Source organism: Neopsephotus bourkii, unplaced genomic scaffold, assembly GCF_033783945.1.
Source record: "Neopsephotus bourkii isolate Nb327-2 ecotype Australia unplaced genomic scaffold, CSIRO-AGI_Nbou_v1 NB_533, whole genome shotgun sequence".
Taxonomy (NCBI): domain Eukaryota; kingdom Metazoa; phylum Chordata; class Aves; order Psittaciformes; family Psittacidae; genus Neopsephotus; species Neopsephotus bourkii.
In genome coordinates this window covers 1,328,062-1,447,584 of record NW_026901034.1, presented here as the reverse complement: position 1 = coordinate 1,447,584, position 119,523 = coordinate 1,328,062, and the positions used below count along the sequence as shown (strand labels likewise).

The following is a 119,523-nucleotide window of genomic DNA, read 5'->3' as shown; positions in this document are numbered from 1 at the left end:
TGGTGAGTAACATCCCATCCTTTTCTCTGCTGGGCAGCACTAACTAGAATTCCCATTTTCTCCTTAGAGCAGCACTGAATACCTAAAAGGGCTACAAGAAACCTGGAGAGGGGCTTTGGACAAAGGCCTGTAGGGGCAGGACAAGGGGGAATGGCTTTAACCTGACAGAGGGGAGACTGAGATGAGCTCTTAGGCAGAAGCTCTTCCCTGTGAGGGTGCTGAGGCGCTGGCACAGGGTGCCCAGAGAAGCTGTGGCTGCCCCATCCCTGGCAGTGTTCAAGGCCAGGGTGGATGGGGCTTGGAGCAACCTGGTCTAGTGGAAGTTGTCCCTGCCTGTGGCAGGGGGTTGGAACTGGGTGAGCTTTTAAGGCCCAAATTGTTCTATGATTCCTGCCACTAAAAGGTCACCTTGGTGTTTTCCAGTGTCTAGGCTGCCTTTTCTCCTGACACAGAGCCAGCACTCCCTGTCATTCCCAAGGCTGTGAAGCCTCTTGCTAGTCTTCCACTGCCTAGGAGTGGGGCTTGCTTCAAGGGCTGGCATTCAGCCCTCAGTATGTCTCATGGGAGCTGCTCAGAAAGAACTTCTCACCCCCTAGCAGCTCATCCTAGGAACTCCTGCCAGTCTCTGTAGTTAGAGAGAAGAACATCTGCCAGAAGGACACCTGGTCTGGAGATAGATACCATTCATCCTCCACTTCCCCCATTACCAAGGGCTTTTCACTGCAGACTATCTCTTCCTCTCAACTTTTATTCCTCAACTGTGGGCATAAATTTGAAAAACACAACAGAAATTCAAGTGAGCTGGTGCAGAAAAAAACTTGTTTGGATTGTTCCAGGTATTGTTATTCCTATTTGCCTTACTTACAGATGACTTACCTTACAAGCAGGTGACCTCTGAAGAAGCTGAAGGGGAGGTTTGTGGCAATTGTGTAGTCAGAGAAGCCAGAAGATTCTGTGGTCTGTCTTGGAGGTGCTGGTATAGACTCAGCCCCATGCAGGAAGAAGATCATGGTGCAGCTGAAACCAGCATCATGGAGCCAGCCCATCCCTTTCTGCGTTGTCTCACTAGGGTTCTTTCCAGCCCTCTTACACATGTGTTCAACAACCATTAGAAAACCAGCATTGTTTAAACATTAAAGAGACTCTTTTAAAAATTCATCAGCAAAGTTCACCTGCTTTTTAGAGCTGTATCTAAAGCCATGTGGAAGTGTATTTCCACTTCCTAGAACTGGGCTTCGGTCCAGCCCATGTCACTGTGGAGCTGAGAGAAAGGGGAGGATCTGCAGCCTTCAGTGCTGGGAACAGACATGCTGGTCTGCTCCAGAGCAGTGCTCAGGGCTAGCTTTCACCTCTGTCACTGTGTAGAATCATAGAATTTATAGAATTGTAGGATCAACCAGGTTGGAAAAGACCTTTAAGATCATCAAGTCCAACCATTCCCCAGCACTGCCAAGGTCACCACTGAATCATGTCACTGAGGGCCTCATCTATGTAGTTCGTGAACACTTCCAGGGACGGCGACTCCACCACTGCCCTGGGCAGCCTGCTCCAATGCCTGAACACCCTTTGGGGAAGGAATTGTTCCTAATATCCAGGCTAACTCTCCCCTGGTGCAGCTTGAGACCATTTCCTCTTGTTCTGTCATTTGTTATTTGGGAGAAGAGAGCAACCCCACCTCACTGCATCCTCATTTCAGGTGGTTGTAGAGAGTGATAAGGTCCCCCTGAGCCTTCTCTTCTCCAGACTAAACCCTGCAGTTCCCTCAGCTGTTCCCCATCACACTTGTGCTCCAGACCCTCACCAGCTCCATTGCCCTTCTCTGGACCTGCTCCAGCACCTCAATGTCTCTCTTGTAGTGAGGGCCCCAGAACTGAACACAGAAAATCCTTTTGCACTTAGCCTAGCTCTGTTTCACAAAAGCTAAGCAAAAGTTGGATCTGTTGTTTCAAGAGCCAGCAGAAGTTAAATTACCAAGGCTTTCTTCACTGAACATGCAGATCAGCAGTACCTCAGACCACAGCATCTGCCAGATCCTTTTGAGCTGGAACACTGTGCCCTGTATCCCCTCCAGCTTTGCCTTCCCAGTGCCACTCAGAGAAACTGATGCTCCAGTTCCATTTTTTTCTGATTCAGACCAGATGAAACATGCTGCCCAAGGTCACACAGTGAGATGGCAGAGATCATGGGTGGAGGTGAAACCGGAGAGCTAATGAGTTCTAGTCCGGCACATTTACAGCAGATTCAGTTACTTTACCCACCAGACTGCAGATAAACACTGTGCTAATGGCTCCCTGCTACATTCACCTTTTAAGATAATGCCAAGGCAGCTGCCTGCCCGAGTTTCCCTTCTCTGCAGCTGTTTAAGTACTTAGATTGTCCATATCTTGGTTTGGTTTATTCTGTGAGAGAAAAAGGTCTCCCAACCTCTGACCCACCAACTGTTAAGAATTGAAGTTCTGCTTTGAATAAGAAAAATACAAAATAAGCCCATCATGTCAGTTATTTTTAACCCCGAAAGCTTGCAGGTCAACGCCTGACCACACTTTCAATAGATCTTTATGAGTTCATACATACGGAATGTGTTGAACATGGTCTGATATGTCCATTTAAGGGGACTGTTTGCATATTCTCTGGTGGCTTATAAAATACTTGCAATTTTCCATCTTATTCACTCAGGAAGGTCTGATACCATGCAGGACTCATTTTTAGCAGAAATACTCCTCCTAGAATGGCTTGGGTTGGAAGGGACGTTAAATCTCATCCAGTCCCAACCCCCTGCCACAGGCAGGGACACCTTCCACCAGACCAGTTTGCTCCAAGCCCCGTCCAACCTGGCCTTGAACACTGCCAGGGATGGGGCAGCCACAGCTTCTCTGGGCACCCTGTGCCAGCGCCTCAGCACCCTCACAGGGTAGAGCTTAGAATCATAGAATCCTAGAATAGTTAGGGTGGGAAAGGACCTTAGGATCATCTAGTTCCAACCCCCCTGCAATGGGCAGAGACACCTCCCACTAAACCATGCCATCCAAGGATCTGTCCAACCTGGCACTGAACACTACCGGGGATGAAGCATTCACAACTTCCCTGGGTAACCCATTCCAGTGACTCACCATAATTCTGCCTAAGAAGAATACAAGCTCTAAAAGGCTGCCAGTGAAATCAAGGTCCTTGTAGCCTGATGAGAGTGTTTTTCCTATAAAGCTGCAAAACCATGAGCAAATAGCCTTGTATGATAACTCTGAGGTAGACGCACAGGGGAGGTTGCTGAAAAAGATTCTGCCTAAGAGCTCATCTCAGTCTCCCCTCTGTCAGGTTAAAGCCATTTCCCCTTGTCCTGTCCCTGTCCAAAGCCCCTCTCCAGGTTTCTTGTAGCCCCTTTAAGTATAGGAAGGCTGTTATAAGGTCTCCTCAGAGACTCCTCCTCATTTCTCTTCAGTCATACTGGGACCCTCTTAGATACAGCACATTGTAAAAGCATCACATCTCCACAGTCTTTGAAGCAGGCTGTCATATTGCAGATGTAGACAGAATCCAGCTCTCTGCAAGAGTGCTGGGCAGACCCTGTCAAAATAAAATGAATGCTGTTTGAATGACAGACTCTGACTTCTCTTTCTGTGCTGTTTGTTCCTTTATGCATTTCCCTTTTTGCCTCTCAGTAGTTCTGTGAGGAGTCGTTGCTCCATGACTTGCTGAGCTCTGCCTACTTCCACTTGCCTGGGAATAAATCATGACACAGGTTTATTATTCTGGGTCACTGAAATAAACATCACCTCCAGGAGCACATCTCTTGTCATACCTTAGCTTTCAACATTGCTCTGAAGGTAGCAGTTAGTAACAATGCTATTAATAGAGAACAGAAAGTTTTCTATGCTTCAAGCAAAGGCAAAAGGAACATAATAAATGCAAAGAAAATAATGAAAACCAGCTAAGGAATATGACTGCTTTGAAAAGCACACAATGCTTGAGCCTTATTTGATGCAAGGATCTCCAGTGGCTGACAGAAACCTGCAGGATTTCTTTTCCAAAGAGGTTGGAGTAAGCTGAGAGCACAGAACTGTCTGGGTGTTTTAAAAAGTTAATGCCTTCACAGCTCTTTTACTAGCAGACAACTCAGGATTCACAAAATACAGCAGCCCTGGGTCAGCATCTCACTGGTTCCGTCCTCTGCCTTGCCTTAGCATCACAAAACATCACAATGTTTGAGCTTTGTCAGGCTTGGCTGATGGCCTCACCCACTGTGATACTTTTATACAAAATCTTTTTTCTTAGGACATTAAAATACAAATCACTTGTCTATGGAAGCATCATCAAGCATTTTCTTCACACCATGTAACTGATCGCTGCTGGGACAGGCCCGGGCTCTGCCCTTCCAGCATGCAGGGACATGGAATTCAATACATGTGTTCTCAGAAAATTCCATGATTCTCAGAGTTGGTAGCAAAGCTCCTGTTGACATAAAGGGTGGCTAGAAAGAAGACAGAGGCTCCCTTTTTACAAGGAGTCATGTGAAGATAAGGGGTGATGGTCATGAGGTATTCCTGGGGAGATTCTGGCTGGACACAAGAGGAAAATTTTTCACAGTGAGAGCAACCAGCCACTACAATAATCTCTCCAGCGCTGGACACTGTTAAGATTGGGCTGGACAGGCTGCTGGAACATCTAGTCTAGGTCATGCATTGCCTAGAAACATTGGGCCAGATGATCCTCAAGGTGCCTTCCAGCCTCTATGACTTCCACAAGGTGAAAGTTCAGCCTAAACAATTCTGTTTGTCCCTTTTCTCCTAGGTTTCTCAAGTGCCCTTGGGTATATGTAATGACACAGTGCAGCTGAAGACCTGCTGCTTCCCAGCATCTTGTTTGCACAGTTCTCTGGCAAATGTGACGAGCAGTGGCTGGAGACATCTCCCTAGGATGCAACCTCCAGCCAAATGCTTTTGAAGACACCCTCCTAGCAGGAGATTGGGATCTGCCATCTAACCCCAGGGGAACTGAAGGTATTTTTCCCGAGACAGGGTAGACTGAACTGGTGAAACTGGATTTTGCTCTGGATTTCTTACCTGTCTTCCTGTAGCTCTGCCCTGTCTACGTAACACATGAGATGAGAGCAAAGCTGTAGGGCTAAACCCAAAAGTAACACCAGTATTTGCTATCATTCCATCAAAACAGAAGCACCTGGGAGCAAGCTATTAGCCATAGGGTATCCCAAGAGTAATATTTGTTGCAAACATCTTCCTGGGAGTATTCCTTGTGAGTGGTCAAAAGAATTATGTTTCATTTTAAAAGAAGTCCTTTCATTTATATTCTGAGGCATGCATTCAAAAAAAATCATCTACCCTGTGCTGTGAAATTGAGTTTAACCAATATTTCAGACTGGTTATTTATGTGTCTGTGAAGTTCCACCTCACAGTTATGATTTTAGCAGTGCAGTGATACCTTTGAGAACAGTAAATACTGGTGAGGGTCATGATTTTTCTCAAGCCTTTATTTTAGGCTATAAAGGATCCACATGCTTTGAACCCCCACAAAGCAGCTTTGAAGTATCGTAACAATCCTGTGTAGAAGCCAGAATGCACCACATGCTTCTGCAGCTTCTCAATACATCTTGATAAGAGCTGCCAAAATAAGAAGGAGGAAAAAACGGACTTGGGCAACGTCTTTGTTGCAGAGACACTGAACTAGCAACTGCAATCACAGCCCAGAAAGCAACTGCCTTATGGGTAGAGTTTCCATTTTATTTTCCAGAGGTTCTGTTCATCTCAGAGCTCTACCCCATTCACTGCTATCTTGCAATACAATCTTGCATCATGTGTATCTAATTTCCAAGTGACGCTGCGGGGCCTTTACTGAGCTATGTTCACTATGTGCTCTGGATTCCGGGGAGTGCTTGGTGTTCAACAAGATGTCCTCACTGGTAGCAAACAGCTGGTTATCTCTGCACTCTTTGCCCACCAACTAGCTGAGCTGGTGCTTTGCATTTCAAGCATTGCGGCTGGGATAAGCTATACAAATAGAATAAAATGAGAAGAACCTATCCCAAGACAGCTAGGAAGCCACAGATGAAGCTGCTTTAATTACAGTCACTAAATATGCTTTGGTTTTTCTTATGAAATACCAAAAGGTATCTGCTGGAGACCCCTGAGTCTCTTGAGTATGTTCATGCTTCTTTTACTGCCCAGAATACAAGCTCTAAAAGGCTGCCAGTGAAATTCAGGCCCTTGTAGCCTCTTGAGAGTATTTTTGCTATAAAGCTGCAAAACCATGAGCAAATAGACTTGTATGATAACTCGGAGGTAGACGCGCAGGGGAGGTTGCTGAAAAAGCCTTGGGTAGTTAGGAAGAGTTAGTCTTGTGTTCAAAAGCTCATTTCTCAGTCTGGTTTGCCTGGAAGCTGAAGCACCTGTGATATGTCCTTCCCATCTCCCAGCACAGCAGCAGTTGTGCTATGGACAGTGGTGGTCTGGAGCAAGCCACGGGAGGTTTAGGTGGGCTTCTCGGGCAGTTCGGTGGTTGGACTTGGTGGCTGTGGTTGGTCACTCTTGGGCTGGCTTGCGGGAGGGGGCCACGTGGTCTTCTGATGAAGGTGGCTGTAAATGAGGAGTGAAGTGTTTTACATAGTTTGGGGAGAAGGGCACAAAAGATAACATGAAGACAACACTGGTTATTTAGGAAAGAGGAGGAGTCCATGGATCTTGCATGGCTAAGTGAATTGTGCCAGACATCTGTTTGTCTGAAGATGCTTTTCATAACCATGGTTTGCAAATGTCTACTGTGTGCCTAACTAAAAGCTGTGCTCGCAGATGTTCAGGTTGAGTTAAGGTGATCAGCTAAGACAGTGGAGGTAGACATTTAGGTCTCAAAACACTGTTTCAACAGATATCTTTAAGACATGGCTTTGTTAAATGTAAGCCATTTAAGAGGTTTTAGGGAAATTCTTAAGACACTGAAGGTGCAAACAAAGCCATGTTGCTCTCCTTGGCTGGGACTTCTCTTGATACCCCAATGTAAAAGATTAACACATTGAGTGATGCTTTTTCCCTTACTCAGGACACACAGTGGTTTATAAAAATGCCAGCTAGACAAGCTATAGACCTGTAAACTCTAGTCTGGCCTGAAGGAAAAAGAACAGTTTAGAAAGCAAAAGAGATCCAGGGATTCACACTGTACTTTACTGTGGAGGGCAGGAAGCTTTTTGCTGTCTAGGAAGGGATGTATTTCTGTGACACAGCCATCTGGAGGCCTCTACCTGATTATCTGCTTAAAAGTTGTCAAGCAAAAAATTTGATTAAAATACCCCGACCAAACAAGCAGGAATTTTTAGTATGTGTATTACAGACCAGCAGTTTTGACACCTACTCCTTGTAATTCGGGATTCCTTCAGCAGGCAGGCACTGGTCCCTGTCACATGGTGAAGCTGCAGATGGAAGCACACAGTCAAGTATAAGTGTAGGGTCAGAAAACATGCCCAATTCAAGTAGGACTGCTGCATGATGATAATGCACATTTAAATGATGCAGGAACTCAGAAAATGCTGACACACTCATATATCAGAGGTGCTCCTTAAAACCTACAATTATTCTCCTTCTGTTTGTGCTTTGAAACAAGACAACGCTGGCCCATGGCCATGTTCAGTTGGTGAATAGCATCAAAGAGTAAAGACTGGGCACCTATTTGGGGCTGCACACTCACCTGGTCATGACATGGAGGAGAACAGAAACTCTTGTTTTACATGGTAAGAGGCAAGTGGGGTCAAATACCTGCTGCCAATACATTTTTATAGCTCACGGACTGAGCTCAGAGACCTGGACTGGGAAAGTTAATTCTGGCTCCTTTGGAGCTACATGCCTTTTCTCTAATTTTCTCTCATCCACAGACATATAAAAGGAAGGGAGTCAAGGCTGACTGTATGCTAAGGAAGCAGGGAGATTCCTGTTCTCATCTGCTCAGCATTGCTGTAGTCATGCCTGGATGGTGTAACAAAGGTTTGGATTCCTGGTACAAAGCTCTTGAGAAACTGGACGTGGTCCAGCAAAGAGAGCCCCAGGGCTCATAACCTGCAAGGAGAGGCTGGCGGGCCGGGGGCTGGGCTTGTTTAGCCTGGCAGAGCGGAGGCTGAGAGACAATCTCACTCCTACCCAAGGGCAGTTAGAAGGATGTTAGAGCCAAGCTCTCCTTGGCAGTGGGAGACAATATAACTGGGGAAGTGGCCACTTACTGCAGCTGGGGGTGTTCAGACTAGATGCTGGGAAAATCTTCACAACAGCGTAACTCAGCTTGGGGAATGTGGATCTCCTTCAGCACTAGAGCTGAAAGCACAGCTTTCACACCTGCCACAGACCTGATCTAATGTGATGGCCCTACCTAGAGCTGAAGATTTGACTCCTGATTTCCAGCAGTTCCTTTCAAACAGCGTTTCTATGGTTCGGTGAAACCATCCTCCTGCCTGTTCAGTTTTTCCCCTGGATAAATGCTTTTCTTCTGGCCCTGGGCACAGATCACACCCTTTGCCTCCTTAGGTTGCAGGTCTGCATTTTGGATTCAAGGATAAGTCACATGGATACAAGGAAGGCAATTACATCTCAGATAGGAGGAGAGCATCAGGTACATGTATAGGAGGCTTAACTGGTATGGCAAAAAAAAATATGGATATAGAAAGTGGTGGAAACTGTAAATAACCCGAAGAGATATCCTGGAGATTTGTTTGGATTCAGGTTTTTCCAGTTAATTCAGTGCTTACCGTCCTTGCTGGAGAGGATTGGCGCTAGCAGTTCTTTAGCTTCTGATAGCAAAAGGTCAACAAGATCTGAAGATGGAAGAGATGTATCTGAAACTGCATCTGTTTTATCCTCTTCTGTTTCACTGTTGATTCTTATAAACATGGAAAGTGCCATCAATACATCTATCATAAATTGGTCATTGAACATCCTGGCCAGCCTCCCATGAAGGATATTCTATGTAAACTCTGTGTATTCAGGGGAGATTGCACCTCGATCTCTCAATAGCACAGGAGACTCTTATACATACTTACACCTAAACATCATTGTGTTACAGACAGGTATCAAAGTATTTTTTAGTGTGTCTCACTGTATTAGAAGCAACCATCTTGGAAACTTAAAAGTGGTTTCCCATCAGTCTTCAAACTGACTTTTTTTCCAAGGCTCAGGTCATTATCATTGGGCAGTGACCTTCCAATGGCTTACCCTGATAACAACACACCCAAGAGCTGTAATACATTTTGTTCCAAGTGATAGGAGATACATGCGGGTTGTACCTATCTGAGCTTCTTTCCTGCAACAACGCATGCAGTTGAGAATCACGCTAGCTGTTTGTCTACATTCTGTCAGTTACTGCAACTGCTAATAAAAATTAACATGGTCCTGAAGCCAAAACCTGGCTTATATTAGGAAAAGCAGATGGGTTAAAATGCAGCTTCTTTAAGGCAATCTGCTTAGGGCCTCTGCTAACAAGGGCAACTTAACCAGAGGAATGTTTCATCTATTCACTTCCCAAAAAAGCCTGAGCAGAGGCCAGCCCCCACCAAGTGCCAATCCAGCAGCAGCCTCCAGATCATCTTTCTGCCAGGGTTTCACTTCCAAAGTGACAGTATGTTTAGAAACTCTGGGTAGGTTACGTGTGAATCACCTTCCCCTAAGAAAGGTCAGAAAAGGACATTTCACGTTGCTGTTCATGAGTCCCAGAAGCCATCTCCTACCTTTTCTCATCTGGTAAATGACGGGCTGCGCTCAGGACCTTGTGAACGTTCTGCCATGCAACAAAAAAAAAAAAAAAAAAAAAAAAAGAGAGAGAAAAAAAGGTTTCAAACTTGTAGGAATGAATAATTCTTGAGAACAAACCCCATGGGCTTTTCCTGGTGATCAGATTGAATATGAAAGTAATCAGCTTCTGCTTATTCATTGCCCTTGAAGCAAATATCTCAAGGCCTTTTGCAACTCAGGCAACATTCACAGCCTATGCAAATATACAGACACATCTGAATTACGTATTTTAATACCAACACTGAAACATATGAAATGCAATATAAACATACTCTTCCAAAGAACAATTTTGTGTGCTGTGTTTCAGCAAGCCTTCATCATCATTACTGGCAATCCCTGGGTTCTGGACTGTACCTGCACGTACGAGCTCTCATTACCATGCATGGTTGGTGAGCTCTTAAACACTGCAGAGGGATGTATAGGAAAGGAAGACATCTTGTTCCAGTGGTTGATGCTTGACCCTGGGGCCAAGTCAAATCCATTTCCAAAGTCCAGCCCCAAACCGCGTGGGCACCAGCACGTAGTGCTGCAGTCTAGAGGCATCTTAATTCTTCCTTCTCTGAAGCACAGGACACAGCATGTATACTTCCTTTTGCTCCACTGTTTCCTATTGATTTCAAAAGCTCTTGGGACATCCTACTAGTAGATGTAGCAAATATACTGAATACTAGTGCTTCCCATGCTGGCTAGCTTACTAATTACACAAGCTTGTATTCCCAATACAGGTAGTGAAGTGGAAGAAGAGTCTATTAAAAGACTAAAGCGATTAGGGGTGAGATTTTGCAGGAAATCTGGAGGGAAAAAAGCACTGGAAGAACAAACCCACTTTGCAAGTTCACATTTGTTGTGTAGAGAAGCAACCATCAGTTATACAAAGGGAAGGTTAAAGGACATGATTTCGACAGCCTCAGCTGGAGCATCATGGTGGGATGGGGTTAGCCGGGGATAGCAGAGCCACCAGGCAAAACCTGCACCACGGCTTGTACACAGCTCTTGGGTATATGAAGATATATGAGTTCATTTCCTAAATTCACCTAACCAACAGACAGTGCCTTTTTAGGATGAGATAGACAAAATAAATAACTATCTCTTGCTTATGGAGCAGGAAGCTATTTGGACTTGCAAAATCACCCCTAAGGTAAGAGGCCACAGTGATGCCACCAGCAGCACTTCACCTGCACAAACAGGAGCAGTTTCCTATTGCAGATCTCCAGGCGCTTCCGTGAGACTTCTGATTTTCGTAACTGGCCGTCAGCCAGGGACAACTGTCTTTTCAGCTCCAGGATGTCCTCCTGTGACCAGGAGGGAGAAGAGAAAGGTGGCGATGACACTTCAGCCTTGGCTTTTGGAAACACCCATTTATGTCATTTGCTACAGACAGAAAAGCACTATTCTTTTGGAACGGACAGTGGAAATGATACAGATTGTAACACAGAGCTAGAGATCATGTTGACCTTGTGGTCATACACAGCAAATGATGTGTGTACTATGTTCCTTTTCTCCTTTATAAATAGGAGGAGAACGTACACAAGAAGGATCCAGGAGGGTTGTGGGGCTTTTCCCAGCTTGAGGGTTTGCATTACCTCTATTTCAGAGACGTGTTTTGCTTTCTTCCCTGCCAACTGCATCTTCAGTTCTGCAATTTCAGCTTCCAGCAAGTGGATCACTTCCTCATAGTCCTGCTCTGCACTGTGAGCCTGTCTCTGCACGACCTCTGCCATCTGCAGCTTGCTGTGCAGTGTCCGGTTCTCAGAGAGGAACCCCAGTGCTTTCTGGAAGCAGTGAGAAGTCGTCATGAATGCACCACTTGCTTCCAACCACCAAAACCACCCTAAGGCCCCCATCAACCTCTTCACCAACCTGGTTCAGCCTCTGAAGCTCATCTTCCATCAACTTCTTGCTGTTCTCCATCTCTTTCAGGAGAGACTACAGAAAATATTTTCACTGCATTAGAAACAACAAGCAATAGGACTTTCCCAAAAGATGCCCTGGCCTTGTAGCCCCTATACTAATATTTTACAGCAGCAGTCATGTGCACTGTCCTCAGCACAATGCTTTTGGGGCTGCGACATGCCTGCAGAGATCCACCTAGACACAGCCATGGTGCTTAACATCCGTGCCAGCAACCTGCATCTGGGTCAGGATTAGAGGATGTGCTTCTGTTATTCAAGGACTTGAGCTATTTGTGAGATGTTTGTGTAGTTTTAAACACATTTACTCAATGCTAAAAAAAGTGACAGCATACTTTCAGTGCAAATCAGTTTTGTTCCAAGTGATAGGAACAAATCAGTTTTCGTTTGAGGTTGAGAGTGTGGAAGAGGCAGTTAAGGAGAGCTGAGGGTGAGTCTCCTTTGTAATGAGGAATGAACAAAATGCAAGCTGGTGACTTCTTAAGAGAGTCGAGCCACACCATTACCCTCAGATAAACTACAGTGAGCTACATCAGAAGGCACCATCCAAGGAATCTGCTCAGAGGATAGGATGCACCTTTAGCCTTCGGACTTCTTGCCGTAGATCCATCATTTCCAGCTGCAGCTGCTCCAGCTCCTCATTGCCATTACAGCTGAGAGAGTCAAAGGTCTGCAAGGCAGAAGGACAGACATTACACGCTGCTTATGCTTTACTAAAGGCATGGGGCTTTATGGCAGGCATATTCCTTTCCTTACCCGGAATAAGGGTGAATCAGAATCACTTTGAAAAGGAGTCAGCAGTTTTATGCAACATATCAAAAGGCACATTAAAGAATCCAACTGTGAGATGTTTTTGCACCCCATGGGATTTCACTCTGATCCCTGACACAGCCCCAATAGCTGTGCTACATTGAGCTTTTGTTTTGTGAACCAGGTGAAATGAGCTGAATTGACTGAGTATAGCTAATTTTCCTTCTGCATCCCTGCCAGGCTGCTTCCTTCGTATCATCCCATAGATACCATAATTTCCTTATTAAAAATGATAAGTTTGAGGTCTTTTATAGCATTTCTTATGAACAAAAGGATTAATGCATACTTCTGCTTTCCCTTTATAGCTCTAGAACTATGATAAAATTGTAATTTAGCTTTTCCCATCCAGAATTTCATGACTTTCACAGGGAAGATTCACAGATTCAGTGTAGAAGAGCGCTGGACTGACCGAAGAGTGAAAAGCTGATGTATCCAGCAAACTGGCCACTTCGTGCTGCGTGAAGAGCATGGAGCTGGAATCCAGACCAGACACGTCCAGCTCCTCCTGCATCAGATCCCTGAGTGCTTGGAGAAGATCTGCGAGAAAGAACTAGTTTTCACCAGGCTGAAAGAGAAAAGTGCTAGAAGTGTGGTAGGAGAAAATGCCAATGATTGTGGGGATATCCACTGACTGCCAAAGTCTTCTCAAACACTCGTGGATTGTTGGGCCATCCCATCGAACTTAAGTTGTTGACATTCTTTACCAGACTCTTGTTTCTTACCCAATTGAAAAAGACTTCATCTTTTGAAGCCCCCAAACTCCAGATATTTTCACAGCAGAGTTTTTAGGCTGTGGTCCTCAGAGTTCTAATAATTTAAGCCAAAACCACAATTGTCTGACAGAAGGCACACTCGTGCCTGCTGGCATTTCTCATGCTGCTTATTTAAACAACATATAAAGCCCCAACTCAATGTCTTCAGCATTTAGAAAAGGTGTCACATTGTCAAGTCTGAAAATCCAGGTTCATTTTGCTTCCTGATAGGGAGGGAAGTACAGCATGAGGAGCTGCATGGTGGACTGGGTCCCAGCCCCTCCAGTCCTCACCCCTTGGACCGCACCAGGGTGCTATAGCCTTTCCACATGAACAGCGTCTTTACTGCCAGCATGTTTGCCAAACACCCCTAATTGTCCTTATTTCTATCAACACAAACTACAAAGCCCTTAGCTCTTGGGAGAGGTGCATGATTCCAGATGCCATGGCTCACTCAGCACAACGTCCATTCAAGATGCTCTGCCTGGTGGAGACAATGCTGATGGCTTTGAAGTTCTGTGGAAAAACTTCCAGGGAGCAGACCCTGTGGGCCAGATCAGCTCCAGCACGTCACAGAAATCAGAGCAGGCTTCTATCTTCTGCATGTCCTCTGGCCAGCTCTCACCAGGAAAGCTGGGGTTGAAGGTAAAGTAAGCTCTCACCCCAGCTTTCTTTTATTCTGATTTTATATACGCTCCTGCCAAATGCCTTCTTTTGTATTAGTGACTTTTCTTAGCTGCTTTGAGGCTACAGCAATATGTAGGCAGGGCTCTTACCTGCCACCCTTCAGCAGATACTTCTGTCCTTTCCTAGCAGCCAGAAAAGCTATGCAGAAATGAAAAGCCCATCACACACAGAGCTGTTTGCTCACCTCCATAGGCCACTGTCCCCTGCGAGTCTGTGGTCAAGCTTTGACGTAACTGCCTCTTCTTCTCCTCAGCCACATCCAGACCAAGATACTGCAGAACCTTGAGCAGAAACAAGGAGCCTTTAAAAAGAAAAATATTGGAAAAGCAGCTCTTTGCAGGAAGTGCTGGGAAGATGCTTGGTGCTGGGTTTCTGCTGGAAGTGGCTCTCAGGCAGCATCTCCCAAAGGAGCAGGCTTGGGCTAGATTTCCAGCCTCTCTCTTCCTACATGTGTACAGAAATGTCTGTTCCTGAAAGACAGGGATACATTCACATCCCTCCAAGAACATTTTATACAGACTGTAATCAAATTTGCAGCTATAACAGACTGTCAGGAGCTTTATCAGAAGCTGGTAGAGCTGTAACAAGGCTCAGCTGCCAAGAGCTCAGCCTCTGCTCTTTCCCTTACTGTTTGGGACAGAGGAGATAAAATCTATTCACGGAGTATTTCCCCTGGCAACAGGAGACATTCAAGCATCTTGCTTCTCCACCGCATCCTTTGCTCTCTTATTATGCCTGATGCTCTGTCTTTTACTGATATTATCTGTTCAACCCTAGGGCACCACACAGAAGCAGATAAACCTGTGCAAACCCCACTTTGCTGGGAGCAGCAAGTAAAAGCTTTAAAAAGGCAAAGTCAAGCTCAGCAGACTCTGGGAAAGAGCCAGAGTTAAACGCTTGCCTGTCCCAGGCTGCACACACAGTTCCTGCACACATATGGCCCAGCACGGTCCCATGGGAAGGGGCTGGAGGTGAATCCTTGTGCATATTCCTATCACCAGCAAGCCCATGGGACCTGTCCCTGTTCATGGGCTGCCCCTGCCTACCACCCCTGTGCGAGGTGGTGCTGCAGGCTGCTGGGATTTGGGGTGCTGATGTTGACACCTGGCTTGGGCCACCCCAAAACCATCTCAGGTTGTGCCGGTGCATCACTGTGCATGTCTTGACCCTGCCATCACTGCCCACTCGTAACACTGGCTCTTAAAAGGGGAAACCGAGAGTGCTCACTCCTCCCACCAGAGAGGAGCTGCGTTTATATCCGTGACGAGCAGAGGTCGCTGCGAAAACGCAGTCCTAAATCCTGCTTTGGGAGAACTAAGCGGGTTTACAAGAGAAGCTCCTGCTTGTGAGCTGCCCTCCCGAGAGCAGCGGAAGGGCGAGCGCTCCGGCTGCCGTCGGGTGGCAGCAGATGCTCGTGGCATCGGGTCCCCCTCGCAGTCCCCGGGCCCTGCACAAGGGCCCTTCAAATTCCAGCAGTAGCTGGAGGGGGTTTTCCCTTTTTTATGCACCCCAAAACCAGAGCGGGGGAATGGATCCCCCCCAGGGACACTCTGCCCTTCACTGGGGTCTCCGTGAGCAACGGCCAGCTCCACTCCCTGCCTTCTGATGGTGCCCATGGGATGGATTTTCTATACAATGATGAAAGGAGCAGTGGTTCTGGTTGGATCCTCAGTGAGATATCCCGTATTTCAGCCTTCCCTTGCCCACACTGAGGTGCCCGACGTCACCCCAGTAGCGACAGCAGCAAGGTTGAAGGGCAGCTGCCTTCACCTACAGCCCTGAGTCAAATGCATTACGTCTAAGGGAGGTGCAACTGCCAGGAGGAGACTTCTGGAGCTCCCTGGAGCATGGGAAATCACCAAGAGAGAGCAAAGTGTGCTTAAATTCCGCTTCAGACACAGCTGGGATGCTTTAATACACCCTCTTCTCCCTTTTTACCTTCAGAAGCTGGGCACTGGCCCCGCACCCCATATCACAGTTGCTATTCCCAGCACAGCCTGGTTGGTATCCCGGAGAGGTGAATGGGAATTAGCTGGAGCAGGCAGTTTGGTGGAGGATGATGTGTGTGTAGGTGAGAGCACTGATCAAGTGCTGTAGCTTTACTCGGTGCAAACAGATGGGCTGGAGTTCTACAGCTATATCTATTCAGGTTTGCATTTTTTAGTCTCTCCAAAAAATAAGCAACATAGTGACCCCCCTGGCCTGGTTGTCACATGCCCAAGTGTGACATTGGTCCAAGAATCAAAGCTGAAAGGTCTCAATCAGTTCTTTCACACAATATCTATACAAAGAGGCCATTCACCTTAAGCTTGTTGTGTTCACAGCTGGAAGCAAGGAGGTATCACACCAGTGGATTATCTTCTGCATAGTATACCTTGGGAGAGGGTTGAGAGGAGATCTCACTTTGGAAAGAGATGCCCATTCCACTTACCAGCTCCAGTTTTCCATCCTTGAGACGGATATGAGGATCCAGTGCTACTTTTGGTTTGGTGGCTGGAACAGCTTTGTGATTAGATGCTGAAGCAGGTGCTGAAAAAGCAAATATAAAGTTCATGAAGGAGTGGTTGGGTAGAGGAAAGAGGTACCTGCAGAGCACAGCTGAGAACTCTTGCTGCATGAAATATAAAATGGGTGCAGAAAGCCAAAAATCAAAGATCAGGATTTACTAAATCCAGTCCTGGAAGGCTGAGCTAGGGCACTGCTGAAAAGATTGGATACTGGGGCAAACCCTTGCTGAAACTGGGATTCTGCGGGGTTTGAAATGGGACATTCCATCCACAGACCTAGGAGTGCAAAAATAGCACTTCGGAAATGTCCAATCACAATTTTTTTGTGGAATCTGGAGTTACGGTGATCTGTGAAAAGAAAAAAAGCCACCAACCAACAGTCTGCCTGGTTTTGCCTTCTTTGATTGATTAAACAGAACTGAAATGGAACATTGTATAAAATCACAGAATCACAGAATGGTTTCAGTTGGAAGGGACCATAAAGCTCATCCAGTTCCAACCCCCTGCCATGGGCAGGGACACCTTCCATAGACCAGGTTGCTCCAAGCCCCGTCCAACCTGGCCTTGAACACTGCCAGGGATGGGGCAGCCACAGCTTCTCTGGGCACCCTGTGCCAGCGCCTCAGCACCCTCACAGGGAAGAACTTCTGCCTAAGAGCTCATCTCAGTCTCCCCTCTGTCAGGTTAAAGCCATTCCCCCTTGTCCTGTCCCTACAGGCCCTTGTCCAAAGCCCCTCTCCAGGTTTCTCGGAGCCCCTTTAGGTATTGGAAAATAAAAGATTGGAAAAAGCAGCCTTGGCTTTCACGACATCCATGGAAAAGGGAGTCAATGGATTTAAAGCAAGGCGTAGAAACACTGGTGCAAGACTTTTTCCTTCCCTAGGACTGCAGAAAGCCTTGCACCCTCAGTTGAGCAGGACAGTGGTTTTGGGTAGAAGGAACCACATGCTTTATGAGGCAGGCACAGAGGGAGAAAGAGGCAGAAACGACACCTGCCTTGCTGGTGAAAAGCTGCCCTGAGATCATTACCAGCACTGCCTTCCCACCTGGAATGGTCCAGAGCGCAAGCCCTGCTGCCACGGCCTTCCACTTGTGCTCCTCCCTCCCTGAAGAGAACCCCACCTTTCCCATTGTTATTAACTGTTGTCTATAAGGAACAGCGACATTCCCTGGGAAAAGGGCTGCAGAAGGCGTTACCTGCTCCAGAGCTCCCGGACTCCAGAAAGGTGCAGCCCTGCTCACACCCTAGCTGTCAGCCCTGCTTGGTGACAGGATTGTTTCTCATGCCAGTGGCACTGGATGTGCTGAGGGAGCAGTTTCTTTCCCCTGCCTGGGATTTGGTTAGCTTCACAGGAAGCCCTGGATTGCCAATGAACACTACTTCCCCTGAGCCCCTCCTGCCCATTAGGGCAGGGACCAGGCATAAGGAGAAGGCAGCAAGAGGCAGGGGAGGTGCTGCACAAGTGTAATCCTTCTAATCCAGGTATTCATCCGCCCTGCTAATGCCAGCAGCTGGGAAGCAGCAAGAGGTAATAAATGGGCTTGCCAGAGCGGCCACCAATACTTTACTGTCCAGGTTCAAGGGCAGAGCTGTTACCCTTTGACGCATGGGTAATCAGGATTAGCTCCACGTGGCTTCCCCTCCAGCTCTGGGTATGGAGATATCCAGGGCAGCCATCAGGCACAGAGAGAGCGGCAGTCACTGGCCCAAGCTTCAGGCCTACCTGCTGCTCTTTCAAAGCCCGTTGTCTGGTTTCATGGATGACAACACTGACACAAAGCCTCCTCAGTGTCTCACATGAAAAACCTACTTGAAATGAAGACTGCAGGACACTCGGGGCAGGGAGGACAGAGCAAGGGCAGTCCCAGGGTCTTTGCAGTGAGCAGCATGGAAGCGTGAAGCCTGCTGAGCTTGCCCAAGTTGAGACATGCATCCCTGGGAGCAGAGCACTGCTGTACACCCAATCCAGCACTGTCTGCTCCCTGTCTCTCCCGCTAATCCCATTTATAGACTAAACACAATTTACCTTGCAATCTTGCTCTCAGCCTTCCAGATGGGAATTACAACATGGCACAGGGATTGGCAAGCAGGGCCAGTGCCATAGCAATGCATGGGGAAGGAAGGGCTGGCAAACTTGAATCATGAGAATGATGGTAGTACTTGCTAGGGATTCATTAGGGAAAGCCCATCTTTTGGTTGTGGTGGGAGTGACCTTCATATTATAGGAATACTGAGTATCTTATTGGAGGTCATCTCCCTTGACAGTGGACCATGGCAGTTATTGAGGTTTCCTTTGATTTCTGAGACCTCTGAAGCTACATGATGATTTGAGTTCACCCCCTCTTGTTGACATCATAGACTGCAGAACGCCCTGGGTCGCTGTGTACAGCACAACTCTCATTAGTTGACTTTTTCAAACTGTGTCTCAAAGGACCATTCCCAGCAGAAGGGAATGTTGCCTGCAAGGAGACCTGCTGCATGCAGGTCTGACATGATCTTTGCACATGGGCAAAGGCACTGCTGCAACTGAACCACAGGATAGGAATGGGAGAGGTTGTTTCCTACGAATACCTGAGACCTCTTAGGCCTTAGTAAAGAATTTTGCTACTATGGACAAACAGAAACATAATTACTACCTGTTAAGAAAGCCAAGCTGTTGCCTGCACTCTCTCCCAGCAGGCTGAGGGTCATTATCACCCCTTTAGATTCCACTACAGCAGAATAAACACTGATCAGAATTAATTCCATCCTCCTCAACGCTGAGGAACCAAGGCTGTGCTTGTCACCTACACAAAGGAAACAGTTTAGCAGGGCTCTTACCTGACACGGTAAGCTCTGGTGGGCAAATGTCTGGTGACAAAGAAGGCACAGGAAAATGATTTTCATGTCTGCTCTAGAAAAACAAGAGAAAACAGCGCGAACAGTTGTTAAGCAGAATCTGATGGGATAAATAAAAAGCAGAAGATAGACATGTTCGGGAGAGAGGAACCCATCTGTCCTATAAAGAGTGAAGGCCCCACATACACGTCTCTTGTTTTAGATGGGCCAAACTGGAACTGTGACTGACAGCTGAGGGTGCATTTAACCTTGTGCGCTTTTTCCATGGAGGTTCTCCCTAAAGCTCTGCATCCAACCTACCAGGGATGTCCTGAGTCTGACCACAGCCAGTTGATCGTTCGCCCCAAAACACAGAGTTATCACCGTGAGCATGGCAGGAGCCTTTCTTAAGTGCCAGGTCATGGCTAGAAAAATAGTCAGAGGGTAGAAAATGCTGAGCACCACCGAGACAGAGCTTCCACAGCTGGGATCTTAGATGCTGAGAGGATCGCAGGATGAGTGCTGAGGACATACAGGCAGATAGCACGGGTGCTAGAGCACACTTTCCCTAGTGTGGAAGCCCAGACCTCATTAGAAGTTCCATCTTTCAGCAGCAAAAGAAGGAAAGGAGCATTTGACTTCCAGCTGGCAGTGTAATTTCATACAGGTGCACAACTTTACACAAGTGCAGCCTTCTGCCAGTGAAGGATCTAACTGCATCAGCCAGCTACACATATGGGGGCTAAAGCTGACTTTCATGAGCATGTCTCCAGCCTGTTACACCCAAAGGCAGTATGTGTATGACATTCCTGCCAGTCTGTGCCTCCATAGGGTCTGGAAAGAAAGATGGTTTATGAATGATGCTTGTATGGAGGGAACACCCTGATGGCCTTTGATAACGGAAGCTTATGTGAAAGAGGGCAGAAGAGACACCTGGAATAGCACCAGTCCAGGAGAGGGGTGACAAATGCATAGAATCCAGCCACAGACCTGAATTATCATGAGGGTTGTGTGGTTAAACTGTCTCACCATGCACAGCTTGAGTACTTGGCTCTGCAAACACAAATACAGAGCAAGGCTTCATGGGAAGAATTAACCTGGTTTATCATTAGACTAGTGAAGAACAGAACAGGGCTGCTTAGGAATGCTGTGGATTCATCCTCATCAGAGGAGAATAAAGAGTGTTTCCTGCCTTTGGGTAGGAAGTTGTTCCTGCCTTTGCGTAGGAGACTAGATCAAACCGACTCCGGAGATCCCTTCCAGCTCTATGACTGGTGTTGAATGAGATGCAGGTTCCTATCCACAGAAGGGGTTTGTGTTTTTAAAACCTGAGACTTCTGAAGCACGTCTGAATGCAGGTTCTGGAGATGAAACTCCTTTCATTACCTCCACAGATGTTTCAAATCCAAGACAGAAGAAACAATATTTCAGATTTAAAATACCTGGCTGTAAACCAGGGCTACATACATCAGCATTACAGACTTCCCACCATCCAGAAGGACTGCCATGGTGTCCCTAAAGAAGAGTTTTCTGATCAAAGAAAGATCACAGACTAATGTCTGTAAGGTAAGTCTTAAAGATGAACATCAACCTACCTCTGGGGACCTCACATGGACCTTCAGCCTGCAGGAACTCAGACCGTTTCCCACAACCTTTGGAGGTGGCAATGGGATGGTGTTATGAACTGACAGTCCAGGATGTAACCGTCCCCTTCCAGGAATAAAGGCCACTTCTGTGCTTCCTTCATGTCTTAAACAAACAACAAGTACAGAACATTTTAACAACAAGAAAATTGTTTTGCACAAGTTTGCAGAACTTCCATGCCTGTGGTTCTTTCTCTGAGATAATCTCACTCAAGCCTGTATAGCCTGCACCAGTGTAGCTGGATTTCACTCGCCTTGTTGCTTGCTTGAACTTCAGTTCTGTTGCAGAACTCTGCTGGGCAGTGATAGGGAATATTCATGAGGACAAGAACACTGGGAAGGTCTGGATTACACTTCAGGATGATCCAAGATTTCCTCATATGACCACCTATCAGGACCACGGAATCCCAGATGGGTTTGGGTTGAAAAGGACCTTAAAGCTCATCCAGTTCCAACCCCCTGCCACAGGCAGGGACACCTTCCACCAGACCAGGTTGCTCCAAGCCCCGTCCAACTTGGCCTTGAACACTGCCAGGGATGGGGCAGCAACAGCTTCTCTGGGCACCCTGTGCCAGCGCCTCAGCACCCTCACAGGGAAGAGCTTCTGCAGAAGAGCTCATCTCAATCTCCTCTCTGGCAGGTTAAAGCCATTCCCCTTTGTCCTGTTCCTACAGGCACTTGTGAAAGGTTGAAGCATCAATTAAGGCTAAGAAGCTTCATGCTTCTTAAAGCCAAACATTGGTATAAAATGAAAAGTTTCTGCCCAAGACCCAACAGCACCATGATGATGACAGGAAATATGCTCACCTTAATTTGGCTTTTGCAATTGTTTTTCTGGCCTCTTCGTATGTGCTGCCCACCAAAGAATCTTTATTGATAGCGATCAGTTGGTCACCAGGTCGAAGACGACCATCCTAAACAAAGAGGAGAAAGTCACAGCATTGGGAAGGAATGTCTCTCTGCCCAAAGCCTTCTCCTGCAACACAAATCATCATTATTTGTCTATTCTTAGAAAAGCTGCTTCAGAACAGCTACAGCCTCTAGGAGAGGCCCCTGTTCGCAAAGTCACCGAGGGTCTCCACGCTGCCTTACCTTGTAACAGTCACCATCTGGCAGAAGCTCTTGAACATAAACCATGGGGCCATCAGGCCTGTTGGATCCACCACTGATTGTCAGCCCTAAGCCCGAGGAGTTTGCTATAGAAATGCTCTGGATTCCTGATTCGGTGAAGTAGCTGCAAGGGAAAGATGTTAGCAGGTGATTCCAGGTGATCTGGTTTATTTCCCCATGTCACTGAACAAACTGCCTGCGATTCTTTCCATGCATGAGCCTTCTAGCTTCTCCCAACTTTTCCTACCTCTGCATCATTTCTTCCAACCAACCATGGAAAGAGGAGGTGAGGACTCACGTTTCTCAGCAGACATTGTGCAGCTTTATGAAGATTACTGCCTCGCATAATCCCAAATGCTGGGGAATACTTGTTTGCATTTAGCAAATAAAGAGAGAAGACACTAACGTTTTAACAGGAATATATTTGGCAGCCTGGGTTTTTATAGGCAAAGGGACACAAAGGATCAATGTGGTTATTGTCTGAATCCAGCTAAATCACTAGATGCTGATTTGCACATGGGCCAGCTATTAACAAACCGTTAGCATAGGTTAAATTGAAGCTCAGGATACACAGATATGGCTTACCTGAGCTTTGGACTCAAAATCTCACAAGATGCCTTAAGAAATGAGCCGTTAAGCATCTTTATAGCAAATACCCACCTCCTGTGATTGACTTTGTTGGCAGTGGTAGAGATGACTTGCCCCATCAAATATGTGCTGCAGATGGAGCACCAATGTTGAATCCTACCCTCCAAGAGCTGCCTGTTAGACAGGACTCAACCAGCCACCAAGAGCAGGCCACAGCAGGCAGCTCCATGCCAGGAGGGAGGTTTAGGGATTGCAGTGAGTGTTTGTGGGAGCAGAGATTTCACAGAACAGACATGCACCGATGTACAGCATTGCAACAGAGAGGTTTTGGGGAAGGATTTGGTGGGATCAGCAAGCCTTTTCCTCCTCATGGGCTGGGGGCAGCTGGCTTTTCTCTCTCTCAGTTTATTTCCATAGCAGGCACTCACCAAACCAGCTGCAGTCTCTGCTCTTCCCTGTGTTATGTGATAACTTGAGACACAACGATAGCTACTGATGTGCATCCCATGCCTCACAGTGACACCAGTGCGTCACTGCCCCATGCTCACAGCAATGCCATCCCCAGTGGTCAGACACCCTCGTGACAGAGCACCCCCAGACTGGCAGTGGGCCCCTGGCAAAGGCTTTGATGGGGAAGGAGACTGTATTAATGCAGTATGCAGCTTAGTCTGATGAAAAAACATTGCTCTAAGAAATATTTCAGGAAAACGATACCACAAAATTTAGTTGTAAACCCCTTCTTTATAATCAAAATATCAGACACTGTCTTGGGCAAGACTGAATCATATCTGAGTCCCGTTGCTTCATGGGCTGATGGAACTTCTGATGACACCATGATGGGAGGCCACAGCCTGGGAACAACCTGTGGTGAGTACAAGGGATGGCAGCCAGGTGCATGAAAAGACCCATGGCCAAAATGACATCTCTGTGGCTGACCTTGCTCAGCAGGAATCAGTGGTCTGGGATTTCAAACAGCTCTTGCTGCTCCCTGGAGAATACCATGGGGTACTGGCAGTGCCATGGAGACAAGCAGTACAGCAGCTGAGTGAGGAGGCCACCAGATCATGTACCCTCCAGCCTATATCACAGCCTGGAGCGGGTTAACAGCAGAGCAAGGATATGTCATTCGTCCAAACCAGCTGCCAAGTAGATGAGCTGGTCTCTCCTGTGTAAGGGTCTCTCACTTCACGCAAGCAGCTTAAACCTCTGGTGCCAAATATTTGTCCTCTGCAAATCCCTAATAAGCTGGTATTTAGCAAGAGGATTTACTGGTTCTGCAGTGAGGGCTGATTCTCTTTACCAGTAACTTGGCTTGTTTATGCTGGCAAAAGAAGGGAAGCTGCAAATGCTGGGGACAACATGGTCCCAATTCCACAACTCTTAACAGCCTTCGAGCTGTCCCTCTTGAAGAGGGCAACCCCGAGCACCCGGAGGTGAGACTCACAGACAAACAAGCTTTGCCTGTCCCAACCTCTGACCCTGCAAAATATGAAAGGGACAGATGACCACATGAAAACACATGCTCCAGGAGATGCTCTGCAGACAAAAGGATGCAGTGTCTGTAAGCAGCCGCTGTTGACACCAAAACAAAGGGTGTCAGAGCATTTCATCAAGAGGACAGTGCTTGTGCTTTTGTTGCACGATGTCAACGTGCTGGAAGCAGTGCAACAGAAAACAAGCTCCTGAAACACCTTCTAAAGGCACCACATAGAAACATTCAAACACAGGAAACTTTGAGCTGAGAAATACTCTGCTCATGACATGGTTGATAAAGGTGCTGTGCAGGGTTTCTTTCATGGGCTGTAAGCTACAGCTTCCCCCTGGGTGTCAGAGGAGAGGAAGGGGAGCAGTTGCATGGTTAACCATATTGGAGGCATATTGACTGCCTCAACAGGGAAGCTCTTGGGCCCAGGCTTCCCAGGAGCAGTCAAGATGCTGCCACAACAAGGACTTCTAGAAGATGCTGTAGTCTCCTCGCCATCATGGTGATATGGCCATAAAAAGGGCATAAGGATGGACAAAGCAGTTCTTCCAGCACTGGAATTATTTACTGGATCTACCTTTAAGACAGTGTCAGCTCTGGGGAGACCTTAGACCAGCTTCCAGTGCCTAAAGGGGCTACAAGAAACCTGGAGAGGAGCTTTGGGCAAGGGCCTGTAGGGACAGGACAAGGGGAACGGCTTTAACCTGACAGAGGGGAGACTGAGATGAGCTCTTAGGCAGAAGCTCTTCCCTGTGAGGGTGCTGAGGCGCTGGCACAGGGTGCCCAGAGAAGCTGTGGCTGCCCCATCCCTGGCAGTGTTCAAGGCCAGGTTGGACGGGGCTTGGAGCAACCTGGTCTGGTGGAAGGTGTCCCTGCCATGGCAGGGGGTTGGAACTGGATAAGCTTTAAGGTCCGTTCCGTTCTTATGATTCTATGATCTTTATGACTGACCAAGGGACAGGTTTGCAGGGCCAGCCCTGTGTAACCCATACATACTGTGTGTTCAGGGGATGCGCTGGGTTCCCGATGAAGGGGCCGTGAGAATTGGCAGGGCTCAGCAGCAGCGGGCTCTGGGAGCGTGAGGAGGAGCCCGAGGATGTGCTTTCCAGGTACCGGCCTGAACAGCAAAGTCAGAGTCAGTGCAGGGAGCACAAATACTCCAGGATCACCCTCCTTCCATACTCTTAACACTGAGATCTGACATGATTTTCCCAGGTTTTTGGGAAAAATCACATGATATTTGAAGACCTCAGTTTATTGCTCATGGAGAAGAAACTTGGAGCTGCTTCAGTACAATTCCAGTTGGGCCTGTCACCCCTCTGCCAGCCCTACATACCTCTGCAGAGGGGAAGGATGCTAAGCCAGAGGGATGGCTTCTTTCCCTGTACCCCCACAATTTGGTGCCCTGGCATCTTGCTTAGGTTGACCTCCTTTATGTCATTGAACGTTTCCCTTTTGCAAATGAAAACATAATAATCATTGAATGAATGATTACTGAGATGCTTTGAAATTCATGGCAGAAAGCTGCACCTGCAGAGGTGGGTGCTGATGGGTTAACCTGCCCAGCACACCAATTAAGCAGTGTGGGGATGTGACAAGCAGTTACAGGACTTCTCTTCCTCAAACCTCCACCCAAACACCTACACAAATCCGATCACCACTCCTGCAATATAACACTGGGCAAAGGAAAACTGTCTCAGCAGCAAGAGGGGCTTTTGGTTTCCCCCCAGAGGTATCCTGAGCTACTCACTGCCGCTGTGCAGGACCGGTGAGCTCCGTGCTGAGCCCGTGTTGCTCTGGGAGCCGAACTTCTCCAGCAGCTCGGAGAACTCTCTCCTGCAAACAAGACCAGGGCATAGTCAGTGACTGCTCAAAACTGTTCCCCACCTGATTATACCACAACCGTGCCTCTGATGGCAGCAGCTTACTACTAAATCTGTAGGTCTAGTGCCTGCCAGCAGTGGGGAGCACAGAGCTTCCTCATGCGTAAGGGTAACCCCCCTGGCTTCAGGAGGTTGTGCAAGGCTTGAGGCCAATAATCGATCCCATGGCAGTGCATGTTCCCGCAATGGGCTGGAGCTTTGGGGTGCTCCTTCTGTGCTCTGGGAAGTGTTCAGGGCAAACTTGGGCAAGAGGAGCTGGGAAGGGACATACGGACAAGTACTGGTGCTGGGGACTGTTCTTCCTGAGGAACCCCTGATGAACACAGGAACCCTGCCCTGCACCCCAGCCCTGCACCCCACCACATGGAGCCTCCCAGGAATCAGCTGGAATAATTTGAGCCCCAAGTATGAGGCTCCAAAGTTTTGTTAACAAAGCGCACAAATCACACAGACTGCCAGAAGGAGCTGTAACTATGCAAACATAAACCCAAAATGCTTGGCCTGTTGCTGACTCCTTCTAGAATAGGTAAGTGTAGATTATTCTGGTTTTAATTCTCCTTTCCTAAGCAGAAAGTAGATCCTCCTAGCTCTTGCTGTGGTAAAGGTGGAAGATGGCTTCTGGAGCACATGCAAAAGAAGCATCCCACTACTCTCAATCCATCCATGGTGATGTCCTTCGTGATCTTCTTAGGCTAACCTCTTGGAGTGTAGTTCCTTAACAAAGACCTGCATGCATAAAGTGTGCAGTAAATATACAGGTATCAAGATCAGAAGGGCTTGTCAGGGAATTCAAGAGCAGGGAAGAATGGCAGCCCACAGTTAGCATGATCACTTTGTCTTGAGGTAAGCTACCTCTGCTTCCCGAATTACATCCCTGCAATGTAACCTCATCCACACCATCCCTGGAAAGGCGGCTCAGTGCCCAAGTGCCTTCATTAATGCTTTGCTTCCAGGTTGAGTTTGACCACCATATAATTACTCAAGCATGCTGAGCCCCTCATGAGCTACCACTACCTGTGCACAACAGTGAACTGCTTCTTGACCTTCCTTTTGTCAAATGTAACATGTTGAATTTTTAAAGCCCATTAAGAACCCCCAGAACCCATGTTTACCGCCTCCTGAATTATTTCTGTAACCCTTCCTTGAGCTGCTGTGAGCCTCTCACATCCTTTGGGATGAGGAGGCACGGAAAGGGGGTGCCATGCTCAAGCATCAATCTGCTGTGCCTATCTCTGTCATGGTGGCTTGTCACTGCCGGGAGCATGCTGCCCCTCTGCAACTGCGTAGTCCTCTCCCTGCATAACCCAGTACTACCTGACTGATCCAACCTTTTGGCAGAGAGAAGAGCCTCAAGGATGACTAATTTCTTACATGTGTCATTAAACAAGCAGCCAAGCAATGGGGAGGGACCCTGAAAGTGCTTCTGTAGCCACATTAGATGTCCGCTTTGAAGGCATGAGGGAATCCCCATGGGAAGGTGCCTTCTAGATGCTATGGCCACAGGAAAAACCTGGTTATGAGTGAATAGCTCTCAGACTTGACAGTCAGACAAGCTCAAGACATAAATCTGTAGTAAGCCAGCCACAGCAAAGTTTCCTCAGTGAGGAGACTGCTCATACACACAAGCAGACGCTGTGTCATCTGCGTACTTTACCGGGACAGAAGTTATATATTATTGGGTAGATTAGAGTCAACAGTATTAAACGATGAATGAATCATCAGCTCCTTAGGTTCCTGCTGGAAGTGCTCTCAGCAATTTCCATCTTCCCATTAACAACCAGCTCATTAAACAAACTTCAAAGACCAGTGCCTGCTTTATCTAATATTGCCATCAAATCTATGCCTTATTTATTCCATTTAATGCTAATTTCAAATCCAAGCGTCACACAATACTCGGTGGAATGCCTTGGTGAATCCCAGTACTTTGCATTAACACAGTTGTATCTATCAACTAAACTCATGGACTTAAAGACAGATAACAGCATTGTTCAGAACCCCTACCTTCCACAAGCCTGTTTTAACAAGAAGTTTTATGGCATCAGACACTGAAATATGTGTAAAAGCACTGAGAAAGTGGACAGGCTACTTAAATCCTATAGCAGCAGGACACTGGTTTGCTGGTCTGTGATCCCCCGGATTAAGCCTTGGATAGGTCTTACCTCAGCAGAGTTTTTCCAACTTTCCAGTAAAGCCTTTGTATTCCTATGGGTGATTCACACTCCCATTTCACTGGTAACACATACAGGGATGGCCTTGTCCCTCCCTGACCTATTACGATGGCAGGACTAACATGCTGGAAACTAACATTATTTCCAGTAGTTACCAAGCCACGAGCAGCCGGGTTTTTGTTCTGGGCTGGATGTTTCTGTGGTCATCTATTGTTACGTTTTCCTCAGATAATAATTCACCAGAGCACAGAACAGGTTATGAACTTAAAACAATGGCTGAAAAACTCTTAGTCAATGCAAATGCAACTAGTCAGGCAGCTCTTTAAATCTTACTAAACAATGCAGCCCCAATCACAAATCCAGGCCATCAACCTCTGTTATAAGGAAGGGCAGGTATGACCTGAGCACTCTTTGTTGTTGTTTATTTCATGTAGTTAAGTCTATCCACAAAAGACTATTTATCATTATTTGCCCAGAGCCTGAACTACTTGCTCCCAGCCCAGGGTTGCTGTCAAGCCCAGGTCTAGCCCAGCCATGCGCTGTAGGGATGGTGACTAAATGCTGCATCATGTAGCTCTGTCCCAGCTCCTGCTTTGCTGGTCAATACTGGCAGTCCCAGTTCCAGCAAGGACATAAACACATGACTATCCTGAAGTACACGCTTCTCCCAGCAGCAAGCAGCACGCTTTCTGGTGTCAATCTCCCAAGAATTAATTTTGTGCTGTATTTGAAGGAATTCACAGATGATGCCCAAACGCTGCTGCTGAATGAATTACACTGAAGGAATGCCAACAGGTCTTGCTTTGTACTTCTAAACACCAGATGTCTTTAATATATAAAATCTGACCCTTAATAAAACATTCGAAATTGTCAGGTGCCTGCAGGGCTAAAATGCCCAGCTTTATTTAAGAAAAATCAAACCATGGGGTTACATTATGTGGTAAACTCATTTTAACAATTGCTTCTCCAGCTCTTTTTCATTTGAGGTCTGGAGGATCCCTGTAACAGAGCTCATACCCATGGCATGGAGTGGGATAATGGGGTTTGCCAGCAGCGGCCAGCTGTAGGCTGACTTTGCTACAGATTAAGCAATGGGGGATCAATCTTCCTACAGAACATTGTTGGTTTATCTCATAATACCTTTTTGTCCTGCCCTTTTGTTCTTGGGGGAGCAAAGAGTGAATCCTATATCAAAGTCTGTGTGAGAGCAGAACATCTGGAAACCTCAGCTCTGTACCACAGCTGGGAGAGAAAGAGGAGGCTGTGACAGCAGATAGATTAATAGCTTGTCTCAAAAAACCCAAAGCCTGCAGGGCAGTGGGAGCTGTGAACCCGAAGCACCACAAAAGCAAGTTTTCCCACACAGCAGCTGCAGCATTTCACTGTTGTCCAGTTGGGATGATGCTCTGGAGCAGCAGCTCCGGCACAGAGCCCAAGTCCTGGCTGCACAGGGCAGCACATCACACTGCTGCTGGGCTTTACTTTTCCATTTACGCTGTGGAAGCAGCAAAACGCACCCGTGCATCCCAGCTTCTGGGTAGAAAGATACATGGCCTTCCCCAAAGAGCAGCCAATGACCCTGGGACACCCCAGCCTTGCTGGAGCTGGCCCAGCTCCTATCCAGTTTAGCACCAGATGAATAGCCCATGGGTTGAGCTGCCACTCTCACATGCAGGGCTCACAGGAAAAATGGGATAACTTGGCATTCGCACTAAGTTGGATGAGACTTGGGAGCAACCTGCTCTAGTGGAAGGTGTCCCTGCCTGTGGCAGGGGCTTGGAACTGGATGAGCTTTAAGGTCCCTTCCAACCCAAACCATTCTGTGATTCTATGATCCCTGGCAACAGCCTCTCTGCTGATTCCTGGATATTGGAGAAAAGAAGACTGCTTTCCTTTTCCTTTCTGCTTGTTGAGCAAGCCCTATTAATGCAACAACCCGTTTCCTCTGAGATGACAGTGCATGTCATGTGGAGATACAATGTATTTAGCATTTTATCATGCAAGTACTACGAGGTGCATTGCAAACTGGCTTTCTCACAGTGATAAACCTGAAAGACCAGGATGATATCTGTGCAATGCACCAGAACAAAGAACTATTGCAACTTTCAGGCTGAGAATGAATAAACAATAATTACATGTATGCAATAAAATTATCCTCATTAGCTAAAGATGAGCACAGACAAAAATCACATCCAGCCACTCTCCAAACGCAGCATGTCCAGCTCGAAATCTGAATTTTCTGCTTTAAGCTCTAGTATTACAGCTGCTCTCTGCAGCATGGCTGATGCGACAGGCTGAAAACATGCATCTTATACATGCCAGGACTGAGTTCCATTAAAAGCAGAGGTAATTTGGGCCTATAATTAACTCCAGGGACAAATAATAGTGTTTCTGAGTCAAATTTACCCAAGGGCAACCACAACAAAATGCTGCTCAGCTGAGTCACTGAGAAAACTGGCAGGCAGGTTGGACTGTCTTCCAAACCCAGAGCTCTTGTGTTTCCTCCTCCAGCGTGCCTTGTGTGCTCAGAGTTTATGAAGACAACCTGCATGCATGTGAATGCATGTGAATACACTGAGTTACACTCCTCCCTGCATCTTCCTTCAGCTTTCATGCCTCATGAGCCACACTGCTGGGCAGTGGGAAGGTGCAAGGCTGCCCTCCGCTCACGGGGGTTCATGGTGCAGCATCTCTGTGGGCATCACCTCCAGAGATGACAATCCCTGGGAAATCAGTCCCAACCCAAAGAGCTGTCTCCTCTCAAGGACAGACTTAAAAGATAGTAGGGCATCAATAAAGACAAAACTAAGGGGGAAAGAAGGTAGGAAGCAGAAAAATCCTTTCCCCATTTCCACAGCCCTTAATCCTGGAACTATGTATTTGTGTATTAAACAGTTTGCAAGATGATTACGTAAGTGAAATCTCTGCAAATCTTTAAACAAAATAAATAACTAACTAAAGTGGTTATTCCCCACTCTCACGCTGGCTAAATTTTTTTGCAGATTTAACAGATAACCAACAGCAAATGGAGGCCAAATAAATTATTTTGTTGCCCTTTAGGTGTCCCTCAGTGGGTTTTGGAGATGCTCCTTCACAGGGCGCTTGGGACTGCCAGGAGATGCAGCAAGGAGCTAGGGCTGCTGACAAAGCCAAGGACTTGAAGAATTATCTGCTGCAATTTAAGATCTAGAAGGCACATTGAGGTACCTGAAAGCTTGGGTGAAGGCAGAAAACCTGCTCTGGGAGCTCTGGCTGAGAAATGAAGTTTCCCTAACCAAGTCCCACTGTTGATGGGCGCAAGGAGGTGCTCAGCTGCAGCAACCCATCCCTCCTGCTGGGGACCAGCCCTGGGAACAGCCATGCAGAGGAGACAGTGTTATGCCCTCTGCTGCTTCCCCACAAAGGCAAGTGCAGGGACCGCAGGGGTGCAGCAGTGCATCCTGTGCATCCTTCCTCCAAAGAAGTCTGGCTGTGTGACCCGCTCACTTCACCCAGTGCTTCCTCAACAGCTGCTGAACCACTTGCACTTAATATGACCATCTGAGGTGCTATTTTCGCTGGAAGAGCATAGGTAATAGTGTCATTAATAGCAAATAATTCTTCCACCAGTGTATTGCTGTGTCAAAATGAGTCTCATCCCTGTCATTACAGCACTCCTACTGCCCTGCCAAGGCAGTAACGCTCCACAGCTGCTGATGGATAAGGAATGAAACCGTCACCTCTGATGCTAACGGGATGTGGGAACATTGAGCAAACTCCTCTGTAATCTCCAGCCACTCACATGCAGTGCAAAGCCTCAGTGCCACCAGCCCATGACCGCTCTGCCCAGACCCACTCTCATTTTGGTGGTTCCTGGCGCACCTCAAGTGTCCAGACGTGCTTCTATGCAAAGGAGAGAATGCCCCAGCACATCATGCCAGATCTCCCAGGGGATGCAGGCAAAGACCCACTAATCCCATACTTTGGTTTCCACAACCCTGCCCTCTCTCATTTTTCCACACAACTTAAATCCAGCCAAGACAAAACTGAACTCTTTCCTTCTCCTTTCAAATCCTCCAAGCCTCTCTAGAGAAAGCAAGGTTTTCCAGGGAGCAGCAGGGGGAGAGCTTTAAGGGAGAAACTGCTTGTCCTCCCTGAGAAGGAGGAATCCTCTGAGGAAGAAAGACCTTAACTCAATGTATCTAACTCAAAAGGAAAGGGAAGATCCTGCTGCCCCTGTACGTACTCATCCAAAGGTCTGTGCAGGATGTAGCAGGCCACAGAAGGGAGCCCATATGCCCCTTCAGCCAAGGCTGGAGCTGCCCTGGTGCTCCTGCAGAAACCTGCTGGATGCTGGGATGCCCAACAGACCTGGCACAGTCTGGGCTGGAGCCACCAGCTGCAGTCTGCAGCCGAGGGCCACCAGCTTTGCTTCCTCCCCATTACAGCTCCAGTGCATTCCCACCAGTGTACAGTTATCAAAGACCCTTGGCCACCTCTGTTTTCACCATGGGCTTTCAGCCTCGTTAGCTCAAAGGCAGCCCAGCTCTGGTGCACACAAGTGCCGTGATCCCCAGTCCCAGCGCAGGCAACACCTCTTACCTGGCATCGTCGTCACGGGCTATAAGTAGGCGCATGTGACTGGTGGCCGATGCTGTCCTCAGGATGTCCACAGCCCTGCAAGACAAGGATGGCCCCATGTCAGTGCCAGCTCACAGCAGTGCTCCACCACTCACCCAGCCACCTACCAAAGCTCATGGCAAACTGGGCAGAGACCTGTGGCCTGGGCAGCAACCCATCACCAAACAAGTGACCTTTTTTGTCCGGGTGCTTGTGGAACCCCCCCATTCCCTGCCCTGTACAGGGCACCCAAGTCGCAACCTGAGCTTTCCACTTCTGCAATAAATGACAAGTCCCCAATAACAAAGGAGACCCAGAAGATGCACATGGCGGTGGGCAAACACCTCCCAGGACATCTCCTTCCTCAGGAAGTTTCCATGTCAGGAATGGCTGCTTTCTGGTTCGAAATACATGTGTCCCCATGGGAGTCAGGGCAGTGTGCTGGGACACACACTGCAGAGATGTGCTCAGGGACCTCCTTCACCAAACCCAGCCACTCTGGGGGTTTGGGAGCAGGAGAAGCTCCTCATGCTGCTTCCCAAGCATCCATCCAGCAGGAATGGAAGGCGGCCTGCAGGCTAACACCATGATTAATGAAAAGAGGTGCCCCAAAAGTGCAGTACTGCTCTGGATCAGGGAGCTGAGGGGCTGGATTGCACCTCTGGAGGGAATCTCTGCACAAAGCAGTGCTCGTGCTTAGGCACTGGCTAATCTCCTGTGCTGGGAGCTATGGGACTTGCTGGGAAGCTGCAACAGATGGAGTGGGGGTGCCAGGAGCTTTATTTTGGGGAATGCCGGAATATCTCACAAGCACAGTTTTGAGTTTTGTCATCTATTTTTATAGATGAGTGTCTGATAATTCCCAAGTTGGCTCTTAAGAACAGTGCAGGCTGCATCGGAGTGCAGACGAAACAGTTGTGTCCTCAACCTGCAGACTGAGCCACTTCCCGGAATTATACAAAAGCAACAGGAATGCACAATTTCCATCCGGATATGGTACCTCTCACTTGTAACCCCAATTAGGGACTCTCCATTGACCTCCAGGATCTGGTCTCCTGGCTGCAGGCGCCCTAGAAAAGAAAACTAATGGGTAGAAACTGCAGAAAATACAGCTTGAAGGGACTGGGTGAGGTTGGGCAGTTCCTCCCTTTGCCCAGAGACAGGATGAAATATGCATAGGCTGTGCCTGAGATGCTCATCCAACCTGTTCTTCAAGATGTCCAGAGATGAGGTTTCTGCAACCTCCCTGACAAGCTCACGCCAGAGCTGCAGCCCTTCCTCAGCTGGGGGAAGTTACGAAAGTCAGTACCCAAAAATGCAATAGGGCTTTTACTTCGTGTAGTTTGAGGTCAGGTAGAAAACCACGAGTGGCATTTCCACCTGTTCTCTATTTAATTTTCTTTATTAGGTGGAAAAATGATGTTGTAACATTTGGGGGGGAAAAAAACCCAAACCAAAGCATCTTTTTGGCTTAAGTTACAAAAGGTGAACTCTGCAGAGCCCTGCCTAACACCTGCTCATCTGAACCTACTCAGAATGGAATCAGCGCCCCAGAGCAGAGCTGAATTTGCAGGAGGATCTCGGGTCATTTTGGAGCTACAAGCAGTGAGTGCCATGTGGGAAGGGACAGGCAGCAAAGCGAAGTTCTGTATGTGGCAGAGGTGGATCTTACTTTAAAGGCATGAAGCAATCATGCATACGCTGAGAAGCCAAGGCAAGGCTGCTGGTGGATGTTACAGTGACTGCCACACTAAACAAATGCCTCCACTGCTAGAAAATCTGGAGGAAGCACCTGAAATGTTTAATAAGACAATGTATAAAATAAATACACTGGAGTTGGGCTTTTCTCAGACTTTGCAGGACTCAGCACCAGATTTAACTCACCGTCCACATAAGCAACACCCCCTGGAAGGATCCTCTTGACATAAACTCCATATTCATCTCCAGTGAGTTCCTTGATGCCACCAATCACTTTAATACCTGGAGGGAAAGAAGTGTCATGACACAGAGGCAGAAGAACTGCCATTTCCATGGGACATCTCACATGCTGTCCCAGCTCCCAGGCACCCCAGCAATGCCTGACACCCCTTTAAAAACCATTTGTGGAAAGCCCCCTGTATCCCCTGCTCTACACAAGCAGCAGCAGCAGTACCAAGAGGATGCAGCTGCTGACACAACACAGAGGGTAAAGGCATCTGATAGCACCTGCTTGGAGCAACAGCTATGGAGACAAAGCTTCTGAGAAAGGTGTAGGTACGGAGGTAAGGAGCCACCACCTTCGCCCACACAAAACCCACAGAGTCATAGTTTGGGTTGGAAGGGACCCTAAGGCTCCTCCAGTCCCAACCCCCTGCCACAGGCAGGGACACCTTCCACCAGACCAGGTTGCTCCAAGCCCCGTCCAACCTGGCCTTGAACACTGCCAGGGATGGGGCAGCCACAGCTTCTCTGGGCACCCTGTGCCAGCGCCTCAGCACCCTCACAGGGGAGAGCTTCTGCCTAAGAGCTCATCTCAGTCTCCCCTCTGTCAGGTTAAAGCCATTCCCCCTTGTCCTGTCCCTACAGGCCCTTGCCCAAAGCCCCTCTCCAGGTTTCCTGTAGCCCCTTTAGGCACTGGAGCTGCTCTGAGGTCTCCCCTTAAGGAGCCTTCTCTTCTCCAGGCTGACCCAGCCCAGCTCTCTCAGCCTGGCTCCAGAGCAGAGCTGCTCCAGCCCTCACAGCATTTCCATGGCCTCCTCTGGACTCATTACAACAGCTCCAAGTTCATCCCTGATGGGAAAGGATCCTGTTCTGCTCTAGGTGTCTCAGCCTGTGCTCAGGAAGGAGCGTTAACTGGAGTGTTCTCCCTGGGAGATCCCCTTTGAGGTGCATCGGCTGGCCAAGCCCCAGTACAGCTGTGAGAACGTCCCCGCTGCAAGTTCACCGTTCTGACAGGGTCCAACAGCATCTCCACCACAGCCTTGGAAGTTGCCATCAATAGCAGAGCTGGGCATCAGGAGCAGCCACCTCTTATCAGTGTCTGGACCCTGGAGGAGCAGCCCAGTGACAGGAGACAGAGTGCAAGATGCACCTTTATCATGGCTCTGAAACCCAAGGGTGGTTCAGGTGCCCCACAGCACCTTGGCAAAGGGTTCATGCTCCGCACAGCCACCTCTCCAGCCGTGAGACCTGTCTCTGCTGGCATGCGTAATCTGGCTGGCAGGAAAAGGCCCAAGAGACTTGTTTGTCCAGGGCTCATTAAGTCCTGCTTCGAAGATCCAGGCCATGGACAGAAGGATTAAAAAGCCTGGCTTTAATTAACAAATCTGTCCTGTGAGCTGCTGGTCGGGCATTTGGCTGCTCTGGGCAGGAGGGCATGCTGAGGACAGGCAGCACCACAGAGATGGGCACTGCCAGCACCAAGCAGCTTCATCATCTGCTGCTGCCCAGGGGTGATGAGCTGCTCCAAGCCTTGGTGAGGTCCTGAGATGCACAAAGTGACCCCATGCAAGAAACACAATCCTCCAGGGGAGCAGAGCACAGCTTCTTCCCTAGAACACGAGACCCCTTTCCAAAACAAGCAGGAAGGAAGCAGAGTGGATCCTGCATCAGGATTGCTTGGAACTATGGTGCTATTTCCATCCCTAACTCTCCTCCTCCTGCTCTGAGGACCCATGCAGTTTTCAGCTACGTCTAGGGAAATACCCTGTCTTTCAAGTCACCTTTACATTAGAACTGTGATTAAAAACAGATCATTACAATCGTTCATTTAATTCCTGTACACACCAGTCACTGCTTCTCCCAAAACCAAAACCACAGCCCTTCTGAGTGCTGGAGCTTGTTCCCTGGTCTTCATGTATTAACTTCATGTATTAACACCCAAGTCCCTGGGAGGAGCCGTTTTACTGACAGCACTGGGAATACACAGGAGAATACCTCAGGACCAGGCACCAGTGTTGTTCTCCATTGTAGTTTGGGACAGATTGACCAAAGAAGCTGTGGCTGCCCCGTCCCTGCCAGTGTTTAAGCCCAGGTTGGATGGGGCTTGGAGCAACCTGATCTAGTGGAAGGTGTCCCTGCCTGTGGCAGGGGGTTGGAACTGGATGAGTTTTAAAGGTTCCTCCAAACCAAACCAATTTATGATTCTATGATTTTAAAAGAAATCCATCAAAATTGGAAATACTGCCCAAAAGAGGTGTCTCCAAGTGGTCCGAGCCTCACCAAGGAATAGGAGCAATGCAGGGAAGAGATGGTAAGAGAAAGTGAAACCTTCTCATCACTGAAGATGCTCAGCTGGAAATCTCCTCAGCTTCCAGCCAGGCTATGGTGGCTGCTAGTGGGCTTTGCTGGGAGGGAGACCCTGGGAAGCAGTCTCACACTTGATATGGTTTTGAGAAACCCCTGGCACGGAGGGTTCCTGCAGAAGCAAAGCCTTGTCGGTTCTCCTGGACAGAGAGGACACTGGAAGTCCAGCTTAAGCCAAGGTCAGGAAGTCTTTCTACATCTTTCATCACACAGGAACATGAATTAATTAGGAAAGGTAAAACACATTAGACAAATGATGTGAAAATCTGCATCTCAGAAGAGGCGCAGCTGCAGCATCACTTGGCAGGGCAACGGGACCTGCTTGTGACAGACTCCTCTGCTGAGGTATCAACTCAATAATGACTCATTTCCCTTTTGTGTCCACAAATCAATTGTAATAATGCCTTAATATAGCTGCAGTATCTACAAATCCTCCTTTATCCCCAACGATGTCAGGAGAAAATCCGATCTTGTTATTAAAATCGGCGATTACTCACAGTATTGCTCCCAGACACATTCCAACTTTGACTGGGGGGGAGGAAAAACACCCTGACTCTTAACCCAAACCAAAACCATCTGGGTGCTGCCAGGCCTTGCCCACACCATCCTCCCGGCCATGGAGGCACTGTCCGTGGCAGCTCTACCCCAAAGGAATGCACTGGGAAGTCCTCACCATGGCAGGAAGGAGGAAGAGGAGGAAAAGGAGAAAGAAGGGTTTACTCCTGCCAGGGTACAGATCAAGACACAGGACAGCCCTGGACTGCTTGCAACCAACCAGAACCGTCCAAGATCGTGGTGGCAGAATTCCTGGGAGTCTTTGTATTTTATAAACTTTATAAAAAGTATTTAATTGAAGAATTTTATACTTTAATTAAATTTCCATTTGGGACCCAGTTTAGGTAAATAACAGCTCTTTAATTATCACAGTCCTGGTATAATGCTTATTAAGTCATACTTAGGGCCAGATAATCTAGCCTATTTTGGATCCCTCTATTTAATCTTTCCTTTCTGGCAAAGGTCCTGGTGCTAATGCCCACATCCCCAGTATTTTCTGTTTTGCAGAACAAATGCTTAGGGGGAAACTCCAGGTGGGAATATAGGCTAGACTGCCTCAGATGGCATTTTTTTTAGGTTCTTAGTGATGCGATAAACTCCTTCAAGACCCTTGAGCCTCTCTGGTGCATCTAATCCCACTCCTACTAATGCCACTGTTGCAGTTCTCAACTTCTCAGGCTGTAATCTCACCTGCTCCTGGCTCCCTGTACCACAGGTCAAGGGGTGTCCTGGCTAAGCCAGTTGTTTGGCCCAACTGTAATCATCTCCGGAGCATACCAATCCCACCGGCTGCCGTGATGTGTTCCCGGCTGCGGGCACAGACCTAAGCCAGCAATGTTCAATTACATTTCCTTTAATCCCCCTGTTGATCTTGCAGCCCCAGCCAGCTTTTTCTGTCTGGAGGAAGGGACAGATTGGAGGTGAATCATGCTGCCCTGTCCTAAGAAGATGAAGGTCAAGATAATGGGATCTCAGTGTTTCTGAGAAAGGCTTCTTAATCAGCACTTCCCTTTGATGGCTATTCTTTAATTCAAACTTCAGGTTTTAGGAGCTGCCCAGGTAACCCCTTTGAACTTCTGCTGAGGTTCACATGTGGGTTGCCACCTAAAGCCACAGAGCAACAGACCCGGGGCCAAACGCTGACCTGCCAAGCTGGCACTGAGCGGGCTGATGCTGCTCTAAAGAGACTCTGCTGGAATAACACCCACATCTGAACATAAGAAACTCATGGAGGTACTTTTTTCCCCCAAAGAATCCATTTTCTGATCAGCTACACCTATGGCAGACTTGGGGCTCCTGCAAGCACCACTTGGTCCTCAGCAGAGAGGAGTGATTTCTGGAGGACAAACATTTATCTTGGGTGTTTCAAGAGGATGGAGAAAGCTGATGGTGGCATTAGAAAACTACACTATACCTTCTTGCAGCACATCACAAGACCCTGTAGACCCTGCAAAGACCCTCACACACAGACTGGGGGAAAGGAAGAGTATTTGGACCCAGCAAAGTGGCTCACAGTGGGCTGAAACATCTGTGTGCTTCTTCCAGAGGACAGTGCCAGCCCAGTCAGGTTTTTTTGGGTCTTCTCCTTTAACCAGCTAATCTAACCCATAAACTAAAATCCCATCAACTCGACCAAATCAACCTCTGGAGATTAAAATATCATATTTCACTGAGCTCCCATGAACCTCATAAACAGAAGAAAGGGGGAAGAGTCAGCAAATCTGCTCTGTGCAGAAAACCCTGTTACCCAAGAGCTGGAAACGGCCAGTAATGAGTTTACAATTAATTGCAGGTCTCAGGAAACCTGAACTTGTTTCTTTGGTGAGTTTGACCTCCTAGGAGGGGTCCTCAATGGTCAGCCAGGGACCTCACCAAGAGGTTCACAAGTGCTTTCTTGGGTGACAGGCTGAGCTCATGATTAAGACTGAGAAGAGGCCGTGAGGTGGACCTCCAGAAAGTTTAATGCACGATCACAGGATTTTATCAAGTCCATCGAAGAGCAGCAGCATTTATGCTGCTAGATGCACAGAGGTCAGATGAGAGGTTATGCTGGATCCTTTTGGGCTCAGTTTCATGAACCTGTGACTCTTTCTCACATTCTTATGGATATTACCTTCCCTTTTCCTTTGTCTCCCATGCTTTGATGTTCAGAGTTCCATGGAAGGACATTTGACTCGTTCAGTGCTCATACTCTTACCCTTTGGCCAAGCTTTCCCAAACCAGCTCACACAGCCCTGTGCCCAAGGAGAGCTGCAACGCTCTGCATCACCCATCATAGTGGCTTCCCAGAAGGGGCAGGGCAGCAGGGCAGGGGCAGGCAGCTGGGAAGGGCTTGGCTTTGTATTTACCTTTTCTTGTTAGTTTAATTGTAAATTTTAATGTATTCAATTCAGAACATTCTGACAAACCTCCCCCCATCCTGCTCAGGGGAGGGGATCTGGCCCTGGGCTCCTGCACAGCTCTCAGCACTGCAGCTGCTCACCATCCACAGGGAATTAGTCAGGATTTTGACTTTATTTTAACCTCCCAGCTGCAAAAGGTGCCAGCAGATGCTTGACAGAGGCAGGCACAGGGACCAGGATTTCTGTTGGAGATCAGACTTCAAACAGGGAGGCACATCATGACAGAGGTGCTGGGGGGGGAGGGAAGGATGCTCGAGCTGCCCCAGCCCACGCTGGTGCCCCTCAGAACTCACCCAGCCCATTTGCACAGTCGTAGAAATCAAAGCAGTGCACAATTCGATCCATCCCGTATGGTCCCATGAGTGTCCTGGCAGAGAGAAGAGAAGCATCTTTCTCTTACAGGCCAAAACAAACAGATGCCCAGGTGACCAACCAACACGCACACAAGCACATCCTTCCCACCGCCCCAGATGTTGCCTATGGAACGATATTGACACACAGGTACAGGGACACGGTGCCGCATATGAAGCCCACACTGGAAAATATCAACCACTTCCACCCACTCCCCCCGAAGTTTCTACAGATAAATGACAGAATATGTGCAGGGCTGTACATCATCTTCTCCACCCAGCAAATCTGATGGACCTGTCTGTGATTCATTACCCCAGATTAACGGGGCTGGACAGCTGTCCAGCTCCCAGGAAATGAGATCAGAGCTCAGACCAATGTTCCAGGAATAAACCAGTTTCACAGATACAGAGTGCCTGTAATGAAGACGGTGAGGCATGATCTGTGGGCAGTCTCCATCCGTCTGGCATGGGGGTTGGAAAAGGGGGATGCCAGATCTGCTGAGCTGCTTCAGGTCCCTGCCTTGCCAGGTTGAGGTGGGATCTTCTCATCATGCACCAAAGTGGGTGGAAGAGCATCATACACCTGAGCCACCCCCTAAACATCCTCTGGCAAGGTGACACCAGACTCCAAACCAGGACCACAGGCATTTCTCCTCCTTGGGTGGCCCACGGTGGGCAGCCCATGAGGATAGGTGTACCTTGATGTGAAAAACCCAGAGCCAGGCAGGAAACCAGGGATGAGTAGCTCCAAAAGCACTCCACTTCCCAGGATTTAATTTGCAAAGGGAAAAAGAGTTTCTGAATCAATATCAGATCCCAAACCTGGACATAGCTAAGGAGGGACAATGCTGTGGGGCACAAACAGGCTCCTCTAAGTCTGGCAGATGCAGGAGAAGGGTAAACTCAGAAGTTCTCTTTCCAAAATACCTCTCAAAATATCTAGCTGCTCTGCAAAGCCAGTAACACCCCCTCTAAGATCTGGACTGGAAGCTTTTTCACCTCATTAAAAATATCCCCCCTTGATATTTTGCAATGCTCCCCATATTCAAGAGACCGGGCAAACAACTGTCCACATCTGGTGCCTTGGAAATGGAAGGTGTCCCAAGAAGCCAGAGCAGCCGTGGGCCCAGGCTGCTTCAATTTACCAGGATTTTCAGAGTATTTTGAGTAAATCACTGAGGAAACTCCACCACAAATGAACAGAAATAGTTCAGATGGGGCTGAAATGCGACATAAGGACGAAGGGTTTGGTAAAGCAGTTGCCTACTTGATACGATCAACTTTTATCCCTGTGCGGCGCCCGAACGGTGGAGAAGAAGCGAGCTTTGCTAACCTAGAGGAGCAAGAAACCCAACAACAGGTGCTAGCGATGGCATCCTTGTCTCTGCTGCTCGCAAGACTTCTCTGCCACTGCAGCCTGGTCCTGGAGAAGCCACAGCAGATTACCCTTGGCTAGAGGTGGCCACCACAACCCCAGCACTGCCCCATGCCCCCTCTCCAGTCCTTGCCCCAGCTGCAGGGGGATTACCTGCTGATGATGATGACTCCCTTGTAAAGGACAGAGACGGCAGGCATCTTGCTGGCAGCAGCAGCCCCGCTCTGCCCGGAGCCAGCCACCCCGATTTGGCAGGAATCCGTTCAAGCGATGACAAAAAAACCCAAAAACCAACAACAAAAACCAGGAAGGGGGGGAAGGCCGGAGGGGGTCACGTGGTCTCCCCGTATGCATGTTAATTCCACCCAACATTAACACAGATCAGCTAAAAACATCTCCAACTTTAGATTAAAGCTTACGCAAGCCAAAGCCAACACGGCCCATCGCAAGCGCCTTCCCAAAGCAGCAGGGTGGGAGCTCTGCCAGCCCCCAGCAGCACTGTCATGCTCATCATTAAGACAACAGGATAATTATTTGGATGAATCCTATTGTGTATCTTTGGGAACAGCCCCTCCAGGGATGAAGGGCAGTGCTCAGTTCGGGTCATGTGTGCTCACCATCCCTACAGGCTTAAAATCTGTCACAAAGCTTTGGAAGTAATAACAGACTGTAGCATTTATGGGTTTAGGGTGGTTTTGTTGTTTTTTTCTTTTCTTTTAGCATCTTTTCCAGCCCACAGAATTTCCTTCTTAATACAAAGCAAGTTCAGCTGTTCCACTGTCTGTTGGGAGGTTAGAAGTATGATTTGCATTAAAACAGCCTCTTCCACCCTGTCTTGATGCATGTCACCCAGCAGGAGAAGCAGCATGAGCCCCTGTTTTGTGGGCCGTGAGGACAGAGGGATGAAACCAGATTATCCAAGGCTGGCCAGTGAGCAGGCATACACCTAGAACAAGCCCCCTCAGGGTTTGGCAGCAGAAGGGCTGTGGTCTTGGTGGGCATGGTGTGAAATGGAAAGAAATTCCCAGGAGCTGCAGGGAGGACACAGGTCCAGCATCCCTACAACTCTGAGGGACAGACAAGGTCACAGTAAGCTCTTGGCCTTAACTCCATCCTATCATAGAGAATCATAGAATAATTTGTATTGCAAGGGACCTTAAATCTCATCCAGTTCCAACCCCCTGCCATGGGCAGGGACACCTTCCACCAGACCAGGTTGCTCCAAGCCCCGTCCAACCTGGCCTTGAACACTGACAGGGATGGGGCAGGCACAGCTTCTCTGGGCACCCTGTGCCAGCGCCTCAGCACCCTCACAGGGAAGAGCTTCTGCCTAAGAGTTCATCTCAGTCTCCCCTCTGTCAGGTTAAAGCTATTCCCCCCTTGTCCTGTCATGATCAGTTCATAAGATTGTGATAGTCCTATCCTGTGAAGCAAATGCAAGTTGAATGAAAGAGGCCATCAGTGCAGAGGAGCAGAACTCAGCTTCCAGGTTTATCTCCAGACTCTCAGATCCATCACTCAGAAGCACGTATTGACCCTGGCAAAAGCATCACATGTTGATGATGCTCCTGCTGATCCACATCTATCTGTCTTGCTAAAAGAAAGCTTCAGCAAAATAACTTCTGAAGTTTTCAATGTTTTAAACTGAGAACTTCCACATTCAGGAAGGATTTACAGGCCACATAGAACCTGAAGGCAAACATTCAACATGGCAAAGGGGATACACCATATGGTCAGGCTCTTTCCTGAGCTGGGACCTAGCTGAGCAATTTCGAGTAAATCCCACTGTAAAACCCAGGCTTTCCTTACCAGAGGACATCACTGACAGGACTTTGCATTTTGAAATAAATGAGTGAATGGAAGGAGCATGGAGGTCTTGACAGCATACAAACATGCACTCAACTTGGATGCTCACTTTTTAGATGTCTGCTAGAAAACAAGTTTGAAAACTCATTAAACTCATTGGAAAAACCCCCCAACATTCTATGTACAAAGGTTTTTCTTTCCATGAAAAAGAGTTTTTAATCTAAACAGTTGACTGAAACTCTATCAGTCAGCTTTATTTAATACTAACATGTATGAGCAAGGGTGGGCGAAGCTATTAGGGGAATCAAAATAAGTCTCAGAGCAGGACCATAAGGTAAAAAAATGCCACCAGCAACATAAAACCCACATTTTCCTAAGAGATGATGAAGGGCAAGTGGGGGAGAGAGATACTGGGAGCACTGGGGAGAGGCAGAGAAAGGAAGTGGATTACAGAGTGTGCCCGTGCCCTACATACCACCCCACTGCCTCCTCCAAGGCATCGTGCCATCTCCAACACCATCAAACTGACCACTGCCAAGAGCAAGCAGGTGGAGAAGATGGTGGCAATATTCACTCATAGAATCAACTGGGCTGGAAGTTCTACATTTGGGGTTCAGAAAGAAAAGAGGGAAGAGAATGCTTGAAAGAAGCATAACCAAGTACTGTTATTTTTATTCCTCATTCAAGTCTCCCTCTGCCCTTCCTATAGAGACTACAAGCAAAGAGCTCTGGGAACAGCTGGTCCACAAGATGTAGAGCTCATGGGTTTAATGTCATTTGGAGCATCAATTGTCAACATGGGGGCAGAGAGATGTTCATCAGAAAATGCAAAACTGCAGGGGAAGGCATTGCTCAAGGCTTGTCCCTTGTGACACACACAGCCAGTTAAAACTGGGGGTTCTTGCAGCCTGTCTGCTCAGGCAGGGCCTTCTCCAGGTCACATTAAGGCCACACAAACAAAGACATAGAGCCACCAATCCCCTCAATTATTCCAGCCCCAACACTGAGGCTGAAACCCAGTAACTAATATTTTCATGCATCTTAACCTTCAGCACTGACTGATGACAGAGAGCTGGAAAGCACGTGCAGCCCCAGCCCATGGAGAAGCCAACTTCTCTGAAACTAGAATGAGAGAAATATCTCCAGCGTATCAAAGGAGATGCAGTTTTCCTTGTGGGACAGCCAAAAAGACAACTCCACCACTTCCACAATTGGAGAGGCCCCACATACAATGCTGTGACAGAGCAGGGCTGCTTGACCAGAGACACACAGCATCTCTGGCTTCCAGGCTTGAAGTAACCAGCTCCTGCACTTCCATGATGCTAGTTTCCAAGCTCTTTGTGAAGGTCTGAGGACTCCATGGGAAGTATGTGTTCTTTTGCTTCTCTGGCATCACATTTTAAGTTTGGATTTTCTTCTAAATACAATGACAAATCTTCCTCTACCTCCAGCTGAGGGACAGCTGCCTTGAGGCTCCCTCCCCTTCAGCACCCAGGGCAGGAGATTCCCACCTACTTGCTTTAGAAAGCACCATTAGAATCAGAAATACAAAGTAATAGTTCAGGTAGGGATGCAACAAAATTGATGAGATTTTCCTTTCTATCCAACAGGAAATCACAACCAGATGCAATTATCTGCTATGTTATTATCATAGAATCATGAACTGTAGAATGGTTTGTGTTGGAAGGGACCTTAAAGCTCATCCAGTTCCAACCCCATGGGCAGGGACACCTTCCACCAGACCAGGTTGCTCTAAGCCCTGTCCAACCTGGCCTTGAACACTGCCAGGGATGGGGCAGCCACAGCTTCTCTGGGCACCCTGTGCCAGCGCCTCAGCACCCTCACAGGGAAGAACTTCTGCCTGAGATCTAACCTATTATATCCACCTCTCCTCTACATGTTGGTCAAAGGATATTCTGGGGAAGCAGCCCTTAACCTGCTTGTGGATAAAAGCCTCTTCTACATTTCTCCGTTGATCTGCCTTGTCTACTTCCTTCCCTGCTTCTTGGGGAAGACCAGCGTGAGCACCGAAGTTGGTGAACAGTGGCCACTGAATCACACTCGCAGATGGAGGAACCAGAAGTAGCTGTCCCCACAAATCAGGGCTGGCTCCTCACAGGCAGGCACTCACTGCAGTGGTACTGGCTGTGGGATGGGGAATTGTGAGGTTTATAGTGAAAAGTAGCTACAGAAAGAGAGAAAACCCAACCACAAGGGTTTCAGCTGGTGGAGAAGCACATTGGTGAGCCTGAGGAGAGAAGCAGAGACTGGGTATGGCTGGTCCCCATGTCCCCATGCCCAGCCTGGCCAGGTCCCACCAGCATCCCTTGACAGAATCAGGTGATTTATAGAATCATAGATCACCCCAGATTGCTGGTGGCTCCAGGCAGGACCATGAGCTCAGCAAAGCAGCAGCACAAGGATGCCAGAGCCAATGATGAGCACGTTGTGCTGACAGCAGCATCCCAGAGCCCGCAGGAAGCCTCTGCTCATGGCTTAGCAGAGGAATAGGGGCTGAGCAGGTCTGTGTGGGTGGGAATTAGAAGTGGGAAGACATCCTGCACTGCAGCGAGATCGTCTGAGTGTGTTGGCTCCGGGAAGCAGCAGTAAGTTGTGAGGCGGGAGGGTGCAGCCCTCGGTGGGACAATGCATTGTGGTCTCTGCCTGCATCCCACCACCAGGAGCTACGGTAGGAGGAAAGTGCTGCCTGGGCAGCACCATGCACTTGCTCAAGAATGATCCAACATTTGTTTCGTGACAAACCTAAGTCAGCGTAGGCTGAAGAGGCATTTACATCTGATTAGAAAACAGAAAAAGCAACAGTGCTGCTTACGGGATCAGCTGCAAAGCGTTGGTAATAATTCAAACTAAATCAATCAGCTGCTGTGGAGCTGGGAATGAGCTGCCTGCTGTCCACAGCCATGGTGCAGTCCACATCAGCTTCATTAGTGTTACCCATGGAGTTGCTTCAGATGAGCTCATATGATCAGGGACGGTCACAGACAAGTCTGAACAGAAGAGGGAAAAACAACCATAGCATCATAGCACATGAGGTTGGAAGGGACCCCAAGGATCAACTGGCCCAACCTTCCTAGACAAAGCATGACCATGTCCAGTCAAACCTTACTAATTCTGGGGAGTTCACCACTCCCCTAAGGCTGGGGTCCTACCTCTTCCCAGTGGCAACGCTCATGATGAATCCTCATTCCCATGATCCGAGCTGCTGCGCTGGCAGCAGTCACACATTGATGTCCCCACACCCTGCAGGCACCTCCTTCATCCCCATGGCCATGCAGACCTTGGTGCTCCTTCATACCCTTCCTCTGGAGGGATGCCAGGGGACCAAGGCATGGTAGCATCTCACACATGGCAAAGCCATTCTTCCTCCTCCTCACCCTCCACTGAGGTAGGTGAACTGCTGCTCTGCTTGGGGCTCATGCAGTGGCCCTGGTTTGGGTGTGAACTCCTGTGAAGGGTTAAGGGGATTATAAATCGCCCTGCCTGTCTAAATCCCCTGGGCTGTGGGATTGGACTGGTCATAAACTTATTAACAGGGGACAGTCGCTGGTGGGGGCTGTGGACCCAGCTTTGCTGCTCTGCTCACCAGATTAACAAGGGAAAACATGAGAACAATGGCAGGAAACTCACCCAGGGGAATCTACAAGAAAGAGGATGGAAAGAACAAGGGAAGGAAAGAGCTGGGTACAGAAAGACGGGAAGTGTGTTTTGAGGAAAGATTCCAGAATGCACCACTGAGTCGAGACTTGGGAAGAGCTTCGCCCTGTCCTTGAGCTGGAACATCCCCGTGCTCAGACCCAGACCCTGCAGAAGGCATTAACACAGCAGCAATAGCAGTGCAGAGTCCTGCCCTCTGGCCATGCCCAGTGCGGCCCCACTGCCAGCTTCTCACCTGCCTGGGGCATGCACAGTGAGGTCCAGCCATGGGACCTACCCGGCATCAATGGGCACCTCTGGGGCTGGTTTATTTCCCACTGGGTCTGGCAAACCTCTTGCACAAAAGCCACCTTTGCAAAACCTACAAACAGCCTCCAGCAGCGTGCCCGGAGGAGCAAAGCCCCATTGGGTCACACCAGCATCACCACTGAGAGAAACCAGCACCACAGAATGGACATGCTGCTGGTCCAGCCACAGCAACCCCACCCCAAGCCCTGGTGATGGCCCAGGAGAGGTCCCACCAGCAGCTCACAGTGTTTTGTTAAACTCCTATTTCAAACTCCAAAATGAATCTTTTACTCAGCGGCAGAGTGGGGTCATGCTGATGGGAGTGCCAGGAGGTGTTATCTCCCCACCATCTGCTCGCCGCTCTCCACCACATCCCAGAGGAGCCTCCAGACAGAGGGACACCGGCAGCACATCTGGCACCCGTCAGACGCAGGGACAGTCCCTGGGCACAAAGCCAGCCACCCGTTGGCCAGGACTCTTCATCCACACAAAGTGCAACCCAGAGGACAAAGCTGGGGCAGGTTTTGACTCCAAACCCTGGCACATGAGCAGGCTGCCAAGGAAGGAAAAGGAGTCGGAGGATTTTTGCCTTGCAGGGAAGAGGGGCTCAGCAGACCCGTGGAGCCAGGGATGTGGGCAGGATCCTGCTGATGCTGCCGGGCAGATGTGTAGCTCTGTCTGCTACATACACACACCACAGCCCCACACCATCAGCATCCATCAGTGGCACCAGCCTGACAGAGCTCCCCAAAACTCACCCCACAAGGTCACGACTGCCCTGCACTACCTCCTTCTGACCGGCACGATTCTGCCCTTTCTGCACCCAAAAGCAGCAGCGAAGCATGGGCACAGCACCCCCAACCAAGCTCTGGGGTGAAGATAGCTATCACCCCGGGGCACTGCCCTCATCAGCCCACCTGCTCCCCCACGGGGTGCTGCCACCCCGCAGCCCCACAGCCCACACTGCAATGACCTACTTCAGCAGGAGGCAGATTGTGCCCCAGCAGCGTCCATGGTCCGCGGTGGCTGCAGGGTTCCGTCTCGATCCTCAGTGGGGACGCCCAGGCTCAGCCAGCCTAAGAAAGCCTCTGCCAAACCACAGGGTGGCCCTGAGAGCCCGCCGGGCCCCCGCCAGCTCTGGATCCGGCCCACTGACCCCCAGTTAATCGGCTAAAGCCGCACGCTCTGAACCGTGTCCCCAGTGCAGCTGCACTCCCTCTGGCTCTCTCTGCCCTACATAGACAGCTGCAGCTGCCCAGCACCCACCTTCACCTCCCGTCCCCTCCGCCTTTCCTGCACGCACATGGGGGTCCCCATTCCACACACACCTGCCCCCAGGCACTGGGTGGACACGGTGCCTTTGGAGAGACCGGTGTTGTCAGATGGGAAAGTCCTGCAACAGGAGCAAGAGCACCACAGACTGGGTGCTTCCTCAGCTGCTGCCTGCAAAATCAATCCTCTTCCCCACTCCTGGTCGAAACCAGCCTCACCCGTGCGCTGCCCTCCAAGGGGAGCTTGGATATGGGTGCTCCAGGACCCCCACAAGACCCTCTCAAAATGAATGAACCCCCACAAAAAGCCACAGGGTCACAGAACGCATCCTTCCTAATGCCGCTCCCTAAGCTGGTGTCAAAGACACTGAGTGATGCCCCATTCCTGGCACAGCCGCATCCTGCCCAGCTTACCAGTAGATGAGAGAAAGCCCATCAAAGTGCTCCAGGTCATGGCCAGGAGGCTGGAGGTAGGACATCATCTGGGGTCACCGTCCCCACTGAGCCTTTAAGGCTGCTGTGGCTGGGTCCTGCTGCCCAGGGCCATGGGCTCAGGGTGCCAGTGGCTGGCACAGCTCCGTGCAAGGCTCCCGGCACCTCTCCCAGCACAGCTCCCTGCTGCAGCCAACTACATCTAATCCCAGGCGGGCGAGCATGTGATCGCCCCTCTCCTGGCTCCCCCCAGCTAAATGCCGCCGATGTCTCCAGTTGTGAGGCACCAGGCAGGCTCGGGGCGGCTGTGCTGGTGCCTGGGAATGCTATGGTGCGGATCATCCCAGCCCAGGGGTCCAACAGCCTGGGACATGGCACAGCGAGTGCCTGGGCTGAGGGACTCCTGTGGCGCCCATCACCAGCGTGCAGCCACCTGGTTCAATAAAGCAGGTGTTGATTTTAGCGGGGTGACCCCTTTACCCTCCTGCCCACAAGGTCTCCCCTCGCCCTGCACTGTCAGTGGTGGCTAATGGTGGGTACAGCCATTCAGGGTGGTTATAATCGATGCCTCCATAAACTATTTAAACCCAATTGCAGGTGTTGCTGACCTGCACTAAGCCTGGGCTGCAGCATCGTGCTCCTCTTGGGCACTGCCAGCAGGCTTCATCATTTCCAGCTATTGATATCATTTGGGTCACAATTCTCACATGGGTTTTTCCCCACTCCCTGTTTGCGGTTGTCCAGCCATACCCCAGCAACCAAATGATCCTTTAGACTGTTCAGAAGGCCCTGGGAGTGAGCTCTGCTGAGTAGATGAAAACTATTTGAAGGTGGGGGCTCATCTGTGTACATTATCCTGGAGCAGGGAGGTCATGTCCTGCTTCCCTCTATTCAGCTGTGGGCGGGATGGACAGACAGCAGCATGGGCAGGCAGGTCTCCAATTCAGAGTGATGGAAAGGACACAAGCATCAACCTGCTGCACAATCTGTGTTTTATGTCTCCCCCTCCCCATCAGGCACCATCCTGCAGCCGGAACCTGGAAGTCTGTGAGTCCCAGGGATCTGTGTGTCTCAGGAAAGCCACCAGATCCATCAGGGCCAAAGTCCTGTGCTCAGTGGTCCCCCCAGCTCCAGGTAACCTGGGACTAACAGGGGAAAGCACCAAAGGGTAGAGGTGGTGGCAGTCTGTCTGTCTGGTCGCTGCTGCCCATCTGAGCCGAGCTGTCCGGCAGGCAAGTGAGCACGGTGGGTCTCTGAGGACTCGGTGGTGGCAGGTGGCACCTCCAGCCAGGGCACCCATGGGAGACAAGTCAGGGAACCTCAGTCCCTGGGGCCAGTGCAGCTGCCCCAGCCCATGATGTGATGAAGAGGAGGGAGGAGGCCAAGACAAACCCAGGACAGGGGTGTGGGGAGGATGTGCCCGCACCCTGGGTGACAGCTCACAGGCACCACGCACCAGTGAAGGGGGTGAATTAAGGCTGATCCCGCTCTGCATCCTTTCAGAGTGACTGTGTCACCTCGCAGCGCAGTGACAGGTCCCCTGAGGAGGCACAGCCCTCCCTCCACCCGGCGTAGCCACCACCAGCGGGGCTTCATCCCTGCACACCTTTAGGGGAGCAGCTCTGCTTTATACCCTGCCCCGTGCCTCTGACTCTCATCCTTGGCCGGGACCCCATCCACGGGGCACCCGTTGGGGCTCACGCTGGTGCGGGGACAGCCACCCGCTCCCAAGCGCTGTCGCAACCCCGTGCGGGCGGAGCCGGGTGGGAGCCCCAGGGCTGCTTGTGCCGGCGGGAGAGGACGGGCAGCCGGGCTTGCCGAAACCGCTGGGAGCGGGCGCGGGGCGCTGGGCGCTGGCCCAGCCGCTCCCAGTCTCACTGGTCAGGATTGTCAGAGGTGGTGTCAGAGCCTTTGGGCACTGGGTGCTGGGAGGTGACAGCGCCCAATGGCCTTGGGGACACTGAGGCCACCCTGATCCTGCCCCGGTGCCAGTGGTCCAGCTCTGCCAAGGCACCTGGTGCCTTGAGGCATCACTTCCTCCCTTCTGCCTCCCTCCTCACAGCGGACAAGGGCACACAGGGACATCCCATAGATGTGTCCCCCTCCTTGCCCACAGCCATGGGGGATCAGAGCATCCCTCGAGCCAGGCTTGTGGGGTGGATCATGGAGATGTGCCGGGAGCAAGGCTCTGCCTTGCCCTTTCCTCCGAGTGCTTCCTTCCGTGCTGGTGGAAGCAGAGCATTAACTCCCTTACCCCTCGGCAGCAGCTGCCCCTGGGTGCTCTCCATCTGCATGCTTACACTGATGCAAACGTTACACCCCGGACATTCCCAGCTTTTGCATCATGATCCAAAGCCCGCCATGGAGCCCTGACCTTTTTCTCCATCCCAATGGCTTTTGCCATGGTGGACCCTACCTGGGACATCCTGGCCAGGATCTCCACTGTGGGTGACTCTCATGACCACTGCAGTGGTTAGGGGCTGCATGGGGGCACGGCTCACCATGCCACACAGGAGGCAGAGGGGAACCCCTGTTCCACCCTGGGAACACCCCATCCCTCTCCATCTCCTGAGACAGGAGAATAAGGACCTGCTGCCACCTCGGACCTTAAAATCGCATGGCTATCTTTAAAACCCCTGATGCCACCAGCACTGGTAAACGTGCTCAGTGCCTCTCTCATGGCCCCTCTGCTCTGTTCTGTACCAGGAGGATGAGGAAGAGCCAAATTTAATTTATTCCATGCTGTGTTTTCATGCCAAATGAGTCAGAGCACTGGCCTCACTCGGCGTTTGTTTTGCTTGGCTGCTAGCACTGGCTTTCGCTTAGTGTTTGTTCAATATTTAACTCCCTTATTGGCACTTGGGCTCAAACCAGCAAGTGCAGCAGCAAAAGCCACTTCCTTGCTGGGGCGAGAGCTTTCCTGCCCTTCAGCTCTGCTTGGGAGTGACATACTTGTTTATTCCATTTATTTCTCACAGATGGATGAAGTCTGATGCTTTGAGCACCCCACAAGACCCATTGAAAGTTGGGGGGGGGGTATCGAGGAGGCTGCAGGATGGGGCTGGAGCAGCCAGGCCGGCTGCTGCTTTCAGAGCAAACCCAGCCTTAAACGGAGCTGAGGGAGGTTTCACCCTACACAGGACCAGTTAGGAACGAGCACGGCTGCATTCCTGTGCATGTGGGAGCTGCTGAGGAGGAAGCAGCAGCAGCACAGAGGTGTTCTGTGCCCTGCTTTCCTGCACCGCACTGGCTGCAGGCAGGAGCTCCCTTCCCACCCTGACACCAGCAAACCCCTGCTGTGGGAGCGATGGCTTGCACTGGCCCTTCCAAGGGCTGCCATGAAGTCCCACCCAGAAATAAATGACGTTTTGGCCCCCCCACTGTTGGTTGTGTCCCACCACATGTATTGGCTTCTGGGAGGCATTTCTAATTCTTCTTTAATGACCCTACCACCCCATCCAGAGCTAAATCCATAAATTCTTCATTGAGACACCCCGCTGAAAAGCCCCTGGGGCTGAGTATCCCTGTGACTGGCTCCTCTGCTGCAGTGGATCCCCAAAACCGCTCAGTGCCACAGGACATGCTGGGGCCACAGTACCTTTTGGGGTGCGCAGGGAGGGGGACACTGCTGCCACGATGCTGGCTTGGCCCAGCAAGCCCTGATGTCTTCCTGAGTCCGGATGGGCTTGGATCAGTGGGATGCAGTGGGATGGCCAAGCCCATGGTGGAGGTGTCAGCAGGACCCGGCAGTGGGGTGGCCACTGGTGATGGGGCCAGTGCAGGGTGGAGCAGTGTGCACTCGGCAGGGTGTGGGATCCACACTGGAGAAGGGCTTGCCAGGAAAATGCAATCTGGTTGCATAAAAACATGGTCCCCTCCCGCTCGAGAGCTCCTTACTCAGGTTAAGTCAATATTGCCACATTGCTGCCTGTCGAGGGGCTCACCCCCGTGGAAGGAGCTTGATGGGTGTTTTAGAAGCTTAGAAGGGAGGCAGGGAGTGTGGCTGGGTGAGCTCCAGCCCTGCGGGTGGCTTCCCAGGGGACCATAGAGCAGTAACCCGGGGCTCAGCACCCTCCTACGAGCTCTTATACCCTGAGCAGTATGGAGCCAAAGCCCTCTCTGCAGCATGGGCTCCTACCTGGCAGGACACCCCTACTTCTTAACACTCAAGAGGCTTCAGTGGCACCAGGTCCAGGTACCAGCATGGGGGCAGCAGGAGCAGGGGGACACAGAGCACAGAGCAGACCGGCTGCATCAGTAAAGCCACAGAAAGGTTCATTTACTGAATAAATGGTGCAAAAAAAACCCTTCTGAGGCTCCAGAAGATCCCAGCTGGGGAGGAAAGCTCAACATGTGGCACACGGCTCTTTGGGCAGACACTGGAGCTCGGACATGAGCCATCAGCACCCCCAAACCACAGGCCTGAAGCCCCCCTAAAAGCACACCGTGCAACACGGCTTTGTATAGCGCCTCTGATCCCAAGCCAGCACAAAGACAAAATACCTGGGCAGTTTACATAAGACATAGTTTTCCACTACAACAGTTTCTCTCCACCCCGTGTTTCACCCAGCAGCTGCAATTCTGCAGCTCTTAAGGGCATTCGCACACAAAAATGAGCCACGCCAGAGATGCGGGGAGACTAGGAGTGAGCTGCTGCAAGAGAAGACGCAGTGCAACCCCCCCCACTCCCCACAGGCAAAGACATTTCATCCCAAACACAGCTCACCTCACAAAGGGTTTAAGAATGAGGGGGCTCTGGGATGCATAAAGCTCATGGGGGGGAGGTGCCAGAGGAACAACCAGTCTCCTGAGCACCTGGGTATGCGCTGTCAATAGATATCAGGGGGAATAGAACCACACGAAAACCAGAGAGTGTTTCTTGAGTAAATAAATATGCTCAGAACTTCATGTGGTAAAATAAAAGCAGGTAGGTTGGGTTTCTCCCTCGCCTTGTTCCGGGCTCAGAGCCAGTGCGTGCTGCCCAAGGTGGGAGGATGGATGGGGGATGTGGGTGCTGCTGCAGCGATGCTCACAGCCTCCCAAAACACTGCAGCACTAGGAAAATCCTCATCCCCACAAAAGATAAGGAAAAAGAGGTCTGCATCTCACCTGGGCAGGAGCTCAGCACAGGTGTTTGGCTGTGGCAGGAAATGTGCCAGTCTCCCAACATAAACTGGTCCCACAGGGAGCAGATGAACGGTTCTTATTCTATAAAGAAATCTATTTGGAAGCAGAAATCGAAGCTGGGCACCCTGAAGACAAAGCTGTAACCTCAGTTCTAGTTAAACCAGAGTCATTGTGACTGGTAACAGGTGAAGCCCAGAAATGGCCCCAACCCATATGGGGCCAGGACAGCAGCCCCAGGTCAGGGGTGAGCGTGTTAAATCTGCCTCTGCTCACCAAAGACAAGCAGGGGTGCTTGGCTGGACAAGGCCATGGAAAGCCAAAGCAGAGGCACAGCCTGGTTCCAAGCGGGTCCAAGGCTCCGCTGCAGGTTTCAGCCTCACAACGAGCTGGCTACTGATGCCTAATTCACCACTGAGAAGCAGCTGGAAAAGCCAGGGAGTACCTCAGACCACCCCAGTACCACCGGGCCTCCCCACTGCATGCCAGAACATTCCGCCCCTGCAAGGAAACCACCTCTCACCCCCCAAAAGCAGCCGGGAAGGCAACCCTCACTGAGCCGGGATAGAGGAAACTCACCCGCAGACACGCACTGGCCCTCGCTGTCGCTGCCAGGACCCACAGCCCCCCAGCAACCCAAGGAGGTGCAGCTGGATCCGTGCAGGAATGTCTCCTGGTCGAAGGGCTCCGTGCTCTCTGGCAGAGACAATCTGATACACACAGGGGATCAGGATCAATAGGTCACAGCATGCGCTGCCTTACCCACAGAATGAAAATCAGCAGAGGATTTGGGGCTAGTGGGGAAGCCACAATCAGGCCTTTAATCCCACATGGGCACAAAATCCCGGGATAAAAAGGCCAGAGCTGGTCCTAATTGCTGACTGCTGTGTGCTTCTGAGTGTGAGCAAAACCTCTTAGTCTGCAGCAAGCCGGGGGGAGTAGGGGGGGGTGGGCTAGGGAGTCATCTCTTTGCCTTCTTGCTGCTCAGGCTTGAGCCCCCAAGCAGGAGGGGTCCCGCATTCTGGGGGGATCTGCCTGGGGAAGGCAGCCTGCAGGGAAGGGGATGCTCCTGGAAGGAGCAGTGTCTGTTCCCAAAGACAGAAAACCCTCGGGAGGTGCTGGAGCAAAGTAAACCGTGTGGGAGGGCTGGTAGTGGGGACATCCAGCCTCTCCATGCCTGCGCCCTGCGCCTATCACCGCCGGCCCATCGGGGCTGGCAGCATACACACATCTGTCTATGTACCTGACCAAACGTAGGTATACACGGTGTGCGTACGCGCACCTATGCCCTGACTCCGGGGGGAGGTCACTGTTGACCCTGCCCATCTCGGGGGTCCGCTCCTGTGGGAGCCGCGGCCGGGCAGAGCTGAGAGCAGGAGCGCGGGGCTGCACCGGGGCGCTCCTAAGGGCGGGGAGCGCCGGGGGAGGTGCTGCGGGCAGGGGGCGGGGCACCCCGTGTCCGCCTCCCGGCGCGGCCCGCCCGGTCCCGGTGGCGGCGCAGAGGCTGCGGGCGGCGGCGGGGCAGAGCAGGCGGAGCGCGGCGGGCGCCGTGCCGGGGACGCGATGCACTCGCTCTTCAGGAAACGCAACAAAGGCAAATACAGCCCCTCCGTGCAGAAGAAGAGGTGAGTGACCCGCTGCCCCCAGACCGGCACAAGCAGAGCCGCGATCCCACGGCTCCCACCCCGCAGCATCCCCGCACGGAGCACGGGCACACGCCGCTGTGTCGGCTCCTCTCCGAGCCGGGTCCGCACCTCTCGGCCCGCGGGCGGGCGCAGGGAGGGTTTTTCTCCAGTCCCCTCGCATCGCAGTAGCGGCAGCTCCGGGGAGTAGGTCCCTTCGCTTCCCAGAGGTGTGCTGGGTCGGACCTCAGGGAAGATAAGCCTGGCTGTCCTTAGCCTTCAGCCACTTGGTCCGCCAGGACCAAGAGTTTCGCCGATCGCCATCCCCTCAGCCCTCTCTGGTGGGGTGGGTACGCGTTTCAGCTGTACTGGTCGTAAAAGAGAGCTACGTGTTGAGCAGACCGGATTGGACGGGGCTTGGAGCAACCTGGTCTAGTGGAAGCTGTCCCTGCCCGTGGCAGGGGGTTGGAACTGAATGAGTTTTAAGGTCCCTTCCAACCCAAACCATTCTTTGATTATGATTCATTCTACGGAAAGTCGCTGTTAGAAGGGAAAAGACATAAAAAAAATCGCGCGCTCCCCCCAGCAGGCTCAGCCCCATTGTACACGTACGGGAGGGGGCTGGAGACCGGGCAGACCCAACCCCTGCCTGCACCAAGCGGGGGGCACAGGGGACATTTTTTCCAAAGAGGTGGATATTTGCGTCAGGTCAGAATCGTGCCCGTGTTTCCCAGCAGAGCGGCAGCGGCTCTGGGGCATGCAGAGCAGGGTGGCTGGCGCACATTCGAGCCCATGGCTTGTTCGTCCTCCTCTCTAGAAGCACTAGCCCTGGCCGGCAGGCACAGAGCAGACAGAAATCTCCTTCTGGGAGGAAACCGGCGAGCTGGTGTAGGTGGTGAGGTGTCTTTGAGGACCCAGAAGGGTCTGACTGACGTCTTCCAGGGCGGGGAGCCCCTCGGTGCTCGCTGCTCCCGGGTGCGGTGCCGTGCGGTGCGGTGGTGCACTGGAGGGGTGTTCCCCGAGGGAGGAGGGTGCTGCCCCGCGCGGTGCGCTTTCAGGCTGCGGTACTCGCTGAGCTCCTCCGCTCGGGCTGGGGCTCCAGCTCCAGCCCTGGGGCCGGCTCCCCCCAGCCCGGCTGGCTCAGCAAGGACGCCCAGGCTGCTGCTCCCAGAGCCTGGGGCACGCTCTGCTGCCAGCTCCTGCTCTGGGGCAGGCTGGCAGGAGGAGACGGGGTGGCCCCGAGCCCTCCGAGGCTCGGCATGCACCTCCCTCGTGGCCCCAGTTTTCCCATGGTTGAAGGATGGTGTAAATTGGAGAGCTGGGGCTGTTCAGACTGGAGAAGACTCCTTAAGGGAAGACCTTAGAGCAGCTCCCAGTGCCTAAAGGGGCCACAGGAAACCTGGAGAGGAGCTTTGGACAAGGGCCTGTAGAGACAGGACAAGGGGGAATGGCTTTAACCTGACAGAGGGGAGATTGAGATGAGCTCTTAGGCAGAAGCTCTTCCCTGTGAGGGTGCTGAGGCGCTGGCACAGGGTGCCCAGAGAAGCTGTGGCTGCCCCATCCCTGGCAGTGTTCAAGGCCAGGTTGGACGGGGCTTGGAGCAACCTGGTCTATGGAAGGTGTCCCTGCCCAGTTGCATTTCTGGTTTTTGGGGGTGTTAGTGAAAGGCTTGAAAATGAGAGACACCACACCTGGGTTGGCAGCTCAGGACTCTGAGCAATGTCAGGATGCTGGGAGGCAGGAGGAGACAGACCCACTCTGTGATCTCCACCCTGGGACTGGGGTCCCTGCTGCTGCACCTTCAGCCTTGCCAGCACGGGGTACCCTGTGCTCACAGCATCCGAGAACACATGGGGCTTTAGCAGGTGTCCTTCCCTGTGCGCCCTGCCCAAGAGCCCAGCAGTCCTGGCCGGTGCCAAAGCACCTCTGAAGGCTTCGGGCCAGGCTGAAATCTGCATTTTTCTGGCCGGTGGTGGCTGAGTTGGCAGCACAGTGCTGAGGCCTCAGGCCACCCTCCCTCCCTGCACCCAGCTGTCCCTGCACACCTCAGGGAGGGCTCTGCTCATTAGCCCCAATTTGTTAATTCCTGTGTTGGAGTTTACAAACACCTGTGAATCCGGGGAACACTCCCACCGTGTGGAAACAGCCCCACCATCAAGATGGGGAAGCCAGTGCTTGGACCGGTTACACAACTTGCTGGAGAAGGATTGCGAAGCAGCAGCAGCGAGGAGCTCCTCTCCCAACCCCTGCTCCAGGCACTGCCGGGCTCCCGCCTGGTTTTGCTGCCAGGAAAACAGAGCAACAATCCTAAAATCAACCCACTGAGCGCCCCGCTGGGAACAGGGATGGAGATTTCGACACCAGGTACGGCCTGGGCTCACCCTGTGCTGCAGTGAGGCTGCAGGGTCTGCACCTCAGACCAGGGCTCAGTGAAAGGTGACAAGCCCTGGCAGCACCGTGGTGACAGGGCAATAACCAAGCTCCGGTTTGGCAAGTGTGCTGGGGCGCTGGAATGTTTCCTGCAAGCAGTGAGGAGCCAGGGCTTCGAGCTCAGCTGATTCAGTGAGGGGTTGCCCAGGAAGCACCCTCCTACAGCAGGTCACAGCCTGATGAGGAGCCCCTGTGAGTCTTGGTGGCTTTTTCAGCCAGGGAACAAGCCCTTCCCATGCTGGTGGTATCTCAGTGAGCAGCTCTGGAGAGTCAGGATTCTGTAAGTCCGTGCAGCTCAAGACAGGCACTGTAATCTTCCCATGAAAACACTCTTTGTCCCTCTGGATTAAGCCAGCCACCCTTCCCCAGCCCTGAACTCAGCCTCCCATCCAAAGCTGTTGGAAGCCACCTCTGCAGCTCGAGGCCAGCCAGCCCCCCTCTGGCATTGGTAAGGAGGGAAGCCAGCCTGCTTTGCAGCTCTAATACAGCAACAGTAGGGAAAGAACAGGAGCAGCATGAAATCCTGCAAGGGTTTGAAGACAACTTGGTGCCCAGTCCTGTGGCCTGCCACTGCTCAGCCATCCTCAGCAACACCAGCTGAGTCGTGGGGCACACTGGCTATGCATTGGAGGAAAACCCTGGCAAAGCCCTTTGCTGAGCACCCTGGACCACATCCCCATCCACCCACCTCCCAGCACCACTCACAGCACCAGCAGTTTCTCTATCCCCAGTGCAGGTGATGTTCCTGAACCACTCCCCAGGATTTGGTTTTCTGATGCACTCCTTAGCAGAAGCAGGGTCCAAGTCTCCTAGTGGGAATATTTGCTGCAGCTCTGGCTGGGGCTTGTGGTCTCCAGGCTCAGTAGCCACCTGCATCTGACACTGGGCACATCAGAGACCTGTGGACATCTCCCTACGTTGTCTGGGGAATGTGGATGACGATGATGACATTTCTTTTGTCTCAGGGAGTTGATTACTTTATGCTTTTGCTCACCCCGTCCCAGTAGTATAAGGCCCGGGCAATTCATGTGGGACTGGCCGTGATTACTGTGCTGTTAGCAGATTGTATATGTGTCCCTTGAAGGGAAGGCAGAAGCTTTGAATAAGGACGTAGTATGGGGGGGAAACCCTCTCCCTCCTTCCCCATTACCTTCACCAAGCTCTTTGCCATGCTTGGCAAACAGGAGGTTGGTTTTCTCCAAGACAGTCCAGCCTAAGAGAGAGGAGGTATAAAACACAGCTCAGCCTTGAGTTCACAGCCCTGGAACTCACGCTCCTGCCACCAGGAAAAATGTTCATCCTTGGTGAGAACATCCATCACTGAGGGCTCTGGAGACCCTTAACAGTGTCAGGAGACCCAGTGTCCATGGAGGAGGGGGGCAGGAGCTCTGCCTGCAGGGCTGGCATTATGTCTTGAGGCTGTGTGGTAGCGCTGGAGTCAGCACTAGGGACCAGACAGCCCGTGAGTCAGGGGACCTGCTCTGTATTTAGCTCACCATCATCGCCTTGGCCTATTTCTGCTTTAATTTCCATGCACATTACAATCACCATTGCTAAGAGGGAAGATAAATACAATTTAAACAAGCTGGACTAAGCACAACAACCATGCTGTCCAACTACGCCCTTACTTGATGCTTGATGGCACATTGCTCCAGAGTTTTGAGCCAGATTTTAATCTCTCCCAAACCTGAATTACTGAAGCCAAAGCCCAGCCCTTGTCCTCTGCCCTGCTGCAGTTTCACTCCATTATCACAGCTGCACAAGGGAGTATCATGCAGTGGGAGCTGTGGCTCAGTGAGCTTTAGGGGTGTTGATGGTTCTGTGCTGTGGCCTTCTGAAGGATTTGTGCAGTTTAAATCCAGTCTCCAGCAGCAGTGCTCACATGGGTATGGGCTTCATGAAATCTGGATGGATGGAAATTAAATGGGAATGGAATTTAGAGCAGCAGTCACTGCATCCCAGGAGTGGGATGCAGGAAGCAGGACCACGATCCATGCCCAGACCCCGTCCTCAACCAGCATTTGTCCCTGGCTGAGCATTCCCACTGTGGAGAAGCTCTGGGCATGGGAAGGTTTCCCAGCAGGAGAGCAGGGGTAGACCCAGCACAGAGCCCTTCCTGTTAACCCTCCCATCAACTAGCTGACCCACAGGACAAGGTCTCAGCAGGAGCCTTCCCAGGGACACCTGAAGCTGTCAGAACTCCAGGAGTATCTATTTGAATATCCTCACTTGGGGGATTAGTGAAATTGCCTCCTTGTTTGGGGAAAGAAAAGGAAACTGAGCAATCAAAGGGATTTCCTACCACCTGCCAGAAGGCCAAAGCCAGGGACAGCCCGGGTCAGCTGGGGGGGAGTTTGCTCCAAAAAGTGCTCTTACCAGTGAGGGTGCAACCTAATGGGAAGAGATAGGAAGGTAGGAATAAAGAAAAAAGGCCAAGTTTTAGCAGCAGAGTTTCTGTATCACAATAATTATCATTGTGTTTGATAAGAAACTCTCTTAAAAAAAAAACCACAAAACCAACCAAACAACCGAAAAACCCAACACACAAACAAAACCTGAAGACAAAACCTCAAACCTGAAGAAAAACCCCTCTGACACAGTGCATCACCTGAGCTCAGATGTGGTGCATGGATGAAGTGACGTTTGCCACGGAGCAGCAGCTGGGAGAAACTCTCCCAGTCCTCATGGGAATAATCGTAGGTCCTTTGTGCCAGACAGATGATGCTGTGGCTGCTCAAGGCAGCATTGGAGAGAAATAACCCTTCTGCCCTGTGCAGCTTTTCAAAGTGACATCAGTTCTTCCTCATCAGAAAAGGCTGGAGCTCTCCAGCAGTGGCAAAGCCAGGTTTTCCAGGCGGGTTTTATTATTATTATTTATTCATCCTTCAAACAAAGGCTTATCTGTTAGCAGAAGAGCTCTGCATTCCCCCCCTGCCTCACAAGGGCTGTGCCCTAGGCGCCTTTGCTCCTGCTCTTCCCATCTGGGCCACAGCCAAATCCCACCCTCCTTACTCTGCTCCATTCTCCAGCCATCCCCTCCTGCCTGGTTTCAGGCTCTGGCTGCCCTTTGCCTTACCCTGCCCACAGTCCAGAGCCACCCGCTGCTCTTCCCAGCAGCTTCCCAAATGGATCCCATCCACACACTTTCCCTGGTCCAGCCAAAGCTTCCTCACCACTTCACCCATCACCTTGTGTTTCTTCTGCATCTTCCTCCTCTCAGCAGATGAAGGGCACAGGGAAGTTGACATCCTCCATCCCCTGGCATGGTAATTTCAGCCAGGCTTCAGCTTTCCCAGCCAGTCCCTCTGGCACCCTGCTTGACATCAGACAGATGCAAGGATCATGCTCATCATCATGCGGCATTAACACAGACCCTACTATGGAGGAGACAGGCAGTTTCTTAATAGGGCTGATGTTCTCATATCAGTAATGTCCAGGTTGCTTGGTTAAGTGGCACAGAAGTAATAAGTGTGATAAGAAATGAGAGATACTATAAAAGAGAATAAGCTCTCTTATTTCTGTGCTTATTTCTGCACACTTTCTGTGTTTCAGGCAGCAGTGGGGTGAGCAGGAGCACACACAGCCTCCCTGCTCATGGTCCTGCGCTGTGTTCAGCACAGGCTGAGGTGTGGAGGAGCAGCTCCCCTGCTGCTGCAGAGGGTGTTTGAAATCCAGCTCCCATGGGAGGTTTATATTAGGTTTCCCTGTACCAAAACCTCAGCTGGTGTAAACCTCTTGTGTAAACCACAGAGGTGGAGAGAGCAAGCAGCTCTTTTGTGTGTGTCAGGGGAGTGGGGCTAAGCAGCAGAGCCATGCCCACTTACAACCGAGCATGTCCTTGCTTGCTCCAAGCAAGCTCTGTCTTTCCTCTTCCCTGGTCACTCCGATACTGCACACTGAAGCAGCAGTTTCTGGATTACGAGGCAAACCATTCTCTGACACAGCGAAACCCCATCCTTTGCCTTTCCTCCTCCCCCAGCCCCAGTGCATGCTCCTGCTCCCCTCAGTGCTGGAGAAGGGACTTTCACCCCCCGGTACCACTGGGATGGCGTTGGAGGGCGGCTCTGCCCCGACGCTGGGTTCCCCGGCACTGTGTGGGTGGGAAGGTGAGAGGGACGGCCGGGAGCAGCACCATCAGTTTGGGCAGGGCGCAGGCAGCACTGGCTCTGCAGCAGGGTGGTTAATGGGGGGGATTAGAGCTTGTGGCTCAGACGTGGGGGAAGAAGGGCACAAGGAGTCATCCTCGCCCTGACACGTCACCCCCATCGCACAGTGGCCTGGCAAAGCTGGTACCTGAGTAAGGAGGTCAGGGCACTCCCAGGTTCCTGGCTCCTTGGCTGCTGCAAAGTGAGCACAAAGGCCAGGCAGAGGCTCCAGGCTCAGCTCTGCTAGACCAGATCAGCAGTAACAGCTCGGGAAGCCGTGGCTGAAATGCAGCATGGCCACAGATCCCCAGTGACCCCTGGCTTAATTTTATTTTCTCAATGCAATTCAGAAGCTTCAGTCAAAACCAGAACTAGAAAAGCCCCTGGATTCCTGGGCTTTTTGGGGTGGTTTTTCCATTCCATGCTATAGATACACTGAAACCCTGAAGATTCACTTGGGCTTGCTAGGAAACACCAGGACCAAGTTAGGGAACATGCTGATGAACCAGCAAGCCCTGCCAGCCCGCCCCCAGCCCTGCTCAGCTCCTGGCTATCCCAGTGAAGCATCCCAAGCTCCCACCTGGATATTCAGTCTCTCCCATGCTCAAGGCTCAGGCAGCCTCCACTTTTTGGTGAGACAGAAAGGCTCCATAGCAGTTGGAAGCTCTCTCAGGATGCAGGAGATGCCAGCTCAGAGCAGCCATCATCTGAAGACACACCAACACGTGCAGCACATCTTAGTCACCCGGCTTCAAACCACTTTCTCTCCACTGGTTTCATCTGATGTCTTCCCTGGTTTACATGGGCTGACGCAGATTAGAAGAAACTCCAAAGTGGATTTTGAGAAGCTGCTTCTAGCACCGCGGCAGGATCCAGCCGCCCCTGCACCCTCTCTCTGTGATTATGGAACAGAAAAGGAGATTCATTCCTGCCATTAATGCAATCAGCCACACAACTCACAACCACCCCTTCGTTTGCTCCTCTGCTTGGAAACACCAACTTGGGTCCTTTCTGCTGATGCAAGAGGGCCCAGAACCACAGCAATCCCTCTGCTCATCAGGAGCTGCCAGTAGCAGCAGCAGTGGTGGACACAAACCACCAACCCTGACGAGCACTGTCCTCATCATGCACCTTCTCTAAAAAGAGGAGAATCAGTAAATCCTTCCCACACCAAAACTTCCTGGGAAAGTGTCAACTTTTGTGGTGCTGTTGGATGCTAGGAGGCCCTGCAGCCTGGGGCAGGGTTTGAGGGTGGGAGGAAGGAGCCCAGAGCTGAGTTTTGTTTTGTTCTGCTGCACTGAAAGTGACAGCACGCATGGCAGGCAGGAGTGTGTCCTGCAGCTCAGACCAGTGCCAGGGGGAGGCTGGTCAGACCAGGCTGGCCAAGCTTTGTCCCCCAGTGCCCGCACTGGAAGGGCAGTAAGGTGAGATGTCCCCACTGGAGGCTGCATGCGGTCCCCGAGGTGCACAGCATAGACAAGGCCATGCAGTGCTTTTACCTGTGGGCAGCTGAGCACTGGACTGTCCACACTGGACCTCTCCAAGGAAGCCACTGCAAAGTATCAGGACTGCCTTGGTCGACGAGCCACATCCACTCTCAGCTGTGGCCAACCACACTGTGGAAAGACAGGAGGACATGCCTGGTGCTGTCCTGGAAAGGCTCAACCCCTGCCCTGGGGGGGACCACAGTGCTGCAGGACCCCTCGGAGCTGGGCTGACCCAGCTGCTGAATGAGGATGTCCATGCAGGAGCCTTCTGTGCCGTGACGAGCAGGGTTGGGATGCTGGTGCTCCACCAGGCACCTCTGCTCTCCCCCAGCGTGCCCAGGAGACACACAACTCACCTACCAGCACCTGTAACAGCTGTTAACACTTCCAAGTGCCATCTAAACATTAATTCTACCACCACATAACAAGACCATTAAGGCTCATTATCTCCACTCCATAGTGGATGGGACCGCAGTGAGCCAGCTCTTAGCTTAAGCCTGTATGGCAAAGCTGCTCAGCCGGGACACAAGCGCCAGGTTCACCACCAACCTCGGCGGGATAAACTGTCCGGTCCCACTGCAGGGGCTGCTGAGGACCTCACCCTGCTCCCTGGCTCCGGAGCTGCAGCGGGATTGCTGCTGGCACTGCAGGCACACGGCCTCTGGAGCTGGCCCTGGCAGGCTGCGACCTCCCCTTGCAGCCAGTGACAGCAAGAGGAGGAATGTTTAAAATAACCCAGCAATGCAGGAGCTGCGTCACGGGTTGCTCTGGCTCCGCAGCGGGCTGAGGATACTTGGGCTGAGGCTGTAAACAGGGAGGCTTGGACCTGCATCACCCTGGGGGCAAAATCTGGGGCCTAGCAAGAGAGAAAGCACGGAAAGATGGATACAGCATGTGCTGTCCCGTCCCTTTATTTGGCTTGAATTGTGAAGAGCTCCTCGCAGAGCAAGAAGGCTCTGGCCATGGCGTGGAGGGGCACAGCAGGGGCTCAAAGGCAGGGGCTGCCCTGGGCATGGGCAACAGCCTCAAGCTGTGTGCATGGGGTCTAGGTCCTCTCTCCCTGTCCCCTGCAAACTGTTCTTTCCCTCCGTGCTCCGAAGCCAGGGGAGGCTCGGGCTCACCTATGGCATCGCTCCCATTTCCCTGTGTGGGATACACTGCGTCCCCACGCGCCACCCCCCTCCTGGCAGAGCGGAGTATTTTGGAAAGTGTCGGGAATGCTGCAGTGAGTCACAGGCAGCTGCAGGGCCTGGCAGGCTCCACTGGCCCCTGGCCACCCCCGGGGTCACAGCACCCCCAGGGCAGCCCCTGGCACAGCCCCACAGCCTGGGGCTGTGGCCGTGTTTGTGGGGTGACGAGTCCCCCTCTTTGTCCCCAGCATCTCCAGCAAGGAGCTGACTGAGCTCATTGAGCGCCTGCAGAAAAATGCTGACCAGGTGGAGAAAAACATCGTGGAGACTGACTCCCGCATGCAAAATGTAAGTACACGGGCTCCTCCCGCTGCAGCTCTCCCTCTTTGCTGCCATCTCCTCTCCTCCGGTACACGTGTGTGTGGCTGCCCTGCCCTGTGGTGGGGCTCCAGGCTGTGATGAGGGGTGCATGGGTTCCCCCAGCTCATGGCAGGGTGCAACAGAGCCCCAGAATTCTTCCCTACCCAGGGCTGGGCAGAGGTGGGATGTGCATCCCTGGATGTGCATCCCAGCAGTCACGCAACTAGGATGGAAGAGAGTGGGCTTTAGCCATTCTCCTCTTCAAGAGGGTAAAATGCAGCCCAAGGCTATGCAGCCCCCCAGCCACAGCCCTGCCTCAAGGCTAACACAGGGGAGGGAAAACAAAATACATCACTGGGAGGATGGGATACAGCAAAGCTCCTGCCCGTCTGTGGTGCCCAGGCACAGTGTGGTGGGATGACCTCTTTGTTTGTTTTCCCCTGGTGACCCTTCCTCCTGCTCTCTCCTGGGCAGGACTTGCACAAGATCAAGGCATGCCAGGTAGCACAGTACAAAGACCTGACAGCACAGAAGCTCACTGAGTCGGACAAGCTGCTCTACGTGCTGGATGGGGATGCAGCCGTCGCCCGGCACATGAAGCACCCCCAGGGTGACATGATCACAGAAGAGTGAGTACCCCAGAGCCTCGCAGGGGGAAAGATGCTTCTCCAGGGGCTCTGCTCAGCTCCTGCCTGCAGCTGGCAGGTCACCACAGGCTTCTTTATGTCCCAGTTCACATGAAGATGCATAACCCACAGCCATCCTTGGGCATGTGTAGAGTGAGAACAGCTCTATGCCTGCTGCCAGCAGCTCTGCACAGAGCATGGAGGGTGGCACCTGCCCATGGTGCAGGCAGACCACTCTGTCCCCTGCTCCAGCCTGCCCCAAGTGGGTCAGTGTGCTGAGCAGCCCTGGGCTGTACAGGAACCACAGGATGGCTGCACAGGAACCTCTGGCCTCTCCCTCCCCAGCCCATTGCACAACGCAGCTGCTGCAGCCCGCCTGCAGCGCTGGGCTATCCAGGAGCCCCTAAGGACAATCTCCCCCCTCCATGAGGTCCTGGGAGAGGATCACCTACAGCTCCCAATGCTAATACTGGTCCATACCCACATCCTGCATCCCACCCTCATCTTTCCTTTCCTGCAGCATCCGGCAGCTGAAGGAAAGAGTGGCAAACTTGCGCGTGAAACACGACCAGATCTACAGCTTCCCCCTGCAGCATATTGAGCCCCAGGTCAACTGGACAACAGTGATTGAGGAGAAACAGGTACCAAAGGGACCATCAGTGACACTGCCTGGCCAGTAGTACCAGCTGGGCAGGACCTCACGCATCTCCCTACGGAGAAACAGGCTCTTGGAAACCTTGGCATCTTTATGCTGGGAGCAGCCATCAGCATGGGAAGGAGCTGGGGTGCTGGGTGGCAGGGGAGGGTGCAGAGGACAAGGCCCTTAGTTTTCATTTTATCCCACTCCCTACACTCTTCCAGCCAGAAAAGCATTGGAAAACCCTAAACTGGCTTTCCCACGGCTGCCCTTCAGCACAGCTAGTTTCACCCACGTGCTCCTGGGCATCCACATGCTGCCAGCACTGGAGCCCATCCAAGCCCAGCTCTACAGCCACCTCCAAGAGGTGTTTCCTAGGTCTCAGCCACCCCATCCCTTTCCCTCATCACTAACCCCAGCTCCTGTGCACTGCAGGATGCATTAAGCAGCAAGGGCTTCGGGACCGACCTGCCACTGGTCAACAGCCAAGTAGAAGAGCACAACATCTTCCACAATGAGGTTATGGCCATTGGCCCGCACATCGCCAAGGAAGGCAGCAAGGTCTGTTCTCCCCCCTCCTGCTCTCTCCCTGCTGCCCCTGCCCCAAGCTGCTCCTGAAGATGAGGGCATCCCACCACCCAAGCTGCTATACCCAGGTTGGGTGGGTGCCCAGATCCACGCCTCAGAGCTCAGCGTCACACACCAACTCTAGCTGTACAAGGAAGCACATTCCATAAACCCCACATCCCCCTCCATCAGCAAGCCCCTGCCAGGCCACCAGTCTTCAGAGGCATGCTCCTAACTCTTGCCTTGCTTCTCCTCCCTTACCAGGAATACATGAACGACTTCCAAGACAAGTACCAGAAGCTACTGGTAAGAGATCTCTGGAGCCCTGGGGGCAAGGGATCCCCTTTGGCAGGGGTTCCTTGTTGGGTGGTCCAGCCAGAGAGGAGCTTTGGGCTGAGCTCTCCACTTTGACCCTTCCCAGGCCAGCTCCCAGCAGCGGCAGCAGGATCTGAACTCCCTGCAGGACTACATGCAACGCTGCACCAACAAGCTCTACTGGCTGGATCAGCAGGCAAAGGACAGGACCCATTACGACTGGAGCGACCACAACCTGGACTACCCCAGCCGGCGCCGCCAGTATGAGGTGTGTGTGTGCTCGCTGCACCCCGTGTCGGCTGGGTGCTGGGCATGGAGCTGGGGAGCAGGCTGGGGGCAGGACACATCCCGTGCCTCAGTTTCCCCCATTCCATCATGAAGGAGGTTGGATGGGGCTTGGAGCAACCTGGTCTAGTGGAAGGTGTCCCTGCCCGTGGCAGGGGCTTGGAACTGGGTGAGCTTTAAGTTCCCTTAAACCCAAGCCATTATGTGACTCTGTGAAGCACTTTGAGATGTATAGGTGATAGTGCATGAATAGTAAGGTTAATTCTTACCTCCTGCCAAAGATAACACAAGGAGGAAGCTCAGCGGCTTCCTTATTCTCCTCTTCCTTATCTCAGCATTCACTTGGCAAGAGTCACCTCTTTAGCAACATCTGCAAGGGAAGGAAAAGCAAAAGCTGCAGTGGGGGAACATCATGCTGTCTGTCCTGTGGAGTTGTTCAGGCCCTTTCAGAGTAGCTCAACCACAGGATGCAGCCAGGGTCGCCTCTGTTTGCGTGGGGATTGGCATTATCTCACCTCTTTCCATCTAGAACTTCATCCACCGGAGGCTGGAGGAGAAGGAGGAAGCCATCAACAAGCTGCATGCGGATGGAGATCAACTGCTCGCCCAGAATCACCCTGGGAAGAACGCCATCGAGGTGAGCATCAGGAATGGGTTCCAGTTTCCCACCCGCCCTAGAGCTCAGGGGACTCACCCAGCCCTTCTCCAGTGTGGGACCTGGTGCCAGTGTGACTCTTGTCTTGACTTCCTGGGATGCCAAGTAGGAAAATAGTCTCCTTCACCTGTAAGTGTGTAAACACCATCAGAGGAGCTGAGATAAACGTAAGGAGCTCTTCTCATCTTCTTCATTCCTGTGGCAATTACTCTGGCCTGCCTACAAAGGAGAAATTATGGTGGCAAGTTCCACCACTGATGGGAAGATGGACATAAGGCAACAGGATTTGCCACCTCCTTCCACCCAGCCCCACGGTCCCATCACAGCATTCCGGCTTTGGTCTATTTCTCTGCTATTCTCATCCTAGCTTAGACTTGACAGCATCTGGGTGGCTTCAGAAGCAGCCAAGGGGCTGTTTGCTCAAGATAGAAACTGGTACTTTCTGGTGGGCAGCTCAGGGCGTCCTGCTGACATCCGGCTCCCACCCGTGTGTTGCAGGCTCACATCGAGGCAGTGCACGCCGACTGGAAGGAGTACCTCAACCTGCTGATCTGTGAGGAGAGCCACCTGAAGTTCATGGAGGACTTCCACAAGGTACCAGATCCCAGCAAAACTGGTGTTTGCTCTAAGCAGCCCAGAGAGTATGTGCTGAGTTGAGAATATGAGCAATTCCCTGCTGCCTCTGGAGTAGAAGATGCTCTAGTTGGTCTATGGGGGTTTAAGGCTAGGAGGACCACCCTGAGCTGCTATAACACAAGTCATAGCTGCTCAAAAGCTTTTCTTGGCCAAAGCATGACCTGCAGGAAGCATCCGCTCAATGCTGAGGTTCAGCAGCCACAGCCTGGTGTCTGCAGGACACCCTTGTCTGCAGTACAGCAGAGGTGTCTCACAGAGGTACCTCACCCCCAAAACAAGGCAAGGGGAGACCTTGTATGCTCCACTGGGCAGTGGAACAGGCCCACATGGGGAAATGACACCTGCAGAAAGCAGAGCTGCGCCCCGGGAGCCCTGTGCTGGGGCTCAGCACCCAGCTGAGCTCGGCAGACAGATGTCTGTGGATAAATGGCATCTGCCAGCCAGGGAGGCTCTGCAGGGAGCAGGTTGGGCTGGATTCCTCTCCCACAGCCTGGGTGTGTTGACGTGATGAGTCTGTTGCCAAAGCTAAACTGCGGTGCCCAGCCCAGGCAGTGCCTTTTGTGGGGATCTGACAGAATAACTGCCCCAGGGGGTGGTTTGTGTGTGGAAGGGCTTGGCTCTGCCTCCTCAGTGGAGGCATCACACACCATCGTGATGCTGTCCAACTGAAACAGAAGTGAGGGCAGGAAAAGGTGGGATTTAACCACACTGCAGAAGACCACAGAATAAGCTGCCCTTGGTTGTCTTGACAGTTCTGTTGTCCTGAGCATGGGAAATGGCAGTTCCTTGCTTTTCTCCGTGTACTTCTGGGTGTCCACATGCCTGTCATAGCTCCCCATGGCTGTCTCTGCTCTAGGCAGTGAGAGGACAAGGGTGCTGGGGTGGGTCTCCTCCACATTCCAGCAGGACCCCCTCTCACAAGAGGCTTGGCCTTTCTGCAGTTTCAGAAGGACACCAAGGATGCCCAGGAGCTCTTGAAGAAGGTGGATACAGACCTGGACCAAAAATTCAGCCCAGAGTTCAAGGACAGATACCAGCTAGAGTCTCTCCTCCGGGAGCTGGATGTGAGTATTGGAGCAGGCAGGTCCACGGCAGCAGGAGCTGGTGTCCCTTAGGCACGGAGGGAGGGACATCCCTGCCAGTGCAGGCATCTAGCCCAGCTTTCACCACAGCAGGCAGCAGGACCACACCACTGCCTCCTTTAGCCTGGCCTTCACACATCTCTTCCTTCCCCTCCAGCTAAGAGATTGCCTCTCCCATAGCAACCTAATTGCTCACTGAGCTGGTTTTTATTTGTTCTCTCTCAGTCAGTGCTCACCCAGGGCGGGAGCAGATTTAGATCTGCTGCCAGAGGAGGTGTGGAAGGTGCTGTGCTGCGAGAGCCTGGTGCTGAGAGCGATCACCTACTCCGGAAGGGCTGGGCTGAGCCCGGCCGCTGGCCCAGCCCCAGCTGCAGCATGTTGCAGCAGGCCCAGCTGATGCATGCGTCCCAGGACAGCCGATAGCTGTTCCCCAGAGATGTCCCTCTCCTCCTGCCTCTTCCAGCCCACTCCGCATTACAGGATACCCACTTGCACAGCTAGAGATAGAGCAGCTGATGAGAGCCTTTCCACGGGACTCTAACTGGAGCTAATAGCTGGGAAGGGGGCTACCAGCAACATGCAGCCACACCAATGTGGACCATGAACCAGGGCATGCCTGGCATAGCCTGGGGGTTAGTGCTAAAACACGGGAACTTGTGGGCATAATCTCAGTCCTCAGCATGGCTGCAAAAGCAGGCAGGAGAGCACAGGAGTGCAGGTGTAGAAACAACGGCTGCAGAGCAGGACCCAGGAGCCATTTTCACTAGCATAAGCAAAGGAGAAGCCCCAGTCTCTGTCCCAGCTGTACACTGGTACACTTCCCTCCCAGCTGGGAAAGCACAGCAGCTCAATCTTCCCACATTTCCTTACTGGTTTTGGTCATCGCCCTGTGCTAGGACCAGGAGAAGGCCTTGGATAAGTATGAGGAGGTGGTGAAGTCGCTGCAGGAGCGCAGCCAGCACGTCCTGCCCCTGCGGTACCGCCGCGAGACGCCGCTCCAGCCTGTCCCCGTGGAGGCTCTCTGCGAGTATGAAGGCGAGCAGGTAACATTCCCTCATCCCATGAGCAGTGCAGGGGGGCTGTGAGGGAATGGCTCCTTGGGGGGCACTGGGGATGGAAGAGGCTTTGCCAGTGCCCAAGCAACAATGTCTTCTGCAGTGGGGATAAGGTGAAGGTGGTGCTTGCCCCGGTGGGAAAGTGGATTCTGCAGCTCAGGAGGGGCAGTGCAGGAGGGATCTGGGGCGAACACAGCCTCTGGACTGCATGCCCATCACACACCCTTCAGGAGGCTCTGACAGCTCGGCTGTCACATTCCCACATTCCCTGCGCTGGGATGAAGATGACCAGGCATGTTTCTGATCAAATGAACTCCCCCCTATCACTGGCACAGCCCCAGCAGGCATCCCCTCATCCCCACCATCATGGGATCAGTCCTGGGTAGCTGACCAACGGGATGGGCCAGCAAAGCCAGCAGCCACCCCAGGAGTGGCAGGGCCTGGCATGGAGCAAGCAGCTCCAGCTGACTCAGCTGCCTGCCTCTCCAAAAAGGAAAGCCACAGCACAGCCTTAGGAACACCTTCTCATCTCTGCCCTAGTGGGAATCTGCTGCTTGTGGTTGTTGCAAGAGGAGGCATGGCTTCATACCTGGAGGGTCTGGGGAGGGAGGAGCAGGCACATGGGGTTTTGGCAAGCAGCAGACACTTGGAGATGTGAGAGGGTGCCAAGTGAAGGGATCAGGGTTTATGCCAGTCCTGCCTCCCTGCAGTGCAGCTCCCCAGGGCTGCCGGCGTGGAGCAGGGTGGGTGGTGTGTCCTGACCCAAGCTGTGACTGGTTCCTGTTCCCCAGGGCCAGATAAGCCGAGGAGCCCACTACACCCTGCAGAAGAACAGCGGAGACATTTGGGAAGTGGCAGACGGCTCAGGAGACAAGATCAGCGCCCCGGGGGTCTGCTTCATGATCCCCCCGCCTGATGCAGAAGCAATAGCGCTGGCAGACCAGTACGTGCCCCACAGCCTTGCCATGCCCCACAGCCTTTGCCTTTGCCCTTGCTTTCACCATCCCAGGCCGTGCCACCAGTGTTGCACAATGCATCTAGCAGTGCTGATGGGGGGCTCCTGCCTCGATTCCTGCAGTGTAGGCAGGTTCCTCCTCCTCCTGGAGGAATTCCTGCACCCTCCTTCTTGCACACAAGATCCCACCTGGCAAAGTGGGGTCAGCTCAGAGACATCCAGGTCCCCCCTCCTCTGGGGGGCATTATGGCAGGAGGAGCTGCCCATGTCTCCCTCAGCAGGCAGGTGGCTGCCTTTGCTGCCTGTCCCCTGCTCTCAACCCTCCAGTGACCATACTGCTCTATCCCTTCGCCAACACAGGGTGAAGGTGCTCTCACCACCTTGCTTCCAGGCTGCCTTGAGAGGGGCCAGGTCCCACAAGCCCCTCTGGAGCTGCATCTCCTTCCTGGATCAGCACTGAGATGAGCACCAGGGCGATGGAGGGGACAAGGGCCTGACTGATCTCATGTCCATGCTGTCCTGTTATGCAGAATTGCCAATCACTACGTGAGCGTGAAGGAGAAAACAACCAACTGCAAGAACATCCTCCAGCAGCGCTATGAGGGGCTGAAGGCAGACAGCATTGGAGGTGAGGCTCTGGAAGGGCACCCTGGGGCTTGCTCCTTCCCAGGCACAAGGTGGCTGCTGTAGCCTTGAGCTTAGGTGGTTGCTGTAGCCTTGGTGGTGGTCCATCTTAGGGGGATGTCACTGAGAGCTTTCCATCTCCTAACGGTCCTGGGAACCAGAGTGCTGGGCTGGGCGCAGGGGCAGAGCAGCCAGGCTGCAGTTGCAGCAGGCAGGGCTCAGGGAGAGGAGGAGGAGGCTGCGGGTTTTGCACTCACCAGTGCGATTGAGCCTAGACCCAGCTTCCAACCATCTTGAGCATGGTGTGTGTCCCCCATTATCCAGATGCTGCATCGGTTCAGGGGCGCCAGCTTCTGGCAGGGCTGGAGAAGGTGAACAGCGACCTGGACAAGCAGGAGAAAGCCATAACAGCAAACCTCCGTCCACCGCTGGAGCAGAGTCGGGCTGTGCAGGACAGCACTGAGCGCTCCAAGGACCTCAAGGTATGGAACACAGGGATGGAGTGACGCTTACAGCTGCTGCCTCTTCCAGTGGATGGGGAGTAGCCCTTTGAGCAGCCTCACAACCCATAAACCTTTGCCCTGATCCTGGCCCAGCTCGGTCACAGCAAGGTTGAATGGGAAGAAGGTGATGGCTGCAGAGTGCAGGCTGTGAGGAAGAGAGGGAAGCCCTCGAGTTTTGATCCTGCCCATGTGCCCTGTCCCATGACCTGTTCCCTTGTCTCAGCAAGCAGCTGTTAAACTTTGCCACCACCAGCTCAGAAAGGAGCAGAAAAACACCTATGGTTCAGGGCCCAGTTTCTCTGCTAGGCTCCAGTGCTGGTAGCATCCCAATCCTTTCATCTCCTTCAGAACCCTAATTAAGCCAGACTCCATGCCACAAACCTCCCTTGGTTTAGGAGGAAGTTCAGGTCCTGGTTACATCACTTGCCAAGGGCTGTGTAAAAATCCAAGTGCTACCACAACAGAAAGCAAATTGCTCCAACCAGCTGCAGCACATTGATGCTTAGGCCAGAATTCATCCATCAGGCTGCAGAGCGCAATGATCCACAAGAGTCCAGCACATTTCTAACAGAGCTGGAGCTGCTGGGAACCACTCCCCAGCCGGTTTCTTTGCTACGGGCTCGCTAGGCTGCCCAGAAGTCAAGAGAAAGAAAATCAACAGAAAATAGCCTACAGGGCTGAAAGGCACCTGCCATCAAACAAGCCCTCAGCCCTGACCTCTCTTCTCACACTCGACAGCCAAGGGTCAGCTGCTGTGTAGGCAGAAGGCCCTAGTTCAGTTGCTATAGTGGTTTGTTCCTCCTGCAGAACATCACCAATGAGGTCCGTCGCATTGAACCCGAGAAAACGAGGAAGATCCAGGAGTGTGAGGTCTTCATTGAATCTGTGCCCAACACCGGCAGCGCCACCTTGGTAAAGAACAAGATGGAGAACACCAACAAGAAGTACGACCGCGTGGTCCAGCTGCTCAGCGCTGCCCAAGAGAAGTAAGTCATGGCTTAAATCATGGCCTGAGCCTGGGATAACGTAGCATCCTGCAGGAGGTAGGTGCAGGTGTGCATAAACACCTTTCCTCATGTCCATACAGAGTTGAGGTGGCCACGCACCTTGAGAGGAGCCTCCAACAAGGCCGAGATCTGTTGTCTACCTACGAGAACCAGCTGGTCACAGATGACACGGTACCAGAGGACCTGCGGGTGGTAGACCGTAAGAAAGAAGAGCTGCTGGTGAGTGTTTTCTCCAGGGCGTTTTCTGCCCTACTGACATGCTCCACATACAAAACCACTTTCCAAGAGCTGGGGCAATGGCTGCTCACGTCACAAGCTCAGATCAGTTGGTAAAGGGATGTCTCACCCCAGCTGGAGATGAGACCTCATGTTAACTGCAGTAATCTCACCTACTTTAAACACGAGCCATTTCCAGCCCCAAACCAGAAATCAAATGCCAGTTGAGTACTTGTGATCTGACAAAAGGACTAATGGAGAAATGAAGGATAAAATAGTCTGGGGAAAGCTACACAGTGGCCTGATGCTTGAAAAACTGGACCTAGCAAGGCTCCAAGAACACTTACCGTTAGGAAAAGCTACCAGCCAAAATGGGCAATCCTTCTGCTGTAGAAAGGCCAAGAACTGGTTAGGCTAGAGCTTTCTGACTTTCTTCAGCTTTTCCATCAAGTCCCCAGGTTCAGAGAAGCATGCAAAACTTCCACAACTCCTCTGGAGCTGTTGCACTGGCAGGAACAAGATTTAAGACTTGTATAAGGAGGACCAAATATATTTTTCACACAGTATGCTTGCTTTTAAAGGTTAACAGGTGGAGAAGGGAGCAGGAGCTACGTATTCACCCCATCAGGTTGATCAGTTGGCTCTGCTTACAGTGCAGGCCTCTAACTTGCTTCTCCACAGCTCAGAGCACTACTGCAGCTCAGCTTTCTTCAGCATCCTCTGCAGCTCCAGTGCAGTTGCTGAAGTTGCTGGGGAACAGTGACAGAAGCCTGGCACGTGTGCAGCCCTGGAAAACCGCTCTCCTGCTTCTCCCACAGGCCATGAGCACTGAGCTCCAGTCCAAAAGGTTCCTGCTCAATGAAGCAGAGCAGAACTTGCTAAGGACAAAGACATGCTCCAACACGCTGGCCAGCAAGTTCCAGGAGCACTGCCCTGACATTGAACGTCAGGAAGCCGAGCTGTACAAACTCAACCAGCGCTTCAACAACCTCAGCAAGCAGATCAACCACAGGTAAGACTCTGGGACAGAATCTAGCCAGGACTGGACCAAGCTGGATAGCCGGGATATTTACAGCGGAGTCGGAACTACATTGAATGTGGAATGCCACTGAGCACGTAGTGATAGGACAAGGGGGGGTGGTTTTGAACTGAAAGAGTATAGATTTAGATTAGGTCTTAGGCAGAAGTTCTTCCCTGTGAGGGTGCTGAGGCGCTGGCACAGGGTGCCCAGAGAAGCTGTGGCTGCCCCATCCCTGGCAGTGTTCAAGGCCAGGTTGGACGGGGCTTGGAGCAGCCTGGTCTGGTGGAAGGTGTCCCTGCCTGTGGCAGGGGGTTGGAACTGGATGAGCTTTAAGGTCCTTAACCTAATCCAATCTGGGTTTCTGTGAATCCGGAAGAGGCATAACACTATCAGGGGAATGAGGAGTTGCAGAGGGCTTCCAGGGAGGCCTAAGGAGGAAAAGAGGTTTCTGGCATGCTGGGTCAATCTGGGCAGCCTGTAGGATTAAACACTTTTGCAACAGAGATGGAGATTTTGGCAAGGGAGCAATTCTGTCTCAAATCTGTCTTTAGGGAGCAGGGGGAGTGGGGATGGGTTAGGAGGTGCTTGCAAGAGACAAAGGAGATGTGACAGTGCTGAAGCTGACCCAGTTTTCCTGCAGAATGCAGACCCTGCAGAAGGCAGAAAGCGCCTACTGCAACTACCGCAGCAACTATGACAAAGTCAACCAGTTCCTGTGCAACATCCCCAACTATGAGCCACAGGAGACTGACAACATCCAGCAAGTGGAGATCAAGCTGAAGAACCAAGCGGTAATTCTGTCTGAGAGCACTCTGGGAGCTCCACAGGGAGAGAAGGAGCAACACTAAAAGATAAGGAATAGGACTGAGATAGCTCCTGAACATCAAATAGAAAATGATAAATAGTGACTTAATTTATATGTTTTTATGCTGTAAGGTCCCACTGTCCTACCTGTGCCTTGCTTACACATAGCAGGGCAGCTTGAGAAGGTTGTCATTCTCAGGGTTGTAATTTTAAAATGGCAACCCTCAAAAAGGCTGAACAATGTGTTTGGATTTTGTGTTCCCTCTGATGTGTGTCTCTGTGCGTGCCAGGCGCTCCTCAGTGACATTGCAAGCAAGGAACAGGAGGTGCAGAAGGTCTCTGCCACAGCTCAGCAGTACCAGCAGGCAGTGAAGGTAAGGACTGCAAGTCGGCTGCTGGGAGAACTAACACAGAAGCACAGAATAGTTTGTTGAAAGGGTCGTTTAAAGGCCATCTAGTCCAACCCCATCGCGACTAGACCACGTTGTTCCAAGCCCCGTCCAATCTGGCCTTGAACACTGCCAGGGATGGGGCAGCCACAGCTTCTCTGGGCACCCTGTGCCAGCGCCTCAGCACCCTCATTGTAAGAAATTTCTTCCTTATATCTAGTCTTAATCTCCACTATTTTAGTTTAAAACCATCATCCCTTGTGCTATTGCTAAAGGCCTGCCAAAAAGTCTGTCCTCAGCTTCCTCTAGGTACTGAAGGGCCACAGTAAGGTCTCCCTGGAGCCTTCTTTTCTCCAGGCTCAACAACTCCAGCTCTCTCAACCTGTCCTCATAAGAGGTGCTCATCCCTCTGATCATTTTTATGGCTTCCTCCAAACTCACTCTAACAGGTCCAGATCTTTCTTGTACTGAGAACCACAGAGCTGGAACAGAACTGCAGGTGAGGTCTCACCAGAGTAGAGGGGGAGAATCACCTACATCCTGCAAGGAGCTCCATAAAGAAAGCCTAGTGCTCTTGCTCAGTCAACACAGGTTGTATCTACTCTAACATTGACATCACTTGGCCATTAGCATGGCAACTGGCTCAGATTTATTGTCTGGCAGAGGAGGATTTCCACTCCAAGCTCAGCACTAGTAAGAGGTAACTCCAAAGTCAGCATATGCTGCAGCTGCACTGTTATAGTCACTCGGCAGTACCTGACCCAAACTGCTGGTAGTTTCTGCCTCCTGTGCTCTGGGTCCCACCAACCTCAGCAACTCACCTAAAACACAGGTCAAGGGAAGACGTCGTTAAAAACAGGGTTTAGGAGGGATCTGTGCATGATGGGGACCTGGTAATCTCACTTTCTGCCTGGGAATTTCTTCCCACAGGACTATGAATTGGAGGCTGAGAAGCTACGGTCCATCCTGGACCTGGAGAACGGCCGCAATGGGTATACGAGCAAGAAGCCCAGACTCCAGTCTCCAGCTGCGAAAGTGAAAGAGGAGGTAAAGAAGGGGTTGCCCCCAGAGAGCTAAAGCAGATGACAGCTTATGGAACTAGTGGGGATTTTGTAGGGAGCTCTAGTTACTGTCAGTGACTTTAATCATGAAGGGACTGAAGGGGAGGGCAGAGAGTCAGGGGAAGAAGGGATTTTTCATCATTCTTAACCCATCCATTTTCTAGGCCGGGCTGGCCAGAATAAGAAAGACACTGGATGGAGCACTTTCTGAAAGGGGGAAAAGGGGAAGAAAAGCCAAACCCTGAAAGTTTTTATCCCTCCAAACTTTCAGAGTGAGATTTCACCACCAAAGGTCACATGCTACACAGAAACACAGTGAGAGCAGGCCACAACCTAATTCTTTATGCAGGATCTATTCAGTGTCTGCCTCAAACTCATCCTGCCTATTGAAGGAAGTGTCCACCTGGTTCTTCCTCAGCTGCATATTTTTGCGTATCTTGAGTAGGAAACATACAGTATGAGTGTGTGTGTGGCTGAGAATCACTCTTCCTCCCCTAAAGCAGGTAGAAGGTTTTTAGCAGAGCACCCAGGGTTACTTCTTCCAGGCCTGTTGTTTCTATGAAGTAAGTCTTACCCAAGCTCCCCTGGTTTCACCACCTCTTTTCAATGCATTTTTGATCCACAGGAAGCTGCTCTGGCAGCCAAGTTCACTGAAGTAAATGCTGTGAACAAACAGAGGCTGCAGAACCTGGAGTTTGCTCAGAGCCTCCTGCGGCAGGTAAGTGATCACCAGGAGCACTGTGATACTAAAAGGAGGCATGGAAACAATACGCACATGTGCCTTTGCGTTACAAGTTGAACTGGAAACAAATGCAGTGTTTCATAGCCCCCAGTCATTAATCAGCAGACACATAGGCAGACAACCCTCTGTGTTTCCCAGCCCCATCTCCCACTCACCCTAAGAAGCTCTGCATCATTTTTAACACTTTTGCCAAACCAGGCCAGCATTAGTGTCCCTTGTGGCTACAAGCTTTGTCCTGACAGCAATGGGCATTGCAAAAGCAGTTCTTATGCTGGGAATTCACACATCTGTTCAAGGGCAGCCTGTTTGCATACACCCCCTGTTCAGCACTGGCAGCAGGCAACCGCTGTAAAGCAAGCTCAGCATCCCCCTGTCATATTGTCACAGGAGGCACTGAAAATGAGCACCAAAAGTATGATTGTTTGGTAGTTGTTGACTACACATTCTTTTCTCAACAACAGCAACCAGAGGTTCAAGTGACAGAAGACTTTGTCCAAAGCAAAAAATCCCTAAGGCCTGTGGAAGAAGTCTGGAAGCTGAAAAAGGAACTTGAAGATGAGACACAGCGTCGGCAGCAGCTAGAAGCAGAGATCAAAGCCATTCAGAGCAACATTGTCCACCTGCAAAACCAGAAGCCCCAAGAAACTGTCATTAAGAAAGAACTGCTAAAGAAAGTACCTGACCCTCAGCTGGAGGAGAGCTTCCACAAACTGCAGCAAAACCTGGCTGAAGAGCAGCGCAAGAACCAGGTCCTCCAGGATGAGCTGGAGGCTCTTAAAATCAGGCTGCGTGTTCTGGAGCATGAGAAGAGGGAGGGAGGGCAGGAGTATATAGTGAAAGAGGTACTGCGTATTGAACAAGACAAGGCTCAAGCTGATGAAATCCTGAAGCTCAAAGAGGAACTGGAAGAGCTCAGGAGGCAGGAAGGGACTAGAGAGAATGAAGTCATTCTCTTACGCCAACAAATCGCTGTGCTGTCCAGCGAGAAGAACAAAGAGCAGGAGAAGGTAACAGAGAAGGAGGTGCTGAAGCTGCAGAACGATCCCCAGCTGGAGATGGAATTCCGGATGTTGCAAGAGAACAAGCAGAGGGAGAGCGCCCTTCGGCAGAAGCACGAGGAAGAGCTCAGCTTCCTCCAGGACAAACTCAAACGTCTTGAGAAGGAACGGGCCATTGCTGAGGGCAAAATAACTGTCAAGGAGGTGCTGAAGGTAGAGAAAGACTTGGCCATCGAGAGAGAGGTGAATGAGCTCCGGCGCCAATATGAAGATGAGAAGTCCAAGGGTCGTTCCAATGAGAGGGAGAAGGCTGAGCTGCTCAGAAAGATCCAGCTGCTGGAGGAAGAGAACTCCAAGGTGGTCGTCCAGGAGAAAGTGCGCGAGATTGTGCGCCCAGATCCCAAGGCTGAAAATGAAGTTGCCAACCTTCGGTTGGAGCTGGTAGAACAGGAGAGGAAGTACCGAGGTGGTGACGAACAGCTGAAGAGCTGCCAGAACGAGCTGGCTGCTCTGAGGAACAGAGGGCCACTGGTAGAAGTCAAAGAAGTCATTAAGGAGGTCATTAAGTACAAGAATGATCCAGAAACCGAAAAGGAGCTACAGCGACTCCGGGAGGAAATAATTGAGAGGACAGGAGCAATTGAAAGAGCTGACCTTGAAATCTACCAACTGAAACAAGAGATACAAGCTTTGAAAGACACCAAACCTCAAGTGCATATGAAAGAAGTCGTTCAAGAAATTCTGCAGTTTCGGGAAGACCCCAAGACCAGAGAGGAGGTCGAGTCCCTGAGAGTGCAATTAGCAGATGAACAGATGAAACACATTGACCTGGAGAGGGAGCGCCTTCTTCAAGAAGAGAAAGTAAGACAGAAGGAGGAAGAGCTCTCCCAAGTGAAGGAGAAAGTGGTCCAGCAGGAAGTAGTGAAATATGAGCAAGATCCTGCCTTGAAAGCAGAAGTCAGCTCCTTCTCTCAGAGCATTGAGAGCGAGCTGAAGCAGATTGATGGCCTCCGTGAGGAGCTCCGCAAGCTACAGAGGCGGCGGTCGGAGCTGGAGCGTCAGCTCGAAGAACTGGAGAAGGAGAGACAGGCACGCAGAGAGGCCGAGCTGGAGGTACAGAGGCTGAGAATTAGGCTGAATGAGTTGGAAGAACAGGAAAGGGAGACAACAGAACGAGTAACTGTGAAACAAAAAGTTATCCTTCAGCAAGATCCCCAGCAAGAGAAGGAGCACTCCCTCCTCAAGCTGGAGCTAGAGGAAGAGAAGCACCGGAGACAAGTCCTGCAAACTGAACTAGAAGCCCTGAGAAAGAAACTCCTTTCTTTGGAGAAGATGGAGGTCAAAGAGAAAGTGGTCTTTTCAGAGAGTGTCCAAGTAGACAAAGGAGACACTGAGTATGAGATTCAAAAGCTGAAGAGCAATCTGGAGGAAGAAAGTAGGCGTAAGAGGGAGTTAGATGCAGATATTAATCGCCTCGAAACCAGGCTGTCCGAGGTGGAATTCAACAACTCCAAGTCGTCAAAGGAGCTAGACTTACTAAGGGAGGAGAACCACAAACTACACCTTGAGAAACAGAACCTGCTGATGGAAACCAGGAGACTGCAGTCAGAGATTGAACTCACGGCAACAGAAGCTCAGGATTTGAGAAACATGACCCACGTGGACAGTGGAATAAACCTAGACTCCAGATTCCAAGCTTTGGAAAGAGAGTTAGATGATCTGAAGCAGTTATCCAGAGAAAAAGATGCAGAGATAGAGCAACTCCAAAATCGCCTCAAGACAGTGGCTATCAAGAGGGAACAAAGAGAGAACCACCTGAGGCGCTCCATTGTGGTCATTGACCCTGATACAGGAAAAGAAATGTCTCCAGAGGAAGCTCATGTGTTTGGCCTCATTGAATGGAGCCTGTTTGTCAAACTGAAGAGCCAGGAATGTGACTGGGAGGAGATCTCAATAAAGGGTCCCAATGGGGAATCGTCTGTGATCCTTGACAGGAAGTCTGGTAGAGAGTTCTCAATTGAGGATGCCCTGAAGAGTGGGAGGCTAACCACGGCTCAGTACAACAGTTACCTCAACAAGGAGATGTCGATCCAGGAGTTGGCAGTCTTGGTGTCGGGAAGTAACTACACAGCGCTCCCTCCGCTTTAGAAACTTTCCTGAAGAGCAGCTGATCAGAGCTGCACCAGTTGTTACCTACCAGATCACTGCAAATCCTTGCCCTCCTTTGCATCTTCCAAAATGCTATAGCCTCTGCCCCAGCCATGCTACGAAGCCACACTGCTTGCTGTCATACACTGCAGAAAAGCACCACCAGCAGTAGAGAACATGTTTGTCAGGACAACAGCAAAACCTTCTACCCCTCTTCATCCCTACCTACTCACTCAACCTAACAAAACCCAAGACAAAAGCCTCAGGACAGTAAAGTACCTGAAGTCCAAAGACTCGGTAGAATCTGCAGTTTCCTCAGTGTAGTCACATAAAAAGCTGTACATAGCAGTCATTAGAGACTGAAAGTCAAGACTACACTGAGGCGACCAGCAGGAGCTGGTTCCATCAGCTGCATGTTGGTAAGCCAGACAGTTCCATCGTGCACAACTCGCTGTGAATGATGGGATCACCTTCGGAGAACACCAACTGTGTAAAAACAAAGGTGTGCCACACATCTCAGTTCAGTGTCACCATGCCAATACCTAAACACCATCATCTTGTTCACCTATGTGCCTGTGCTGCTGGGGAACAGTGAAGCAGATGTACTTTGACGGCGTCAGCTATAGATCCAGGAGGAGCATTCACAGACCAGAGAGGTCAACAAAAAGTATGTGAAGAGATGGCAGTACTGCCCAACACGAGAGGGTGGTGTAGAACAAGCAGCTGTACCCAAACGCAGAGTGCCTTCAGAACAGTTCGCTCACCTCATGGTTCAAAGCCATTTGTGCTGGTATTTTACTGGTTGGAGTTACACACATCCACATGTTTCATTTACTCGTGTAAGGGAATGGGAAATAGAGGGGAATTCTATTTATAGTACAAAATAAAAAGGCAGTGATTCCGGTCAGAAGTTGGGTTTTCTTTTTTGGTTACACAGTCTGTTCATCTTTGGCTTCACAAGAAGATGGCACCTCAAAGTTAAAAACAGAGACTGTTCGTTTTAGCTGTTGACTTTTTTTCCAAGAAGGAAATTGCTGGAGCAGCATTAAAGCTGGGACTAATTAGTATTAGACGAGAGTGAAGTGCACTAAGAAATGGGACCTGCAGCTGCAGGAGAACAGGGAATCACACAGGGTTCGTACCAGGGGCCTCCACATTTGGAGCACATTCTTTTCCCCCAAATTTCAGCTAATACCCAAGCCTCAGTAAACAGATAAGGATTGGACTGTGACAGGACAAAGGGGAATGGCTTTAACCTGACAGAGGGCAGACTGAGATGAGCTCTTAGGCAGAAGTGAGGGTGCTGAGGCGCTGGCACTGGGTGCCCAGAGAAGCTGTGGCTGCCCCATCCCTGGCAGTGTTCAAGGCCAGGTTGGACGGGGCTTGGAGCAACCTGGTCTGGTGGAAGGTGTCCCTGCCCATGGCAGGGGGTTGAAACTGGGTGAGCTTTAAGGTCCCTTCCAGCCCAAACCAGTCTGGGATTCTGTGAAACTCTGCTGTCGCCAAAAGCAGCTGTAAGCATTCACTGCACATCCACCGGGCTCCGGGGATTAACACCATTATTTTACCTTTGTGAATCAAAGTGTCTTGCAGGATCACACTGTTACTGCAGGGGCTGAACCTCACACATGTTCTTTCCAGCAGATGTCAACTTCAAGCACCAGCAGGAGCACATTGTATGAGAATATGTAAATCTACCACCACCACGGCTAGAAACAGAGCTATAGTTTACCTACTACGTAAGAGACTTTAGTTAAAACAATTAATCAAGAAATAGATGATAAAGAGACAATCATCCAAGCTGAAATGCTTGAAAACAGAATCATGAAACTAGAGGTAAGGAGATGGGGAAAAAAGTATTTTGGAAACTTTGAAACAATTTATTCAGTTGTTCTGTACAAGATGAACAGTTTGCATACCACCCCCACCATCTTCAGCAAGACAGTCCCCAACACACTAAAAAATACCATAGTAACCTGCAGCTCTTACACCCAAAAGGAGCTGCTGTCTGAAGCACATGCCACGGGAGCATTGCAAGTTGCCTCTCAAGGCAGAAATGCCAGAATCCTGGCTCCCATCCACTGCTGGGCCTCTGCACAGTTCTGCCTTGCCATGACTCTGCTCCATCCCATTCACTCATTCATTATAGCATGTAAAGAAAAAATATCCCACAGAAATTCCACCAAAGAAACATTTCCCTGAGGCAAGAGGCTTCGCTAAATTCCTAGAAGGAGGGCATTCTGCTCCAGCCACGCACATGGTGCTTCCCAGCAGAAGCAGTCAAGTGAAAGCAAAGAGAAGGAGTAGAACCAGTACCTCAAGTCACTCGCTGAGGGTCCCTATCCCGCAGGTATCTGAGCACTCTGTCAGCTACCAGGGGAAGCAGGATCAGGCCTTCAACAAAAACCATGTGACATCCACTGCTCGGAATCCATCAATAACTGCTGTGCTTAGTTTTAATATCTAGTTCTGTCTTTGGCTCTTTTGCTACAACCTAGGTATTTTCTGTAAACAAATTTTAAATCTGAGCTGCTTATTCTATTTAAATACATACAATGCACTGATCTTGGGAAATTATCTATCAGCTCAAACTGATAACAGTCAAAACCAGGGAAAACTAAAGTAAAGATTTGCTGGTATACTCCATGTCAGCATCCTTCCCAAAGCTCCCAAAGGAAGGCTGCAACCTTTTGCTTGAAATACCAGTGACGTCCATGTGGATCAGCACTACTACTGCACAATTCAGATGTGGCTGGGGGGTGGGGAGGCTGAGCAAAGGCAAACTGGGAGGAGAGCAGAAAATCAAACCCCACATTGCTCCGCTGGATCCACAGCCTTCCCTTAGTGCACTGACTGAAAGGGTGCTCAGGAGAAGTATCTAGGTCTGCAAGTTACAAATTCACACGACAATATACCCCCCAATTCTAGAAGGTCCCATTCCTGCAGCTGCAACAAGCACATGATCCTAGTGCAGAACTCATTAAGGAAAGCAGTATTATTCTCTGGAATTCACTTGACCTTGGTTAATATAGATCATTCCCTCTGCCCACCAAAGATATCCTAACTGGCGACCCTAGGAAAGAATGGCTTTAACGGAGGGTCTGGAACCCGCCTGCACGTCCTCAGCTACAAACTGGTGCTCTTGCTGGGTTTGGTGCTGTGTTCACAGGCACCAGGACACCACTGAAGTCCAGACAGTGCAGCTTTTTTTTTTTTTCTTTTTTGATGTGCAACCATAAAAAGCTCTATTAAATAAACAGAATACATTTTAAATACAGAATGATTAAAAAAGGGTTAAGGAGCACACAAAGTAGGGCTGAAATGTGTGTCGCTAGTCCATTCTTGCTCCACCATAAAAGGCACTGGAATTATGTCTTCCTATACATGTGACATGCTGAGAAGTGTCCCAATCAATCCAATGCGTTCGATGGTAATGAGGATAAAACTGAGCAGGAAAACAGCATTCCTTTGGAGGAAAAAAAAAAAAATCCAAAACCCAAAAGAAAGAGAATTCTCAGAGTCAATGACTGCATCTAAAAATGTCTCTCTGAAGAGTCTTCCTTCTCCTCCAGAGTGGAACATCAGGTGGTTCGTTAGATTCACCACACAGGAAATGTTAAGTTCTCCATTGAACTGTAGCAGTGTTTTATACTACAATTGAACAGTTCCTCAGATGTCTTCAGAAAGCACTGGCAGTGCTAGAATATCCAAGTAAATCCAAATCAGAAGAAAGAAGCACTTTCCACACCCTCCACTGGGAGGCCAAGGAGGTAACTGGACTTGGAGGTACTTGGCAGGTACAGACAGAGGTGGGTGAGAATCCCCTTCAAGAAGCTGAGCCACCCCTGTCTCCCTGCGAGTTCCAGCTCCTGCCAGTGCCAGGGAATGCATGAAGGGCAGCAGCAATAAAACAGTGCTACAAAATGCATCTCTCATTAGGGCATGGTGCAAGGTGGCCCTTGTGTGGGGTTTAGCTCTGAGCACCTCTGAGCCAACACACCAACGAGCTCTTCATTGTGGTTCAGTCTCCAGTTGTCATGAAGGAAAAAAGAAAGGAGGGAAAAAACCCAAAGACACAGCCGGTATTTAAAGTCCATGACCTGTTCCTCTTGGCTTTATCCTATGCATGCTGTATCCTATGCTCCTTGCAGACATCACAACTTGCGCTGCTGAGCATTGGACCCTTTGCCGTGAAGCTGAGAAGCATCTGAAAGAAAAGAAAACCAAGTGGGAAGGGGATTGAGCATCAGCTCCACAGAGCTGTGTACAGCTGGGGCAGCCAGATCCCTCTGCACAGAAAGAACTCCCTCTGCCTCCCAGCTCCAAGGAACTGGGGTAAGAGGACGTGCTTGGAGACATCTCACAACTGGGAGCAGCCCTGGCTCTGCACCCAAGTTAGGGACTTAGGAAGCACTGAGGGTCTCCTGTGACCTCCCAGCAAAGGCACCACAGCATAGATTCAGACTGCTGGTTGATAGCTACCCTATGCCCTTCTCTAATAGCCACTCTACCATGTCTCCCCATTCAGGAAACTAGAAATACGTGGTACTGGCTGCCTTGCATCTGAAAGTGGTTTGCAGTAACACCGTTAGTACACCTTTGGTTCTGTAGTGAAGGCTTTAGGTGCCCACTGAAGAAGGAACAGGAAACAGGAATGTAATCACTGAAGCACCATAAAGGAACAGAAATGGAAAGAGAAAACGCACTGAAGAGAGAAAAAGGAAGTTTAAGGAAGCAGAAGTTTTCCAGGAGCAATTAAAGTATCATTAACGATGAACAAATGGGTGTACTGAGATGCACAGTTAAGTGGCAGCGGCACTGAGCAGTGTGACAACAGCTTCTTCTCCAGGACAAGGACAGTCCATTCCATGCAAGACCTCAGCCCCAGCACATCACATTTCTGAAGCAAGCAGTCAGAATCATCACCACAGCACCAGCACACAAGCACCCCCCCCAGCAGCAGAGACACACAAGCAAGCACTGACTGCTCCTTGCTCAGGTGCTGTGTGATGAATGCTCATATAAGCATTTTCATGAGATACATCAGCATTTGTATTGCATTTGTAGCAACCTCCCAACATACCAGAGTCCTCACAGCTTTCAGACAGAGCAATGTGGTTCTGGCCATCTGCTTAGGCAGCCAGGCATGGTTTATGCCATAATATAAATTAATACATTTTAAGATTATGGTGGTCGCTTCAGTATCGACTGTCCTTCTCCAGAACACCACAACTGGTAATGCTCCCAGAGATGACAGCATGAGGCTCGATCTCTAATCTTTATGAGAGAAAACACAGTGAGAAGGCAGGTCCCTGATGCAGCTGTCTCAATGATCTGGTTTTCTTCACTCATTCTAGTCACCTTTTGTCTACTCACAGCTTCTGGCACTACATCCTGCTAAAGAGCAGAAGGCCATCAAGAAGTTCTTTTGTTAGAAGCCCTGTAAGCAACAGTGAAGTAACCACTCTAAACTTCCCTCAGGTAATGGGACAAAAAACTCCTCAGTGACACAGAATACATTTCACAAGCCATGTTCAAACTGAAATCAACTATCTCACTCTCCAGTAACAGAATGTACAATCAGGAAGGGGCTGTCACACCAGTGACTGCTGCTAGTAGCTGCTGCTTCTGCTCTACCACACTGGAGCAACCTAACAACCCACTGGAGACCAACTTCAGCCAAAGAAGCAAAGACAACAAATCCTTTCCATCTCCCCAGGGCCCAGCAATTGCTTCTTTCTTCAGCAAAGAGCAGCTCCACAGCCAAGGGCATTTTAGCCCATGCTGCCCATGGGAGGCCACCTGAACCCCAGCACATCTAGCACAGCAGTAGCACATCTACTCCTAAAGCAGGCCATATTCCCCAGGGAGACAATCCAACAGGAGCAGGCACCAAGACAGCACTGAACTGCACTGAAGTGCTAAAGAGCACTTGATTAAGAAAGCAGAAACAGTGATTACCAACAGGGAAAGCAACTCCCTGAAGCAAATAAACCCAATCTGCTGGTCCTGCATTTCAATTTTCTATGTGCTCCATGGATCACCCTTATTTCTCTCCTTCCTCCATGGTGTTGCCGATTTACACATGAGCACAGCCCACCAGGCAGGACTCCACTTACAAGCAGAGAAGGTGTTCTTCAGGTAACTCTTGGTTTATGCATTGATTTCTGCAGGCATTACACTCAGGCTTAACTGCAAAATCATCCCATTGTCCACATCAAGTAAAGCAAACTCCATCTACACCACAAACCTGGTGCAAAGGAGATGCAGGCAATTAGCTCAGTGCACAGACATGGGGCATTCTGCTCTGACACATTTTATGTAGGTCACCAGTAACAAAACTCTATAAAACCAAATATTCATTCCTGAGCAGTCCCTGGCAGACTATGCATAAACTTCGCAGCTTTAATCCTGGCTGGATAATTCTTCACCACGACACAAGCAGCAAAGCTGAGTACCTCCAGGAACCAATGCTTGCTGTAAGCAGCCAGGGCTCCTCATTCCAGAAATGCCCAAGTTTGCCCTGGCTAACAAAACAGAACCCCAGGATGGCTGCTGGCTTTAGTGACGACCACACTGGCCTGACAACCACTTTGCTTTCACCCCTAGAGGAACCATCTGCTGAGACAGAGGACAGCTCAGGAGGCAGGAGATACCGCAACAGACTGACAAGTTACCTGGCAAGCTCTGTGGTAAATGAGTGGACAGGGCAGAGTGTGGGAGTGGCGCAGCATGGTGGGGGCTGGAGTGCAAGCCAGCGAGAAGACCTAGAGAGAAAAACAAAGAAAGGACAGGGGAAAACAGAAACAAATATGAATTGAGGACAGAAACGAGCAGAGGAGCTGCCTACAGCTCAGCTTCCAGCTATTGGGATTTCTGGGTTAGCTACCAGGATGTGCCAGAGGTTCTCCAAATGCAACTGCTGGAGATAAAAATGCATGAAGCAACAGCAAGAGAGATGAGTTGGTCTGCAATGGGTTAATGCAGCACAGCACTGGTGGTGGTGTTATTTGACAGCACAGGCACAAGTAACATACACATGTGACCAGAAGTATACTCACTGTGGCCAAGGCCATGGTGGAAAGTTCCTGGAGCAGGTCCTGTAACTATTGCATCTTTTGATACTCCTGCTTTTGGGGAGGAGTCTGAACTGAAGGAGATGACATGAAGAGGGAAGGAATGAATAGGAGAGATAATACCTAATGGCGTGGAGCTCAGGGCAGCTGGCAGCTTTGGATTGCTGGACTTGTAGGATGGAGCCAGTACACTTAAGGGGGAAGAACTTGTTAGCAGCACAGCTCCACTAGTTCCTTTCTGAAAAGAAACAAGAAAGGTCAGTCAGGAGTGGGAAAGCCAAGGTATAGCATCATCCATACTTAAAGAGCTGCAAAACATGGAGTGCTCAAGAATTCCTCCTTGCAAGAAGCACCCAATTCACAGCAAACTGATCACTATCATTTTAGTTTATGCAATGATTTCTAGCTCTAGTGGTGACTTGCCCTTCTGCACTTCTCCTGACCCAAACGGGAATTCTGCTGCTCCTGGAAGTCTCAAAGGCAGGGCAAGAACATTCTACAGCCTATGCAAAAACTGCAGTCTGGAAGGTATTTTGCTTAGTAGTTAAAGCTGAAAGTGAAAGCTGGAACTGTGGCATGCAAGCCCCTGGCAAAGGCTAGGACTTCCCAGCCTAAGCAGCCAAGATCCAGACAGTCAGTCAGGAATTTCAGGAAATTCTTCTGAAGTCAATGCTTTACAGCAGGTCTGAACACAGGAGGATGTGCCTGACACAACGCCACCCACTCCCCTGGCTCAAGGCTGGCCCAGCACAGGCTGGCTTACCGGCACAGAGGTAGAAGATGTGGTGCTGCTAACGACAGCTGGCTTGAGAGAGGAGGTCAGCAACTTGGCCACCCCTTGAGTGCCCCCACTGGAATCTCCATTTGAACCTCCCGGAGGTGCCACCAGAGTCAGCTTCTGTGAAACAGGTGTTTTCTTCACCGAGGAGCTTGAGGATGGGCGGCTGGATGCCTGGCCCGAGGAGGGTGTCTGCACGCTGGGCAGCAAGCTCCCAGAGGAGCAGCCCTGGTTTGCAGAAGCTCCAGATGAGGAGCTGGTAGAAGAAGCTCCATGCTTGGAGAGAGAACCAGAAACGAAGGGTGATTTGTAAGATTGTCCTGATGAGCTAGAGCCACTTGAGTGCTTTCCTGTGTAGCTGAGAGATGATGAACCTGGGCTCTTGTGGGAGCTGCTTGAGTTTTGGGTGCTGCCTGGTGATGCAGAGGAATGGAAGCTCTGAGCTTTGGTCGATGACTTGACCTGTTGGAGGAGAGAGCGCTGGGGCAGTGGGGAGGAGGACTTGGGATTCTGCAGTTTGACAAATGGAGCTGGGGAGGTGAATGTTTTCTGTACCTGGCTGCCTGAGTGAAAGACCTTCACCTGAGAAGCTGGCACTGGCGCAGAAGTCTGAGGGCCATGGCCTGGCCGGACCAGACTGTGGTGTTTCTGTTTAGCCTGGGGGGCATCAGGAAGGATTTTGCTGGGGGAGGCTTGGCAGGAGAGCTCTTTGTAATTAGAGTTCTCTGTCTTTTTGTCTTGAGAAGACTGGCCCAATGCCAGGGCCTGCTCAGCCAGGAAGTTTAGAGGAGACTGAAGGGAACCAGAAGACGATGTAGGGGAAGGGTTGGACTTTGGAAATGCCCTCTTCTCCTCTGAAGATGGGATCTTTTCTGGTGGAGCTTTTGGAGCTCCAGGAAGAGTAAAGTCAGGACTCCCTCCTGCTCTGCTGTTCAGGACAGCCAGTTCCTTAGAGACTGCTTCAAGCGAAGAAGTGGGATTATGAATTAAGTCCTCATCCAAGGAGTCATCCATGAAGGTAGTAGGAGTGCCAGTGCTGCTGGCTGCCTGGGCCGCCCCAAGGGACAAAAGTTCTCTGGTTTGGGCACTGATGCCCAGAGCTCCTCCCTGGGGCTCTGAAGACAGAGCTAAGGTGTTGCTTGAGTGCATCGAAGGAACAGAAACTGACATCTTTTTATCTGGTTTGCAGGAAGATTCCTGGAACAAAAGTCACAAGAGAAGGCAGAGTAAGGATAGAGATCTTGGTTTGGGAATAAATGGCAGGATAAGCATGCTCCGTGGTCACCTGCCTCCCTCCCAACTGCTGCTGCCATCAATTTTAGCTGCTCTTCTAGTTGTTTTTTCAAGGCCAATACTGACTAGAGTTATTTCACAGTACAAATTCCTTGTATCCAATGTATAAATACAAAGTTCAAATACAGGATTTAAGATAGCAGTCACTTGACTCTTGGTATATGTCAACCATGAGAACCAGAAAACAAACAACTCACCTTCACTTTCACTTTACTAGAAGATATAACTTTCTTCTTTGACCTGTTTTGAGGGAGACAAAAGAAACAAAGTTTCACTGAATGCCCACAGGGAAGCATCCTATGAGGGATTACATATCAGACCTGTTAGTTATGATCCACTGAGGCTTTTGCAGAGAACCAAGGAAACAGAGGCAGCATCTCAGGTTGCTAGGACTCAAAATCACATCACATTTGGTTGCTGCTCTAGGAAGCCCCAACTCCCACACAGAGGAATGAATCAGGGAGTGGAGCAGTCTTGAAACAGCAGCAGAGCAGTGCAAACACTCAACAGATACATCCTGCACCAGCTCCAGGGCTCGGAGCTACTGCAGGAACCCACTGCTGGCCTAACTACACCAATACCCATAGAGAAAGTGATACAGAGACTGGTTTGCAGCAAAGTTACACATTTCTTTAAGGTTTCTGGAAGAAGTCAAGGATGAAAAAGCATCTGCCAAATTCACAGAAAATAGAATGTTTGGTCTGGTCAGATGCAACCTCTGGTACAAAGCATCCCTGAATTCCTGTAATGGTATGGCTGAGGGAAAGATGACTCTACACTATTTCCTACTGTTCCTCACACTTCCCCTCACTCACCCAGTGCCATGAAAAGGACCATCTGTCCAACAGACATCAGCCTCAGTCTGTATCATCACCTATTATAGTAAGATCCATGAGACACTTTGGCATTAAAGCACTTGCCCAGCTGGATTCTGAGGGCACTGTTGGTTTGCCACCCACAAGCCTGTTGCACCCATCTTCACTACTTTGAGCTCATTGCAACCCTCCTTCAACCAGACAACAAGAGGGAATCCAGAATCAGAGTGACTGAACAAGCAGCAATAATCACACTGCTTGCAACACACTCTGCTTTACCTTCATCTGCCTCCCAGGGACTAGCACAGACTCCAGTCTGCTGAACAAGGCCAGGAGGCAACCTGGCTTCAACATTCTTCTCTTTGAGCTTACTCTAAGGCTAAAGCACTTCAGGAAGGCTGTTGTTGGGAGATGTCACACACAAACAACTACCCTTCGTAGACCTCCCCAAATGAAGCAGCGCCAAACTATCTGATGGGAGCCAAGCAAGCTCTGGTGCTCCTGTGTGATCCACCCAAGCCCCAGGGAATGGAGCTCACCAGTTATCACTCCAAAGGAATGCTACATGATACTCACAGGACTGATGTGAGGTGTCCATGTACACGCCTGCTCTCCTTAAACAGTGTCCTAAGAAGGGAAGAGAGCAATGAGAAGTGATATCCAGCAAGACCCAGTAGAGCAGCTGGGATCACTGGAGCTGCACAGTACAGCAGGGGACTTGGTGAAATTAAAAATCACAGAGAGCAAACAGGTATTCATCCCTTTTCAAGGAAGATCCTCCTGAACTCCCCCACACAGTTCCCTCTCTGGAGCTATGCTTGTAGGCGCTGGGAAGGCCATTAAGGCAGTTGTTGGTCAGTAACTAAGAAAGAAGCTCTGCCAGCTTGAAAAGCTGACAGCCAAATGGAAAAGCAGCACAGTCATTCAAGCTGGGCATTATTACTGCCATGCATCCAAGAGCTGGCAGACCATACAAGAGCTCTTCACCAACGTCAAGGGAGAAAGGTTACCTTCCCCTGCCTCAAATAACGTGGATGAGAAGTATTCACATGCTGCATCTCTGCTGCCTTCACATTCCCAGCAAACAGCCAAGGTGACTTCTTCAATAAGTACCACCATCTCCAACAACTGGCTAACCAACATCAATAAAGAGAGCTTCAGCCAAACCCCTTTATCCCTGAGACCAAGTAAACCAGGATCTCAAACATTATTTCACCTAAACCAGCTGCCACTCAGCTGGAAGGGTAAGATGCTTATAAACAAACCTTCAGTACTGGCATGTGGAATACACTTCCCATCTGCTACTAATAGCCTGACAGAGCCTTTTGCCATCCTTTCTCTTTCAAAAAGCAAGCTTATTTTAGCCTTTTAATCTGTTAATCACCTTTTTGTGCTAGCTGAAAAAGCATGGCAGAGCCTCTCTGAATGCATATGCAAAGTTGCTACTCTGCCCATCTTCAGGTTCCTCTTAAAGATGAGCTTCTACGATGTGATGACAGTGACTCATGCTGACACGTCCATAAAGCTGTTCACAGTTCTTCTAGTGTTGCCAACCCCTCCTCTACCCTTCCACATGGCTGTCAGTCTACCCTGTCTTTAAACCACAAATCACAGAGTATCTCAAGCAGGAAGAGGCCCCTAAAGATCAAGTCCAACTCCATCAAGCCCCAGCAAGAAAAAACATTGTCCTTGGGCCATTGGAAAACCACCAGGAAAACTGGTTTTATATTCAGTCATTCTATAGTTAACTTCACTGGAAGGCCTTTCTACACCAACTCTGAGGTGAGCAGTTCTATGCCTAAATACTTCACTTACAAACTAAGAATGAAAGACTTTAAATTTTCTTTTATTCAAAGAAAAGAGCCTTTCAAACTTGGCAAGCTCAGATCCTCAAGCCAGTAACATCTTCACTAAGTAGGGATCTCCACCCACCACCTCCTAGTGCTATCACTCAGCTCACATACGCTACACCACCACACTACAACCATGCACAGTATGTACTTCATGTGCACCTGCAATAAATGGCCATGGACTTTTCCAAACACATCTGTAACATGCTACTCACTGCTCTTAGGAACTGGTACCTACTTCTTCCTTTAGCCCCCATGAAACCCAGAAAGCAAATTCAGCAGAGAGAAGATGACAAGGCTGCCCAGCTCTCTAAATGCAAAAAGATGGACGTTCCAGCAGTAAGACTGTACAGTGGTTCCTTCTTTAAAACTATGGAGCAAACCAAAGCAGGCCGGGCACTGACGACAGTCCCAGAATGACCCTCTGCAACTGCCAGCTCAATGGCATGGATACTGGAGGGTATGAAAGAGCAGGAAACAGCAGCGAAGACACCAGATAGGGTAAAGAAAACCACACTAAAATCCTACTTACTCTACTGACTCTCTGATGTGTCCAGTGCAAGTCCATAAGCCCAGAAAACATTCTACTTTGCTTTCTTTTGGGAATACCCTAGGGAAGACTTCCCAAAGAGTCTGAAAAATGCTTTGTGAGACAGATTACAAAGTGACCCTTTGTAATACAGAGTCAAGAAACCAGAGGCCAATCAGCCTCGTCTCGGCCCCAGTTCTGCCTTGTAACTTGTCACCATCAGTGGTATCCACTGGAGGTCAATACTGGGGCCAAGACAACTCAACACAGTCATTTAGAACCTGGACTACATCATGGCTGCACTCTCAGTAAGTTTGGGGGTGATGTGAAAACAGAGAGAGAGAGAATAGGTTGCAGGGCTGGGCTGCTGTTCACAGGGACACTGACAGGCTGGAGAAAGGGGAAACACAGACCTTGTGAAGTTCAACAAAGCCAAAGGAAAAGTCCTGTAAGTGGGATGGAAATAACCCCAGGCAGCAACATGGGCTGGAGACCAACTGGCTCTGTAACAGCCCTGCACAAAAGGACCTGGGGGTGCAGAGAAGGACCCGAGGGTCCTGGTGGACAAGTTGAATATGAACCACTGCTGCAAGGGTGTACTGCTGAAAGCAAACTGTATACTTGCATGTATTAGACAAAAGCACAGCCTGCAGTTCAAGCACTTATTCCCCTCTGCTTAGTACTTGTGAGGTCACATCTGGAAGCAACATCCAGTTTCAGGGTCCCCACAGTACAACAGACATGCTGACAAACTGGAAACAGCCACTGTGCTGGGTGAGGAACAGGGACACGTGACAGACAAGGAGAGGTTGAGGGAACTGGTTTGCTTAGCCTGGAAAATATGAAGACCAAGGAGGGATCTAAAGGCAGTCTTCCACTACCTAAAGAGTGTGGAGCGCAGGGAGCCATGAAGAAGATGGAGCCAGACCTCTCTCAAGAGCGTCAAAAGCAAAAAGAGGAAATATTCAGCTCAGTGCGGCAAGGGGAATTCCGAGTGGAAGGAAGAAAAGATTTCATGGAGAGTGATGTAGTACTGGAACAGGAGCCACTCCACAGGACAAGGCCCTGAGCACTCTGATCTAACTTTGAAGCTAGCCATTCTCTGAGTAGGGGCTGGACCTTCTAAGGTCCCTCAGGACAAGGAATCCCTAGGGTACAACTTGATACTTGCTCACCTGGCCTGCATCCAGCCTTTTGGCCAAAGGGGCTTCACCTCTCCATCTAGGAAGGTCTTCACATAATCCTCTAGAGACTGAGCCTTATTCTTGTCAAGGTCATAACCATCCAACTTAATCTTCACCAAGTGGCAAAGCAGCTCCCTGAAGAACAGGAAGATTTCAAATACAGTTATGTGGATTAAGTGCCCCCAATTGGAGGTCATTCTGCTTATCCAGGGCTGGATAACCACACCTAGGTATGCCTGGCTCTGCACACCGTGCTTCAGTAAAACAGACCCTATGCTGCCTCCACAAGAAAGAGGAAGGGAAAAGCACATTCCCTGCTCCATGTGTGCACAAATCCATGTGCCAGGGCAGAAAAGACATGTTATCCTTTCCCATTTTAATCTCCTGAACCAGCAGAGGTACTAAAACAGTGACACCTGTAATTGTGGCACTAACAACCACAGAACTGAACCTCTCTGCTGACCTCTGTACTGAGAGGCAGTGAGAAGGCAGGAAGCAAAGCTTGCTTTGCTCTAAGTGAATCAGCCATCTACAGAACAGCACCCCAACTTATTACAGAAGCAGACAAAAAGGACAGTGAGATTGAGTCTCATTATCTTTTGTCACTCTTCCCTTCTTTCAGCACTCTCTTGTCAGAATCTTGGGCTCCAGTGGCAGCAATCCCCAGGAGCTGTAACTGCTTCCAGAACCAGAATCTGCTCCTGGTCAGAGTCTAGTCTGTAGGGTTTCAGCAATTCAGCTGAGTTCCTTTTCCCAAAGATCTCTCACTCTCTCTTTTGGCCTCTGCACAGAGGGTTCTTTGCACTTCTCTCAGAGTGCCTAAAATCAGCAATTTATATAAAGGTGAGATTTAATCAGTGGCTTCCATAAAGAGCATAGTCTGCCACAATCTCCAAGCTGACTTACTACAAATGATCAGCACTTCTCTGAAAACAAGACACAGGTACCAAAATACTCCATTTCCAACTGCACAGAGTAAGACATGTCACAGGTTCACTTAGTATCTAAATTATGCAAACCTGATTTCATCATTCCATTGAAACTTCTTTCGTGGTCCCACAGCACGCTTTCCTCCCTTTTCTTCATCTTCTTCATCATCAGAACAAACTCGGTCTCGCTGCTCTTTGTCCTTTTCTTCTTCCAGCATTCTAAAATGGAGACAATGTGGAAGTCATTGTCCTGGAGGCTCAAGGAGAAGGTTAAGTACAACACTGTTTAGGTCTCAGTAGTCGATGGTAACACACACATAGAAAAAGGGCCCAAATGTCTTGCTTTGGTTGCAAGCTCAGCCAAGTGCTCAAGGTTAAGAAATCTCCCAGTATTGTGAAACAGAGACCATGGGACTAACCCAGCCTTCCTGCTCTCAGACTGCCATGATCCTAAAGGCACACCCTGCAGAAGTGAAACATCAGCCAGATTCTGGTCCCATCAGTGCTGATGCAGTTGGTATTGCCATGGGTAGTACAAAGACCACACACAGCTTGATGAGGCCAACTAATGCCCATCAGCAGTTTTTGACTACAGAATAAAAACAGGTTTCAAACTTCATGAGAGCAGCCTCCAGGTGACAGGAAGCCTGCTGAGCAGAGCCGCAGATGTACAACATGCAAACAAGGGGCTTACTTGGCAAACTTGGCCTGAGTATGGGCTTGGCATTCCTCCTGGTACTTTGCCATCTGCTCTGGCATGGCCCTTCCAATGGCTTCCTTTAGCTTCTGCAGAGGTTCCTTCAACCGACCACCCTAGAGCAATCACCAAACAGACTGATGTTCCACATGACATCTTCCAGCCGGAATACCCAAACCTGGCAGGTCAAGACCTGCCCAGTCCCAGGATCCACACCATCAGATGCACAGCCTGAACTGTGCTGGCTGGAGGGCACCACCCCACCACAGAAGGTAGACAACACCTGTGCTCCAGAGATCAGGAGTAACCTGCACACTAGATGGGGCTGTGCTGCTGAAGCCACTCACCTGCTCATAGAGGTAAAGCTTACGGGCACGCTTGACCAGAGTGTCCTTGCTGCAGGGGAAGAAAGCAGCCAGGTGGGCATAAACCCCTGACCGGATCTGGCTGTTCAGCTCCCGGGTCTGCAGCTCAATGCTGAGGAACAAGACAAAAACAACGTTGAACAGAGACCTGGCAGGGGTTCTCTGCACGACATAAATGCAGTCCCAATGCAACCTAAAGAGCTGGCGGCAGGGAGAGAGGAATAAAGTACAAGCAGCATGCACGATGGTTCGTCAGGTTTTCAAACAACAGACTTAAAGCCTTGTCCCAAGCTGTGGCTTTTAACCTGGTTTCAGAGGATCTTGAAAAGGCACAAAAAGATGTCAACACCCTCATTTATTCTGCAGCTCTTCCGGGCAACTCAAGTGCAGGAGCATCAGGCAATGATAAATGAGAGGTATGCACTGCTGATGTCAGAATCTACAGCAGTCTAACTCAGGAGAATATAGATTCAAACTTTATCCCTTGGGCTTGAACTTATTTCCCAGTGAGAAGGTCAGAGGTGTCAGTGTGCACTAAACCCATCTACACAGTTATATATCTTAGAGAGCAGCCCTTTAAGCCACCTCTCAGTGTCACTAAGTGTAAAAATCTGGAACTGATTCTACAGCAAAATCATACAAATATAAATCTCCTCTGAATGTGCTTAAAGTTTTCAGTTTGACAACTGATGACTATTTGTGCAGTCAGCACCAGAATGCTGAAAGGTAGCAATCACCACTTGAAACATGAGGGAAACAGACGCTCAAACTTCCCTTTGTCAATTCCCTTCAAGTGCTTGATAAACCTTAATGAAATTAAAGCCTCTGTGTAAGTGTTATTACTCTGTGATGATCACAAAGTTGTGTGCATTCAGCAGCCTTCTCCGGGCACTTGAAGAAGAATGAAACCACTATCAACAACTGCATGAAGCAACACTGACATTCTGTAACGGGGGGACTCGATAACAGAGCAGTGATGAAGCTCCTCCAGTTTGCACAGAAAGCCAGTTGAACGGAGCAGCTGTAGCCTAGTTATAAAAATATCTATATATTATATATGTATATATATTAGCTTATATGTAAATACATTCCATATAATTTCAACAGCAAACAACATGCCTGATATTTCTGACAGGGAGAGATTTACTGTTCTTCTATCAAGCTATAATCACAGGTCAAATGACCAAATTTAAGTACATGGATATCAAGCATCATCTTGAGAGCAGAAGGCCTGGATATAGCCCCTCCAACATTCTCCTACCTCAGACATACATCATGCTTCACCTGAAAGTCACTACCAGGACACTTTCATGTTACTCTAGGCATATTCTGTGTGGAGGAACCCCACAACTCCTGCTAAACCTGCTCCTGAATTTCTCAAAAATGCTCTGCCTAATATCCTCTTTTCCTATTCTTCTCCCCCAGCATCACTTACTCCAATATGATGTTGTTGATGTCCTGAGTGAAGAACCTCTGTCTGCCTTCTCCCTCAGCGGCTCTGGCAGCCTGGACATTAGGAAATAACACAAGGCACCATCAGTTCCCATATACAGACACATGGGCAAGGGCATCACCCACAGAGATAAAAATGTTATCCCACTCTGCTCAGTGCTTGTCAGGCCACACCTGGAATACTGTGCTCAGCCTTGGCTCCCACTACATAAGAAAAAGATGTGGACAGGCTGGAGAGGATCCAGAGAAGGGTCACAAAGATGATCCAAGGTCTGGGAAGCATGTGTGGAAAGGCTGAGAGTGCTGGACTTGTTCACCACTGAGTCTAGAAAGCTCAGGGGAGACCTTATCACCATGTGCCAGTATTTAAATGGTGGCTACAAAGAAGACAGAGACCCCCTTTCTACAAGGAGTCACATGAAAAGAAGAGGGGTGATGGGCACAAGTTACTCTAGGGGAGATTCTGACTGGATACAGGAGGGAAATTTTTCCCACTGAGAACAACCAGCCGCTGGAATGAACTCCCCAGGGAAGTGATGACTCCCCAACACTTGGACACCTTTAAGATTCAGCTGGACAGGGTGCTGGGACATCCACTCTAGGTCACACTTTGCCTAGAAAGGCTGGGCCAGATGATCCTTGAAATCCCTTCCAACCTCATGTTGTATGATAACCCAGTGGTTTTTAAACCACTTCAGAGCACAGTTTTATTGACCAAACTCTCCAGCTACCTGCTGTAGGTGGGCTAAGAGCTGCCCCCATCAACAGGCAGAAGAGAGGTTGCGTCCCTTCCCTTTTGCATCCTGAGTTCAAGTCCAACCCTGCCATCTGAACTGGTAAAACCACATCCTGTCCAAAGACCGTTGTACTTCGGATTCTGCTGTCCAGGTACACTCAAGTCACCACACTGGAGTAAAGATTTCTCCATTGAATAGGGCAAAGGAGATGGCTTAGGCACAGATAGCTTTTTTGGCATGCTTCCCACAGGGAAAAGGGGCAGTTTGAAGGCATGGTTATAACTCCACATTAGGGTTGATTGATTAATGTGAGCATAGAGCTTCTCCCTGAACAGGAAAGATCATCTTAGTCATGTTGAATGAGGGTCAGGGATACTTATCCCCAGGCTTTCTAGCTCAATCTGGACACTAAGCCAAGAAACCAACAGAAAGAATAGCAGCCCTAGGGGATGTGTTATTCCCAATCAACACCATGGAAACTAAAAAAGAAAATAATGAATAAATCCTGTTCAGGAAGCTTCCTGAGCTATGACTGCAGCACACACAGTGCTGCCCAAACATCACACCCATGGAAAACATGTCCAGGGGGGAATAATTCCAAGAGCTGAACAAGACAGTAGAAAACTGCCAAGGGTTTTCAGACTCTTCTGAGTGGGGCTGTAAACAAAACTGGGATTGACCACAAGGCACCACATCAAGTTAGTGATTCCTTGCATGGGAAAGGAGACCAGGAGAGAAGGACAGGGCCTGATTCTGAAATCCATGATTTAAGACTCCAAGGTTTGGCTAGAAGCAACTGATTTATGCCCAGAAGGGGCACGTTCAACTCTGTCAGCAGCCAGTCACACACAGCTATGATATCAAAGGAGAAGGCTCAATGCTAAAGAGAATCCTCAAACAAGGAGAGGGTTAAAGTGAAACCAATTCAAGTAGAAGAGGGAATGCCTGGAGGCTCCATTTAACTCAGGAGATGCTCCCACCTGCTGGGATGAAGAGATCTTTCCCTCAGACAGAGGACTAGCACCTCTTCTTTCCCACATACAACAGATCTTATGTCCCAGATTCCTAACTGCCCCAGAGGCTTCAGTTTGTTAAATCTTTATTTCTCCACCACAGTTTCTTTCCTTAACATACACAGTTCACCAACAGGCACAGCAGCAGGAAAATCTGTGGGTAGTGTGCTATTAGCCTATCTTGCAGCAACATAACAATCAACTTGATATCATGAGAGCCTCCATAACATTTAACTCAGCTATAGTTCAGGAACAGCTGTTTCAGGGTTTTCTGTTAACAGCCTGAATAGCAAACAGAAACCCATGAACAGACCATTATTTTTATCAGCTGTGGCAATACTCACTTCAATTCCTCCTTCTCTTCCATAGCTCACCACTATACACACTTCACATTTCTCAGCATAACACAGATCTCTAACAGAAGCTTGTCTTTAGTAACAGAAGTTACTAAGAGCTGCTCAGCTAGCAGGTGTTGTAAATCCATGTGCCCTGGGAGGCAGAACACAAACCACTGCACAGGCCTGACAGCACTATTTACAACTTACAAAGCAACGCTCCAAAACCTCACTAGTAGCAGGAACAAAACATCTCAGCATTTGTCAGGCTGATGGGGACAGCCCTCACAGCACAGAAGCCCCACAGCAGCTCTGAAAGCACACTTCTTTGACAGGTCAGGAGAAAGAGCCCTGACCAGTACCAGGTACTTCCCAGCTCCTCCAGAACTGCACTTCCCAAAACATCAGAACACTCTGGAGAAGATGGGAGAGTCCCACAGGAGTTCAGCTGCAGGAGAAGCTATGTGGCACCCTTCTAGAAATGAATATACTCCACTCCCTAAACAATACCCCAACCCTGAGATGTTAAAGATGGGTAAAGAACCCAAACTGCCAGTGACACAGCTCTGGAACTTCTGTTTCAGGAAGGCACCTGCCTGCATATGACATGGGAAACGCTTCTAACAAACCCTCAAGCCCCATCTACAGGGCTTCTCGTGCCTTCTCACACTGGAGAACAGGTAATGCTTTCCAACTGCACCCCCTCATTTCACACACAGAACACCCACACCACTTCATACACTACATCCTGACTGTCAACAGCACATTAAAACCATTACACTGGAATTAGCCCTTTAGCCTCAGTCTGCATTTTAAGTTAATTTATTTTCAATTTACTTTGGAAATTACCTCTGGCATCAGGTCCATACTTTGACAGGAGAGGTAAAGAAGCCTTGCTGCCAGGTGGGATACTGAGTGTTACATTCAGTAGGTAACAGTGCCAAGGAATCTGACACTCCCTGACATGGGTGCTCAAGAAAGCAACTTGGCCATAAGAGAAACCTGGGTGACACAAAGGTGGGATCCCACACAGCACTGCAGAACAATCCCACTGGAGAATGCTTCCCCATTCACTTTGGGAACAGCTACCCAAACCCAGCAGGGCTGTCCCCTCTCTGGTAAACCCACAATCCCAGTGCCCTGCAGCGACCTTCCTTACCTGAGCCAGTTCTTTGATGCGTTTCTCCAAAGGGGCTGGGAGGCCGTCTGGGAGAGAGGGTGGTTGCTTGAAATCCTGCTCCAAGCCTGTCCCTGCAGGATTGCTCCCATCTTCCACGTCAGGACAGGGGCTCCCTTCTGGGGACTCACTGAGGAGCCGCTCCAGGTCGAGGTCAGTTAAATAGTCCATGGCAGTCGCTGCCTGAAGCAGGTCATTGTCACTGGCATGGCCAAAGAGTGAGAGCAAAGGGTCGGCCATCGCCTCTGCCTCCCTTGGGGCTGGGGGTTCTGCTGGTGAAGGAGTCGCCACTTTCTGCTCTTCATCTTTTTTCTTCTGAGCATCCTTCTCCTTCTGAAACCTCTTCAGCATCTCCTTAACACTAAGAGCTCCAGAGTATTTCTTTTTCTTCTTCTCCTTACTGGCATTTAATGCCATAAAGCTGTAAACAGAGTAGGGAGGAGGAAAGGGAACTGAATACAAGATGAAGGAGCAGAGAGGAGGAGACCTTCATCCCAGCTCACTTCAGCCATAGGCACCAGTCCCCTGGGAAGGCTCAGCCCCTTGACCAGTGTGGAATAATTACTGAGCATGATTTAGAAATTAAACTTATATCTGAAAGTGGGCATCACCCAGAATCTAAGCCTCACCGCACCCAGCTGCTCCAATATCTGAGGACTAGCTGGAAGGCAAGGGAGGCTTATTTTCTGCCAAAAGAATTATCTGCTCTCAACAACCAGTTGTTATTCTCTTAACGCAACAACCAGTTACACCAGGAAGAGCATTCTACTGCCTCTTAAGGTGCTCTTAGGGGCCCTCTGCTTGTTAAGCTCAGAGAAGGCTGTTCTCTTCCTCACTGCAAAGAGGTGATGGAGCTAGAACCATCACAACCAAGTGATGTTCTTACTACCTACGTGCATTATTCCAGCAGGCAATACTGGGAAATGCACTAGTGGAGAGGAACTGAGGCAGGAGTGAGTTAGCATGACAACAGCTTGATACATTTTGCCTGTTAAAACCAGGAGAGCAAATTACTTTTCCCAGCTCACTACGAAGGAACCATGCACTGACAGTACCATGTCAGATGTGTGGTTTGGTGCTGCTAGAAAGAATATCCATGCAGAAAAAAGGAAATCCCAAGGAATAATTAAGAAATAACTAAAAAGATAGTAGGAAAACGTCAGAAAATAGACAAAAACAACAAATACAGACATTGAAACAGAGAGGCCATGCAGAGCAAAGCAACAGAACCAAAGAACTCAGCAAGACAAAATAGCCAGTCAGGTTTATAGCCAGAAGGAGAAAAGCAGTACAGAAGGGTGATCACTCATACAAGAAATATTTAGGGCAGGAGTACAAACAATTGCCAGCGAGAGCAGCAACACACAACTTGCCTTTCTGCTATGGTCACCCAAAACATCTTCCTCCCCACTAGCCTGAGCCTCCCACAGCTTTGAGTTCCTGCCCTCCCTGCCTGCCTTTCCTCCCCCAGCTTTGTCCCTTTGTCATTATCATGCTCCTCAGGCTCTCCAATCCCTGTGCCAACCATCACCGTCTCAACAGAGCTCCAGAACACACCACCACTGCTCCAGTGGCGGCCCTTGTGCTCACACACCATTGCTGTGGAGCTCTGCTCCCTCCCTGATCCAGCTGCCTCTTGTCACCCACTGTGGAACAATGGGGCGCTAGGGGCTGGTGGTTCCACTGCTCACACTCAGGCCACCTGCACTGCAACAGGTACCACTGCAGTGTGACAAATGGCACTGTGACCTTGAAGCAGACTGTCCAGCAGTGAGCACTCTCTCTCCTCCTTACCCAGCTTTGGGAAACTTGGATTTCTTGGATTTCTTTTCCTTGTCGTAAGAATCATCTTTCTTTTTCTTCTTCATTTTTTCACCTCCGTCTTTCAACTTCCGCTTCTAGAGAGGATTAAAACCAAGTCATGACTAAAGAGTCTCCCACAATGCTCCCTGAACCCCCAGAGCCCAGGAACAGGAGACCAGCTCCTCCCCCACTGGATACATGAACCCAAACCCCACACGTGGTTACTATGAGAGGAGGCTGCTGCCACTTCTACTCTCAGAATCAGGTGCCACCGCCAGAGTCTCATCCATACCAGACATCCCTCATTTTACTGTCAAATACAGGGACAGAAAAAGTTTTCAAGGGCTCATCCCTATTCTGTCCACACCAATTCACAAACCTTGCCCTACTTTGAAGGTTCACACACCTTCACACAGGAAATACAGCAAAAATTCAAGGCCAGGCTGGACAGTGCTTGGAGCAACCTGGTCTAGTGAAAGATGTCCCTGCCCATGTCAGGGGGTTGGAGCTGGATGAGCTTTATGGTTCCATCAACCCAAACCAGTCTGGGATTCTATGAAACCCTCTGAGCATTAACAGAAGAAACAACTGAGAAAGGTGCCTTGCTGACCTTGGGACACTTCTTCTTCTTCTCTTTAACATAGTCATCTTCAGATTCAGATGCCTGGCGAAACTGCAGCGTTCCTGAGTTGATATAAAACCCTCCATACTTTGTAGTAAGAGAAGCTGGAACAAGCTCATCGTACTGAAGATAGACCAGAACAATCCATTAGCACTGTAAGCAGCTGAGCTACAGAATGAACTGCAGGATTTGTGTTCCCCAAGAACAGACAGGCTCTGCACACACCTGGTAACCAGCATTCGACTCCTGGGAGCTTCCCCCAGCAGCTCCACTTCCCTTGGGATCTCCTGTTCCCCCAGGACCTCCTGTTCCCAGCCCTGGCATGCTCCTGGCTCACACCCCACACAGGTTCCCCCCAGGTGCCAGCTCAGACCCAGCAACACTTTTAACCACCCTCCCAATGCTCCCAGGCTCACCGCTTCAGAGTTATCGATGAAGGAGTCGGATTCATCATATCCATACCCCATGTCAATCAAGTCCTGAATCCGGTCCTTCCTGCGTCTCTTGCCACCCTAAACAAGAACAGATCGACAGTGTTCAGCATGTTTTCCAATTCCCATGGGAGAGCCCTGGCGCAGGACACTGACACAGCTCGGCACAGGAAAGGGAACACAATCTTTTGTGCTCCAAGCAGCAGGAGAATCAGACCAGCAGTAACTCCCACCATGCTGTAACCTTAGGATATAGTAAATCCAGGTTTAGGCCTTGTCATAGAGAACAAAATCAGTGCAGCCAAATGAAACAAAACAGTGGGCTGGCCAACAGACTGGTGCTGTGCCAACAGCCTTTAGGTTGAACTGGGTCTGTACCCCTTCCACACTTCTGCCAGTGCAGGGATGGAGTGTTCTTCCAGAACTGCTACATAGTCCATACAAACATGGTACTAGATGCATTAAACTATATACAGCCAGCACATGAGAGTGACCCATAGGTCTGATTTGTATCACAAGACAGTACAACTCACTATCCAAAGTGCCAGTTACAAAGCAGAACATAGTTTTATTGCCACCTACAGAAGTAAAGGGAGGGGAAGAACAGACAGGAAACAGGCAAGACAGATCTGCTTCTCTCAAGCTATGCAGCCAGTGCTGTCCTGACAGCAGAAGACCCAGCACACACTGAACTTAGAGACTTGACAGACTGCATCATGCCACAGCCACCAGGCCTAGAAATTCTTTTTTGCCCAAGAAGATTAAATTTTATAAATTACAGTAAGTTATTTGCCACTGCAAGTGAGAAGGTTCTTCAATTGCATCAGGCTCATCTGACTGAAGAATGTAGCAGAACTATTTTTGGGGACCACAGGCCTGAGACAGAAAAAGAACAAGAAAACAGCAACTTCCAGACAAGAACAGGACTGCCAGAGAACAGGAAGGTGAGAGCCAGTGGCCATGGAATGAATACTACAGGCTGAAAGGTGAACAGCAGTGCCCATTCTAAGGGATAAGATCACAAAAACATACATATTTTTCTTCAAACTTCCTTGCCAGAGCCTCTACTTTATGCCTTTCCTTTTCGTCATCATTAAAGGGATCAGCCAGGTCTTTCTTCTAGAGAAAGAAAAGAGACAAAAGCATGAGAATCAACCCATCATGCTGCCACCAAAACCCCATGCAGTAAATCCATCACAACCAGAGCAACCAGGTGAAGTCCAGACACATCAACCTTCAGTTCAGCATAGAGTAGTTTTTAGTATTTCACTAACCACTTAAGACAGTGGAATCAAGAGCATGCACCATCAGCAAGAGCTATGGGCTGCAGTTGACACACTGGAGGAAAAGGAAGGGATCCAGAGAGACCTGGACAGGCTGGAGAGCTGGCATCGTACGAACCTCATGGAGTTCAAAAGGCCAAGTGCAAGGTCCTGCACTTGGATAGAAGCAATGCCCAGCACAAACAAGACTCCCCAGGCTGGCAGACACTGAATGGAGGAGTCCTTCTCCTTTGAGAAGGACTTGGGGGTGTTGGTCAATGAGCACCTCCCCATGACCTGGCTTCAGTGAGCGCCTGAGCCCAGAACACCCCTGTGTGCTGGGCTGCACCCCCAGAGCGTGAGCAGCATGAGAGGGAGGGGATTTTCCCCCTCTGCTGTAGTCTGGGGAGACCCCCCCTGCAGTTCTGATCCAGCTCTGGGACAACAGCACAGGAGGGACGTGGAGCTGTTGGAGAGAGTCCAGAGGAGACCATGGGGATGCTGTGAGGGCTGGAGCAGCTCTGCTGTTCAGACAAGCTGAGAGCTGGGCTGGTTCAGCCTCGAGAAGGCTCCTTAAGGGGAGACCTTAGAGCAGCTCCCAGTGCCTAAAGGGGCTGCAAGAAACCTGGAGAGGGGCTTTGGACAAGGGCCTGTAGGGACAGGACAAGGGGGAATGGCTTTAACCTGACAGAGGGGAGACTGAGATGAGCTCTTAGGAAGAAGCTCTTCTCTGTGAGGGTGCTGAGGCACTGGCACAGGGTGCCCAGAGAAGCTGTGGCTGCCCCATCCCTGGCAGTGTTCAAGGCCAGGTTGGACGGGGCTTGGAGCAACCTGGTCTAGTGGAAGGTGTCCCTGCCTGTGGCAGGGGGTTGGAACTGGATGATCTTAAGGTCCCTTCCAGTCCAGACCTGTCTGTGACTGGGAGTGTCTCAATGCTGTGGATGCTCTCTCAGCCTATTCTGCGTCCACCTCCACTTTTCCCAACTCTCAAAAGAAAACACAAATCTAAGTGGCATAAACCACAAATTTACTGCTAAACAGTTCAGAAGAGAACTTGCAATCCCAAGTATAACCCAAACAATTTTCACTTCACAGAAAACACCCACACATGCAGTACAGAAGGGTCCCCAAAAGGCACAACCAAATACTGTGGAAGCATCTCTCCTTTCCTCATGGCTGCCAGCAAGCCAGGTACCAAAAATCACTGTAAAGTAGTTTCAAACAAAAGGAGCATTATGTCCCATGCTCTGCCAACAAAACATTCCCTTTGGAACCTGAAAGTTTCAATGTCTTGCCAAGGCAAAGGAGTGAGATGGTGGGGCCTGACAATAGAACCACTGCCTGCATGCCAGTTCTGCCTGCAGAACGCCTGACCCTCCACCTTCCACCTCAAGCACCTCCCAGCTTCAACACAGACTCCAACAACAGTGCTGAACAAGCCTTTCAAATCTTACAGTGATAGGACGAGGGGTTGAAACTGAAACAGGGGAAGTTCAGGTTAGATATAAGGAAAATGCTCTTCCATGTGATGGTGGTGACGTGCTGGCACAGGGTGCCCAGAGAAGCTGTGGCTGCCCCATCCCTGGCAGTGTTCAAGGCCAGGTTGGACGGGGCTTGGAGCAACCTGGTCTAGTGGAAGGTGTACCTGCCCATGGCAGGGGTTTGGAACTGGATGATTTTAAGGTCTTTTCCAACCCAAACCATTCCATGAGTCTAAGATCTTCAGGTACAAGACACGTCCCCACAGGCCACAGGGACGCTCACCTTGTCTCCCGAAGAACCACCTTTTATTTTCCCTCTACAGCTCTTCAGAAGATCCGGGTAGAAAAATTCAGGACAACGTTTGTGGTCTGGCTCAAAGAGGGTGAGCGTGATCCGAACGGCAGTGGCAGCCGGCTCCACGTCCTGGGGCTGCTCTGCATCGTCCTTTCGAGACCTCTTCAGGAAGGTGCCGCTCAGTGGACCATGGAGAGTGGTGAACGAAACCCTGTGGGGTTCTGTCATGGCTATGGCCAACTCTTACCAATCCTCATGGCATAGTTCCCATTGCACCAGAGGAGCTCTGCCCCAGCTGCACAAGTACAGATGTCACTGGCTGGTTACGGGTAACGGAGGACATCAGAAGTGGAATGCGCCATTTAATTCTCAAGTTTTCTTGGGAAACAAGAGGTCCCACTTGCTGCAGCCGGTAGAAAGAGTCAGCGCTGGCCCCGGGGTAGCCCCCGCGGGGCTGCTCCTGCCCGTCCCAGCGCTCCGTTCCGAACGGCTGCGGGAGGAATAGACTGGCCCAGCCGGGGATAGTCCCCGGGCCTGTGAGCACGACCCCGACCCCGCACCCGCGGGGCGTTGCGCGGAGCCCGGGCGCCGGCTGCGTCGCGGGGCCGGAGCTAAGGGGGAGCGGGCCGCGGAGCTGCAGAGACACCCGGGCCCTGGTGCTGAGGGGAGACAGAGGCCGGCGTTCTGAGGGGGAGCGGGCCGCAGGGCCCGGCGTTGAGGGGAGGTGCTGGCCGGGCGGGGCAAGGGCCGGGGCGGGCCAGGCCCCACTCACCGCTACCGCCGCCGGGCTCCCGCAGCCGACTCCGAGCCCCGCTCCCACGTCACGTGCAGGGGACGCTGCCGTCGCGCTAAAGCCGCGCACCCAGCACCCAATCGCGGCCGGCGCCGAAGTCACGCCTCGGAAGAACGGCGTTCTGACGGCAGGCCCGGGTCACGTGAGGAGAGCGGGCCAATCCGCGCTGCCAGTGCCGCTCCGGCCCGGCAGCCCTCCGGGGCAGTGGCGGGGTCTGTGGAGTGGCGGAGCTGGGACTGGGGGCGTCAGTTAAGGCGCATCGGGGAGGATACGGGGTCGCGGGCTGGCACCGGCACCGGCGGTCTCAGAGCGGCGCTCAGGGGAGTCCGGTAGAGATCGTTGACACGAGCGCGCCAGCCGCCGGGAAGCTGCGGCCACCTGCTGTGATTTAACCTAGGCGGTAGCTCAGCACCTGCAGCCGCTCGCTCACCCCCGGCGGGGTGGGAGGAGAACGGAAGAGCGTGAACCCCGAGGGTGGAGATACGAACAGTTAGTAACTAAAGCGCAATAGAATACTGCTAGTGATGTTCGGGCGACAACGTAAGAGGAACGTGGAGCTGTTGGACCGAGTCCAGAGGAGGCCACAGAGATGCTGTGAGGGCTGGAGCGCTGTCACAAAACTGAGCGCTCCGGATCGCTGGATGAATCACCATCAGAGATAGTAACAAAAGTAATTCTGATAGAAATGTGTAAATGTGGGATTCAGCAGAACTCAGTGGCATGGCCCACTCTTGCACACAAAAGAGATTATGTCAGAATTGACAGTGATTTATACAGAAATGAACTAAAATAATGTGTATAGAAGCTGAAAATACAAAGGACTGAGGGAGACCTCCCATGAAGTCACAAGGTTCAGACTAGACCCACTTCTATCCTGACCCAGCCTCGGTGTGGCTGGATCTAGTCCTGGGCTCAGGCCTGGAGAACAGTTCATGTCTAAGGGATTACAAATGTCTTTGAACAGCAGTTTGTATTGTTCAAATGAACCACAGGGTTTCTAACAACACTTTGCTATTGAAGCTCATGTACATGCACTTACAATGGAGTATCTCAGCTAACACAACACACTCAGAGATAGATGGGTATAGAGATGTGTAGACATATATATATATACCTATACTAGACTATATACATGTACTTCTCTTGGATGCAGTGTATAGCACAGTACTGATAATACACTCACATCAGCCCTTTCAGCACTCCTCACAGGCAAAGGTTGAGAGTCAGTGAGCAGCAGGAACACCCCAAGCAAATGATCCCCCTGTTTCCTGAACTTGGAAAGCTTGGGGTATCTCAGAGGTACCCCACTCCGAGGGAGATCACTGGGTCCAGGAAAGCTCAAAGCATGTCTCTTGGCACCACTGTTTACATGCTTTAAGAGGGTTGGCTTTAGTCAGTAAATTTTCCTCCTGGCTTCCATTCTTTGTCAGGGAATGACTGATCATCCTAAAAGAACTCCTGGTAGTTAATCTGACCTTCCTGATAGCTATATAGAGCTTCCTGCCTGTGTTAGGCAATTAAAAGTTCCTGACAGGGCCAGGGAGCACACAGTACCCAACTCCTTGCACTGTGCAAAGGCTGGGGCCCAGCAGGAACCCCTGGGGAAGCAGAGGCGTCCAGGATAGGGGAGGGAGATATGCACCACCACAGCCTGCCTCATGACTGAAGTCACTCCATCTTTCTCACAGCACGGTGGTATGGTGGCTTCTTGCCTCTGTGCTATGAGCAGAGCAGTGCTGGATTCCAGTTACAATTCGAGGGATGTTTTTGGTAGGTTTATTCAATTGTTAAGATTTTGTTAGAGGAGATTAAGCAACATTAAACATGTGAGGAGGATTTTGTAGTAATGTCACTTGTCCAGCTCATCTCCGTGTTCTAATGTACAGCAGAGCCTTTAGCAACAACCCCACTGTAGCAGAAAGCAGTAAAATTAAGGTAAGTTGTAACATTGGATTTAAAGTCCCAGTTGCTGTTGGTGACCATCTGAACAGGGGCCTCCCACCACTGATGTTCTCTGTCCTTCTTCACTCTTTCTAGGACATGGTGTGTCCTTTCTGCATCATGGTACACTGTAACCAGTCTTGTGTCCATTAGTCTGAACTTGCTTTAGCAGCTGATTCAGGTCATTACATTGCAACAGGTTCTTCACCAATGTGAGATTCATTCCAATGGGTTACCAGAATCCTGATGGGGTGTAGTGTGAGATTGAAGCAGTTGGAAAGATGGAACAGGACTTGGAAAATTAAAGTCTCATTCTGTGATTTCAGTAAACTCCCATCTCCTGGTATGCAAGTGCTTGGGTATTTCTACCTCAGTGTCATCCATAAACATGGAATCCCAGATCCAATATGTAAAAGTTCAGTGTCAGGGATCTCATAATTTCAAAATGATGACCATTTTGGTCAGTGTCAAGACAAATGTCTTGGGCCTTAATGATGTTACTGTTACAACTAAACCCCTGGTGCTTCTTAGCCTGGTTTCAGCTAGGACAGAGTTAATTCTCTCCCTAGTTGCTGGTGCACTGCTTTGGTTTTAGTCTGAGACTAATGCTGAGAACACACCAACGTCAAGAGTTTGCCTTTTATCTCCATGTTATTGGGCTCATACTTTCTGCTGTCATGAATAGAGTTTGGGTTAATCCTAGGGGAATAGTTGGGTCTGTGGTATATACTGAAGCATCCCGGGTTGTCAGGACACAAGCTGTGATTTTCCTGTCTGTGTTTTATAAGTCAAATTCACTTGGTGTTACCAGCATTGGAATTCTCTTTCCAATTCAACTGCATTGTCCCAGATCACTTTGGAACTTCAGTGGCTGAGGTGCCCTCATCACCCTCTCTTATGATGGTAGCCACAGTTGAACTTGGATGCAGCTAAAGCCAGAGCAATGTTATATTGGACAATTCCAAATGCATCCACAGTTACCTGGTGGTGTTTTCCATAAATTCTTTCCCATTTAGGTCATATATCAGCTAATCAGCTGCAGCTGACGCTGCAGTGCTGCTGCACAGCTGATAAGGAGCTCATCAGCTTTAGTGTCAGCCTAAAGCAAAGCATAGCAGTGGGCCAGCGGCCAGGAAGAAAATCAGCTATCCCAGCCCAACCAGGAGAGCATCCACCCCTTATTCCACCCCAGTCGCATCATGCCAGGCCTCACACTTGCCACCAGAACCTTTCCTGTCTTTTGACAGAGATAGAGTGTATATCTGTATACACAGAGAGATCTCAGTCCGCTGGGGCTCCATCTGTCACACCAGTCTCTCGGGCAGGGAGGATGATGGTATGTGGTGTTGAGTTGTTGAATGCTGAAGCTCATCCTGATCCTACCCCTCCTGTGCTTGTCCAGTTCTATCAAAGTCCATTTTTCCTGAATGTTGGGATCCAAAGGGAGTCAGGTTCAGATCCCCAGATCTGGAGCAGTGCAGATGGTACCATGAGGTATCCAGTGCAGTGAGAGGTTGTGTAGCTGCTGTAAAGCAACAATATCCAATGTTCTACAGCATTACACAGCTCAACTCACTGCCTGCTCTCACCCCAACTCAAATCCTATTGAAGTACACACTGGTTGGAGTAGCTGCAGTGCTTGTAGCTGGGGTTGGAGTAGCTGCATTGCATGTAGCTGTGTTTGGAGTAGCTGCAGTGCCTGTGCTTTGCCATCACATCCAGACCTTCTCTCCCCCTTGAGGGCACTGGCTGGTGCTGAGCAGGTCGGTGGCAGGGCCTAGACCAGCTTGTTGCTGTGGTTTGGCCTCTCTGAAATTCCCAGCAGACTTTTCCCAGTGTTTTACTGGTTATTCTGGATTCTGCACTTGTCCAGGGGTGAAGTTCCAAAGCTCTAGAGGTGCCTCTGGCCAGGTCCTTGCTCACACTCTCCACACACCTGCACTCACAACTGTCCAGCTCGGGAACACCTCCTGGTGCTGTTCTCAGAGATTTTTAACCTCAAACAAGACCTGAGCCATCTGCAGCAATGTGCTGGTTCCCATCAAAAGGAGTAGGTTGTTTCAAAGGTACTCACTCAGAGTCTACAATTCTCGCATGCTGCTGTCAATAGCCTGGTGGGGGGAGGAAGGGGTGGAAAATCATCTCCAGAGGTTGGTCCTCTGAGCCCAAAGCACAGAGGTGACACAATGCTGAATACGTAGCCCAGAGTAGTGTCACACCAGCAATTCTATCATATCACAAGCCATTAGTAAACAGTAGAAGAAGAACCTCAGCCCAGGCCCCTTGGAGGGGAAATGTCACTGCAGGAACACACTGTGAGTAAGGTGGGACCTAACACAACTCTGGGACTCAGAGCAACAACTCCAAGAGCAAATCAGCTGACACTGAGCAGAGACTGTGAACCTACTGCAACGGCTGTTGTAATGGATTTGGTTGGACACATCTGGTCAGACCTGCCATTAGCTCAACCCTTCGGCCCCATGGTGATGCCATAAAGGGGTCTGTGGGGGTTTAACCCAGGCAGTTAATCCAGCCTCAGCACCAGCAGCTACTCACTCACCCCTGGTGGGATGGGGAGGAGAATTAAAGAGTATAAACCCCATGGGTTGCAATAAGAAAAGTTTAGTAACTAAAGTACAATAGAATACTACTACTAACGATATAATGATGATACATAAAGAATAATGATAAGGGAAATAACAAGGGGAGAGAATATAAAATCAAAAGGGGGAAAGCATCAATAAACCCAAGTGATGTACAATAAAATTTCCACTTTCTGCCCTTTTTTCTTCCAAACATTCTTCTTCTAAAACTTCTCAAACATCTCCCTGTTCATCAGAAGCGTCAGCGTGCTGTTTCTTCTTCTCCTCCTTCCTGGCATTTAATGCCATAAAATTGTAAAGTAGGGAGGAGGAAAGGGAACTGAATACAAGGTGAAGGGGCAGAGAGGAGGAGACCTTCATCCCAGCTCACTTCAGCCATGGTCACTAATCTCCTGGGAAGGCTCAGTCCCTTGACCAGTTACACCAAGAAAAACATTCTACTGCCTCTTAAGATGCTCTTAAGGTCCCTATACTTGTTCCCCTCGGAGGAGGACAAGGGTGCAAGACTGGGCATTAGGAAAAGGTTCTTCGCCAAGGGGCGGTTGCTCACTGGAACAGGCTACCCAGAAAAGTTCTTATGGCACCAAGCCTGGCAAAGGTCAAGCAGCATCTGCATGATGCTTTTAGACACAGGGTTTAGTTGTCGGTTGTCTTTCAAGAAGCAGGGAGTTGGACTCAATGTTCCTTACAGGGCCCTTCCAACTCCAGATATTCTATTGTCCTATGATTCTAAGGTCATACTGAGAGCTAAAGATCAGACTGAATTCCCAACACTTCACCTGGTACCAGATGTCCTAAATGACACAAAGCATCTTTATTCAGTTAGGTCTCTCTTTAGTAGCATCAGATGTTCACTTCCCAACTTCAAAGTTAAGGTTTTGGCTCTTTTTCTGGAATCCTTTCTGCTCTCTGGATGCATTTGTCTGAATGCACACTCCTCTCAGACTTCATATCCATTGCCCGTGGAACAATAACAAGTTGCGGGATGTTAAATGGAATTGCACTAAAGCAGGTTCTGCTGGAGCAGAGAAAACTGTTCCCATGTACTGGAAACTGTGCCTTGAGGACACACAACATTGCTGGTCACACACTTCTCTGACTCTCAACTCGACTTCATGATTGACTTGAGCCATGGCTTTCTTTTTAAGGTCTAGAGTGTAGCTGCTCTCCACAAAGCAATCATCTCTCTGTCCATGGGCCCTACCCTGAGGATCCAAATAAAAAGCCCTTCTCAGCTGGGACTGGGCTCCCTCACAGCAGGGACAGGGCTCCCACAGCACAAGACCCACCTTGATGTACAGGTACCTTCTCGCTGCAAGACAGGTGATGGAGGTTGAGCCATCACCACCAACCCATATTCTTATTTAGCTATGTGCATTATTCCAGCAAGAAAGGTTGGGAAATGCAAGTAATGCAGAAGAACTGAGGCAAGAGATTGAGCAAGACAGCAACTAGAAGCTTTCTGCTGACTGAAACCAAGAGAGCAAATTCCATCTCCTGCTCCTCAGGCTCTCCAATCCCTGTGCCAACCATCACCATCTCAACAGAGCTCCAGAACACACCACCACTGCTCCAGTGGCGGCCCTTGTGCTCACACACCATTGCTGTGGAGCTCTGCTCCCTCCCTGATCCAGCTGCCTCTTGTCACCCACTGTGGAACAATGGGGCGCTAGGGGCTGGTGGTTCCACTGCTCACGCTCAGGCCACCTGCACTGCAACAGGTACTACTGCAGTGTGACAAATGGCACTGTGACCCTGAAGCAGACTGTCCAGCAGTGAGCACTCCCTCCCCTCCTTACGCAGCTTTGGGAAACTTGCATTTCTTTACCTTGTTGCAAGATTCACCTTTCTTCTTCATTTGTTCCCCTCCATCTTCCCACATCTACTTCCAGAGAGGATTAAAACCAAGTCATGACTAAAGAGTCTCCTACAATACTCCCTGCACCCCCAGAGCCCAGGAACAGGAGACCAGCTCCTTTCCCACTGGATCCATTAACCCAAACTCCACACGGTCACTGTGTGTGCCAGCACTATGGTCTTCAGCTCAGTGTACCTACCTTTTCCACAAGCAATAATCACACTGGGAAAGGGGAAGGGATGCCAAAGGCTCATGCTATTGCCTCTTTTAGCCACCTCACTTCAGCATCACGCAATCAGCACTCTCTCCAGCAGATGCAAGAAGAACCCTCCCAAGATATTTTGGCATCTGTATCATCAGAGCCACAAGGATGATCAGGGGTCTGATCATCTTATCTGTCTTATGAGGAGAAATTGCGGGAGCTGGGCCTGTTTAGTCCAGAAAAGAGCAGACTGAGAGGGGTCTCATCAATGCAGATCAGTACCTCAAAGGCAGGTGCCAGGAGGATAGTGCCAGAGCCTTTTCAGTGGTGCCCAGAGACAAAAAGAGGTGCAGTGGCCATAAACAAAACCACAGTGAGTTTCACCACAACATGAGGAAGAACTTTCCACTGAGGGTGGCAGAGCACTGGAACAGGCTGCCCAGGGGGGTTTGTGGTGTTCTCCCTCTCTGGAGCCATTACAAACCCACCCGGACATGTTCCTGTGTAACCTGCTCCTGGTGGCCCTGCCTTGGCAGGGCATTGGACTGGATGATCTCCAGAGCTCCCTTCCAATCCTAACAGTTCTGTGATAATGCAAAGTGACTTTCAGGGTGATGGGGGCTGCTTTCACCTCTACTCTGGGAACCAAGTCTCATCCACACCAGATATCCATCCTTTTACTATCCAATATGAGAACAGAACAGGATTTCAAGTGTTCATCATCCCAATAGGGATGATGTCCACACCAGTCCAAGTCTCCCTACTTGAATGTCAACATGCCGTTTGTGCAGCAAACCCTGAGAGCTCTAACAGAGAGCCAACTGAGAAAGCTGCTTTGCTGACCTGGGGACACTTATCTTTAACACAGTCATCTTCAGATTCAGACACTTGATGAAATTCCAGTATTCCCATGTTGATGTAAAACCCCCATACTTTATATCAAGTGAAGCTGGAACAATCTTATTGGACTGGAAATGAGAAGAGCACTCTGTTGCTGCTGTTAAGCTTTGTTACTTCATTCTGAGGCTGAGCTGCTTGGAGAATGGAGTGGGATTTGTGCTCCCCAAGAACAGACAGGCTGTTGCCTCCTGGGAGCTTCCCCCACCAGCTCCTGTTCCCACGAGATCTCCTGTTCCCAGCCCTGGTACACTCCTGGCTCAGGTTCCCCCCAGGTGCCAGCTCAGACCTAGCAGCACTTTTAACCACTCTCTCAATGCTCCCAGCCTCACTGCTTCAGAGTTATCAGTGAAGGAGTCGGATTCATCATATCCATACCCCATGTCAATCAAGTCCTGTAACCAGTCCTTCCTGCATCTCTTGCCACCCTAAACAAGATCAGATTGACAGTGTTCAGCCCCTTTTCCAGTTCCCACGGGAGAGCCCTGGCACAGGACACTGACACTGGCTCCAGCACAGGAAAAGGAACAAGATCTTTTGTGCTCTGATAAGTAGCAGAACCAGACCAGCATTAACTGGCTGAGATCTGAACAGCACTGGCCATTCATGAGTAACATAAGATAAAGAACAAAAACGTATGTATTTTTCCGCAAACTTCCTCACCAGATCCTCCACTTCTTGTCTTTCCTTTTCTTTGATGTTAAAAGGATCAGGCAGGTCTTTCTTTTGTAGAAATGAGAGACAAAAGCATGAGAATCAACCCCATCATGCTGCCACCACAACCCTATGCATTAAACCCATCACAACCAGAGCATCCGGGTGGAACCTCCAACACATCAACCTTCACTACAGCGTTCTGGGAGTGACTCTAGGTTATGGGCGCTTTCTCAGACTATTCTGTACTTGTCTCTTCTTCTCCTGACTCTCAACAGATAATATAAAACCAAGCAGCAAGAACCATCAATCGACTGCTAAACAGCTCTTAAGAGTAACAGCAGAAATGAGTAGTCAACTTTTCCTTCCAGACAAGAACACCCGTAATATAGTTAAAGTGGCTACAGATGTTTGCACGTTGTCGTACCCTGCGAAATGCCTTTCAACAGGCAAACTCCTCACAGCACCACATTGGCCAACTGGGAGGAGATGCCAAGCACTAAGGTGGAAATATCCACATGCAGCAGAGCAGGGTCCCCAAAAAGACACAGCCACGTCCTGGGGAAGTATCCCTCCTGTGGATGCTGTCGTGGTTTAAGCCCAGTTGGCAGCTAAGTACCAGGCAGCCACTTGGTCCCTGCCTGCCTCTCCTGATGGGATGGGGAGGAGAATTGGGGAAAATAAGGAAAACCTATAGGTTGAGATAAGAACAACTAATAATTGATATAAAATATTATATTAACGTTTAAATATTTGTACTGGAAAGGGAGACAACAAAAAGAGTTGAAGAAAAACCAGTAAAACCTCAGTGATGCATTTCCTGACTTCCAAATGCACTCCAGCAGCAAAGAGCACACTCACCTTTTCTCCCAAAAGATCGACTTCTCCTCCCTGTTGACAGCTCTCCACCAGATCCGGGTAGTAGAACTCGGGATATCGCTGGTCATCGGACTGGAAGAGCGGCACACTGATGCGCACGGTTGCCCCGGCTGGGAGGGAGCCCTGCGGCTGGTCCCAGCCGTCCCTCCAGCTCGGCTTGAAGCTGCTGCTCGGTGCGGTGTCCAGGGTGGTGAACGCGATCCTGCGGCGCTTGGCCATGGCCGCACCGGGACAGTGTCACGGGCCGGCTGCGGTTAACAGAACGCGTCGGGGTGGGAAAGTCTGATAAAGCTGAAGTTCCCTCGAGAAGTGCCGGCCGCTGCGCTCGCTGCAAGCGGTAAAGACAGAATCAGCGCTGGCCCAGGCGCTCCCGCCGCGCTGCCTACTCCGGGGCTCCGGCAGCGCCTCGCGCTGCTCCGTTACCAACGGCTGCGGGAGGAACCGCCGGACCCCGCCGGCCACAAGGCCTCGGCCCCCGCTCTGGCCGCACCTCTCCTGGACACCCCCGGCCCTGCACGGCGCATCCCTACTGCTCCCCCGGCGGGAAAGGAAAGGGAAAAGGAAAGGGAAAAGGAAAGGGGAAAGGAAAGGGGAAAGGAAAGGGGAAAGGAAAGGGGAAAGGAAAGGGGAAAGGAAAGGGGAAAGGAAAGGGGAAAGGAAAGGGGAAAGGAAAGGGGAAAGAAAAGGGAAAAGGGGAAAGAAAAGGGGAAAGGAAAGGGAAAGGAAAGGGAAAAGGAAAGGGAAAGGAAAGGGAAAGGAAAGGGGAAAGGAAAGGGGAAAGGAAAGGGGAAAGGAAAGGGGAAAGGAAAGGGGAAAGGAAAGGGGAAAGGAAAGGAAAGGAAAGGAAAGGGAAAGGAAAGGGAAAGGAAAGGGGAAAGGAAAAGGAAAGGAAAAAGGAAAAAAAAGGAAAGGAAAAGGGAAAGGAAAAAAAGGAAAGGAAAAAAAGGAAAGGAAAAAAAGGAAAGGAAAAAAAGGAAAGGAAAAAAAGGAAAGGAAAAAAAGGAAAGGAAAAAAAGGAAAGGAAAAAAAGGAAAGGAAAAAAAGGAAAGGAAAAAAAGGAAAGGAAAAAAAGGAAAGGAAAGGAAAAAAAGGAAAGGAAAGGAAAAAAAGGAAAGGAAAGGAAAAAAAGGAAAGGAAAGGAAAAAAAGGAAAGGAAAGGAAAAAAAGGAAAGGAAAGGAAAAAAAGGAAAGGAAAGGAAAAAAAGGAAAGGAAAGGAAAAAAAGGAAAGGAAAGGAAAAAAAGGAAAGGAAAGGAAAAAAAGGAAAGGAAAGGAAAAAAAAGGAAAGGAAAGGAAAAAAAGGAAAGGAAAGGAAAAAAAGGAAAGGAAAGGAAAAAAAGGAAAGGAAAGGAAAAAAAGGAAAGGAAAGGAAAAAAAGGAAAGGAAAGGAAAAAAAGGAAAGGAAAGGAAAAAAAGGAAAGGAAAAAAAGGAAAGGAAAAAAAGGAAAGGAAAGGAAAAAAAGGAAAGGAAAGGAAAAAAAGGAAAGGAAAGGAAAAAAAGGAAAGGAAAGGAAAAAAAGGAAAGGAAAGGAAAAAAAGGAAAGGAAAGGAAAAAAAGGAAAGGAAAGGAAAAAAAGGAAAGGAAAGGAAAGGAAAGGAAAAAAAGGAAAGGAAAGGAAAGGAAAGGAAAAAAAGGAAAGGAAAGGAAAAAAAAGGAAAGGAAAGGAAAAAAAGGAAAGGAAAGGAAAAAAAGGAAAGGAAAGGAAAAAAAGGAAAGGAAAGGAAAAAAAGGAAAGGAAAGGAAAAAAAGGAAAGGAAAGGAAAAAAAGGAAAGGAAAGG

At 50.2% G+C, this 119,523-nt stretch overlaps 3 protein-coding genes across 10 annotated transcripts; 1 reads left to right on the top strand and 2 right to left on the bottom strand.

The window, feature by feature from the left end:
* Positions 1-6,352: 6,352 nt before the first annotated feature.
* On the bottom strand, positions 6,353-49,569 carry LOC133210902 (syntaxin-binding protein 4-like). The gene is made up of 22 exons (XM_061350740.1): positions 49,152-49,569; positions 40,266-40,339; positions 34,616-34,711; positions 33,732-33,801; positions 32,714-32,788; positions 25,832-25,917; positions 25,078-25,198; positions 21,993-22,134; positions 21,708-21,814; positions 20,853-21,006; positions 19,261-19,333; positions 16,364-16,461; positions 14,117-14,213; positions 12,903-13,030; positions 12,261-12,353; positions 11,634-11,699; positions 11,357-11,545; positions 10,949-11,065; positions 9,710-9,759; positions 8,735-8,865; positions 7,354-7,411; positions 6,353-6,584 (listed from the first exon to the last, which is right to left on the bottom strand). The coding sequence occupies exons 1-22, from the start codon at positions 49,217-49,219 to the stop codon at positions 6,479-6,481; spliced, it is 2,199 nt and encodes a 732-aa protein (XP_061206724.1). The 5' UTR covers positions 49,220-49,569; the 3' UTR covers positions 6,353-6,478.
* A 6,191-nt stretch (positions 49,570-55,760) lies between these two features.
* On the top strand, positions 55,761-82,695 carry PPL (periplakin). The gene is made up of 22 exons (XM_061350739.1): positions 55,761-55,918; positions 65,356-65,455; positions 65,942-66,096; positions 66,614-66,734; positions 67,166-67,291; positions 67,562-67,603; positions 67,719-67,880; positions 68,427-68,534; positions 69,051-69,146; positions 70,130-70,252; positions 71,167-71,313; positions 72,117-72,268; positions 72,811-72,908; positions 73,229-73,386; positions 74,215-74,393; positions 74,495-74,633; positions 75,449-75,642; positions 76,292-76,442; positions 76,746-76,829; positions 77,775-77,891; positions 78,531-78,623; positions 79,109-82,695. Exons 1-22 carry the CDS (start codon positions 55,857-55,859, stop codon positions 81,791-81,793), a joined length of 5,292 nt encoding a protein of 1,763 aa, XP_061206723.1. The 5' UTR covers positions 55,761-55,856; the 3' UTR covers positions 81,794-82,695.
* A 957-nt stretch (positions 82,696-83,652) lies between these two features.
* UBN1 (ubinuclein 1) lies at positions 83,653-118,230 on the bottom strand. 8 transcript variants are annotated; one of them, XM_061350732.1, is made up of 17 exons: positions 117,727-118,230; positions 105,912-105,998; positions 104,865-104,960; positions 104,437-104,571; positions 103,818-103,921; positions 102,006-102,444; positions 98,745-98,815; positions 97,292-97,421; positions 96,942-97,060; positions 96,338-96,466; positions 95,310-95,453; positions 92,332-92,382; positions 91,138-91,180; positions 89,633-90,844; positions 88,855-89,107; positions 88,471-88,560; positions 83,653-86,000 (listed from the first exon to the last, which is right to left on the bottom strand). In XM_061350732.1, the coding sequence occupies exons 1-17, from the start codon at positions 117,961-117,963 to the stop codon at positions 85,948-85,950; spliced, it is 3,393 nt and encodes a 1,130-aa protein (XP_061206716.1). In that variant the 5' UTR covers positions 117,964-118,230; the 3' UTR covers positions 83,653-85,947. The 8 variants fall into 8 exon arrangements, with proteins under 8 accessions (XP_061206716.1, XP_061206714.1, XP_061206722.1 ...); XM_061350730.1 differs by lacking the exon at positions 117,727-118,230 and adding an exon at positions 107,906-108,304; XM_061350731.1 differs by lacking the exons at positions 83,653-86,000; positions 117,727-118,230 and adding exons at positions 86,007-88,043; positions 107,906-108,304.
* Between the last annotated feature and the right edge of the window lie 1,293 nt (positions 118,231-119,523).

Coding starts and splice junctions, on each gene's coding strand:
- LOC133210902 (XM_061350740.1), bottom strand. CDS start 49,219: ATGATGTCCTACCTCCAGCCTCCTGGCCATGACCTGGAGCACTTTGAT. Junction 21,815..21,992: donor CAGATGGTGACTGTTACAAG/GTAAGGCAGCGT, acceptor CTCTTTGTTTAG/GATGGTCGTCTTCGACCTGG. Junction 11,700..12,260: donor AAGAAGTCCGAAGGCTAAAG/GTGCATCCTATC, acceptor TATTTTCTGTAG/TCTCTCCTGAAAGAGATGGA.
- PPL (XM_061350739.1), top strand. CDS start 55,857: ATGCACTCGCTCTTCAGGAAACGCAACAAAGGCAAATACAGCCCCTCC. Junction 70,253..71,166: donor CTCTCCTCCGGGAGCTGGAT/GTGAGTATTGGA, acceptor GCCCTGTGCTAG/GACCAGGAGAAGGCCTTGGA. Junction 74,634..75,448: donor GTAAGAAAGAAGAGCTGCTG/GTGAGTGTTTTC, acceptor CTTCTCCCACAG/GCCATGAGCACTGAGCTCCA.
- UBN1 (XM_061350730.1), bottom strand. CDS start 108,145: ATGACAGAACCCCACAGGGTTTCGTTCACCACTCTCCATGGTCCACTG. Junction 96,467..96,941: donor ACTCAGGCCAAGTTTGCCAA/GTAAGCCCCTTG, acceptor TCTCCATTTTAG/AATGCTGGAAGAAGAAAAGG. Junction 89,108..89,632: donor CATCTTCTACCTCTGTGCCG/GTAAGCCAGCCT, acceptor GTTTCTTTTCAG/AAAGGAACTAGTGGAGCTGT.